Here is a 144,179-nt window from a genome sequence, read left to right on the forward strand (position 1 = left end):
TTAGTCAGATACATCAGCAATGAATGATTTCCAAGTCACAAATGTAACCACCAGTGCTCTAAAAAAATGTCATACTCTGCCTTGTTGGTATATGTTCTTAGCCTTATAACATGAAAAACTTCAGACGAAATCTACCCAAGTTATTTGATGGCTCACTTGGAACAGGCAAAACTCTCATGTGCACATTGACAGTCAGAGATTACATTTTCTGCATGTAGGTAGAGCTACCACGACCCCCACCATACTGCGGACCATGGCTTTCAACTTTCACTGCTCTAATAGAAAACCTTGCAGATTCCACTGTTTTCCCAAAACAATGAAGCACTCTTAAAATGAGCTTAAACCACTCATGTTGTACAATTCCGATGCAAAACAACCAAGCCAGAGGTACTGTCCAGATGACCAGCTTATAAATTGGCAACAATATGAAGAAAGCATGCCTTGCAATACAACATGTGTACCTTTCAGCCTCTTTCAGATTTGCTTGGTTTTTGTCATAAAAGTATCAATGTGCAATATACTTTTTACTTAAGCAATGATAATTGAAAGTTATGGTCGGCAGTGCGTCAACATACTATCTCCACCCCCTTAAAAAGTTGTAATTATAGACACACCACCCAAGGTCAATCCACATAAGTCGCTGTGTTCCCCCAAAAATTTGCCGTTTTGTCAATCTGTGCTTTTCGAAGTAGCCTGTAGCACTTTCGCGACGTAAATGAACCTGCAACAAGTACACATGGACCCCATATGTGGCAGCTACAGGCAGTACCGTTTATTCTGTCCATTCCTTGACTGGCAACCCCAGAACTAAACAAATAATGCAACATGTCGTTCCAGACAGCATTACTTGGGTGACGTGCTTAATTTGGGAATTCCGCCTCTCCTAAAGAAATTTTAAAGTAAAGCTCAAACTAAAGCAATGTCCAAATATGAGCGCTTCTCGTGGATTTTGAGAGTGAATGAGGACAGAGCTATTTGCCCAAATGTCTGCGACTTCAATGGCAACAGGATGGCCAAATTCCGTGCTGTTAATAGATGCAGAGAAAAACACACTGAACTTAAAACATGTGCAATGATGTGTTTTCAAAGTTTTACTTTATATCGTAGCAGGGATACTCCGTGGTTTTTAGTTGGAATTCATGCTATTTGCCTGCAGTCTGTGCCAAAATATTCTTAGAGCCATAGCCACAACACTTTTTCTGTGGGATTAATCAAAATACGGATTTGGCAGAATCCAGAAAAAAATGCTTCCAACTGAACAGGTGCTTCTATATTTTATTTTCAGACAATTCTTTTTCTTGCGAAACTAACAATGAGGGTAGCTATAGGGGCTTGTTTGTACGGCATCTTTTATTTTATTGAAGCGCAAGGCTGAACAACAGGCACAACAGAAGGGCACATTTGACATGCACACAGTGTTAACTTCCAACATCAGATTTATTTCCTGTTCTCGTCACTATATATACCCTCAAAACGTCATACAACACGTGTGAAGGCACGGTAAACATGAACTAAAGAAAACCAGGAACCACACGCATGCAGTTTTTTTAGCCACACAGATTGACACATGTACACGTTTAACGCGAACAAAGATAATCAAGCTATTTCGAGGATAATGAAATTGAAGGCTTACTGATGCATGCGTCACCAAATGTTGATATGTTTCTAGTGTCTATAGTTCAGCGCATTATCTTGCACCTGCTTCTATTCATGATGACTGCTTTTTTGAATCTAGGTTTGCACTTATCTTTGGCAATGAAGGGCAAGAAAACCGTCAGCAGCCAGGGTATTTAATTTGTTATTGTGTTCTCATAGCCTGTCATTTATACATCTAACAGTTTGGCCAATATAGGACCCTCCACACCCAAGAGGAATGCGGTATACAACACACACGATATAATCAATGAATTTGCTTTTATGTTGACTTCCCACACAGGCTCATTAATTTAGTAGGCGTCGAAAAAACAACATTGATGTCACTCCTTCCAGCAATCTTTAATCTGTGGGAGAAACTATGTATGTAGGGCATGGCAGCAATCTTTTTCTTTATATCGGTACTTGTACCATATACCTGCTCAGAACCTTTTTGCTGTGCCTTTTTAAGCAGTCCTGCTGCGACTGACATGAGCACGTGGCTCGGGTAAACAAAGCCGCTGAAACGTGAGACTTGCCGTTCGAAGCAATCGTGCATTAGGTGCAGGATAGCCATGTGACGGGAAGTTTGGATTCCTTCACATTAATTTTGTGCTCACCGATAACAAAACCTGCTGGGGTTAAGAACCTAGGGCAAGTAAGCCACTTTTACCATTTCATTCCGTGCATACAAAACTTGAAGAGGGGGAATAATGAAGGTGTGTTTCACTGAAGCGCTCAAGAAGCCATGCCGGCACCTAATGCACAATAGCTTCAGATGGCAAGTCTCACGTTTAAGTGGTTACCCGAGCCAAGTGAAAAAAGGTTCCGAGCAAGGTGAATGGTACAAACACCGACATAAAGAAAGGTTGCTGTCATCCCCTACATACACAGTTTCTCCCACAGAATAAAGATTGCTGGAAGGTCTGATATCAACATAGTTTTTTCAGCTCCTAATAAGTTGGGGAGCCTGTGTAGGAAGACAAAGCCAGAAAGAATTGCGGATACTGCATGCGAAAATGAACATAAAAACAAATTCATTGATTGCATCACGTGTGTTTTATACGACATTCCTTTGAGTGTGGACGGTCCTACATTGGTCAAACTGGTAGATGTGTAAATGACAGGCTACGAGAACACAATAACAAAGTAAATACCTGGCTGCTGATGGTTTTCTTGCCCTTCATTGCCAAAGATGCAAGCGCAAACCTAGATTAAAAAAAACAGTTATCATGAGTAGAAGCAGGTGGAAGATGATGCGATCTTTGTTCGCGTTAAACGTCTACATGTCTGTCAATCTATGTGGCTAAAAAACTGCATGCGTGTGGTTCCCGTTTTTTTTAGTTCATGTTTACCGAGCTTTTACACGTGTTGTATGACGTTTTCAGGGTATATATAGTGATGAGAACTGGAAACGAATCTGTTGTTGAACGTTAACGCTGGCTGTACGTCAAATTTGCGTTTCTGGTGTCCTTGTCGTTCAGCTTGCGCTACAACAAAATAGAAGATATCATTGATTTCATTGTCGTCAGGCTCGGGCACAAAATAAAATTTGTTCACCAAAATTAAGTGGTCACCAGGCATGTCTAGTTGAATTTATCTGAACATGCTCTACTGTCGGTGGTGAAGATGTTGCCAGTTTAAAGGGCTGCAAGGCACTAGTTATGTTTTCTAGGGCAAGAAGGCAACAGAGTATGTTACCTAAGGCAAGTAGTCACAGGAATCCTGGATCGGTAGAAGAAAATTTAGAAAATAATAATTGGTTGGAACATATATGTCACACACTTCTGAGTCACCAAGCGCTTGTCTTTGTCTCCCTTTCTTGTGCCTGTGTATTTTTATTGCGCTAAGTTACTTGTTCATTTATGCACTATGATGATGAACTTGTTTTGGAAAACTTCAAATGTGTACCTGACATTTGACTCCCTTTTGCATGTAAGTAAACATTATGAACTTGTCGCTGTGAACATTCATCTCCATTTGCTGTACACTTGTGATATAGGGTTAACAGTATTTGAAGGTTTGTGCATTAAGGCAGGAGAGCAGCACTTGCTGGATGGCTCATCAAATAATTTGCAGAAAAATGCAGCAGTGTGCAACGATTGTATCACTAATGACCTTGAAAATCTTGTTAGTTATTCATTTGTAAACACCTGTTGTCAAACAGCCTGCTGACTAAAGGTCTGAATACGTTATACAGAATTATAGCAGGTACTACTACATGAAAGAAAACCTGTAATAGAACCTACCAAATACTGTATCAGTGTAGTGGAAGGTCAAATGGCTCCTCAATGCTTGTGTCCTTCCTGGGCGAAGGAAAGAAATGTTAAGCTTACACTGACAGCACCAAACCACACAAACGTAACTGCCACAGGACATGAGGAGTTGTAACTAGATACAGTCAACCTGCTTAACCATCTCGTAGACATTCAACGACAGAATGTACCTTCATGGAGCCTCTAATCTATGAAATTCATGCTGTAATACAAACGTGCTAGCAGACAGAATCAAAATTGCATGCATGGAAATTCTCAGGAAAACTACATTTCCTAGCTACCACAGTCCACTCCTTGTGAAGTACAAGTGACAGTCTAAGCTACAATCAGAAGGTGGAAAATTCGGGATCCTTTCTAGTAAACAACTAATCATATCTCTACCTGTACTCAGCAATACAAAGGTGAATCACAAGTACTATACTGATAAAGAAAAGTTCAGAACTGCTGCTAAGTGAGTGCTATAAATAAATGATTTCGAATTTATCTTCATGTAAGATAGGCGTGTTAACTTTCTTTACATTACATGAAAGACTGGTCAGAAAAATATTGCATTCAGTCAAAATTGTGATTGGCAAAACAGTAGTAAGAGGTTAAGGTTGGAGACCCTCAGGTGGTATGTTACGATGTTTTGAGAAATTGTTTCAAGTAGCCTCTTTCCTTAACCCTTTCACATGCCAATTAGTTGTGGTGATTGAAAACTTAGCTTCACCGCATTTCTTACATCTTCATATTCATAAAATGCTTACAGAAGTACAATAGATTAGGAGTTTTCAGTTCTTTAGTGAGTTTGTCAAGTTTATGAAATGTGCACTCCATGCAAAAACTCAGTGCAAGTACATCAGATTTGCAAACATCAACTATTTGATGTCTACCAGGCTTGAATAGCACCTATCCAGCCATTTGAAAATTATGACTGGTGCAACACACTGTGAAAAAAGATGAAAGAAGTGACATACATACAATTACATACACCAAGCAAAGTACCCAACCATCTACCTTCATACTTCCTTTACTAAAACAATTTGCCTGTGTAATTCAAACATGCAGCACTATTTCAATTAGAAGAGTTTGAAGATGTACGGGACACATTTTAAATATCCTTACTTTAATCAATGCCATTGCTATTAATGCACTATCTTGGTGTATTGAATTGTGTGCATAGCGTCGGAAAGAATTAATCATATTCATGTAATCTTTACTGAAACTCAAGGCATAATACTCATATTTGTTTACAGTTTTGTGATGAGACAACACGACAGATGCGGGAGTTAAAAAAGCATCTTTATAAAATGCTGTAGAAAGCAAGTTGAAGCAAGTTCTACAACCTCTCGCAATACCGAGCTATTTCCCATGAGTGTTCTAACAGTTCCTTGTAACATGATGCACTGTTTTCACAGACATAGCTTGAATCTTTGTATCTCAAGTTTTGGAAGCAACTTATGAATTGCTATAACAAGCAGATTTGAAGCCCCTACCCAGACTGCACAGCCACTTTAACACCACGTGTAATGAATTATGTTTTCCATATGGCACAGTTTCCGATTATATTCCCAATCGTGAATCTTATAATTGCAAGTTATGTAAGAGTGTACCTATGCGATTACTTGGGGACAGCACGAAAAGATGGGAGAAGGCTAGACAACATGAATGCAGGCAAAGAATTTTGTTTACAGACAAACATATATATACTAGGCTTGTTGTCCTGCGTAGTTGCAGCTGCTAGATAGCGGGATAATGTAAACAACAACCGCACAGTTGATGAACTGCTGTTCTGCCTTTTGCTACACTTTGCGTCAAGGCTCGGTCCGAGTCACCCTTTTCGCACAATGTACCCCGATTGCTCGACGTGAAAAATAAAAGGAAAGTTCCAGCTTTCCCAACAGTCTCTTTGACACTATGACTGACCTTGTGAATATGATATAACAGTGGCCACCACACTTTAAGGAAATGTTAGACATGGGTTCAGAAGCTCTCCTCCACTTGGTGATGCCTCGATTTCTTGAGGACGCCTTTTGGTGTTCCTGTGATGAACTTCACAGCGAAAGAGTGTGCCGATGCGGAAGGCAGAATACCCTCCTCCAAACATGGGGCATAGCTCCAGCATACATAACTCTAACCAAAGAAAACCCTGCGGTCCAGAAATGGAAGATCACTGTCTAGTGGTAGTTTTTCCCCGTACGTGAACTCATCTAGCACTGCAGAGAAGACAGGAAGAAAATCACTCTACCCATTTAGTAGCCTTACTTCACCTAATATAGAGGAGAAAGTTGCCAATGAAGCAAAATAACTTTACTACACTGGTGCCCACAATAGCTAGTGTTTTACGGTTACCTGACAGTGTTTTTGTCTGTGAGAAGCTGCCAAGCAAGGCTACTCAAGGAGTTCAGTCATTTTTTAATGTCTCCTCCACAGTGCCAGTTGTGCTCATGGAAGTAAAACTGCTGGAAGGCAAGCTCCAATATCTGGCTTGAAGGTTTTCTGTGGTGAGCATTGTGCTGGATCTATGCCCCACACTCAAAAGTGTCTTGGCCTTTCCTATTAGCGCACTTGAACACTGAAGCGTGTTGTTGCTACAGGAACACAAGGGCACTACCACGAAGTGGAGGGGAGCTTCAAGACCCAAATATGGTTGCTTTTAACAGTGTGTTCGCACTGCCTTTCGCCATGCGTTGCCAAGAAGCATTTAACGGAGCTGAACATAGGTGAAGTCTTCAGTCGGAGTACTTCAAGGAAGCCAAGGCCTATCACTGCTATACAATAGGTACACAAAGGAAGCTGTCAATTCAAACAAATTGCTAGGGAGAGTTGGAACTACCTTTTTATTTTCAGGGCCAACAAACTGGTCAGGTACGAAAATGTCAACCGGACCAGGTCAAGACAAGAAGTTTGCATCAAGAAGTATGTGCTGGAGATCATAGGAAGTGCAGTTGGTGCTGTTTACAACATCCTACTGCCCTGCAGCAGCAATTATGTTGGACAAACAGGACGACGACACAAGGACTATCTTAGGAAACACGCACAGACCCTCGACACAAGATGGGGAAGCAACGTAGCTATTGATGCTGCTTTGTGCAGTTGTATATCAAGTTTTGAGCAATGAAGAATCCTCATGGCACATGTTCAAAACATACAAAACTCGCAGAATAGCCCCCACATATGCTAGTGTGTACACACTTAATCTTCTAGACAAATTAAGGTATTTCAGATGAACTGCTAGAGCGTTCTGAACTGGGCTGGTTGGTGCATGTAAAGGAGGGAACTTAATGGTGCCATAGACAGGATAAAGGGAATGTGTTGCTGTTCCCTTCACCTTCACTTCATTCTGGCAGTAGTGCTGTTCATTCCCTTCAAAATATTCATATATTTTGACCATCTGACCACGTGACACAGCTGTGTGCTGAAGCTATATTTTACCTTGTTATGATACCTTCCAATGTCACACACAAATCCGTTGAGGCATCTTCACCTATTATAGTAAGCTGAGCAGTGGCTAACACTGAGCTTAACTATGGCTACACTTAGTTACCATGAAGCCCATGCATGACAGTGTTAGAGGTCAGTATGCAGGTGTTTTTGCATACTCATGAGGCAAACTAAACGAAGAATTTTTATTGGTGCATGTTTTATCTGTTGCCTCATATCCCGAAATCTGGTGCTATTAGTGTTTTTTGAACACAACTCATGTGCAACCGAGACAAGTATGAAACAATCCCACTTTCAAGTCGACGTCCTCATGCTGAAACAATTGGTTGCCCCAGGAAGAACAAAACATCATTTATCTTTTGGATGCATCTGCAACAATTATTATACTTGTATAGGCATTGTCATTCAACCAACATTTGCAGTCAATGTCCATTAGGACTGCATATGCATGACTGATATACGATAGAATGGCACAGCTTACCAGAACAAATAGCACAATGCAAGACTGCTTTGCCACTGGTGTTGCAAGCAGGCCCCCATGACTGAGAAACTGAATGCAAGGCGGCACACAGACATCCTTCACTGGTGCAACAGCTGCAAATGAAATACTGATATCAGTTACTTTCTGACCGGTCATCCAAAGCAAAGCACAAACATTTTTATATGCAATTACACTATTGCATATAAGCTCGTCACTGAGTTACTGTTATTGCTGTGAGATAGCTCACAGTATTTTATAAAGAGCTAATGGCCTCGTTTAACTTTTTGCAAAAAAAACTTTATGAAGCACTTTCTATTAGAAAAATGAGCTGACAAAAATTTTGCCCTGCATAACTTACAACACATGCACGCATTTTAGAATTATTGCAATGATGCGTGTAAGCTGAAAATTAGTCTATGCAACTCGAGACAGTAAGTGTGAACCTCCCTTCAACATCAGTGTTGACATATAGTTTGGTTTGTTTTTACACTTGTTAGGAATATATATAACTTTGGAATGTCCGTAATGCACGTTTGGCCACCACTATTCTATGTCAAGGTTAAGTTAAAAATTACTTTTCGCATGCATTTGTTTTACAATTACGGCCGCATATGGGCAGAACTTAAGCGGCAATCCTCCCTCCCAGAATACGTGATATGCTGACGTACTGCGTCGGAACGTTAATCGTCAGCCTGGTAGCTGTCAAAAAAAAACAACGCGAATACAGATTGCCAGGTAGAAAATAATCCGTTTCCTTTGCAATGACTCTTAACGGGTATCACGCGGACAACTTTCAATTGCGATCGTGCACGATTGCTCGGGCTCTACTACAAACGAAAGGGCACCGTGTGACACCCGTGTTCCCTACCACTGCAGGTGGCACAAGGTTATGGCAGTAAGCACACTGCAGGTGGCACAAGGTTATGTCAGTAAGCACGCTCCAACGTCATTTGATTGTAATGAAGGGGCATGCACATCGAACATGCTCAATGAGGTCTTCATACATGAGCAATCTTCCAATCCCGGGCGTGAACATTGCGATTATGCACGCCCAGCCAAGGCACTGCGTCCGAAGCTTATAATAATAGCTAAAAATTTCACTGTGATGCAATGCGTCACCCAATATTGGTAACATAACGTTGCACCGCGTCAAGAGAGATACTAACGGGTACAACGCCTTCACTTAATTTTGGAACGTCGAGCACACCGCACAACACAGTACTAACTGGAATGCTAACGTCCGTAAACCAGCGGCCACATTAGACGACAAAGGAGCTACTAGAGGCGTCAACGCCGCTAATATTGCCTACACGTCTCAGTTGTAGTGAGTATGCATTCAACACAACAAATGAAACACCCCTTTATCACAGACTCGCAATGTCGCTTTGTCAATCCTCATGGCCAAGGAATCTCGCTAAAGAGCGTGCTCACACACACAATTGAGCCCATCACCGGCCATCGCAGAGCATTTCGCACGCGCGACGTGCACCAACAACGAAAAAAGGACACTTAAATCACTTACTTGTGTAACAATCCAGCGCCGATTCCTTCCTATTTAGTGTGAAATCACAAATGCGACAGGAACACCACCTCCACCGTCCGCCATTAGCGAGTACTCGTACAGTTGTTTGTGCTGGAGGAATCCAACCCAGCGTGTAGGCGCGATGAAGGGGTGGTAAGCAGCGCCACCGCTCAAACCCTACCTGCTTCTTTTTGTGTGTTTACTATGCTCGCAGGCGAATAATGTTCAAACAGCGTTATCTATGGTGATATATGTAACTGGCAGTGAGAGTAGACAGTGTCTTTTCGTTATATTCTTTGCGTGTTCATTTTTCACTAGTAACATGTTCAGTTGCCCTCCTCATGAAATTACGGACGGCTCTCCGTATTTCAGAAACGGAGCTCACGTCCGTCTTTTTTACGTAGAATCCCGCCGTTTTTCATAAACGGAGCTCACGTCCGTCTTTTTTACGTAGAAACCCGCCGTTTTTCATAAAACAGAATGGTCTACGTAAATTTTACGTAGGTTTTTGCTGTAAAATTACGGAAATTTTTTACAGTGTATATATGTTTTTCATCCTAGTAGTTTTCATCCATTCTATCACCGTAATGCTTTTTTTCTTCCTTAAAATTTTCTATATATATACCCTGAAATGCGAAAAAACCCGTGTACTTAGATTTAGGTGCACGTTAAAGAACCCCAGGTGGTCCAAATTTCCGGAGTCCCCCACTACCGCGTGCCTCATAATCAGATCGCGGTTTTGGCACCTAGAACCTCATATTTTTTTTTCTCTATATACCCTGTACCGCTACCTATACCTAAACGCATCCGGCCCTATCAATCTCTTCCCTGCATTTTCTGCACCAATACTCTAAACTTCCCTTGCTTATCTCGACTTCTGACCGGTTGATGCTTCCATTCATTTTAAATCTAAGCACTTCTGGAATGTGTCGTTACTTACTGGTCTCGCTTGGTGAACACTTTCGCATATCATTAGGAAGTCCTGAGTGGTTGTTTCCGTATTTTTCCTGCAGCAGACACATGCCTTATCTTGTTGCAAATATTTTCTCCTGTATTTTTTACAGCGAAGCTGTCCATGGCTAGGATATGGGGTTTTGTGGCGTCCACGCAGAAAACTATCATAATCAGCAATGGCTCTAGCGTCGTCGTCTTCTTCCAAAGCTGGCTTGTGCGCCCCTCGGCGCAACCACGCAAACCCGCTTGTGCCACTGCTCACGCGTTCGTCGTCGTCTTCTTACACAGCTGCCTCCGTTGCCGCTTATCAATCCAGCGTAGAATTTCACTCCTCCTCTATCGTCGTATTGGAGAGGCTCCGTCTACGGGGCTATGAGCCATTGCTTAAGGGGCTATGAGCCATTCATGGTCTTACATGACGGGCAGATTTAATAACAGAGGTCATACGCGAATGTGCGTGCGTACCTATCATCACGATGACTACCAATCAGGACAAAAAATATGTCCGTACCTTCGTTCAAAATTGCGTCTCACATTTGTGTCGTGCGCTAAACAACTTCGCTGGTCATCCACCTTCACAGAGTGGAATGGGTCATGAATTTTTTGTGTTTAGGCAACTGCAGCTCGAGCCTCAAACAGGCAGGCACTACTCTTTGTGCTATCGTACAGATATTCGTCTCTCAGTGTAAAAGCTGGATAGATGGATGGATGCCATGAGCGTCTCCATTGAAACGGGGCGGAGGGTTGCGCCACCAAACTGCTGTTATTTTCCCCAAATCTCCTACCTATGTTTAAACAAAAACGCCATAAATTCCCATCATGAAATTTACTTCCACAGAAAGTTCCCTATTGGGAATTTTCTTTTTTGTACGCCTTCGTTGTTTGTCGTCTTCCTACTTATATGGCGATAGCAATTATATTGAAACTCCAGGCGCATTTCTGCCGTCGCCGTGAGGTTACATGTACAGTCCAAGGGCGATGAAATCGTCACCGCGAGCCGTATGCAACACGGCGAGCGAAATCAGGAAAGCGAAAGCGTGCAAGGGAGAGCCGCTGATCGCTGCCCAACCTCGCGCATGGAAGGAGGAAAGCGGGAAGGAAGCGCGCAGTCTTCCGTCGCGCGAAACGCTCCGGAGAGGGGCTAGGGAGTTGAGGCGGGGCGTTTTACTCCGTACAGCCCGGGCGAGCCGCTGTATCTTGAAATCCATCTGTGACGGGGACAAAGTCTGCCACGCGCTGTATTTTCACGGCTTAGTTCGCGTTGATGTAAGACGCAACACGAAGGTCAATTCGATCGCTGCTGCTGCCGCGCTTCCTCGCTACAGCGTTTTGACAGCGAGTTTCCGCGGTCATCAAATGAGATGTGTTCATGTGTGCTTGTGCGTGCTTGTTAATTTCGTTATTATGCCTATGTTTACACGTTTACACGGCCGATAAAACTACTATCCTTACTTCGTATAGCTGTCCACTAATTTGCTATCGCAATCGAAGCTTCGCCTTTCTGGCAAAACTGCCACTTTTTTTCTTCCACCAATCTTCCAATCGCCTCTTACTACTCTCTATTGCGGACATGTTTGTTTTCTCTCAGCTCTCACTGAACGCGAGGGCTTCAAGGAGATCAGATGAGCCTAAAAATACCATTGGGCAGGTATCTTCACATTCTAATAAAACATGCTCCATCGTTTCCCTAGCTTTACCGAAGCAAGCACGTGCTTCTTCTTCCCTGTTCTACCTTGCGTTTCAATTGCACGTTCTAAGGCGTCATGATTTTGCTTCGAAAAGAGCTTCCCTTTGAGTTATCATAAATTGTTTCTTTCCTGATTTAGTTTTTTTTCCCCTAAGTGCTTACTCCATACCAGGTTTATTTTCCATTTCCGCCGCCCATGATATTGTCTCACCCTCTCTGACTTTGCGTTTGACGTTCTTTGTTGCCATGTGTTACTTATCATACCAATCGCATACTTGCTGGTAAGCTTCCTAGTTCCTTTCCTACACTGTGAATCAATGCTTTTCCTGTACAAATATCTGACTGTAAAAGCTGGATGGATAGACTTGCTGGTGAGCTTCCTAGTTCCTTTCCTACACTGTGAATTAATGTTTTTCCTGTACAAATATCTGAATGTAAAAGCTGGATGGATGGATGGATGATGGATGGATGGATGGATGGATGGATGGATGGATGGATGGATGGATGAATGGATGGATGGATGGATGGATGGATGGATGGATGGATGATGCTGAACCCTTTATATCCGGCCGTGGCATACGCCACCTAGCCATGACTATTAACATATTTTGTAATTTTGAGGTGGGTGAAATTTCACCCCTGCCTTGATTTTAGCCACCAGTCAGATAACCTCCGTTTGGTTATTTCTGCCCGCTCAATGTAAAAGACGGCGCCATCTACCGGCGAGCACCAGAAACTATAGCCAGTTGCGAGACCCTCTCTCCACGCTTCCATGATTTTGGTAAGTTACTACGCGCAGAGGAAAACCACCGGGGCCGCCGCGAAGTTCATACACCTCTCATTATCTTTCCAATTATGTTCGTCCGTATCCAGTGATTAAAAATTAAATTATGGGGTTTTACCTGCCAAAACCACGATCTGATTATGAGGCACGCCGTAGTGGGGGACTCCGGAAAATTTCGCCCACCAGGAGTTCTTTAACGTGCACCTAAATCTTAGTACACGGGTGTTTACGCATTTCGCCGCCATGGCCGGGATTCGATCCCGCGACCTAGTGCTTAGCAGCCCCACACCATAGCCACAAGCAACCATGGCGGGTCGTGTCCAGTGAATCATTATATTTAAACACATTATTCATGGCTCTGTCAATCGCTCATGGTTGAGTGCAATTTGCTTGGGTTTTCTGAAAGGTTTCAGTGTGGTTAATAAGTTTTTGTTTATTTGTACCAGCTGCCGAGAAGTCAACTGCTGCATACATATAGAAGAAGGTGTGGTACAGTATAAAAGCAGGAAATAAGAAATTAAAGCACCCGGTCTGGTGAACACAGTCCAACAAACCCACAATTGAATAATTTTTGAGCCGAAGTGGGCAATTAAAATTAAAATAAATATTAAAAATTTTAATCAAGTTTGTTAATAATGTTCGGATATCATAAGTGGTGGCGCCAGAGGAGGAAAGCGAAGAACGATGAAGTAATCAGCGCGTGTTGCTGGAACTAAATGTTAAAATCGTGCAGCGCGTCACAGAGGCATCAGGCTACTAAGGAGAAAGTTTGAAACCTTTACAGGCCTTTGGGCAATGATACCAGACAGGCGCATAGGTCTGGTGAGAGTGCTCAAATTCAGTTCAAGCTTTAAACCTGTTCTACCCGAAAATGATGCAGATGAGCCAACAATGCGACAGGACAATACATTTTTTTGGTTTTGCGTGCCAAAACCAAGAGTATTTTAAGCACCTGGGGTTCTTTAATGTGCATTTAAATCTAAGGACACGAGCGTTATTGCATATCGCCGCCATTGAAATGCGGCCTCGGTGGCGAGGAATCGACCCCGCGACTTCAGTGAACCCGTGCTTAGCAGCGCAGTGCCATATCCACTAAGCCGCCACCGCCGGTTACGACAGGACATAAGCTATGTAGACTATTATTTTCTCAAATTAGTTTTCACGCTTCCTTATCGAGCACCATGTATACCATTTGCAAATTAACCCAGCATACAAAAGTCAATTAGGTGTCTTGTTCTTGCTTCACTCGTGTGTATCCTTTATAGCGATAGAACAATGTTTAGTTTCAGCCAGAACAAACCACCTCAGCTTTTCACTCTTTGATCATAACTGCTGTTCGTAACATTGGTTAAGACTCGCCGCGGTAGCCCAGTGGCAGTGGTGTTGGGCTGCGGATCTCGAGGACGCGGGCTCGATCCCGGCTGGGGCGGCCACATCTAGATGGGTATGCAAAGCAATAAATTCTCGTGTACTTAGATTCAGGTGCGCGTCGAAGAAGCCCAGGTGGTCCAATATAAATGGGGAGTACCCCACTACGGCATGCCTTGTAATGATATCGCGATTTTGGCACGCAAGACCCCGGCATTTATTTCACTTAACATTAATTAAGGCAACGAAAGCGTGTGTGCGTCTGTATACGTGTGTGTATGTGTCTGTGTTTTATCTTTTTTTATCTTTTTTTTCTGTCGAGCTGCGGCGTGCCCTCAGTGGTTGGCCGAATGCTTTTGTTTCTGCGATTCGAATCGCACCCTGGAAGCGACTTCAGTTTTTTTTTTGGCATGAGTGCAACTGTACTCAGTGCGACGTTAATTCAAGTCAGAGTTTTCGTACACACTGCAAGTGTTCAGTGCCTTTAGCTGAAGCCCCGTAATTGCAATCAAGGCGTGAATTCCACGATGGGCTAAGTTACTTCGCGCAGACCAAGACGACCGGTCGGAAAGAATAAAGCGGTCCATCAATACCACGGAAACTAGATTTCTTACAAATATTCTTTGGTTTGTCCCCATACCGACATAAATGAATCTTCAAGCCGGGAAGCCTACAAACATAAGCGTCATGAATACTTCACATATCCACGATTCAAATGAAACCAGCTCTTTATGGATACGCAAGGGGCTGGTAATTTTCTGACGTAAGAAGGGGCTCGTGGCTTTGACTGTAGAGACGTTCATAATGAGGAATATTACAGTATTTCCGCTGATATTAAGATAAAGTAGTAAAAAAACGTAGTTATAGGGCCACGTATTGCCGAACGAGCCCTTTAGTTGCTCTTCAATGTGAAGACCAAAGCTCGTTGATGACTTCGCTCAGTGCTGTCTCCGACCGCAGAACCTTGTGCGCACTACCAGGCTCAACTTCGTAAGCTAAACACCAGCGCACAAAGTGCGCCGCAGCACGTTGACGCGATCAGCAGAATGCCGAAAACACGGACCCGAATTCATCTACCCTGAACCCCTATTTTAACCAACAGCAATAGCTACTTCAACATTGCATAGCCATTCAAAGCCTTGTGCTCAACCGGGTTGCTGTGTGAGCTGTCGTACTAGATGCCACCCGCATTTTGGCCGTAATATGTTCGCTATTGGAGCGCCGCCACTTGCGCATCCAGAAACCTCGGCGCAGGAAATAGACGAGACTTCTTAAAGAGATGTGTTGATGTTTACCTGTGCGCGCGTGGCACCGTGCATGTCTATTTAGTTATTAAGCGAATGTTTACAAGTTTATACGGCCAATTAAAATTGGCTTCGTATAGCTCTCTACTAATTTGCTATCTCAATCAATGCTTCGCCTTTCGGGCTAAACAGCGACGTATTTTCTTCTTGTCGTGGGCCGCTCACGACTCACGGACCGCGCGCGTTTAAAAGAGCACAGGCAACCTCTCTATCGGCCTTTTCAACGTCGCTATTGGAAATGACATATAAAACTTCAGCGTACTAGAAGTTACAGCTCGAGTGATATTGTGAACAAACATTATAGGGAGTAATCGGAAGCAATATTTCTGTAACTTGTTTGGGAAGTAGCTAGCGTATGGGTCCTGTACAAAGGGTTGCGGGCCAGACATCGCATTTCCCTAACTTTTGACTGGTGGCCCGGATGATTTCGTTTTGTTCTCGCAACAATGCATGGATGTTCTCATTTGAGTGCCCGGATAACAGCTCTGGCTTTTCGCTCAAGGTCACTTGAAGGTCGCCGACAACGGGAGCTAAAAGCATTTTGGGCTCAATAGATACTGCAACGAAAGAGGAGACTCTAGTAAGCACGAAGGAGGCTCCGACGAATGTCAGTAAAGCCGCGTTTTCTTTTTGCCTGCGTGCTTCTATTCCAACAACTATATATATATATATATATATATATATATATTGTAGTGGACATAAAGCACCGGACGACGCAGCAGTGGGACTCTGTCTTGGCTGGAGATGCGAGCGTAGATCGCGAGCTGCTGACGCCGGCTGAGACTGTCTTTGTGCCTGTCGTGCAATACTTCCGCCTGCCCATCCGACGTTAATAAACCCCTTTCCAAAGTGGTGGATGTGCTGGGTCTGGAAACCTGGAACTCCGAAGTCGGACGCAGATACCTGCCCCGACAATGCCTGACGAAATCAACCAACAAGCCACCACCCAATCTCCGCTGGTCGTCGTAACCGGCGCGCTGCGCCTACGTGACCCTCCCTTCTTTAATGGAACAGATGACCACGATGTGGAAGAATGGCTGGCCACATTCGAGAAGGTGATCGACCACAATAAGTGGGACGACCCGTCGAAGCTGCAGAATGTGTCGTTATATCTAAAAGACGTCGCAAGCTTGTGGTACCACAACCATGAGTCCGACTTTGCTACATGGAGTGCGTTCAAGACACGCTTCGCAGACGTATTCGACCGCCCCGCCGTGCGCAAGCTCCGCGCCGAAGAGCGCCTCCGCGGACGTACGCAGCAACAAGGCGAAAATTTTACCCGCTACATAGAGGACGTCATCGACTTGTGCAAGCGCCTGAATCCGTCTATGCCCGAGCAAGAGAAGATAAAACACATCTTGAAAGGCATTGACGACGATGCCTTTCATATGCTGCTGGCAAAGGACCCACGCACGGTAGCTGAGCTTACGACCTTGTGCCAGAGCTTTGACGAGCTCCGTAAGCAACGCGTCTTAGTGCGGCGGCGGACAACACCAGACGATTCCCTCACCGCCTTAACCATCGGAGGTGACCACGAGACGCTACTGTCGCAAATCAAAGAGTATGTGCGTGAGGAATTGGCACGGCAGATCTCGTGTTTATCGTATCTGCCGACCCCAGGAGTGCCTACGCACAATCTCGCGCCGTCTCTCAGACAAGTCATTCAGGAGCAGGTCTCTGAGATGCTGCCGTCCGCCTCCCGGCCGACACCGGTTGGCGCACCACTCACTTATGCGGCTGCCGTTGCAATGCCTCCGCGTCGACTGCCAGCGTTGGCCCCTCAACCTCTTCGACAGCCACCGGCGTCATTCCCTGGTGCACAGCAGCACATCGTCAACCCGTGGCGCACTGTTGACAATCGACCGATATGCTACGCTTGCGGAATCCCCGGTCACGTAGCAGGCTTCTGTCGTAGGCGCTTCGTGGCTGCCTCGGGTGCACCAAGATATTGCGGCTATTTATTCCGGCTCCAGTACTACACTCCACAAAACGCGCCACCTGAGGTATACGCACGAGACCCCCAGCCTGGCTCCGACTTTCAACCCTTTGCTTCCCGTCGCTCACCCTCGCCACGCCGCCGTTCTTTGTCACCTATGCGTCGCCGACCCACCGCTGAGACGGAAAACTGACTGCCGCAGCTCCGGAGGCACGAGCTGCGTCGTCGTCGACCTGTGTAAGTCCTCGCTTGCCCCCCAGCCAACGTTGTCGAAGTTTTTGTTGAAGGTATACGAACTCTTGCGCTCGGCGATACCGGTGCCACTATATCTGCCATTAGTCAGAAACGTTGCCGTTGGCTTCGTAAAGTGACAGCGCCACCTACAGCGTTTTCCCTCAGTACTGCAAGCGCACAGCGAATCCATCCGATTGCAGCATGCACGGCTAAGGTCGTCATTGGCGACGTACTGTACAACATTGAGTTTATTGTGTTGACTTCGTGTTCTCATGATGTGATCCTTGGGTGGGATTTCTTGTCTCGCCATCACGCCGTTATAGACTGCGCTCACGCTCAGGTTGAACTGCCTGTATTTGGCGATGTACCTTCACTTCATATGCCCGTGTCTGGTGTTGACATGCTTGTCGTGGCTGCTGACACTGACCTGCCCCCTCTCAGTGCCGTCATTGTTCCTGTTAAGTGTGCTGCCATTTCTGAAACTACAGTTCTGTTCAGGCCGTCTGACGTATTCAGTCGCCGCCACCATGCGTCACTGCCATTTGTCGTCCTAGCACTTTACCAGGATGCCTCCGGAATACTTATTTCCAACGCTACCTCATGCCATGTCACGTTGCGCCGTAATGAGATGCTTGGCCGCGCCCAGTCAGTCGAGGATGATGTTATCGTGCCTATTGATTCCTACGAGCCCAATCCGAAACCAGAGCTGAACGCGCTGACACCTCACCTTGCATCCGATGACGTGTCCTCGGACGTATTTTCCCCTTCTATCGCAAGTAACCTCCCTCGAGATCAACGTGCGCAGCTTATTACCCTTCTCAACGAGTTTAGAAGTTATTTTGACTTCCCTCAAGCATAATTAGGTCGAGCGAACAGCGTTGTTCACAGAATTCATACCGGAACCAACACCCCTTTGCGCGAGCGCTCTTACCGCGTATCACCAGCGGAGCGTCGTATGATTACGGAGCAAGTTAACGACATACTTCAGCGTGGAGTCATCCAGCCTTCCTCTAGTTCTTGGTCATCCCCCGTTGTGCTGGTCAACTAGAAAAACGGTTTCATTAGGTTTTGCGTGGACTACCAGCGTCTCAACAAAATTACTAAAAATGATGTTTACCCTCTTCCTCGCATTGCCGACGCTCTCGATTGTCTACAAGGCGCCGAATTCTTCTCTTCGCTCGACTTGCGTTCGGGTTATTGGCAAGTCCCGATGGCTGAGTGTGACGGTCCAAAGACCGCGTTCGTCACACCAGATGGCCTGTACGAATTCACAGCCATGCCATTTGGACTTTTCAATGCGCCTGCAACATTCGAGCGAATGATGTACAGCATTTTACGCGGTCTATAATGGCAGATCTGTCTCTGCTATCTAGATGACGTAGTCGTGTTCACCCCTATTTTGCTACACATCTCGCCTGTCTGCGCACGATTCTCCAATGCCACACCAACGCAAGCCTTCAACTCAACCTCTAAGAAGTGTCACTTCGGGGCTCGCCAGCTCACCATACTGAGTCATGTAGTCTCAAAACACGGTATTCCTTCTGAGCCTGACAAACTTCGTGCCATTGCGGAGTTTCCTAAGCCGACTACCCTAAAAGAACTGCGCAGCTTTGTGGGCTTATGCTGGTATTTTCGTCGCTTTGTCCGGAACTTTCCCTGCATCGTGGCACCGCTTACGAAGCTACTTGCTCGCCCTGGTGACCTATGAAATTGGACTCAAGCCTGCGGCGACGCATTCACTACATTACGGCATCTGCTTACCTCACCACCCATTCTGCGCCATTACAACCCGACGGCGCCAACCGAAGTACACACGGACGCCAGCGGTGTCGGTCTGGGTGCAGTACTCGCGCAACGCAAACCAGGCTTTTCCGAGTATGTTGTAGCTTATGCTAGCCGCGTCCTCACCAAGGCGGAATCCAACTACTCAGTAACCGAAAGAGAGTGTCTGGCAATTGTGCGGGCAATAAGTAAGTTTCGTCCATACTTTCGACGTGGTGACTGACCATCACGCTCTGTGTTGGTTGGCTTCCCTGAAGGATCCTTCTGGTCGCCTTGGACGTTGGGCTCTTCACCTACAAGAATTTGACATTCGCGTGGTGTACCGATCGGGGCGAAAGCACTCTGACGCTGATGCACTCTCCCGATCTCCAGTGAAATCGGCTGAATAGCCGCATTCAACTGGTGCCTTTCCCTTGGCTGCTCTAACCACCACAGACATGCCATCTGAACAGCGAAAAAACTCCTGGATCGCCTCTCTCCTGAATGTTCTTTCCGCACCGCCAATTTCTGCACACCCACGTGCACTTCGTCGCCAAGCCACGCTTTTCGCGATACGGGACGAAATAGTATATCGTCGCGACTATCGACGGGATAGCCGTAAATAGCCCCTTGTCATCCCTAGCCACATGGGGTCCGATGTCTGCGCATACTTTCATGCAGACCCCCAACATGCTCACGCTGGTGCGCTGAAAACGTATGAGCGGCTCCGCCAACGTTATTACTGGCGTGGACTATACGCGTATGTCCGAAAATACATTCGGTCTTGCCAATTGTGTTAACAACGGAAACTGTTCCCCATTCTCGGGGACTCATGCAGCCTTCACCGTGTCCTGCACGACACTTCGACCGCGTCGGAATTGATCTTTATGGCCCACTTTCGTGCTATGTCGCTGGTAACAGATGGGTCATCGTCGCAGTGGACCACCTAACAAGGTATGAGGAAACAGCCGCCCTTCCTTCGGCTGGTGCTCGTGATGTTACGAACTTCATCTCACGTCATTTTGTCCTCGCCATGGCGCACCACGCGAGCTACTGAGTGACAGAGGGCGTGTGCTTTTTATCCGATGTCCTTCACGAGCTCCTTCGTTCATGCCGTACAGTTCACCACATGTCTACAGCCTACTACCCACAGACCAACAACCTAACAGAGCGCTTCAACCGAACGCCGGGAGACATGCTGTCCATGTACATTGCTTCTGATCACTCTAACTGGGATGTCGTTCTTCCGTTCGTCACTTACGCGTATAATACCGCGACACAGTCGACCACCGGCTTTTCCCCATAATTTCTTTTATATGGCCGCGAACCATGCACCCCTCTCGACACCATTTTGCCTTATCGTCCGGACATCTCCGAATTCAGCCCAGTTTCTGAAATGGCTCAATATACTGAAGAGTGTCGTCAGATGGCCCGTTCATTTACTTCGGACAACCAAGCCCTCTAGAAAAATCGCCATGACCGCAATCTGACTGAACAAGCTTTCGCCGTCGGCTCCCTCGTATGGCTCCGCATACCGTTTCATTTCCCTGGCCTGACTCCTAAGTTTGCCCCCAAGTATTAAGGCCCTTATCGCGTCATCGACTGCCTATCTTCCGTCACCTATGTTATTCAGCCGGTCAACCCAACCTCCGACAAGCGTCGTCTTGGCCGCCAGGTGGTCCACGTGAGCCACCTAAAGCCATATCATGACCCCCTTGTAGTCACGTCACCTTGAGTCGCCAGGATGGCTTCCCTTAGCCGCCGGGGTACTGTAGTGGGGATGAAGCAACGGACGCAGCAGTGGGACTCTGTCTTGGCTGGAAGAGCGAGCGTAGATCGCGAGCTGCTGACGCCGGCTGAGACTGTCTTTGTGCCTGTCGTGCAATACTTCCACTTGCCGTCTGACGTTAATAAACCCCCTGCCAACATATATATATATATATATATATATATATATATATATATATATATATATTGACACAATGATGTGGGGCTCCCGCACCGCGGGATGGCGCGCGCAAAGGTCGCCGCCATGAAAGACGACGAAGCGCGTAGGCTGCACGCTCTTCTTCTGGTCCGCCATTAAAGAGAAGCGTCTGTTTTTTCAAGTCTCCGTCCACGATCTACGTTACATTTTTTCTGGTGGAGGTGCGGGGTACATGCTACCGCTTCCAGATCGAACCCCGTCTACAAGCCCAGTACGAAGTCCGGTCGAGCTGACTCCTGTTCACGTACGGACAAGCCGTCGACTTCAAGGACTGCCACCTGAGTACGAGCCTCTACCCAACAGAGTCAGAAGGATGAGTACATCAGTTCCATCTTCTTCCTCAACCGCACCGACCGCGGTCGACCTTAACCAGCCGCTAATCCCCAAATCCTTCCATGGGGACACCTTCGAGGATGTTGAGGACTGGCTCGATCACTTCGAGCGTGTCGCAGAATTCAACGGCTGGACACCGGAGCGCAAGCTACGCAATGCCTACTTTGCCCTCGAGGACTATGCGCGGACATGGTTTGAGAACCGTGAGGCGGTCTTATCAACATGGGACGAATTCCGACGGCAGCTAATCAGCATATATGCCAGCCCCGATCGCAAGGAGCGAGCTGAATCTGCAATTCAGGCGAGAGTACAGCGGCCGAACGAAAGCGTCGCAATGTTTGTCGAAGATATGTGCCGACTTTTCCGACGCGCGGATCCGTCCATGCTGGAAGAAAAGAAGCTAAGGCACTTGATGCGCGGTGTAAAGCAAGAGTTATTCGGTGGCCTAATACGCAATCCACCAAAGACCGTTGCAAAGTTTCTCGCGGAAGCCATATCAATTGAAAAGGCACTGCAGCAGCGAACAAGGCTGTACAACCGCGACGCGTCGACCCTATCGCGTGACCCTCTCGCTATACCGTTTGACAATACCGACGCCTTGCGGGAGCTCATTAGGCTTGTTGTTCGAGAAGAGCTCCAAAAGCTTCAGGTGGCTCCGGCATCGATACCACGACTCGCTCTGGCTGAGGTCGTTCGGGAGGAAATCAGGCAGGCAGTCCAACTCCCCGAGCGAAGCGAGACACCACAGCCCGAGACACGGCAGCCACAGCCTCGCATGTCGTATGCGGAAGTTGCGCGAAGTTCGTTGCCCCCGATTTTTCACGGTATGAGCGACGTCCCGGACTTTCATGGTGTGCGCGCCGTGGAACAAGCAACTGGCGACTTCAGGCCTCGCCGCACGCCATTCATGGCTGAAGCATGACCACCCCGCAAGAGCGACTTATGGCGCACTGCAGACCGGAGGCCATTGTGTTTTCATTGCGGTGAAGCCGATCACCTCTACAGGGCATGTCCTTACCACCGAGCTGGGCTCCGTGGATTTTCACTGAATGCGCCGTGCCCGCGCAATGGCGAACGCCCCCTGGAGATTGAAGCCTACCTCGCGGACGCCAGGACCTCGTTTGCCCCTCGATTCCGTGACACACGGTCACCGTCACCCGCCCGACACAGGTCTTCCAGCCTCCTCTTCACGCCGAGTGCTACAAGGCGTCGCTCACCCAGCCCTGCTTCCCGGGAAAACTGAGTCCAGCGACCTGCGGAGGTGAGGTCGCTGATGTTGTGAACGCTGAAGATCCTCCACTACGACGACCGCGATATGACGCAATTGAGACGCAGAGAAATCAGTGCAGTTCGGTGTCAGTATCTTGCGACGTACCAGTTACCATAGATGACCACGAAGTCACGGCGTTGATCGACACGGGTGCGGATACGTCTGTTATGAGCCAGAATCTCGCGCGTATACTGAACAAAGTTTCGACGCAATGGGCCGGAACTCAGATTCGTACTGCAGGAGGGCACCTCATAACTCCAATGGGCCGGTGCACGGCACGAGTCAACATTCGCGGTTTCACGTACATCGGCGACTTCGTCATTCTTCCTGAATGTTCAAAGGACCTTATACTCGGCATGGATTTCCTTCAGGCGAATGGTGCCATCATCGACCTGCAAGAGTCTAGAGTCAGCTTTGCTACTACACAAGCCATAGCGAACAGTAATGACACCGACCGTGACATCGCGCTTCACGTTGCCGACGATCACGTCACGTTGCCACCCAAGAGCAGCGTGCTTACCCTTGTCCGATGCGACATGGAGGACGACGCCGAAGGAATTGCTGAGGCAAACATCCCCCTGCTTCTTGAGCGCCACATTTGCATAGCTAGAGGGCTTCTTCAGGTGCGAAACAGATGTTCAGTCGTGTTGCTAACAAACTTTAGCAACGAGTATCGGCATGTACCACGAGGAACGACAGTCGCATTTCTTCGCGAAATCATTGATGTTACTGACATTGGCACAATGGAAATCGCATCATCTCAACAATCTGAGTTACCCAGCCTAAAAGAAAGGATTCACGTTAACGCTGCTCTGCCAGACCATCAGAAAGACCGTCTACTGAGTCTCGTGAATGAATTTGCCGAGTGTTTTTCAACGTCGTCCAAAGTACGGCGCACGTCCATCACAAAGCACCGCATTATTACGGACGAATCCGCACGTCCTGTTCGCCAGCATCCTTACAGAGTGTCGCCAGTGGAAAGGGAAGCGATCAAGCAGCAGGTGAAAGAGATGCTCCAAGACGACGTGATCCAACCGTCCACAAGCCCGTGGGCCTCCCCTGTAGTGTTAGTCAGAAAGAAAGACAACACACTACGTTTCTGCGTAGATTACAGAAAGTTGAACCGTGTCACCAAGCGCGATGTTTATCCATTGCCACGCATCGACGACGCATTGGATCGTCTACAATATGCCAAGTTTTTTTTCTTCGTTGGATCTTAAATCCGGGTATTGGCAAATCGAAGTTGATGAACAGGATTGTGAAAAAACAGCGTTTGTGACACCTGACGGGCTTTATGAGTTCAAAGTTCTCCCTTTCGGTCTCTGTTCCGCACCTGCCACCTTTCAGCGGATGATGGATACCGTGCTTGCTGAACTCAAATGGCAAACCTGCCTCGTGTACTTGGATGACGTCGTCGTGTTTTCGAGCACGTTTGACGAACATCTCGCACGACTCGAGAGCGTCCTCGCTGCGATACGTACTGCCGACCTCACCATCAAGCCTGAGAAATGCTACTTCGGGTTCCAAAAGCTCAAATTTCTTGGCCATGTCGTTGGTCCTAAAGGCGTCCGACCAGACCCCAACAAGTTAGCTGCCGTCGCCGAGTTTTCACCACCAGCAATTTTCACCACCACCAGCAATTAGGTTCAGCAATTCTCGAGAATCCCTCGACGAAGCGTCTATAATAGGCGCACAAACAAAGGAAGCGTTGCACAGCCTTCTTGTCTAGAAGGCTGTGCAACGCTTCCTTGGTTTGTGCGCCTATTATAGACGCTTCGTCGAGGGATTCTCGAGAATTGCTGAACCTCTGACCCGACTTACACGCGATGATGTGCCTTTCATTTGGGCGGACGAGCAGCAGCAGTCGTTCAATGAACTGCGTGAGCGTTTGCAAGCTGCCCCAATACTTGCTCATTTCAACGAAAACGCAGACACAGAAATCCATACTGACGCCAGCAATGCGGGTCTCGGTGCAGTTCTTGTGCAATGGCAAGATGGTGCGGAACGCACCATTGCTTATGCAAGCCGCAGTCTCACCAAGGCTGAGAAAAACTACTCAACCACTGAAAAAGAATGCTAAGCGGTTGTGTGGGCAATTAGTAAATTCCGACCCTACTTGTACGGTAGACCCTTTAAGGCTGTCAGCGATCACCACGCCCTGTGCTGGCTTGCCAACCTCAAGGATCCTTCAGGCAGACTAGCCCGTTGGAGCCTACGCTTACAAGAGTACGACATAACCGTTGTCTACCGATCTGGAAGAAAGCACAGTGACGCTGACTGTTTGTCACGCGCACCGCTCCCTACGACATCATCGGACCCTGACTATGACTTGCCATTTGTCGGCGTTGTAAAGATGGCTGTCGCACCAGTGCACTGACCCTGAGCTGCTGCCGCTTCTCGAGCACCTTCAAGGAGTTGAAGGTGTTTTACCACGCTCGCGCTTGCGCTGCTTATCATCGTACTGTTTGCGCAACAACGTCCTTTATAGGAAAAACTGCGGAAGCGGTCCAAATACGTACCTCCTTGTCGTGCCGTCGGCGCTGCGCCAAGACATTTTGCAAGCCTGCCATGATGAGCCATGCGCGGGACACCTGGGATTCACTAAGACATTAGCAAGGATACGACAAAAGTATTACTGGCCCCGGCTTTTTGCTTCTGTGCAATGGTACGTAAAGACCTGCCGCGATTGTCAGCGTCTCAAGAAACCGCCCTTTAAACCGGCTGGCTTTCTCCACCCTGTGGACCCTCCTCAAGCACCGTTCCAACAAATAGGAATGGATCTACTTGGGCCATTCCCAGTGACCTCTTCGCGCAACAGATGGATAGTCGTCGCTACCGACTACTTAACCCGGTATGCCGAAACCGAAGCTATTCCGCAAGCCAACTCGTATGAAGTGGCCAAGTTCTTCGTCCACCACATCGTCCTACGACATGGTGCACCGTCTGTTCTCATCACAGATCACGGTACAGCATTTACAGCCGAATTTATGCAGGACGTTCTCCAGCTGACCCATACTTCTCACCGCAAGAGCACTGCCTATCACCCTCAAACCAATGGATTAACGGAACGTCTGAACAGAACGCTGGCTGATATGCTCTCCATGTATGTCGACGTAGAGCACAAGATGTGGGACGAGATTTTGCCCTATGTGACCTTTGCGTATAATACTGCTGTACAGGAGACTACACAGTTTACGCCGTTCGAACTTGTATACGGGCGCCACGTCACCTCAACACTGGACGCCATGCTACCTGTGTCTGATAATAGCCCGACCAGCGAAAACGTGGAAGAGTTTGTGGAAAGAGCCGAAGAAGCTCGCCAGCTTGCTCGGCATCGTATCCGGAGCCAACAACGTACTGACACCCTTCGATACAACCAGGGTCGACGCGACGTTCATTACAATACCGGCGACTGCGTGTGGGTCTGGACGCCCATCCGTCGCCGTGGACTCTCAGAAAAGTTGCTCCGCCGGTATTTCGGTCCCTACAAGGTTACACGCCGCCTCAGTGACGTAACCTACTTAGTCGTCCCCTGCAGTTCCGACCCCGGTTCGCTCCGTCGTCGTCCTCACGCTGAAGTTGTTCATGTAGTGCGCATGAAACCATACTATGCGCGTACGTGAACGCCAAGATGCACCTGAGGACCTCCATTTATTATCGTGGCTGAAAGAACTTTTTGACGCGACCGAGACGGTCGCTTTTCGGACGGGGGGCAATTGACACAATGATGTGGGGCGCCCGCACCGCGGGATGGCGCGCGCAAAGGTCGGCGCCATGAAAGACGACGAAGCGCGTAGGCTGCACGCTCTTCTTCTGGTCCGCCATTAAAGAGAAGCGTCTGTTTTTTCAAGTCTCCGTCTACGATCTACGTTACAATATATATATATATATATATATATATATAATGCCACCTGGTGTTTTTAGCCCGCAAACAATCATCATTGGGTGCCCAGCAAGAACAGAGAAGACGACGAAGTCGAAGATCCCGAGCCAGCTGGAGAACCACAATTATATTATTATTATTATTATTATTATTATTATTATTATTATTATTATTATTATTCAAATCTACGTATTTCCTTTGCTGTATTTAATTTATTATTAAATTCATATTACTATTCCTATTCAGGCAAGGCGTACTAACTTAGTATAGACTACTTAATTCTATTATTATTGCTTTATTTCTCATTTTCAATTAGTCATTTATTTTTATTCTTATACTTATGTATTTATAAATTATTTATTTTAGATTTCTATCATAATACCACCCGGTTCGTGGCCTATCCCCCTCAGTGGGTTGTGCCAAGTGGTGAGGCATCATCATCATCATCTTCTTCTTCGTGTCTGGCATTCTTCGTGTCTGGCTGCTCGTACTGTTGCTTGCGCTTGCCTTAGCGCGTGACAAACTGGTGGAGGTGCGGGGTAATCTAATCTATGCACCAAACCCCTCCGAGCAGCAGGAGCTCCAGTCCCGTACCGGTGGTTACGCCTGTACACCGCGCCAGCAGAAGGATCCGTGGACAAGCCCCTGAGTTTGGACTCCTCCCAGAGACAATGGCAGCTCCGACCATTCCAACCGGTATGGAAGGCAGTACGCCGATTCATTGTACGCTAATCCATCCGCGAACGCCGAATCCCTTCCACGGTGCCATGCATGAGGATGTTGAAGATTGGCTGGTGCACTATGAACGTGTTGCCTCGTTCAACAAGTGGCACGACGCAGACAAACTGAAAAACGTATATTTCAGCCTCAACGATGGCGCACGTGTTTGATATGAGAACCGTGCAGATACCCTAACTTCATGGGAAGAATTCAAACGCCGTCTTTTTGAGACGTATGCGAGCCCTGATCGCCGAGAACGAGCTGAGCGTGATCTCCATTCCCATATACAAATGCCGAACGAAGGTGTCGCAATGTATGTCGAGGACATGACGCGTCTCTTTCGACGAGCCGACCCCAGCATGTCGGAAGAAAACAAGGTGCGGTACCTGATGCGCGGAGTGAAAGAGCAGCTGTTCGGCGCTCTCGTGCGCAATCCTCCCAAGACTGTGTCAGAATTTCTTTCCGAGGCCGTCACCATGGAACAGACTCTTCGGCAGCTGACACCATCATACGAACGCCAAGTGAACGCTGCCTCACCTACGGACTTCTTCGGAGCTCTCGGGGGCCACGTCGATTTCTTTCGAGAGCTCATCCGTTCCGTAATCCGCGAAGAACTTCAGAAACTTTCGATACCTTCACAGCCGTCGCTCAGCTCTTTGTCCAGCGTTGTCCGTGACGAAGTCCAGCATGCGGTAAGAGAACCACCCTTCAACACAGAAGCTCAACCGGTAAGCATATTTTCGCAAGCATTGCGGCAACCCGCCCCACCTTCCTCCCCGTTTCGCACCGCAGTCCCGGCCATACTACAGCCCGACCAAGCGGCATCGTATTACCACGACAACCGAAAGGCCCCAAGAAAATCAGACGTGTGGCGGGCACCTGATCGTCGTCCCCTTTGCTTTCACTGTGGCGAAGCTGGGCATGTCTACCGACAGTGCTCCGATCGAGAGCTCGGACTACGCGGATTCCCAGCAAACTCGCCGCGACCTAGGTTCGGCCAGCGTCCTCCTGCAATTGAAGAATACGTTGCCCAGCAGCGCGGATACTCATCAGCTAGACACCAGTCATGATCCCCTTCGCCGCGGCGATTTTCTCCGACTCACCGTACGTATTCGAGCGTGGTGCAGGGTCGGTCGCCCAGCCCACGCCGGGAAAACTAACCACAGCGGCCTTCGGGGGCGAGGCCGCTCAGTCTGGACGTACTCCAGGACCCCTGCTGACGCGTACGTGGACCGACGATACATCGACCACGACAGTACCTGCTGATTACGGAAAAAAAATTTCCTTGGACATTCCTGTATTGCTCGACGGTCGTGAATTGACTGCTTTAGTGGACACTGGAGCGGATTATTCAATAATCAGCGAAAAACTGGTCACCATTCTAAAGAAAGTGACGACGCCTTGGAATCGAACGCCAGTATCGAACGATATATATACATATAATATATATATATATATATATATATATATATATATATATATTTGAGCCATGTATTATAACCACTGCAAAAAGAAAGTTGCATTTTATACAGTTCATTACAAAATGAATCGCAAGAGGAAAGATTGCTGCGAGAGTAGAGGCCATTCCTACTTAACGTCGACGTGGGAAAGCGCAAGCTCAACGCAAAGGTTAAGCATCGTAGCCACTCGAATAGCGTCAGAATCATCTAAAGAGGGCGGCTGAAGCTCAGATTTAGGTCACTGAGCAACACGTGATTAGCATACATCCATACATCGTGCTCTGGCATAGTGCGACCGCATTTGAAGATTTCATTAGTCAAATTTTGCACTCCTCGCAAAGTGCTTAGCACAAAAATGCTTGTGCGCGACCAGGATTATTTTGCGCATCAGCTAGTCGCCGTATCAATCCATTGTGGCAGACTACACTGGTTATGACAAGTTACTTCTCGTTCGCGCCGAAAGTTGTTATTCCTAATAGCAAATAACAAAAGGAGAGGTTGTATTTGGTATCATTTTACCTCCTCGCATGGGAACGCTCCCTCGAGCCGCAGTATGACATGCGACCGCCGCATTGAGGTGTGAAATGATGTTCACTGATTAACCTCCTCGAATTACACGATGTCGTGCGCAACAACCGGGCCGATGGCTTACCTCACGGCTTCCACTTTTTGCATGCGCGTGCAGGTTTTGGACCTCGACATGGTCTTTCAACAGCGGTGGGCTATGACGCAGCCCGTGTGCAAAAATCTGCACGAATATTTCGGGCAGCTGCCGACCGACGATGAATCTCCTGAACCAGCTTACAGGTGCCGCCGACTGTTCGCCACCGTCTTCTGGCTGCCAGACACGTACTTCCCGGACGCCAGTAGCGCGAATGTACTATCCGACCCTTTCTCGGAGAAGAGCCTTTGCCTCTTTGCAGACTGGGAACACTGCTACTTCAAGTACATCCAGAGGTAAGACTTAACTCTGAAATGGGATAAGGATTGTAAAGACTGATACATGAATTGCCTCGAAAACAGACATCCTTAAAAGCCCACCAAAAACTCGTATTTGTGGTCAAGTCAGCTCTAAGCGAACCCTATTCTGCGTGGTTTCAATGGGGAAATTAGCTATACATGAGACGGGCATTGTTAATTCTATAAATATTAGATAAGAAAGTCAGTAGGATGAAACACAAAATTTTGCGTTCACCTATTTCGGCACAAAAAAAATCTTTATCGCGCCACTACTAGTTGAAGCCAGATGACTGAGACGAGTTGTGGGTTGGAGCTGAACGTGCTTACATATTGTGGGGCCCACGACAAGAAGTGGCGCGCCGAATAAAGTGGGTAACACAAGAACGAAATTGGGTGGCCTTCACATATTTATCAGGCTTTATACACGAACCCTATGAAAGTGAGTAGAGTTGGCTTGATGGGATGAGATTTGCTTTTCGTACTGATGTTAACTCCTGGCGGTCGGCCGGAGTGAGTGTAGTATCTGAATTATTAGGCTGAAATATTAGAGCTCGACTCACCCCGACGCCTAGCGAGATACAACAAAACGCACGAGGGACAGGTCGGTGGTTTACAACCAGCAACAAAGCACCGTGTAAGCTGCTCGCACGCTCTGTTATATTATTTTGACGCCGGCTGTTGCTGCGATCTCATCACGCTGGGGATGATTCCACGCAAAGTCTGATCAGTCGGTCTGTGAGAGCCTGACTTCCGACTTCAACCGCCCAACTTAGGTTCATGTGAACGAACACACAGAAGGCAAATGGGTATCACGGTGCCTTTTGCGTCCCTTGTCGGCGCTGTCGAAATGTGCCACCGCAAGCAGAGTTGCAGAGTGGGGCCCTCCATTTCATTACCACTAAATTCCCGAGAAATGAAATCCCCATTATAAGCTCCTGGGAATGGTGAGAATAGGATCACTCCCACTCCTGGAGTGGTTCAGCTGCACCATTCCATTCTTTAATTTTATTAAATGAAACGCTTTCTCTATAATTCTTTACTATACTTGAGTTACCTTCCGTGTCTCGTAACTAAAAACATTATTGAAGTGTTAATCATGTTACAAATAATGTGATGGTAATAACTCTGATGGTAGAGCACATGCCTGCTCAATACAGCATCAATACATAAGAGACTTTCGCAAATCAGTTTTGCGAAATACCGTAAGGTGGAGATAGGTACATGAAAGGAAAAATTGTTATCCACCCTAATCTAGCAAGAAGCTACAAAGGAAGTCCATACGGGTTTCTCGGAAAGTAAGCTTCGCAGTAGAGGACAAGGACGCATTTTTCCTCAATTGGCGAAACTTTCTGAAACCCGAATGGATTTCCTTTGTAGGTTCGGGCTGCATTCGGGCGGATGACAATTTTCACCTTCATAAGGAGCCCTATGTCACCAACACATAAGATGTGCGCTCAAGACGATTACACGTGTAACAGGACTGACAAAGAAATACATAAAACTTTATTACATACATGTTCGCGTCTTGCTTGTCAAATATCGTCAACAATCAAGGTAGATGCGTGGCTTGGAATTCCCGAATATGTGCTGTCATTGCAAAATATGCCCCATTTCAAAAAATGTCCAATCATCCGAAACCCATTCGTGTAAAGCAAAGTAGAAAATAATCTTACGCTGTTGTGTATGTTGTGTATGTAAAGTATGTGACGCATCCAGCGGGAATATTTTGTCACTTTGGGGACTATCATAAAACCGCAACGCATTGATATGTTTTGCTAGGCTATCTTTTTTTTACATCTACTGGTATAATTAGGGGCACCTTTTTTTCCAGGATGCCTTTATGAACACCTTGTTATTGTGCTTTCGGGATACTCGACAGCGTGCCAAAAATATGACGTGCATTGCAAATCACCATAGACCATCGTGCGGCTTACAACCGTCTAAGACGTCGTTTTTGGCCTTCAACCTTGTGCCCTAGGTCAAGTGTGCTCTTGCTAAACCGAATCATGTTTCTTGACAACTATAAATTGCTGTTGTAAAATACACTTCATTCTTGTGACGCAGAAAGGTGTCCATGACTTCAGAAGTGTGGAATGTGCAGCGTACATTGTTGTTTATAATTAGTGCGGCAGAGGTAGCCACTTACGGGTAGATACTGAAAGAGCTGGTAGAAGAAATACAATGCATTGGCCAAGTCTAGTTTAGTCTAAATTGCAAATTTACCGATTAGACTGACTTGCTGAAAATTAGCAGTTACCGTTTGCTGAAATATGCATTTTCCCATTCCATTCCAACTCCATTCCAGAGTCTCGGGCTCCCATTTCATTCCATATGTCCGACTAGTGCCATCATTACATTCCCATTCAATTCCGGCTGTTTAAAAATACGGAATTATTCTGGAATCAATTCAACTGCGGGATTGCCACTCCGCCACTCTCATTGCATGCGCGCGATATTTAATAGCCGGCAAGAAGCGATACTTTGAGCTGTCGAGGAGGTCTATCTGCTTCCATTGCTTTCGACCGGAAATACTTGTGACGGCAGTCAAATGACGTGAAATCTCGATACTACTGTTACATGTTTTTGTTACATGCGGTTTTAGCAATGACCACTTACTGACAGAAACGAAGACGCTTCACGTCAAAAAAAAACTCCATAAATCTATGGTAGCGCACTCATTTAAGAAACATGTCACCCCAATAATCAAGGCAATAAAAAGCCCGCCGTATATAGTTTGTTTCCTTACCAAACCCGCTGTGGTTGCTCAGTGGTTATGGTGTTGGGCTGCTGAGCACATGGTCGCGGGATCGAATCCCGGCCACAGCGGCCGCATTTCGATGGGGGCGAAATGCATAAAACACCCGTGTACTTAGATTTAGGTGCATGTTAAAGAACCCCAGGTGGTCCAAATTTATCCGGAGTTGCCCACTACGGCATGCCTCATAATCAGATAGTGTTTTTTTTTCACGTAAAACCACATAATTTAATATTTGCTTCCATACCAACCTTTAATTTTATCAGCTGTGGCGTATTCCCGGCAAGACAACCGCGCTAACGATAGGGAATCGTGTATTCCATCTTTAGGTAACAGAATTGACCCGGTCAATGCAGAGAAATTTCCATAGAGCAGATAGGGATGAAGTTTAGTTTCTTTCATGAGGGCCTCCTGGGTGCAGAGGCAAACGCATCAAGCCTGTGACTTTTCGTTTCATTTCTTCCTTTGACTTATTTATTCAATTCGCCAGTACTTATAAAGAATTAGAGTGTATAATTTAATTGACGGCATCAGTACCATGAGGTGCGTATATTTGCGTAGGAAATCACAGAGTTTTAATTTTGCAGCAACATAACATAATAAATTCTATACACAGCACAAAACTTATCTAGCAAAGTCAAGCTAGGGCGTGAGAGCTACCCGGATACTCAGATGGGCACGTCAAATATCTTGTGTATTAATCTTTCTTACTTTACGAGCCTTTTTAACCATTTATTTAGTATATTGATACTTTTTTAGAAGTTGACATTAACCGGAGCGAAACTTTAATGGTGACCGACCAACTTCTTATAGTATGAGGCTGTTTGTCTTGAGGCCCTTCGAACTACCTCTTTGCTGGCATATCGAACCGCACCCGGCTGACCGGGTTTCGTCCGCTACGCTCGCGCACACAGCCAAGCTTGCTATGAAAATAAATGGGCTTTCAACTGCAAAAATTTGCTAGGATTTCTTACTTTATGACCCTAACGATACTTGCTTCCGAATAGATAAGCTAAGAGAGTGTTGGTGAGCACGAGTGAATTTCTGTTCTATTAAAACAGGCAGCATCAGTCTTTGTTGTATACTACGTGCAGACGGAAGTGCAATTTTCTCTCGCGCGTAATCTGGGCGCAATGGTTTCACAAGTGCCTGCAGCTGGCAGTGCGCAAGCTAATCGCTCTTGCCTAGAGCTATCGTCCATGCCCATGTCTTTAAATTATTGAGCAGCAATGGTGCAGACAATCTGAAGAATGCAGTGTTATTGCTGGCCTAAGAAGACTGATGTAATTATTTTATAATCACAGCAGCCTTAGTCGCGATTAGCCATTCGAAGGCGACTAAAATGAGGACTTCACAGACGACCTTCGACTCAAAGGAATCACAATGCAGCATTTGATTTATTAGAAATCGTTCTATTGGTTAGAAATCTTTGAAAATCACCTATCTTCCTCGCTTAAGCTGCAGTCTTCAACAACAGTCACCTCGGCTGCCGCCGGCATGCAGTGTGGCTTACGTCAAACTGTAAAAAATAACAACGGTTCTCGAGCGGTTCTCTAGCGCTTCACGTGCAGCACTTCCACCTTGACTAAGGCTTGGTACAATTGAGTAGCTGGGGATTAGTGCAGAAGACCCAAGCGCTAAATCGACAGATGACTACGTATTATAGTGAGATTGCAATACGTAGGCTCCGGAGAGATGACGACTACTTTTTTGCTGAGTCGTCTACACTCCGAACCCATATTTTGCAAAGTCAATTTTGCAAGTCATCCTTATTTCACCAAACTCTAACCTTCACTCAGAACTTTCTTTTGCTCAGTCACTCTCACGTGCAGCCTCAAATCTCACATATATTTTTTGCAAGTCAACCGCTTGATTCACTCTTGATTGACACTATCACCGCTTGGTTCACCTTCATTCACTCTATCCATCTCGGATTTACTTCCATCACACTTGGTTTGCTCTATTACTCCAAAATTCCAATTTTTATCATCACATTATTCAACTTAATTCAGTCTTAATTCACTCTCATTTACTCTTCATTATCTTAGCTCATTCTATCTCATCATTACCTTTCGTTTGACTCCTATCACCCAGTTAAACCTCTTTATTTCACCATCAATTCACTCATAATTCACCTTATTCACCTCTCTGTATACCAATTTTTATCATCATTACTATCATTACCCATTACTATGAATAATTCGCGGTGCTTGGCCATTTTTAAGGGCTTCCGACCCATTTTCCCGCTTTGTAATACTAATTGTTATAACTAATTTAATGACTATCATGATCCTATATCGATATTTATATTCCTCATACCTATCGATTGGTATTAATGTTATGGGTTTTGTAATCATCTTATTGATTTATCAATTTCTTGTACATATCTTTTACCGACTTTCTGTCCGATTTCTGGCTCCACTTTTTCAAGGTCACCTCAAAACGAGACATATAAGACTTTCACCTTAAAACTGATATTATATTATTATGCCAGGTTGTGCAGGCACTTCCACAGATAGAGCGAACACGCCAACGCATAGTGTAGTGCATGTAAGGAGCCCAAATGCAAGCGCTGTTTTAAAACAGCGCTTGCATGTAGGCTCCCTAGGTTCATGCTCTGCACAGCGCCATGTAATGGAAGCGGTGAAGACCGAGGGCATGCTTCGAAACGGCGCTGGGGCGGCAAATGCCGCACGTCGTCTGCTCGCAAACCACCCCTTTGCTTCGCCTGCGCACGGAGGGCGGCCGTTTGGCTGGGCGAGCGCACACTTGAGCCGCAGTTGGGATGAACGCGATTTAAAGGAGAAAAAATTGGCCGAGGTTTTAACTGTTGTAAATTTAGTTCTCACGAGCGAAATGTCTGTTGGTTTGGTTTTCAAGGACTAGGCACACAGTGTTTCATTACTGCGCGCTTCCACGTTCTGTAAGCTTCTCAATAACGTGCTATCTGGCCTCCCTTTGCTCCGGTGTTTCAGCAGCCAACTTTGCCTCTGCTTGAGATTTCGCAGCATGCAGCATACCTATATCTACTTTATTATTAGATACAGATTGTCGCTTGTGCTGAAGCGCAGGCACAGATGACGCAGCCGGCGCGCCATCCATGGCGAGACTGAGACATAGAGTAAAATATACAAGGATAAGAGAGGGCACTTCCATAGGCCCTTGCGGCCGATTTTGGTTCGCAGCGCACCCAGCGGGTGCGTGGAATCTACACAGAGTCAGAGATTAAGACCGCAGTAAAACCAATCTCGAAGGCTATCCTCTGGTAGAATAATTACACGGCCTCCAAGACCGCTTCCGTTCGAGTGCTCGTCCCGGAGGCTATATTTCGATTTTTTTAACGCGTTGCTTGCATGCATCGAGTAGCTTCGTGTAGGATGTACCGCCAGAGCAGCAAGCACACGATGCCACTGCGTGTTTCTGCAGACATTTTAAGTAAACATGACAAGTGTTGGAAGAGAGGAAACATTTTATTTTCAAGTCATATTCTCAGTAAGCACATGCACACTTTTTTTCGTAACGTTCGATGAACGCAAGCACTGCAAAGTGCAAGACATGCCAATACAGGTGCCATATGTTGAGAATGAATTTCACAAAAGGAATAAACAGGCGATGTTATGAAAAACCCCACAGAACAGTAAAACTGCAGAAGACAGCATTAGCATTACAGAGGAAAACAACGCTCGTCCTTTGAAGCCTAACATTTCGTATTAATGGGTAGTTTCGGGCTGCATTGCAAACAAGGAATGAAGGCTGCTCACTGCAATTGTCAGCCAACCACGCTCTCTCACGGTCCTGCCGTTGTTACTGCACCACGCAACACAGCAGTAATTCCCGTAGTACTTGACTACGGACGGCATGACCTGAAAAAAAAAGTATTGGTTATATCTTCTCTCCCGCCTTCGCACAAATTTTCACCTACGCACTTCAGATCGCCCTTTCGCGAAAAGCGTCACGTGCAATTGTCGCAGCTAAAAAAAGCAACCTTCAGTGTCATGCATGCGCTACTGAGGCAGGAGTGTCTATTCAGAATACGTCGTAGCCACATCTTACAAACATTCTTCTGAATTCGCAAGTTCTCTCTATTTGCGCTCGTAGCAAAGGCGTCAAGCAATCTGCGCAAGCCACGAATAACGATCCTAAGCATAACTGCGTTCTTGCACACAATTGCACCACATGCAATAAATTCAGACTACGCATACCGGCCTGTGCTGACTCACTTTCTCGCGCCAAGAAACGATTTTCTCGCAAACGTGCTGCGCAGCATTCCAAATTCCTGTTTCTTACATAATGTGAAGCAATGCACGAACATCATGCGCGAAGTGAAAAACACAAAAACGTTCTCTGCGCCGAACAGTCCAATGCGACAAATGTCAACTTACGGCTGAAGTGACAAATACATAAGCAATTTGCAAAGTAATGAGGGGAAAAAAGAACGTAATGAAGGCCTTCTTACCAAGCAGCCGCCAAGCAGACAAACGTTCTGGCAGACGAACCCAGGAAAGACCACCCAGACGTTATCGCACATCTTTTGTAGCATCGCCTTGCCTGTTCACAGCATGGCCGATATTTTGTAGCGATGCGTTATGCTTTTTCTATATACTAGTCTTATCATCCACCACTCAAGGTCGATTCACATAGGTCGCGAAGCTTCGGGCGAAAGGCGGTTCAGAACGAATTGTCACCGACATCAGCGTGGTTATGGGAGCAGCGATTGAAGCGCGACTATGTTTGAAAAAAGCGTTTTATAAACAAAGAGAGACACAGTTAGATTCATTCAACGAAAATAAAGTTGCTAATCAATTTTATATACGGATGGCGAGAAAAGAATAGACAATTCGCTTTTACTTGATCATTATCAATAAATGCCTTTTCTCAGCGCACACCGTAAGAGCGCCCACCGATAGCGACGGGCGTTGAAGCCGCTATCACTGGCAATGCAATGCAGCTCTTGAACTATGCAGGAAGGCGCGCTCGTAAAGTTAAACTGTTACAATACGCCCCCCTCAAATGTTGTGTTGTTTTGCTTGCCGACGTTTGTCTGAATTTGGTGACGCGGGTAGTCTCACTGTTTCTTCTTAACCTATTCAGTCAAAAGCAGTAAGTTGCGACCGCCAGATAATTGTTTAATTTAGTTGTTTTCGTGCGACAGCGCTGGCCGACGGGCTTCGTGTCCAACGAAAGGACGAGCACTCTACGCCCAAAGCGCTCGTCGGCCTCCAAAGAAAGTATGTTCTGTGCAGGGATGCGATTTCGACACCCGTATGGCTGACCTTTTCCTGCATCGCTTTCCGCGCTGAAAGCTCGCAACGCCCATGAATTCGCATGGCGGGGCAGTGGCAGGCCTCCGAAAACAAATTTCGCGCCTTTGAGAACAAAATGACGTCACTTCTGTTTTAACGGATATGACGTCACATTATTTTTTCTTTCGTCGGAAGTGTTCCCTCCTCACACAGATGGCGCTAAGCCCCATGAACCACTGTCTTTGGGAGCACACGGTAATACGACAAATGAGGCAGTGCATGGAGACATGGGTTGGGCCTCTTTTGAAGTCAGAGAAGCACAAAGCAAAATTAGTTTTGAAGAAAGGCTCAGGAACATGGATGAAAATAAATGGGCAGCTAAAGTGCACAAGTATCTCTACATGAAAAGCGTGGACACAGAATGGAGGAAGAGGTCAAGGAAGTTGGCAACCAAGTACAGGATAATCGAAACTGTAAATAGACAACCAGGGGTCATCAGAAAGAAAGTGAGAGAAATAGAGACCGTGAATTGGATGCAAAGAATGGAAACGAAAAGGACAATGGAGATTTACAAGAATGAGAAGAAAGAAATTAGAAGGGAAACTCTGTACGATAACACAAAGGGCAGTGCCTTGCTATTTGAGGCTCGAGCCGGTTGCCTAAGGACGAAAACATATCGGAACAAATATTCGGAATTAGATGAGACATGTGTATGCTGCAGTAAAGATCCAGAGACCACTCAGCACATCCTAATGGAATGCGACGGGATCCACCCAGCGAGAACCGTAGGTAACGTGCAACTCCCAGAAGCGCTTGGGTTTAAAGTGGAAGGAAACATAAACAGATCAGCCGTAGAGATCAGCAAGAGACGATTAGAGTACTGGTGGAAAAAAAGTAGGGAAAAGATGGATGCGACCTGATCTCTTAAAATCATAGGCAGCGGTACAAGGTAAATTTTTGAAAAAGAAAAATAATGATAGGTATACAAAAATGCAAGATAAAGAACATGTATAGTATACCTGATTAAATCAAGCAGGCTAGGTGACTATTTGTCGCCGCCCCGTTTCAAAGGGGATCCAATAAATCATCATCATCAATCATCATCACTAGGGTGCCTCGATGCCAGCGCCGCCGTTCAGGGTGGTGCCATCCTTTGACCGCACCCGCGCCGCCGCTTTCTCGCTGCGACGCCATCTTGAGTCAAAGCGAGCGGTTGCGAGTGCTTGGTGCCGGTGCTTAGTTCGAGACACAGTGCGCGCGGATGCTTCGCTGACGCTTCTACTTGCTGGACAGTGTTCAGCCGCATGAATGACAAGCTTGTCAAGCGCATCGAGTCGACATGACGGGCTGTTGTGTTCCCAAGTGCACCGGATCGACGCGTAAAGGGCTTCGTTGTTTAGGCTTCCCCCGGGACCCAGAGCGAAGGAAGAGATGGGAAGCCCTAGTAAAGCGGTACCACTGGAAGGCAACGGATAGCTCCTACATTTGTGAGGTAAGTGTCAAGAAAGTTTATACTATCGCATCGTGTTTTTCATAAATAAGAAAGTATCCTCTGATCCTCGCTCACGTACCTACGTTCGCTCACGAACTAAGCACTGCACCGATGCTGAGTAGCCTATGGTTTGCGAGCGCGCGTCGCATACGCTTTTGCCGTTTTGATCGGCGCAGTCTATGCGAGCAGTACCCTTATTTTAAGAACTGACGAAAATGCTTCGCCGCGAAATAGCCTTACATTAGCTACAAATCGTCATGTAAACCACCTATTTTACTTTTTCACGGGAAGCACACATCGTGTGTCTCTTGTTTCTTTTTTTCCCCCTCAGTTTCTTTTTTCGCTACTGGTTATTTGGGACTAAAGAACACAGTGCTTCTTCTGGGGAGAGCGGCTGTTGTGTACGTGGCAAGCGAAGCATTGTGATTTTCTCTATTCTCAGCAGATATCTTGCGGATCTCAGGTTGTTACGTTATATAGCTGATTTTTAGACGAATATATTTGTAGCGTGGTGCTCGTAAGCCGATGGTCATTCGTGCTCATTCCCGATCGTAGTGGGTACTGTGACGGTCTTTAAATGCCTGTGCACGGTATGCCCAGGTGTAGTAGAGTTACGGGGCATCATGGGACCAAAATGTTTGGGCGCTTTCTGGCATGGTGTCTGTTGTAGCCTGTGCATTTCTTCGAAACGTGTGAAGCGAGGTAATACAGCATTACTTCTGCTAAAACTTATTTTTAAGCACTGTAATGGGTTCTCTAGCTGTATTTACAAGGCAACTTTTCATATCAATAATCACTTTTGTTGTTTTACTTGTACTTAGAAACACTTTGAAGAGGACCCGTACGAGGGAAATATACAGGATGGGCGCCGTCTGTTAAAGTCAACAACCTTACATTATCATGGACTATATTTTCGAAGTGAAAAACATTGCTAATCTGTATTTTACTGTCTTAGTTTCATTTACGGTTTTTGTACGCGATATGTATGCAGTGTTGTTTATTTTTTCAATGTAGTTATCAGTGTTCTAATGGTTATTTATAAAATGTTCTGTACTCGCCGTCGATGTGTTTGGCTGATGCGACGTATTCGATGGTAGCTGATGTATTCTGGCAGGATATCTTGATTAATATTACCCGCGGTTGCGTTTTCTTGTTTGCATTCTTGTTTTCGATTTATATTGTGTGTAATAAGGTTGATGTACTCACTTGAACCCCCCCCCCATGTAATGAATAAATTAAAAAAAACTCTCACTATCCCGAATTGTGTGTCGAGCCTACCTTGCGATTTATTTTAGCTCGTCTTTCAACATAACTTTCAGGCGCCACACAGTACATATAATGTTTCATGTACATATCTCTTTCATGATTGATTGTACTAGACATTATAAGTAAATGTATTTTGTGCATCGTTTGGTTTCTTGTGTGTACTACGCAAGATTGACACAGACAAGTTACGTTACATGTTTCTCTACAGCACTAACTAAACCTTATTTTCACATCGCAGTTATTTGTACACCAGCTTAATCCTGTCAGCACACAGTTTTGTGGGCAAAAAAATCAAAATTGCGCGTAGATATCGTGAAATAATTGCAACGACCGCGAAGAGCACGCGCAACGCAAGGGAAACTAACCGCCGTGCGCGAGTGGCTGGCTACGGTAAAGGAGGCGTGACGTGTAAACCAAAATACAACAGCGAAAAAGAAAAACTTCCACATACAGGGGGTCGCAAACCTTATATACCAAGTATCGAATCGCAAAAAATAGTGCGTATTTCAAACATACACACGGCATGTTAAATGTAAATTGAATTAGGCAACTTGGGGCATGTTGCCGGCGCCATACATTTACGTCTTGGACCTTCGACGAGTTAACGGCTATTGGTTATAAAGATGTGCAGATGCGATATCGATAAAAAATCCTCATCAAGGCAAAGCACTTGGAAGTGTGCCGCGAGTTACACTATTTATGAACGCAAGCGTAGCTGAGTCTCAGCTCGTGTGACTCAATATGGCTGCGCCAGCGGGGTTGTCTCCACCCTGGACGGCGGCGCTGGGCATCGAGGCACCCTATGAACCGCCGATGAACCGCCATGTTTTGAACGTATGGTCTTCTATGGAAGCTTCGCTACCAGGTATATCTATCTACCTTGCACCGCTCACGGCCGGCTGATACCGTTGATAACGTCTACGTCTACAGCCACCGTTACTAGATACTTTGAGGTAATCTAGTAACGTTGGTCTACAGCCACATAGACAAGTAGACGTATAGTGCACTAGAAAAGTTACTACAGTAGATAACTAGTACGCGCGTTCCCTTGGATACAGGGAGGGTTGTATTGCCCTCTAGCGGGCGGCATGAAGCTGCGTAGCTCGACCGCTTTTAGGCTGGAGCAGCCACTCTTGTAATCCGTATGTTACTCTATGACTGAGCGACCAAGCTCCGCCGAAGCAGCCGTTAAACTATCGCCTAGTCACGTGGTACCGCAGCGGCGAGGCTCCGAGCTAGAGGGACCTAGAATAATAGGGGAGTGTTCCAAGCGCCTGCTCCGGCGAGGGCCTTTTTCTGTGAACTGCTGCTCCGCGCCACTGCGGCTGCGGACCTGTGGGCTTTTCGCGCCTGCGAAGCGCGCGGGAAGCGCGCTTCCTTCAGCGCGCTTCCTTCGCAGCGCGCTGCGAAGCGCGCGCGCTGTAGTTTTTGCAGCGACAGCTACATTGCGCCAGGTTTCCGCCTCTTCACCGTCGCCGCACTTTGAGCCGTGGCCGCACTATGACGTCACACCACGGCCCTCGATTCTCCAGCAACTCGGATCGTCGCGGTCGCCGCTCCTGCCGTTGGTAAAGTCCCTATATAAGAAAAGTACCGCCATCCTTTGATCAACGCCGCTCCTCTCTCTCCTGTATCTCCGATTGGACGATATATTGTTTTTTTCCGCCTCAGAGCCATGTTGAAAGTCACTCTGCACAGCCGCAGTCACCGGCGGCGGCGGCGGCGCGCACGTGGCCTGAATGCTTCAACGTGGACTTTCTAGGGGCGCCATCGTCGACTTGCGTTCGCAAGCAAAAAGTAAAGAAAAAAACGAGCGCTTTAGGAGAGGAGACAGCGGAGGAAAGAGTATATGGGGGTACTTTTACTATATTGACCCTTTTCGCGGCGATCCCGTGGGCGCTGCCATGTTTGATCACGTGGTGACGCGTCCATTGCTTGCCTCAACTGTCTCCGTTGCCTCCTCGTTTACAATGGAAGTATATGACAACGGCGCGGCTTAGAAAACCTCTGTTTTCGGAGATATCGTAGACGGTGACCAGGTGGACGACACGAAGCTTTGATCACAGCTTCAGAGAACATGCAAAAGCGCTTTCGGAGCTGATTAAGCTATGTCCAAACGGCGCAAGCAGCGTATATGTTGTTTGTTCTAAAAGCGGGGCTAAATATGTATTCCAAGCTATCCAAACATTCCGTTCATGAATTCAGTCAGGGTTAGTGTGTTTTGCTGTTTGTTCATTATACGGCAAATATTTTGAAGCAGTGGCTTGTCAGTTTCTGAATCAGTGAAGTTTCTCTGTGCGGCCACTATCTGATTATTTTCTGCCTAATCGCTCGCGGGTGTGCTCAGTTCCGATAGATTTGTTCTTGCTGCGCACAAGGCTTGAAACGTATACCTGTTTTGTACATTGTAGCAAAAATAGCTTGTAGCAAATATATATTATAGCTAGTAACTCGCTTACTCTTGTGGACCGTCACGAAACATTCAGCTTCGACTATTCGCGCACCATCGGTGTAGTCCGTCATTTATTGTGCATATACAGTGTGTGCCCATTCACTTATTCTTGATACATCGGCGATAAAGTGGGCGTAAGTTTTCCTGCCATTTGGCACAGATGTGTATAGATAACGTGCACGAAACTTACTATGACAGGAAGCGGCGCTACTCCATTTGTCATTGTTTAACCAGTGGTACTCACTCTGGCCGACGTACTGAGGATGAAGCCCTTTCTTTGAAGGTTAGCGATACAAGGCTGGCGGATGAGCAAATTTCTGTATCCTCGAAGAAAGCCGTACATGTCGAAGTGCCGGTAACACGTTCGGACAGTTGCAGCAGTGGTCCGCGAAATTGGCAACACAGATTCATTCAATTCCTTAACATGCCAGTCACTATTTTGCAACCAACTACTGCACACCGCTTCAATTCACATGATTCGATCTAGCATGATTGGAGCACATTGTGTTAGCGAAAACTCAGTTGCATTTCCGACAGCTGATCGCGCAGGAACAAGGTAGAAGCGCTAATGGTTTCGTTTTCGTGCGCGGTCGCTCAGGAGAGGTATGGCGCGCCGCCGTGAGCGCCATCTCGTTTCTCTAAAACAAACTGCTCGGCGAAAAGGGTCAATAGGAATTTTAGCCGTTGGGCGCTCGCCGCGCCCTCTGTGTGACGTCGCACCACGGGCCTCGATTCTCCGGCAACTCGCCTCGTCGCGATCGCCGCGCGGCCACAGCTCCTAACGTGTCTAACTACAAGCGAAGCCTATGCGGAGCCGGGGTCTGTAGCTACTTGACTACGTTTAACCATAGCTAAACCACAGCCAATTTTTGCATTCAGTTTCCACGCAAAGCACTTAAAGTCTATTTAACTTCAACAGTGTGGTGCTGCATGGAGCTTACCCATCTTTGAGCGTTGTCTTTGTGCTTGGGCAGCAAGAGAATGCAAAAACTAACGCATCAACCTCACCAGCGCGGACTACCTCCGGTGCTAAAGTTCGGGAACGGTAATGTGGTAACAGTGCTTGCGTGGAAACGTGCTAAATGAGCCCGCGCAAGAAAAGAACGTAAAAAATGGTATTCTAATGGGTACGCGGGCAATAGCACCATACTTACAAGAATAAGAGTAAAGAAAAAACTAAATTACTCGATCGCGATGTCAAGTGAAATACTTACGCGCGTGCAGTAACCGCTTCGCTTACTACTACGCGCTTTTCACTCACGGTCAGTAGTAGTTTGGAGCCATATGCTTATGTATTTATTCATGAATTTTTTAGCCTCGACAATACTTTATTATGAACAGAGCGCAGTGAGAAGGTGTAAGGGGAAACAAGAGAAGGAGCAGAGACGGCCCTAACGCCGCAATAATGTTGGCCTATTTCGCTTCAGAGATAGCGTACACGAACTATTCTTGCTGTAGGCTATCTCTTCAATACAAACTTCGCGCACGATGTCCCTTAAGGTTCACCGTGAGCAAAGCTTTCTTAAATTCAGACATTCGAAAGAAAAGCCATTCCAGCCAATAGGTAAACAAACAAAAAAAGGTGAACAAATATATATTTTTCTACATTGAAATGAATAGACAGCTACAATGTTTATAGAATTAACTCAGTTTCACAGCTCCGCTCAAAACGAGGGCCGCGTGGCGGTCGCGAGAACAGCGCTGTGATCGAGTCGCGCTACCGGCAGCGCTCTTCCGGTTGCGCGCCTTTTGCGGTGTGGCTCCGTCCCGCGTGGTTGTTTTGTAGCTACGCTTTTGTTGTGTCGTGCAGAAGTTCGTTCGGAGGTTTTAGTATTCCGAGCTCGCGCTGTTCTTCGGAGGTGTGAAGTCTGGATTGTGTCGAGCATGCAATATGCCGACGTGTTTTGCTCCGGGTTGTAAGAGCGGCTACGAGTCGTCTGCTAAGCGCCACTTTTTTTCGCCGCCGAAAGACCCAACCGAGTTCAAGAGGTGGCAAGATGCTCTACACAGGAAAGATAGAAGACTGACGGAGAAATGTGGAGTGCGCGATGTGCACTTTGAGGAGGAAGACGTTCTTAAGCACTACCGTCACGTCGTCAACGGTAAAGAGGTACTGATACCACGTTGAAAATGGGAATTAGCACGAAGCGCTATAGCTCGTTTTTTCCCGACATTGCCAGCGCACATTTCCAAACCATAGGTCCCAGCTGGGGAAACGAAGATCGCCAAGAAAACACGTGGTGCCTTGTGTAAAGGCGAATACGTCAGAAGAAACTTTCGACGCAGCAAGCGATGTGGACCGGCAAAACCGAAGTCGCAGTCATGTTGGCGATGTAGTATTCACCATGGATGACCTAGCTCCGGTACCGTTGCCGTCAGGGCAGTGGGTCTTTGAATTCCTTGATGACAAAGTTGTTGTTGTTGCCTCAAAACATGGCTCGTACCCACGAGGGGGATTGGCCACACTGGATAAAATAAAACATACACCCAACAACGAACAAAAGGGGTAAAGGAGAACAATCAAAATTAAGATTTTGGCAACTCCTTAACAATGATTTTGAGAGGTCCTATACATAAACTAATTAAATAAAAATTTACAGAAAACTAACTAGAAAATAAACATAAAATAACATGTCCCACGGTCGGTACCCTAGCAGCGTTACCTTCCGGATGCTTCAATGAATTTGTGTACAGCAGTGATCATCGAACCCTGACTTGTGCCTAATTGACAGGCCCCAAAAGACAAAATGTTTGGTGTTGTAAGTGCCAAACCCAGATTACTACTTGGAAATAACAGAGAGAGAGAAACAACTTTATTTAAATTAAGACCGTGCTTGGTCACTGTGGCTGGAGCCCCTCTTCCAGGGCCCCACTGGCTATTGCGGCGCGCCGGGCCTGGTCGAGGGTCGCCAATTGGCTTTCCAAGTCCAGTTCGGAGAGTCGCGCCTCCGACGACCAATTGCTAAGTGTATCGTCAAGTAGCGGCGAGACGGCGTCTGCCGGACGCTGCGTGCATTGATAAGTGATGTGTTCTAGTGTCGGGGTGGAGTCGCACCATGGACATCTGTCGCTGTGTTTGTTAGGAAATATTTTGTGCAGTCTATGTAACAGAAACATTCTACGGAGGGAGGAGAAGCGGTGGCAAGAAAGAAATGGTCAATAGTCTCCCGTTGATTACGAAACGAGCCGAGGTCAGTGATCGATAAACCAGATCTATGAAGATAAAAATTTAGGCGGGGAACTCTGCAGCGGAAATTTGACAGCGTCATCTCACATTGGCGTGAAAGGCACTTGCTCGTGTTCCACCGAAATTTTAAATGTTGAAAATCATCTGAGGAAAGTATGGACGAGTCATGGCAATTCAGCAATAAAAGGCGTTTAAATCTAGCTCTTGTTATAAAAGAGAATTCAGGAAGAACATTATGACAGGACCATTTAGTGATGTCGAAGCGAGCGAGTCAGCTGATTCATTTAAAAAGATTCCACCATGTCCGGCGACCCAGACAAAGCGGACTTCGGATAAATTTTCTGGGGAAAGAATCTAAAATATACTCAGCAGGTGTGACTTATTATTGGAAGTTAAATGTGCACGGACAGAAAGCGCATCTGTAACAAATATTACCTTAGAATTCTGTGGACCCAATTTCCGGATGGCAAGAATAACTGCCAGAAATTTTGCAAGAAATATTGGAGTGTAATCAGCGAGACGGAGAGCAAAAGACTAGTTGAATTGATTCGAAAAGATGCCAACACCATCCTTCTCTAAATTTTGTGATGCGTCCGTAGAAATCACCAAATGAGACGGAAATTGACTAAGATGGTCTTGAAGGAGACCTTCAAGTATGCGCGCCTGAAGAAGTTTCGCGTGTTTTGGAAAAATATTATCAAAAGTCAGTTTTACTTTGAACGAATTAGATTTTTGAGAAATCAGGCACGGTAGACTAACCTGAAGTTTTGATAACAGTGATTGAACAAAAATAACTTGTGGCTGTCGGTAACGCCGCCATCCTGTTCTGAAAAATGATTCTGGTGCATTGATGAAAACGGGTTGCAAATTGGAGAGGGGCGTATCATAAGGCTTCAGGAAAGTCAGGACAGTAAGTTGCTTAAATCTGGAATCAAGCGGAATAATTCCAGACTCCAGATAAACCACATTATTAGCCACAAAACTTGGCAGCCCGAGGCAGAGACGCAGCGCTTGCCTTTCCAGTAGAATTGAAGCTCTTAGCTCACAACCGAATTCTAGAATGGGGCGGTCGTAAAGCTTATAAATCATCAGCAACGTAGTTCTACGCATCCCTGTGTTTTTATTGCTGAACCGGCGCAATGCCATTGCACGTTCTACTTTATTAGCATTTGCTTCTATATGCTGCTGCCAGTTAGCTTACTATCATAAGTTATCCCTAAGTACTTCAAAGTTGGAACTTGCGGAATCGGCTGATTACGATAATGAAGAGAAATAGAGATAGGATTTGACAATGGAAACACCAGTTGAGCGCATTTCTTTACGTTAAGCGAAAAAGACAGGCCGTCCAGCCAGGACTCCAGTTCAGACAAATAAGATTACAAAATTTGGTATAACGTATTAATATCCCTTGCTGATTAGAAAAATGCAATTTCATCAGCATAGAGATAGAGTTGCATATCCTGATGGACTGGCACAGAAGATAACAAAATATTAAACAAAAGTGGCGAAAGAACGGATCGCTGTGGTAAGCATCTCGTCTGTTTATATGTATCCGATGTCACCTCATCCTTGAAACAAAAAAATTCTCTACCAGAAAGGAACTCTTGTAACAAGGCTACTAAATAGTCTGGAACAGAACAGCTAGTTAATCGAGAAATTAAAATTTCATGTTCGACACTGTCATATGCTTTTGCAATATCTAAAGTTACCTATGCTGATATATCTCCTGATTGTCCTGCGAGTCGAATGCGGCTTTCTAAATCAACGTGAGCTGACCAAATGGAACATTGAGGCCTGAATCCTATTTGTCTCGAGCACAGAATACCATGAGAAGAAGTAAATTCATTGAGCCGGACATGAATTACTTTTTATACAATGTTGACTAGATTCAATGTATTGTAATTGGCCGAATGTTGTCCAAGATATATCCGAGGTTTAGTTTTTTAAGCAAAAACACAATTTTTGCAATTTTCCAAGAGGTTGAAATCCATGTATATTGTAGAGAAGTGTTAACTATATTCAAGAGCTCATCTGGAAAAGAGTTAAACAATAATTTAATCATAGTAATTGTGATACGGTCTGGTCCAGGAGCCGATTGATGTACAGTTAAGATGACATCGGATAATTCTGTCATGGTAACTTCTACAAATTCAGATGTCGAAATTTTGAACCTCCTAGGTCTGGGACACAGCGAAGAAAAGCGTGCTTCAAGGCCGTGGTGCGGGCCAGGGTAGATGGACCATCAGCTGCTCTGGTGGCGGCCCTCGCAAGCACTTTGAAGTAAGCTGTTGGCAAGAAGGGCCACCGTAGCGCTCCGAACGGAATGGCTCAGTGGGAGCCATGGCGTCCGGAGATGCCGGCAGCAGGGCGAAGAAGAGCATCTCAGTGACGAGGACAGCAAACGCCTGCATGGCGAAAATCAGCTAGTTGTATGACAGTGTCGTGGCACAGCCACTGAGCCCACATGGTGCCATGCGCGGTGTTGCAGCTTTATAGGAGCAGGCGTGCCAGTGGTTGTCGATGACAGTATGTGCACTATTTTACACACGTCGCCTGGCAGAACATCAATTGCTTTTACAAAAGGCAGTTGTCGTTACGGAAGGTTTCAGCTGTGTACTGTGTAGTGAACGGCTACAACGAAGTGAACAAGCATCTGTCATACAGCATTAAATGTGAGGGTGATCTTGAAAGAATATTAAAGCAAGTGAATGAGTTCAAGATATGCGAAGGAGTCAAGGTCAACCAAAAATTGGAGAAAATACACGAAAATAATTGCGCCGTCCTATCACAGCGGTCAGTGTGCCCTCATTGTTTGAGGCTTGGTAGAAGGCTACAACAGAAACTGCCAGCGGAGAAGACCAACGCTAGCGGAATGAAAATACGCAGCCTAAAAAGGGCACTTTTCCGTGCTGCAGCTGCCCGTGAGAAAAAGAAGAAAGAACTGTTGCAGCTAAAAGAGAGGCTCGAAACAATTTCAGAGTAAAGTGTGGACAAGTACTTAAGTTAGCTTCCAGCGCTTCAGCGATTGTCACTTATGACGGCATTTCGCCAGATAAAGGCGAAATCACCGTCTGGCATGAGGTACAGTGCGGAATGGCTCCTCAACTGCGTGCTTGTTAGAATATCAAGCCCAAAGGTATACAAGTTGCTAACTGACCTTGGAATGCTTCCAGTGCCAAGCATGAGCCGTCTGCCGCAGATGCTGAAAGGCATGCCTTGCAAATACGGTTTCAATGCTATTACTTTGGAAGCTGCACAAAGGCAAATGCGTGACAAAGCTGACCATCAAATATTTAAAATTATTAAATTATGGGGTTTTACGTGCCAAAACCACGATCTGATTATGAGGCACGCCGTAGTAGGGGACTCCGGAAATCTGGACCACCTGGGGTTCTTTAACGTGCACCTAAATCTAAGTACACGGGTATTTTCGCATTTAGCAGCCATCGAAATGTCGCCGCCGTGGCCGGGATTCGATCCCATGACCTCGTGCTCAGCAGCCCAACACGATAGCCACTGAGTAACCACGGCGGGTCATCAAAAATTTGGGACTCTTGTCTTGGATGAGATGAAACTGAAGCAAAAGTATGAATTTAACAAGGCTACTTACAAGGTTGACGGAATTGTTGACTACGGTGGTCTGTCAAAGGAAGGCTCACATTAACAAGCTGACCATGCATTTGTGTTCATGTTTGTGCCTCTCTCTGAGGCACGGGTACAACCAATTGCAAGTTTTGCGACGAGGGGTGCAGCACCTGACCGGATCCGGGCAGAGCTTGTTCTCGAAGCAGTTGTGCAGTTGCACAAGCATGGAGCGGGGGTCATCACGGTAGTAAGTGACGGTGCTGGAAATAATAGATCAATGTGGCAACAGCTTGGACTAAGTGGCAGCATGGTCAATGCAACGCACAAAATTCAGCACCCCTGTCTTCCTCATGGGAAGTACCTGTATTTTGTATGCGACATGCCACACATGATCAAGTGCATCAGGAATCACCTCCTAAAGCATCAGTACGTCAGGTGCGTACATTTGTGTAGGAAATCACAGATCAGAAGGAGATCAAATAGAATGACTTCTCTTCACATGCATTTCAGGCAGGCAAACACCGCATCAATTTCTCTCACTACAAGGCCTCTATGATAAAGAGCAAGAGAGTCATTTAAAGGCAGTACCTAAATTGACAGCATCGCACGTGCAGCCCAATAATTTGCAAAAAATGAATGTGCGTCTGGCTGTTCGGTTAAGTCTGGAACCGCCTGTGGCATATTTTCCTTTTCATATTTGGAAGTGGGACAACGAGGAATTTGTTCTTATTTATTCTGGCAAATTGATTTGCAGCTGTTCAGCCGAAGCACTGCGCTTGGCCTGAAGCTCTATAGGGAATCGGGCATGGAAGAGCTCAAGGAATCTTCTGGCACAGAAGCGTTCACCACAATAGTGAGCGACCTTTTTGACTCACTGAATGCTAAGCGCCCTTGCGGAGGCATATCCGACAAGGCTCTCAGAAAATTCAGGCATGAACGCTTTCATCTTTTGCTTTGAATGTAATTGCAAACACTGACATACGCACAATAACCACTGACTTGCAACTAAGTTTATCCCTCCGCACAGCACCATCACTAACACTCAATTATTATGAATAACACAGAACGATATTGTAAAGCATGGTACCTAGTTAGTTGCGCGCGAGTGTTTAGTGTGTGTATTTCAACTCTCTAGCACTAGCTGTTCCTGTGTTGTGCTGCGCCATGTTGGCTGTTTAGTGTTTTATAAAGCGTTCGCATTCTTCGCATTCCAGACCATCAGGAACGTACGTTCTTGACATGCTCAACAAAACAGAAGAACAGCATCATACATAGAACATGGCCAGGTTTGCTTCCCGCCAAACAATGAAATCGTTACGTGTTTCCCTACTGTCCATCCTGGATATCATCGAAGAGCTCCATAAAGCGGGGGTACATTACGTACTGACTGCAAAGCTGAACCAAGATCCACTAGAGGTAACATACACAACAAATAATGCTATCATTCATCATCAGCCTCTATTTATGTCCACTACAGAATGAACGCCTCTCCCTGCGATCTCCAATTACCCCTGTCTTGCGCTAGCTGATTACAACCTGCGCCTGTAAATTTCTTAACATCATCACCCCACCTAGTTCTCTGCCGTCCTCGACTGGGCTTCGTTTCTCTTGGTATCCATTCTGTAACTTTAATGGTCCACCGATTATCCATACTACGCATTACATGGCCTGCGCAGCTCCATTTTTTTCCTTTAATGTCAACTAGAATATCGGCTATCCCCGTTTTCTATCTGATCCACACCGCTCTCTTCCTGTCTCTTAACGTTAGGCCTAACATTTTTCGTTCCATCGCTCTTTGTGCGTTCTTTAACTTGTTATCGAGCTACCCTTACGAGGCGCTAAATACAGGGCATGCCATGTGAGTTGTAGTTTTCATGTTTTTTTTTTATAGCAGCAACTGCTGGTGCATTACACTTGTGGACCTTTTCTTTTCAGCAATTCTTGGGGCTGGTTCGCTCGTTTAATGGAGATGAAGATCATTCGACCATCACGCACTTCAGCCAAATCTTCCGGCTCCTGCCCCTTTACACACCAGTCAAGACAGCCGTCAAATGGAGTTGTTCTGTGGAGTGCGACTCCGTTCTTATTTCCCTCGAGGAGAGTCTAGGAGTAAAAGCTAAGGTTAGGACCGAAATCAAGGCTGTTGTCGAGTTAAAGTTTGTAAGAAGCTACAATACGTTATCTTGCCTAGCGAAAATGAAGAGGATATGACTGCACGAATGTCAATACCCAAGACATGATCGTGTATTACATTTGTGGGTACGTCCACAGAATGATGCAGAAAGCCATGACTTGCAACGAGCGTCATGCCACTCTCACAAGCACAGATGAAGAGTTGGGTCTTCTTCCTAAACCAGACCTAACTAAGCTGACCGTGATGCGGTCTTTTAAAGATGGTTGTCTGCGACACCCCTTACACAAATTTTACTGTACTATCAAGGAAGTGGAGAAGGGGGTCGAGCACGCACTGGATAGCAAGCCCATATTTGGGGATCGTTTCTGATATGTTCTAGATAAACTTGAGGAATTGCCTGTTGCTCCTGTGGGATGTGCTGCTCAGAGTCAAGGCCTTACGGCCAAAATCATGAAGTTTTATCTACTCGTCAGAATCAACATCTATTGCAGGAGAAAAAACAATGAAGCGGAGCGGCGTGAGAAAGTCACATCAGCTTGGAAAAAGACGAAGTTGCTTTGATAATTTGGTTGTGGCATGCCCTTACATTGTGCTAGGCGCACGCAAATATATCTTGTGGGCAAATATATGTTTCCTTGTTTTTGATAAAGAAGTTGTTTGCGTTTATTTAGGCATGCTTAATAGCCTCTAGACCTATCATGCTTAATAGCCTCTAGATAGAGGGCCTATCGGGCATACCAACGCTGTGTTGGGGTAGAATGTGAGTCCCATATCTGCTCCATGTCAGCTCATCCTTCGACCATTTTTTCCCAATTAGTTATTAGCTGTCCTCCGTTCACTTATAGGGCCATATACTTATTAATGTCATGAAAACAGCGCGATACGGCGCCATTCTCTATTGAGTGTACGTTGAGGACACCAGGCTTACAATAACGATTGCCGCAACATTACTAGTTCGTAATGTGGGTTATCATATCCAGAAAACTGGTCCTGTAGGCCCTGTGCTACCTGTCAAGGACACCTCTGTGTTGCGAAGTTGTGGACAAGTGCGCAATACAACTAACTTTCTGCACGGAAATGCGTAACTTACCTTGGATGTAAGGGAGCTCCCCATTTGCAGACGGCGTGATAAAGAATATTTTTTAAAGCTTCTTCACGCTAACCAGCAGTTTTAGTTTTTTCTTCTTCCCTCATTAGCTATCCTGTTTTTATCTCCCTCCCGCATAATCGATTATGAACTGCCTTATGTGGCAAGCACATCCAGTCACAACTTATGTCGGAGTAGCTTCGCAGTGTAGCATAGTCATCGAAATCGAAGGGCTCACGTCGCCCTTAGGATTCATACTGCGCTTGCGAAGCTGTCACTCGTAGTGAAAACCATGAACTCTAATTAGGAAGGCTGTATAGCTTTTTAGTGGAGCGATAAATTGATGCAGACGAGCGAACGCGTCTGCAATACCAAGCTGCCGCGCTGCTGCAGCAGCAGCAGCCGACGCGGCCAACCGGTAGCCGGACTCGACCGCAGCTCCGTTAGTTCGCGCGACCACCGGGCGGCCCCCATGCTTGTGCTGGCGAATATGCAGAGCTACGAAACTGAGTTGGCTCTAGTAACGTTGAGATAGCTACTACTAGCCAAGCCATTTACTGATTTGTTATGCAAAAGTTATTGCTGCAATAGCCTTGTTTTAATAATCAGTGAATCCTCTCTGAAATTACCAACATGTCACTTCTCATGATATCATAGTTATTGCTTAACGTGTGATTTATTACGTAAACTAACAAGCATTCAAGGCGCGTGAAGATGTTTGTGCTTGCATTATATTGAATGGAAAATCGTCTTGAAAATTGCTGTCTTTGATGCACTACAAATATCGCTATTGATTCTACATATCCCTAAAATAGTTACCTTCAATCAGTAAAACATGAAAAGTTTATGTTCTGGTGATTAGTTGCCTCTTTCAATGCGTAACTACATGTACGTAATTATGTATCAGTAAGTATATTTGCCGTGTACGAACCGGCGAGCATACACAATAAATATCCCTAAAGTTACTTTCATTCTAAAATTCGCTTAGTGTTTGCGCTCTTGCAACACAAGGCGAAAGACGAGTTGCACATCCGTAATGCATCACGTTCGTTTTCTGACGTTCGCTCGTAATTATAAAATGAGGCGTACGTACACAATGTTGCACTGTTAGCATTTCATTTATTTTGGTCTGTATTGTTTTTGCAGCGTATATTTCTTGCGTACCCTTTACCTACACGCCGTGGTAGCTTAGTGGCTGCTAAGCTCGAGGACTGCTAAGCTCGAGGACGCTGGTTCGATTCCCGGCCACGGCGGCTTACATTTCGATGGAGGCGAAATGCATAAAATGGATGGAGGCGAAATGCATAAATGCATAGCATGTCAAGTTACTAATGCCATGACTCATCAGTCATCTTAGTCACACATTTGTGCCTTTTCACGCTATACTTTGGTATATATACCAAGTGAACGAGACGCGAGAGTTGGCAGTTTGTATTTATTTTTGGTACCGCGGCCCCGCCGACGGACACCTTCCGCTTCCCAAGAGCCAATTAAGTATTTCGCCTTAATTCAGAAACAGCAGAGCGCAGGAGGCAGTCTTGTAAATCAAGTGGAATGCATGAAATAAAAGAAAGAAAACGATAGGGTGCAAAAGCGTTAGCATCAGCTAGCCATATCTGCGACATTCTCCGGGTGTTATCCTCGCGACTTCCTGCTTATTTTGTTCTGCAGCACGTACACGTTGCTCATTCCATGCATACTTGAATGAAGTAAGCACGCGGAATGCGTTACTCAAACAGCCGCGTAAGCGCGGACCAAGCGAGATAAAAGGCTATAGACAAAATACCCGCATTCACAGCCGGCAGACGCTTTCTCTGGGCAGTGAGTACCAGCCGTGGTTGCTCAGTGGCTATGGTGTTGGGCTGCTGAGCACGAGGTCGCGGGACCAAATCCCGGCCACGGCGGCCGCACTTCAATGGGGGCGAAATGCGAAAACACCCATGTACTTAGATTTAGGTGCACGTTAAAGAACCCCAGGTGGTCCAAATTTCCGGAGTCCCCCAATACGGCGTACCTCATAATCAGATCGTGGTTTCGGCACGTAAAAGTTCATAATTTAATTTTAATTTCTCTGTGCATTGAGTCACTGCGGTATTACCTTGCGGTGACGTGGTACATAATATATCCCAAATTATCGCGATGTTGGCTAATAGCAACCAAAATATCAGGCTCGTAGCAGACGCCTGCCGCCTTGGCACGGCTTCCGCAGCGGAGCCAGCCAACGATGATGATGATGATGATGATTTATTGGCATCCCCTTTGAAACGGGGTGGCGACGAATAGTCACCTAGCCTGCTTGATTTAATCAGGTATACTACACATGTTCTTTAACGGGTCCGGGGCAGCAGCGCCGCGGCGCGGGAGTTCACAAAAAAAGGTCCTCGCTCCTCCCATGCATTCGCGCGGCGTTTTGGACACTCCAATATTCTAGGTCACTCTATACCAGCTCTCTATACCGTCATGCCACGTAATCCTCTCCACATTGGATCACGTGGCATGACGTCACACCTGCAACACTTGCGCTCCGGCGGCTCAAGGTGATTGCGACCGGATGAATGACCTTGCGAGAGATGGCGTAGTAGAGCTTTCGCTCTAAATGTTGCGCCTGACTTGAAAGCCAACTAAGAGCATGGAAATGAGCGAGTTTTCAATACATTCTTGGCGACACTAAGCCCTGTTCTTCTGATGGAAACGTCGCGTTCAGATGTTATCGCACAACAGAACGAAACACGTTCATTTTGTGCACGTAGCGTGGCGTATGACTCAAAGAAACGAGCACGAGTCACCCAACAGTTTGTTTTCGGTACTGTTGCACAAGGCATGTTTCAGTGATGTCTGGCTATACGTCGCGTCATGCCTGTGAGGGAGTGACAATTGGTCGCGCGAGATCCAGCATACCAACGTTATTTGGCGCGTCCAAAAATACCGTCTCTAAAAGAAAAAAGTCACAGTTTCGCCCGAAAGGCGCAGCATCGTTTGCAAATTAGTGCACAGCTATACGAAGTAGGGATAGTAGTTTTATCAGTCGTATAAACTTGCACACATAGGCATATACTAACAAACTTAACAAACATGGTGTCACGCACACACAAGCAAACGTGAACATATCTCACTCGATGGCCGCGGAAACTCGCTGTCAAAATGCTGGAGGGAGGAAGCGCGGCAGCAGCAGCGAGCGAATTGACCTACGTGATGCGTCTCGCATCAACGCGACCTAAGCCGCGAAAACACAGCGCCCGGTGGACTGTGTCCCCTGCTGATGGCGCTCGCTGATGGCGCTCGGGCCGCCCGTACTAGAACGCACCCCCCCCCTCCTTATCCCCCCCCCCCCCCACCGGACGTTGCACGCGACTCTTCTTTCCCGCTTTCCTTCTTTGCGTGCGCGAAATTGAGCCGCGATCGCCGGCTCACCCTCGCACGCTTTCACTTCCACATACAGCATGCGGCGCGCGGCGACGACTTTGTCGCCGCCTGCTTCGCATGGAAACGAAAACGGTCGCGATTCTTGCCGCGGCGGCGCAGAAACCTGTTTCGAGCGGCGTCAGTGGCACTATAGCGGCTGGAGCGGCGAGGTTCCAGCAAGTTGGAATTTCATCGCGGCGGCAGGGGCGCCAGCGTGGCAGCACTGCTTCCGAACCAATGACGGCCCGCCTCGCCACGCGAACAGTGGAGGACTACTGCGAGAAAGCCTGCTACAGTGTACTATACTTGGGTACAACTTTAGAAAGACAGGAGAAGCCCCGCCCAGATGACCGAAGCGCAGCAGCCAATTGCCTCCGCGACTAAAGAAGTCCCGCTCAAAAAATTGTGACTACTTCTAAAACGCGTATTTGTCGATATAAATAAGATTTGTGTATCTTGACGAGTGATTTGGTAAAACAATAATGATGGAAATGCTACATCACATGCCGGATTACGAGAGAAAAATAACTCCGTGCCTTCTACAACGCTGTGCGTCGTCTGCTGCGGAGCAACATCGACGGCACCGGGCGTGTAATTATAAAGCAGTCGCTGGCTTAATAGCATATGATTCGTATATACTTTTTGTGTGTGTGCACAAGCTTATTTTTTAATGCGTTAGGCTTATTTTTAATGATTATTTTTTGTCTTTTTTTGCGGTTGCTAACCTGCAATCTCCTGAGTTCGCGTACGGCATTCTGTGCCAGTTTTCAGCCATGGAGCCCAGTGAGGTGACATCGGAACGCGATCCTTTGTTGCCGAACGAGCCTTGTGTCACCTCGATGACCACAAGACCAAGGAGCCTCGGCAAGAACTGGAGCGGCCACATCCTGAACAGCGATTCACGCAACATGATTTTCCACTGCTACACATTTTGGCGTAACATGGAGCCTGAACGCAGCTTTAAGGACACGAGCAAGTTTGTCGCCGATATGCTCGGTGTCAGCGAAAGGACTGTGTTCAGGGTGAGGGAGGAAGTTAAAGCTTCGCATTTTTCGGGTGGCAAACTGACGGCGCCCTCGCGAAAGCACCTACGCAATACGGAGAAGAGAAGATGCAGCGCGAAGTTTGACAGCTTCACGTTGTGCGCGCTGAGGTCATGTGTGCACGATTTCTTTCGCCGCAACTAGATACCGACGGTCGAGTAGATGACTACCGAGTTCTCGGAGCGTATGGAACTCCCATCACTAAGGCGGTGTACTGTGCGTCGCCAGCTTGCCAAGATCGGCTTCAAGCACGAAAAGAGAAGACACAACTCACTGCTTATCGACCGGGATGACATCATCGATAGGCGGAATCGCTACCTCAGTGGTGTGGAGCGCTACGGGGCGGAAGGCCGAAAGATCTACCTGGACGAGACATGGGTGACGGCGAAACACACTCGATCGATCGTGTGGACAGACACCGTCGTGCAGAAGCGCGGACGCCTCTTCGCTCGAGGAAATGGCCTGATGACGTGTCTAAAACAACTTTCTGGGAGAGGTCAGTGCCTGATCGTGACGCACATTGGCAGCGAGGATGGCTTCGTCGACGGCTGCTTGGATGTATTCAGAGGCGAAAAGATAGGCGACTACCACGAGGAAATAGACGGCTATCGCTTTGAGGGCTGGTTTAACAACGTTCTGCAGAAGTTCCCAGCTGGTAGCGTCATTGTTTTAGACAATGCACCTTACCATAGCCGGCGAGAAGAAAAATTGCCGACGACGGCCTGGAAGAAGGAAAAGATACAGGAGTGGCTCACAAGCAAGAGCATCACCTACGGTGAAAGGATGATAGAGAAGCAGCTGCTTGAGTTGGTGGCATCTGTAAAGTCACGCTTTCTTAGCTACATCGTAGACAACACAGCTGTAAGGGCCGGTTGCATTGTACTCAGGCTGCCGCCGTACCACTGCGAATTTAATCCCATTGAGCTTGTGTGGGCCAAGGTCAAAAATGGCATCGCTGCGGACAACAGACTTCAAGCTGTCCACGGTCGAGGCCATCTTGAGGGAGAAAATCAAGCTAATAACGGCGAAAGACTGGAGGAAGAGCATTCAGCACGTGATGGACTTGGAGGCAAAGTTCAGACTTGACACGTCTGGGAGTGAGCACATTCAACCCATCATCATCCAGCTGGGTGAAGATGACACTGAAGAAAGCGACTCCGACTGCGAGCTGTCTGGAATTGAGCCACTCGACGAAGGATAACGGCTTCTTATTAACGAAAGAACAGCCGTTATCAGGGCTACCAAAATTTTGCTGGTGGGTTCGCAACAGCCAACCATCCATTACGTGACGTCTCAAATAAATAAGCAATTCCATTTATGGCGTATTCCTTAAAACAGAAGCTCAATTCTGATAAGCAACGTCCTGCACACATCGTGCTCGATTTAAGAAGTGGCATATAAATGCATTTAAATGCTGGCATATCTGAATTGAAACACTATTGTTAACCCTGATTATCGTTCGCGGGATCAAAATGCTCATTCGGGCAGCCACCGTCGAGTTTGACGCGCCCCATAGTGAAACAGCAGTAGTCAGAGCATGGTTTATGGTTCTGTTAGCAGTCTGCACTGGAAATCACAGTCATGTCATAGCCAGTGCTGGTGAAATAGCAGAAGTCAACACGAAACTGACAGACATTGTTAGCAGCTGGATCGCCAAAGCACATTCATGTGGTTGCATTGTTTATTTTGGTTATCTGGCTCACACAAGCAATGCAAATAAGAGAACAAATATAAAACATCATTAGCTTAGTGAGGCCCAAAATGCTCATTCAGGCAGCCACCGTCGAGTTTGACGGGCCCCATAGTGAAATAGCAGAAGTCGGAGCACGCTTTATGGCTCCGTTAGCAGTCTGCACTGAAAATCGAAGTGTTGCTATAGCCAATTTTAATTTATTAATCTGACTCGGGCAAGTAACGCGAAGGCAAGCACAATTATTAAAGTGATTAACTTTGGTAGCATTTTTCGTCATATTTACGTAACGGAAAAATGCTCAGCAAGGTTGAATGTATTTTAGTGAGTCGGTTTGTTCATTACAAGCCGTAGGCAAAGTGACGGACAGATTCAGACAGTGATATTGCTGAAATAATAAATGGTGAAAGTTGCAAAAGCTCTCACAGAACTGCTTTGCTGGAATCCTTTCACTAGAAAACTGCCGTTGTAATGATGAAAGCGTCAAGACAGGCAATGATACCCCACTGCACAATCTATATATGTGTACCACCACATGTGACGGGCAGCAAAACCACACTCTAACAGTTGCACCCTTTGGGGTGCATTTTTGCCACACAACAATAATCGTCATCTGTCTTGCTTGCGTTTCCTATCTTGAAAACTCTGCACTTGCTACTTTCCTGTCGAGAACGTTGTGTCACGCTGATAACGCTCTTGTCGTTCGTGACCGAGTAGTGCCGGGCGCACAGCGTTAAAGAAAGGAAAGCCACGCAAGTCAGATGATGATTATTGTTCTGTGGCAAAAATACGCCCCAAGGGGTTCAACTGTTTTTAGAGTGCATTTGTTTATTAAGACTGAATGCAACAACATAGCAAGGTGCTGTTTCACAATATGGCACCCTTTCATGTGCACTTCTGGTAAGCTGCCGTATGCACTGATGCATAAACACATTAACAGGGGTAAGAGACGAAGTAACTGTGCAAGCCACGTGATGCTTTTAACATTTTGTATCTGTCAATGTTTCTGTTGTCACTGCTGATAGAACTTTCTTTGGTGCAAGTTGATTAATCACGTTGCAGCAACAGCACAAGAAGCAAGGTCAAATAGTAGGAGAAAACAAAGCAAGGTGGCAGACTGAGGAGGCAAGGTAGACAAGAGAGAAAGGCTTTAATGACATTCAAGAGGCCAGCCCTGCTATTCACAGGACTTGGTGCTTTGAATGAGACGAGTTAATGAAATTGTAAAGATGTGGCTGCAGCATGCTTACAAGAACAAACGCAAAAATAAAAGGACAGAAATAGGAATAAACACATACACGCACGGAAGCACTCACGTATTCACACACATGCACACAAACGCGAGCGTGAAAACTAAGATTTAAAATACAAAAAAGGGGAAAATAACAAATATACACAAACACGCAAGAACACACGCACACACATTTAACGCAGACGCGATTAGAACCATTAGGAGTCAGTTCACAAGCAGCTGTGCCTACTTTGTGGTACTTTTTTTTAATGTACATATTGGCTCCGTTGCCTTCACTGTCATAGGAAGTTTTTAGTAGCGACATATCACGACTATCGGAAAGCAGCGCAAAGCTGTGTTGTTGGAAAGCAAGTCGAGCGCTGGCAGCACAACTTATGCGTGATTGTGTCACAGCAGGCATTCTACAGCTGGTGCGTGCAGTGAGCGAAGAATTCTAAGCCACACAGCCACGCGAATTCAGGCCAAGCTCCCTTGTAACGGCACCAGTGTATCAGCCATAATTTTATATTAGCCCTCAGGCTGACATTAAGGAAACAAACACTGCTCCCAAACGCCTCACCGTTAATAATCCAATGACATTCGCTCAAGCAGCGCATGTTAGTCACTGATTGTTAGCATTAGTAGAAAGCATTCAATCGACGGTGCTACACAACACTCGAACGACGCAGCTAGACGCTCGGCTATCTTATCACACTGCTGCCAACGATCGGTCGTTTGCGCGCTGAGCTGGCAGCAACGAATATTTGCGTTGGAGGTTGCTTTCGCAAATCTTTTCTGTTGAGAAACTCGTAGGTTGGTATCATCCGCGCACGCTTTTCTCATTTATCCTGCTAATGGTTTTGCTCCATCAATTCGCCACGTCCGACGAGAAACGCAGGGGCACAGTACACAAACACACCCGCCGCTCACAGTAGGTACCAGACTTTAGCAAACTCTCCTCGTCGTAACTTCACTTAGGAGCAAAACAAAACACCATGGAACAAACACGCACGATGTTTGTTTGCAGCGGTATGTCGCCGCGGGATCCTGTTTCCAGACGAAGCGCAGCGCAGCGTCACCGATGTTCGCTGCAATCTTTCTTCGCCGGCTCACGGCTCAGAACAAATGCACGCGGCACAAATTGTACATCGTCAGCTCGCAATAATATTTCCGCCATGACAGACCACTATAAACAATTCGAATTCACTCTGACGAAGGGACACGCACACAGCTGACGCGACTCGGCCCAGTTCGAAGCCAGGGCGGCCATGTTAGGCATGTTCTCCATCGGCGGGGACACCGGCCGTCCGGCTCATGACGTCACCTGAAGTGCGCGCCTATTGGTGGAGGCTCGTGCGCATCCGCCTTTGGGGGGCAAATGCCGCTGCCTTCTAAAGTTGTACCCTACTATAGACGTTTTCACGAGGGCGCTTCCGACGGTCTCGCGTGGACAGTGTGTGTCAGTGTTCCCTGTTCGGTCTGGACTGTGAGCTTGCCTTGCGCTTGCATTGCGGAGTGGTAGCTTTCCTTCGATGTTTCCGTTTATTTTTGTCCCGAATGATTTACGCTCGTAAATAATGGCATATATACTCATCAAAAGGCTACAGGCCAGCACTGTGCAGTTTATGGGTGCAAAAACAACCAGCGGAAAATAACGATTTTGGAGATTAGTGTCAATACCACTGCGCTCCGCGAGACCACTGCCGATGTGATATGTTCACGCTTCGTCGGTTTCCTGCATCACCTGAGGACTTGGCATTTCAGTCTTATATGAACCAATGCACACATGAGTAAAATAACGCATTTTGGTAAACCTTTTTCGCCACATTTCCCAATAGGTTGCGAGAATTGTCAGCTCTTCGATGCAATATTTTCTCGTATGTAGTGGCAGAGGCTGCATTTGTTATTCTTTAAAACACGACTTCATTCCAGTGCCTAATACGGGGGTCACGCGGCGCACTTTTGATCGTGATCGAGGCCGATCTGGGCCGAATTTCTTGGTCGCGATTGGCTTCTTTGCTCAATCTGCGGAAGGGAGCCAATCGCGGTCGAACATTCCGATCCAGATCGGTCTCGATCGCTATGAAAAGTGGCCGTGTGATACCAGTATAAAACAAACTGAAGCACTCTGCGAGAGAACTAGTCGGCAAATACACTTCGCAACGATCTGGAAAAATCGTGTCCTACGGAAGATGTATGCAGATCCTGTGTCCACCAAAACATTGTCTCTGCGTTCACACGCACCCTGCGCGGCCCTGCCCATATAGTCAATAACTTCAACAGTGTGGTGCTGCAGCAAGCTCACCCATCATTGAGCGTTGTCTACGTGCTTGGGCAGCAAGAGAATGCAAAAAATAACGTGTCAACCTCATGAGCGCGGCGTAGCTCCAGTGCTAGAGTTCGGAAACCGTAATGCGCTAACTGTGCGTGGCGTAGAAACGCGCTAAGTGAGCCCGCGCAAGTAAGAACGTAAAAAAAGGTCACAGTTTCGCCCTAAGGGCGAAGCAGTGAATGCGATAGCAACACAGCAATGTCATACGAAGTAAGGTGAGCGGCTTTGGTAGCAATATGAATTGTAGTAAACATGAGCTGATTAAGTAAGCAGGTGTGCTGTGGCGTAAGTAGACCGACATGAAGAGAGACTCGATGACCACGAGAAGGCGCGTGTGAAACGGTGGTGTTGATGAGAAGCGCTGCCCGTGGGCAGCGCGTGCGAAGGAACACACCTGTAGCGCTGCACTGCCGACCCGGGCAGCATTGCATGTGTAGCGTGCGTTGGAAAATGTGGCCCGACTATTACTAACTGATTGAACAAGCGTGGTGTGAGCGCGCACAAACAAACATGAATAGATCACACTGAATGACTGCAGACAACGACTGTCAAAACGCTGGCAGCAAGCGCATATATACGCCGCAGCAGCGGGCGAAGGTACGTGCGGTCTATCGCTTCAACGGAAACTGAGCGGCGAATGCGCGGCGCATAAAGGTCAGAGCCGTGGGGAGATAAGAGACGGTGCGGACGAGCGCGGTTGTTGGCAGCGTAGAAGTGCGCCCCCCTCCCCCCCCCCCCCCGCGCTCCCTCCGGCGCTGGCTTCCCGCTTCCTTGCTTGCGCGTGGGTGATTGAGTGCGTTCGCTCTCCGTGATAGCGCGCGTCCCCGCACGCTTCCGCTCGTTCATACGGCGCGCGGCGAAGATTTTATCTATAGGGAACCTCACGGCGACGGCGACGGCGACAGCGACGGCAGAAATCCAGTAAAAGTGTCCATATAATTGCTATCGCAATAAAACTATATTCGCATGGGTACGCGGACAATAGCATCATGCTTGCAAGAATAACAGAAATGAAAAAATAAATTATTCGCACAGTTGATCAAGTGAAATACGTGCATGCAGTGAGCGCTTCGCTGACCACTAAGCGCTTTTCACTCAAGTTCAGTAGTGGTTTACAGTCATATGCACATGTATTTATTCGACAATTGTTAAGACTCGACATTACTTTATTATGAACATTGCACAGTGAGACGGTGTAAGGGAAACAAGAGAAACAATCAAAATTGAGAAAGGCTTGGTTTTCAACATTCCCCTCAATGTTGCCTAGAACCAAAGTACACCGAAGCACCATCAGTATTTGAGGACGCTTAAGCTTCGCCTTTAAGAGTTGAAAGCGATAGCATTCAAAAATTCCTGGCTGCTTATCAGGCTTTTTTCTCGTATATTCAAATTGCAGTCCGACGCTATCACGTCTGTAGGTGGTGGTTCAGTCATACTTTACGATTTTTCTGACGGATTTTACTTTGAGAAATTCATTTTTTGTTAACTAACGCCTTGCACCACGCGAAAGGCCCGGCCGGTAGGAGTGGTTTGGGATGATGTGGTTCGGCATGATTATTTCCGCGAGACGCCGATGCTTACGCCGACGCTGACACGGACGACGGATTTTCTGCGACACGGGGCCCTTAAAGCTATCGCGTTAATACATTGCGGGAACACCGGAGTGCGTGGCTGGCTACGCGCCGACGTAAGCACATTCGTACGCATTGCGCGCCACCGCGATTTGACACGAAGGTAAATTCATTCGTTGTGGAGAAAATCTGCTCGTCTTAGTTCTTAGTTATCAACCGCCAACGTCGCACATAGCAGATGAGTATTCGATAAAGAAGAACAGACAAGCAGGCGTTTTTTTTTTTTTGACAATACACAGCGTTTTGCTGCGTCATGTAAAATGCACCCGGCGCCGTAGCAGCCAACGCGAAGAAAACAGCGCTTGTAGAGCTTTCTGCCCTAGCCCAGCGCTCCTTTAATTGGTTTGCACACCTTGGCCGCGATTTTGTAGCAAAGCATTATGACTTATTCTACTCTAGTCTTATCATCCACCTCTCACGGCCGGCTGATCCCGTTGATAATGCGAGCGGACCGTCGCTCCGACCACTGGCAAAGCGCGATAAGCGTGAAAAGGCATTATTACATTAAAGGCATCGCTACAAAATACCGGCCCTTGTGAAGCTCTAGGCATAGAGAAAGAAGTTCAACAAGAGCGGACACTTAGAGAGAGCCCAGGGGTCGAATTGACTGTAGCGCACCAAGCAGCTGATGTGAAAACCTGAACCACACTTCCGGTTTCGGGCACGCACGTTTTGAACTGTAGGTGGCACGCGATATGCCAGCTGCGTAAAGTACCTATATAAGAAAAGTACCGCCATCCTTTGATAAACGCCGCTTCTTTCTTTCCTGTATCTCCGATTGGACGATGATAGCGCGCGCTTTTCACTTCTTTATATTTTTTTTCGCCTCAGAGCCATGCCGCCGCGCGCGCCGGGCCTGAAAGCTTCAACGTGGACTTTCTAGGTGCGCCACCGTCGACTTAGCTTTCGCAAGCAAAAAGTAAAGAAAAAAGCAAGCGCTTTAGGAGAGGAGGCGGCGGAGGAAAGAGTAGATGGCGGTACTTTTCTTATATAGGGACTTTACAGCTGCGGCCATTTTTTTTTCTTTTTTTTTTGCTCTACCGTGCGCGGTTTTTGTGCGTAATCTGTTTATTATTTGATAAAAATGATTGCGAACGATCTTTTCAAGCTACATTGAATTTGCGCCACGTGCAATTTCACAAAGTAGACGCAAGACACATTGTGAAATGAGTAAATATTTATTTTTCTCTATATAAATGCTCGTTCTGGGCTTTTTGGGCATTCATCCAACGGTGTGGCCCCAGGTTAGCAGTAGTTCCCGTACAAAGCTCCGCCGGAGGGCATCAGCTGAAAAAAAAAAGTTAATTACAAGCCTTTGTAATTTTGGTATTTAAACATAGAAATACTGCATGTAGAGGCGAAACATGTGAAAGCGGTGAATGGGTGGCATTAGAAACAAAAGCAATTCGCTTGTACAGTCTGTTTCAGACTTAGGGGAAATCTCGGAGCGCATTGCATCGCGATGCGGCGAGCGCTGGAGTCTGGTGCCGCAAGTAGCTCGCGCAGGCGCAGACGGTCGATGCGCGTTATCTTGAACCGCGTCGACTGCTACGGCAGCGCGTGCTGGCCGCATCGTCGAGAAGCGTGCTACTGTCAAGGGCAGGTCATCGTTACTGCGGGCACTAAGCCGATAATGTCAACTATACGTTGTGCGCACACTTTCGTGTCTCCTTGTCGCTGCGTATTACGGTAGCACACGCAGTGAAGAAACAGGTGGGCACGCACTCAGTATCTCGGCCTTTCGAAAGAACAAACGAAGCGTGCTGTCAAAAGAACTGTGTAGAACTCAATTTTTGCCAATGAAGGCTCAGAGTTTGGCGTCGCACAACATTTAGCTGACGTTATCGGCTCTGTGCCTGCAGTAACGATGAACTGGCCTTGACAGTAGCACGTTTCTCGACGATGCGGCCAGCGAGCGCCGCCGTAGCAGTCGACGCGGTTCAAGATAAAGCACCTCGACCGTCTGCGCCTGCGCGAGCTACTTCCGGCACCCGACTCCAGCGCTCGCCGCATCGCGGTGCAATGCGCTCCGAGATTCCCCCTAAGTGTGAAACAGACTGTACATTCACATGGCGTAGAAAATACCTGACTCATCGCAAGCAATACCATAAAATATGAAAACATCTGATTTTCAAGCATTCCCCCATTCCCGGGCATTATTTCCTGCACTTTAATAGCACAAATACACGGGCGACTTCGCGTTTCCAAAACTTGGTCTCAGGTGACGCGATGGTACGCTACGTACACAGAGATGGACGCAACAGAGGCTCCCAGCCGGACCATGGATGCTAGACGCTCGCAGAATGCCTTCTACTTGCACTCAAGACAAATGCGTGGATCCAAAGCCTGTTTTCAGTCGTTTAGAAGAGGGAATTTTTTAATTAAAAGTTGATGTTTTGTACCTCGGCCTTATCTTTTGCGCGTTCTGCCGGCACCAGCAACACACTCCCATGTCATCACTCTTGGCAATCGCTCATCGCGTTTTCGAGAAGCGTGAGTACCGAATGAACGTATCTGTTGTTGCGGGGCCACAAAAAACGTTACATGCTTGTCCCACTAAGATTCATTACAAGCCAAACTAACTGTCACCACGGCCGAGCTGCTTATCGCTAAATGCGTCACAGCACCCTGTGCGGCCGGTGTGCCTCAACAGAACCGAAATAAGTTACAATAATCCCCTAGGAAACGTCAGAAACGTGTCCCAGCACGATTCATTGACTTATATTAATTGGGCCAGGACGACCTAGCTGTTTTTCGCTAACTGCGTCATAAGTCTCGGTCCCGTGCCGTAAGCCTAATTGCGCCGTAGACTGTGAAACAAAATTTCTCACCTTGCCATACTCCAATAGTGCTGTGGTGCCATGCCCCAGTGCAGAAGGAACGCACGAATACGCCGGGAGCCCAAGAAACCAGGCTGGATTAAAAAAAGGAGACAGATCGCCGAACAGGTGAGAGCTCGCAAGCGCAGCCGTCCTCGCATGCTTCGGTGGAGTGTCTGGGGCATGACGCATGCATCTGGCGCGTCATTGGACTGTCGCAAGGTAACGCAAAAAAAATCGCAAAGTATAAGTTCATTTATACGCAAATCGTTTTAGTTTTAGCGGGAAAGAATAAAAAAGAAATAAACAATGTCTGTTAACTTTATTTCACATTCTTTTTTTTCGATGCTCGCGGCAGCTATCGGCTGATGTAAATACTAGCGAGACGTATTTCCTGTTGCCAGTTTTCACCGAGTGTCCACTCTTGTTGAATTTCTTTCTCTATGCTTTAGGCGACTTGCAATGTCTATAACCAAGAACAGGAAAGCCCAATGCTCTCTAACTTAACCACCTCGTCTGTGCAGCAAGCATTCACGCATCTTCAGCAAATATAAATTATCAGGTTTTTATTCCATAAAGCGAACAGCAGTCGCCGAGATATAACGAAACGCAATTTCCGTCAGCGGGTCAGCTAGTACTCACTCGACTCAAGAGCTGCTGTCGATATGTAGCTTCAATGTATTTACACACCACAGAGAAATATACCGCGTACGGAATACCTTTACTTTCGTCTTACAGCCGCTTCGATAAGGTTAGCGGCAATTCGCTACATAACGACTGCATAAAAAGCGTGCTTACCTTTCATTCTCTTGGAAGCGGAAAAAGTGGCCCTGCTGTCCCCTCCCGTGCTGGCCCACCATAGCGCCGCGCAGAACGTCTTGGTACCTTTCTTCTGTTTTTCAGTCATCGCTGGAGCACTGGCCGATACAGCAACAAAATGTTGCAGTGCACAGTAGAAGGCAAAGGCGTACACGTGTGCAGAGTTGCAGAGAGCTGCAGAAACAGACAAACGGAACGGCAGTGGAAGTGATAAGAGCCAAAGCGCCGCCCTTCGGCGCCACAAGTGAAGCGACTAAATAAAAATATAGCATGCCAAAATAGAAAATAGCCAAAGACACATTTTATTTCTACACATCATTGCATCACTTTACTTTCTTGCTATGTGGGTTGAAAAGTTAGAGCCACATATGCCAAAGAGACTGAACTTTCCTTTGGTTACTATAGTGTCATGGCGACGCTTTATTGCAAATACCGAAACTAGCCCCACTGTCCACCACCTGCTTGACGTGTGATCGTACGGCAGGGCGGCCGTGTGCGAGCAAAGCGAAAGGGTAGTTCCGTAGTTGACGACGGGCGGCATGCACTGCCCTGCGTCGTTTCGCGCATACGCTGGGTTTTCGTCGCTCCCTCTACATGGCGCTGCGCGAAGTATGAGCCACGCGTTCGCGTGTTTCCTCTAACAGTGGACGCACCTGTACATGCGGTTCTGCGGCATTTTTCAGCGCTGCTTTCATTGTCAAAGCTCGTTCGGCAGCTTTCTAGAAGGTTAACCCCCATATTCTAAAACACATCTTTACTCGACGCTTCTCGACTCCGCCATATCGAGGCGAAGGGCCTTCCTTCATTCAAAGCGCCGTTGCGTTTCATGAACACTACTACACAATTTTATCCAAGTGTCGCTGAAGGCCACAACAGAACGCTCGCAGCAACCATTAATCAAGAATTCACCCAACTCGCATCTTTGAGCAAAGCGTCTAATCTCGGCCACACACTAACGTGTCTCAGTTTCCTTTTTTCAGATGCGATGAAACTTACCCTGTACGCCGATAACGGATGATTTTAGAGACAAGTGGCTACGAAGCAGAGTTAGCGGCGTTTTGAACGGTTTGCATGAATGGTTTTCGGGAGTGCAAATTGATTTCATTAGTGCGTTAGTCTTCGGCCCAATTAAGCTGACGCACACACCAACCTTTTGTTCTCCCGCTGCCACGTTCGCACGGAGATAAGCCAGTAACCGCTCAACGTATGAAAGCCGGTCACTTGCGGACTCATAAAAATCAGCAACTTCCCCAAAATTTGCCATGGCGAAGGTGTTGACGTCGGCGCGGTTCTTTCTCCGGTGACGAAGGTCTTCAGGGGGCGTTATCCTGGTTAACGATTAATTAATTTATGTATTTATTTATTTACATACCCTGGGAGCCCCTAGGGGCATTACATAGGGGGGGGATTTACACAATCCAAATTTGCATCACATACAACAGAAAAGAGAAAGGCACTCACAAAAAATCGGCACATCGTACAGTTGCAAAAGAAAAAAATAGCGTGGAAAAACATCACTGCAATGCCACATGCGGCTTGGCATAATACAATTCGATAATTATGTACTTTGCTAACAAGAAATCTTACATGAATCGCGTCATAGTCCTTACATTCAAATTACTCCACATTTCTAGATTCAAGATGGGCAAGTAGGGCTGTCTGGAAAGAAGCAGTTTCCTTTATTGCCACAACGCTTTCCGGTAACGCGTTCCATTCTTTAATTGATAATAAAAGGGGGGAGGTTTGATACTTCACTGTTTTTGCAAAAATAGGTGATACCTTGTGTATGTGATCGGTACGTGTGGAAATATGATGCGCAGGAACAATGCGTGTAGCCGCGAATCCAGAGTCACCAAAATATAAAGAGTGGAAAAAATACAAGCGCGAGAACTTGCGTCTAGTGTCAAGGTTTAAAAGATTAAGTGTGCGCTTTAAAAGGGAAACGCTGGTGTACGTTTAGTACGAAGATAAAATAAACCTAGCAGCCTTATTTTGAACCGATTCCAGGCGTTTTGTAAGACTAGCGTTATTTGGATGCCATATGATTGATGCATACTCTAAAGAAGACCTTATTAGGGATGTGTACGCATGCATTTTCGTTTCCGAGTTTGCGAGTGATAGTCGGTGCTTAAGCAGGCCCAGTTCTTAAAGGCTTTTTTCGTGACATAATCTACGTGTTTGTCCCAAGTTAAGTCAGATGTGAAAAATACTCCCAAATATTTAAAACATTCAACCTGTTAGATCAGAGTATTGTCAATCGTATGAAGATTACGGGGCGTGTTAGTGAGTGTGGAAAAAGAAACGTGTTTCGTTTTTCCTGTATTAATTTCCATCTGCCATAGATGGCACCATTCGGTCAACTTAACTAGGTCGGCCTGGAAGGAGTTTACATCATGTTGAGAAGCTATTTGCCTATAAATTACACATTCGTCTGCAAAGAGTCTATGGTTGAGCTAATATTTAATGCGATATCATTAATATAAATTAAAAAAAGAAGGGGACCCAGCACGCATCCCTGCGGTACCCCGGACAAGGCAGACGTGGTACTTGACCGCCATTCATTAATTATGACACGTTGGTAACGGTTAGATAAAAAATTTTGAATCCACGTAGTGATTTTTTGGTTTAACTGAAGTTTGCAAACTTTGGTTATTAATCGTTTGTGGGGTACCCTATCGAAGGCTGTCGCAAGATCAATAAAAATGGCATCGGTGTACTGTAAGGCATGCATAGAAGAATGGAGGCCAGATACCAATTCAAGAAGCTGCGTTTGACAGGACTTTTTGTGTCTAAAACCATGCTGATTTTCAAAGAATAGTTTATTCATAATAATCTGGGACATTATTTGAGTGAAAATTATATGTTCCAATAACTTGCTGCATACAGAGGTTAATGAAACGGTCGATAATTATTTGTATTGGTGGGGTCACCTGATTTGAAAATGGGCACGACGTTTGCAATCTTCCATTCGTCAGGGACGCATCCCGTGTCTAATGACTGCTGAAAGATTAATGATAATAAGAATGCCGATATTTGTGAAGTCATCTTTAATAATTTTGTGTTAATACCATCAGGCCCTGGGCTGGAATTTAGAGGGAGCCTCTCAATAGCCTTAACCACACCTTGTACGCTTATAGTAATATCATCCGATGGGAACTGAATGTTGATGTCACTATCCCCGAGGAAATCATTTTGAGGCACTTCATTAGTAAAAACATTTCTGAAATGATCATAAATATATCGGCAGTTTTTACGGGGGACACGATACACCCATTGTCATCTCTTATCGGCGGCACTTCCTGTCAATCTTTGGGATTAACTACAAGGTAAATACATCTGGTAGCGAAGCTTCCATAGAAGCCCATACATTCAAAACATGGTTGCTTACCGGCAGTTCATGGGGCTTAGCGCCATCTGTGTGAGCAGGGAACACTTCCGGTGGAAGAAAAAATAATTTGACGTCATATCCGTCAAAAACAGAAGTGACGTCATTTTGTTCTCATAGGCGCGAAATTTGTGTTCGGAGGCCTGCCATTAGAGCTGTATATTCAAATGCCCCGCCAATCGACTTCATGGGCGTTCCGAGTTTTCAGCGCGAAAAGCGATGCCGGAAAAGATCAGCCGTACGGGTGTCGAAATCGCATCGCTGCACAGAACATACTTTCTTTGGAGGCCGACGAACGCTTTGGGCGTAGATTGCGTAGAGTGTTCGTCCTTTCGTCGGACGCCAAGCCCATCGGCCAGCGCTGTTGCACGAAAACAACTAATATAAACAAGTATCTGACGGTCGCAACTCACTACTTTTGACTGCACAGGTTAAGAAACAATAAAACTACCCGCGTCACCTAATTCAGACAAATGTTGACATGCAACACAACACATGTGAGGGGGGCGTGTTGTAACAGGTGAAATATACGAGTGCCCTTTTCCACGCACTCCAAGAGTTGCATGGCATTGCAAGTGATAGCGTCGTCAACGCCCGCCGCTCTCCATGGGCGCTCTCACGGTGGGCCCTGAAAAAAGGTATTTATTGATAATGATCTAGTAAAATACAGTTGTATCCTTTCTCGCCATGCGTATATAAAATGAATTAGGAATTTTATTTTCGTTGAATGAATATAACTGCGTCTCACTTTAATTTAAAAACGCTTTTTTCTTTCCCAGTGTTTATTCCCTCCAAACATAGTCGCGCTTCAATCGCTGCTCCCATAACCACCCTTGCTGATGTCGGTGACAATTGGTTCTGAACCGCTTTTCGCCTGAAGCTTCGCGACCTATGTGCATCGACCTTGGGGTTAGTTCTTCATAAAGTAGGTAATGTGTGATAAAAGTAATAGTTTTTAGCCTCTTGTATAGAAATTTCGACTTTTGCGACTGACTCTTCATAAATTTGCCAATTGCTTGCCATGTTTTTTGTTTAGCCTTTCGGTACGCGCGTTTCTTTTTATTTAGACATTTCCTGACCTCTTTTGAAAACCAAGGGGCGTCCACTCTGGTTGTAATTGATATTTTAGGAATGCACACCTGTTCAACTTCCTTTAGTTTGTCACGGAAAAGCTCCCAATTTTCATTTGAAGAACGGGAATGAAAGCCGCGTTGAAACGTGGGCGCGAAGTTTTCGAGGATACTGTTCATTTTAGCTTGGTCGGCCTTGGAATAGCTAAGGATACTTCTTTTAGTGGTGGTTCTGTTTTTAACAGAGAGGGGGAGTAAGCAGTGAACGAATCTGTGGTCACTTATTTCCTCTAAGACATAAGTTTTAGCATTGTTGGACAGGTTAGTGAGTAATAAATCAAGGATGTGTTCACCTCGCGTTGGTTCAAGTACAAGTCGGGTTAAATGAAACATATTCAGGATGTGAAGGAAGCGCGAACACTCAGTCCGGTTTGATGAACCAGTGACAGTAGTCGTTGCCCAGTCGATGCCGGGAAAATTAAAATCTCCACCGAGAATAATTATTCACCTTGGATACCGGCTAGTAATATTGTCTAGTGAGTCTTTAAGATTGTCAATAAAATCAGACTGGCTGCTAGGAGGACGATAACAGACCGCTATAATATAAGTAACGCCTTTTAAACGTATCATCACCCAAAGCAGCTCTAATGGTGTCTCTGTACAAAGTAGCACCGGTTGATAATCACTTTTTATGGCGACCATCACCCCTCCTCCTCTGGTTTCCCTTCTATATTTGCGAAAAACAGAAAAGTGGCCTGGGGGGGAAGCGATAAATCACAGTTCGGGACGTCATGGCATAGCCAAGTTTCGGTGCCTAGGATGACATCAGCAGAGCACGTGTCATTCATGGCCTTTACGGTTTCGACTTTCGGCAGTATGCTATGAAAATTTGCAACAAGCAGAGAAAGATTCCCATTATCATATGATTTTGGTTGAGGGGGTGTTGCTTGTCACGTTGTTGGGCGTTCAACCTGTTTGTTTAGTAGAACTACTTGTTTAGAGACGGAATCATATTTAAATTATGGGGTTTAACGTGCCAAAACCACGATATGATTATGAGGCATGCCGTAGTGGGGGACTCCGGAAATTTGGACCACCTGGGGTTCTTTAACGTGCACCTAAATCTAAGCTCAAGGGTATTTTCGCATTTCGCCCCCATCGAAATGCGGCCGCCATGGCCGGGATTCGATCCCGCGACCTCGTGCTCAGCAGCCCAACAGGAATCATATTTCTAAGTTCGGCCATGCAGATAAATTTTGTTATATCGGATCATAAAGCTCTCCTTGTCTTTACGGTTACCTTTAGCAAAATCCCTTAGCTCTCTCCTAGCCAGTTGCGTTTTTGGCATCCTCGTCGCCATGATGTCCTATTCACGGCAAGGTAACCACGATGACGTTTGGAATCGTTTATTCTTTCTATAAGGAAATAGAAGTGACCCTGTGGCTTGCGCGGAGCGCTTTACGTACTCACAGCCACCTTATCAAAGCAGTCAAGGGTTATAGGGGAGCATGCGAGAGCGCGGCGAGCGCTGGTATAATATGTCCCATGCAATAGGCTGAGGACAAAGGACTTCAAGGAAGAATTTTCCCCCAATTTTGTGCTGCAGGCTGTTATGAGTCAAATTATAGAAGTTTCATTGATTAAGAACAGGCGTGGTGAACTTGATTCCTGTGAGCAGTATACAAAGAGAGAAAAAAGAGTACAACATTGCTGCATTGGAGGTGGGCTGATAAGCCAAGGGGAAATGGTAACTAGGATACGAAACAAGGACGATTGTACATTATACTTCCCCCTAATTAATTCAATGTCTCACAAAGGAAGGTGCGAAGTGAGTTAATCGGGATTCGAATTTAGGAGCCGCCGTTTTGAATATATAATGCACTCGGGCCGTTTTTTTTTCCTCCTCTAAAAAATGTTAAATGTGTCCAAGAGTGCGAACGGAAGGTGCGATGGCAGTGGGGGGATATTTTTTAATTACATACGCCTTTTCTTTTGTGTAACTTTGATTACGGGAACCCTGTTTCAATTGTTTCCGTACACTGCAGGATTTTTCTTCACCTGAACTGTCCCATGGAGTTCAAGAGGTTCCCTGCAGACGTCCAGATTTGCCCAGTGCACATCGACACTTGTGCGTAAACATATGTGCTACATCTCCAACCGTGTTTTGTAAGGTTGAATTTTATTTCCTTTTTTTTCGCCCTACGAAGTCGTATCGAACGCTTCCGTTATCGGTGTAACGCTCCGGTCGGTGTGAAAAATAACAAAAAAGAGTGGTAATTGCATTACTTTTGCAAAATAGGGTCACCGCCTTGTGAGTGTTACGTGATGTACTTTTAGTGTCAAGTGAATCACTAATTGTGTCAAATTAGCTATGCCTGCAGAACAGGCAAGCAAAAGAGCAGATATGAGGACTCCATCACAGTATTACAGTGCTTGTGAAATACGGTCCACACCTTAACTAAGAGCTGCATGTAACAGCTGATGGAGCGCTTAAATACATTCTGCTTGTGTGCTGGAAATAGAGAACGAGAAGAGGCAGAGTGGTGAGCAGAGCCGGGTCGGTTGACGCATGTTAGCAAATAGAAAATATGGGGGTAAACACGAAAACAAGAGGAAGAATCCTGTCACGATCAGCATGTCCCATTGTCGCCTTTGTCTTTGACGCTGTTTATTTTTCTATTTGCTAACAAGAGCAAAGGTAGAGAGGCCAACCAGACGAGAATCTGGTTTGCTACCTTGCTCAGGGGTACGAAACAAAAATGGATACCAAGAAACTTTTCTTAGCATGACAGAAAGCAAACACAAACTTAAATGGCAAGAGCTGAAGGATCGTAGAAGGCATATTAGATTAAAATTTTTCCAGGATATTTATTATTATAAAACGGGAATAAACCGCGAACAATATATCTAGGCACAACATTACATATCTAAGCGACTGGATCACTGTTTGAAGGTCAGGGAATTTTCTTGTAGGGGTGACGTTTTCCGTTATTCTTTTTTTAGAACTGTTCGAGATTGGAACAGTTTGCAATCGCGCATTGTATACATCACAGAAAATGATGCTTTCTTCCAAGCATTGTAATAATTTGTTCATGTATTTAGTAAAGTCTATAACCACCCTGCTGTATAGCCTAACTGGGCGATGCAGGTAACTAAAAGAAAAAACAGGGAGAATGTGAACGCGGCGCTCAGTTGACAAGTTGCACTGCATGGCTAGAAGTGATCTCCGAGGTCGGCGTACCTTAAAAACTGCAGTAGAGCGCGAACTGCTTTTTGCACCAGCGATGAATGCGGCTATGGCTCTAGAAGGAATGTTTAACCCCGTAATAGTAATAATATTATTGTTACGGGGTGTGTAGGAGGCGTTTATTGCAGGGAGCCGTAGGCCAAGTGGGTGCCGATACTACACGTCGTCCTTCTCTTCATCGCTGCTCTCCTAATGTTGTTGTTCCTGCTGATGGTGCCGCTCCACTACCTTTGACGCACTGAAACATGGCTCCTCTCGCAGACGAAACCCTCCGGGCGAGTGTTCAGTGGGGCTTTCGTTGAATAAACAACTTCAGGCGGGCTACATGCGTGATGTCGGTCTTGGATGACCGTCTCCCACTGGAAGTGAGGCGTGCAATTCTGTAACTCACCTCACTGAGACGCTCAAGCACAATAAACGGTCCAACATAGTCAGCGAGCAGTTTCTGACATAGACCGCGTTTACGCACGGGAGTTCATAGCCACACTCAGTCACCCGGATTGTAAGTGACTTGCCGATGTCGACTATCGTATCGGGATTTGTACTGCTTTTGTGAAGCTAGAGTACGTAATTGAGCGATGCGCCGAGCCTCCTCCGCTCTGCAGAGAGTTTCCGCGATACAATCGTCGTCGTGACTGCCAAAAGGAAAGGTAGTGTCCAATGTGTACGGACGGACTGTATCCAGTGGTCTCATGTTGCGCGGTGTTGTATGCGTAAGTGACGAACGGCAATACTTCGTCCCAGTTCTTGTGGTCCGAACTTACGTACATGGAAATCATGTTCACAAGTGTTCTGTTCGTGCGTTCTGTCAGCCCATTAGTTTTCGGGTGATAAGGCGTTGAGTGTCGCAGGTTGGAGGCGCACAAACGTAGAAGTTCTTCAACAACATCAGCTGTGAACTGACGGCCACGGTCGCTAATGATCACTCGAGGGGGACCACGCCGAAGTATAATGCAATGCAGCATAAACTGTGAAACCTCGCCTGCAGTTGCAGAGGGTAGTGCTGCCGTCTCGCAGAACCGAGTCAGGTAGTCGGCACATACTATGATCCAGCGGTTGCCTGTGGAAGAACGTGGGAACGGTTCTATGAGATCGATGCCTACTTGCTCAAAGGGGGAACTGGATGGCACCACAGGCTGTAAGAAACTGGCTGGAGCTGCAGTAGGTCTCTTGTGACTTTGACACTCGGCACAAGTTGCTACGTTTGTCTCCGTAGTCTTGCGCATTTGAGGCCAGTAAAACCCTTCTTTGGCACGATGAAGTGTCCGCGTGGAGCCTAAATGACCTGAAGTGGGATTGTAGTGCTCGACGCGCAAAACAGAAGAGCTGAGGGCATCCGGCACCACTAGAAGAAACCGTGCACTCACCTGTCGCGGAGACATTCTTCTTATACAACAGTTCATCCCAAACACAAAAACTACATGATGTCGACTCTTTCGCGGCAGACAAAAGTAGCTCTAAACTCGGGTCATCAAGTTGCTTTCTTGCGAAGGTTGTGGCATCAGGGAAATCATGGTGTACGGATGCGATGCGGTGATCGAAATTGTCGGCGTCGCATTCCGTTGTACTAAGAGGCATCCGGGAAAGGCAATCGGCATCAGCATGTCGTCGGCCGCTCTTGTAGGATACGGCAAAGCTGTACACTTGCAGACGCAGGGCCCATCGTACAAGTCGTCCAGATAGATCGCGAAGATTCACGAGCCAGCACAAAGAATGATGGTCTGTGACGATCGTAAAGTGACGCCCATACAGGTACGACCGAAATCGCTGCACCGCAAAAATAACAGCAAGACATTCTTGCTCAGTCACCATGTAGTTACGCTTGGGTTTGTTTAATGACCGACTTGCGTAGGCGATGACGTGTTCTTTGTCATCCAAGCGCTGAATCAGAACAGCACCAAGACCTACATCACTCGCATCTGTGTGGACTTCTGTTGGCGCGGAAGCATTGAAATGTCGGAGGATCGGTCGCGACGTCAGCACAAACTTCAGCTGTCGAAAGGAAGCAGAACAATCAGGCGTCCACTCGAAAGCGGCGTTCTTGCGCAGGAGGCTGGTCAAGGGATAAGCGACGTCAGCAAATCGAGGAATGAACCGTCTAAAATAAGAGCAGAGCCCTAGAAAGCTGCGAAGTTGTTTGACAGACTGAGGTGGTTCAAATGCTTCAACAGCCTCTGTCTTCGCAGGGTGAGGCCTGACGCCGTCTTTGTCCACAAGATGTCCCAACACCAAGGCTTGGCTCTCACCAAAATGGCACTTTTTAGACTTGAGCACAACACAAGCCCTCTGTATGCAGCTGAGTACAATACCAAGACGCGTCTTGTGCTCATTAAATGTGCGTCCAAAAATAATAACATCGTCGAGGTAGCACATGCATATCTCCCACTTTAGACCTCGCAGAATAGTATCCATGAATGCTTCGAAGGTGGCTGGTGCGTTGCACAAGCCGAACGGCATGACATTGAATTCAAAAAGTCCATCGGGTGTTACGAACGCCGTTTTTTCCTTATCCTCGGCATGCATCGGGATTTGCTAGTAGCCGGATCTCAAGTCTACAGAAGAAGAGTAAGAAGCAGAATGAAGGCAGTCTAAGGCATCATCTATACGCGCAAGTGGGTAGACATCTTTCTTGGTAACATTGTTTAGCCGCCGATAATCAACACAGAATCGCCAACTGCCATCTTTCTTTTTAAAGAGAATGACAGGTGCATCCCAGGGACTCGCGGACTCCTGAATTATCCCCTTGTGCAGCATTTCCTGAACTTGCTCGCCAATTATCTGGCGCTCAGTCGGGGATACTTGTATGGCTTTTGTCGTATAAGGTGCGCTGATCCGGTATTTATACGATGGCGTATTCGAGACATCGGAATTTTGGACGTCGTGTCAGTCTGGGAAAAGTCAAACACTTGCGAGTGCTTGGATAGAACATCCAATAACGCATAGCGCTCACTCGTGCTGAGCGATTTGCTCACCATCTGAAGTAGTTTCCAGTCCGATGGGCAGGGATGGAGGAACTCGTCTGCAGCTCCGAGTACAGCCAGTAACGCCGGTGTCTCTTCTTTGAAGAGCGCGAGCTTCATGCCAGAAGGGAGAAGTATGGGCTGGGCCGCTTAGTTCATTGCCCATAATCCAGAGTGTCCTTCAACTACCGACACTAAACAATGCGGAACCAAAACGTTCTTCTTTACACAGGCCGAATGAAGAGGCTCCGTTGCGGCGACAAATGTGGCGGGGTTGGTACCAGAGCAAATGACCGGAACGCATACAGCGCATAGTGGAGGAATGACGATGTCCTCCGAAACACAAAAAACACCTTCTTCACGTGGCGAGTTCTCCATGAGTCCGGTCATAACCTCGTGTTGTACCGAAAGCTCCCCACTTCGACAGTCAACGGTTGCACCACACTCTTGCAAGAAACCAATGCCTAAAACAACATCATGCGTGGCTCGAGGAATAACGTTGAATTCAGTGGTAAATATTTTGCCACACAAACACACATCCGCAGTACAAACACTGATCGGGCTCAACATGTCACCACTAACACTACGAAACGTGAAAATATTGTTCCAAGAAAACATCCCATTTTGTCCCAGTAGGGCTTTGAAATTTAGCTCATCACGGAAATTTTTGCCCCAGTATCCACAAGAGCCATTGTAGGTATATCGTCAACAAGCACGTGAACTTTGATTTTCAGCATGAAAACTGGCGGAGGAATGTCGGTTGGCAGCGAACGGTATCCAGCGACCTCACCCCCATCGGCCGCACTACATAGTTTTTCGGTGGTGGGGATAGCAGGCGACGCCGCGGCGACGGAGACCGCCGAGTACGTGGAGCAGGCGGTGGCGTTAAGCTGCGATCGGAGGCTGGTGACCAGTTCCGGAAGCTACCTTGACGAATTCCACGATTTATTGGCGGGCGTGGAGACCATGACGTGGAAAGGGTCAATAATTTGACTGGTACGTCGCTCGTGAAGATTCTTCTCGGAAAGGTCGGCGGCGGTCACAAAACCTGGCGATCTGGCCAGGGATACCGCAACTATAGCACACGCGAGGACGGCGAAATTCACAGTGCTGCTCAAAGCCTTCATTTCCGCCAGCGATCATGCGGTATCAGTCATGATCTTCATATTCTCTGTACCCTGAATAAGTGGTACGGTACCACTGCGCCGGATGAGAAGTGCGGCGCTGCTGCTCGTTGTTGAAGCGTGGCCGGTTGGTGGGTGCAGATGGAATCGCCCACGTTCGCCGCATTAATAGAGGGTTGCCACGACGCAGGTGGTAGACCGGGCTCGCTGCCTCGTGAGTCGCCGCTACCACAACGGTCGATTTCGTGGCACCGGAGGAGCTCTTCTCGAACTATCTGTCGTATTGCCGACGACAGATTGGATGGTGTGCTCGCGTCAACGCAGGCCAATGTCGGCACATTAGCCAAACGGTCACATTTCGGTGCCACGTGACGCATCTTCAGTGCTTCAAACGTGCGGCAATGTCGGCTGACGTTGGCCACAGATGTCAGCTTTTCTTTAGCTATCAAGAACTGGTATACATCTTCAGCTATGCCCTTAAGAAGATGACCCACCTTACCTTCATCGGACATGCTAGAATCAACGAGTCTACATAACTTGAGGACCTCTTCTATGTATATAGTACAAGTCTCGCCAGAGAGTTGGGCCCTTTGGGACAGAGTCTGTTCAGCTCGCTTCTTCCTCGCTGCGGAGTCCCCAAAGCACTTTTTCAATTCTTGGACAAACGTATCCCAGGTCGTAAGCGTGTTCTTGTGGTTGTCGTACCACATGAGAGCAGTGTTCGTGTGCGAAAACACATTTGACAGCTGAGCGGCGGAGTCCCAGCCGTTATGTTTGCTCACCCGTTGGTACTGTTTCAACCACTCGTCCACGTCCTCACTGCCAGTCCAGGCAAAGCTGGGTGGCTCCTTGTACAATTGCGAAGAGCCCGTCGGCCTCGGAGCTTCAATTTCTCGGGACATGCCTGCGGTTGAGGATGGTGAAAGTCCCGCCAGTCGACGACTGCTACGAGGTTCAGGTGGTAGTGATTCCGTCGTAGGATGCTTAGATACCCAGCACCTTAAACCACTCTGTTAATAATGATAACATGCAGGGTTTACACCTAGTTTAAACCGGGGTGAAGAGAGACAGATGCTGCATGTTATATATTGGACAGGTTCACAAAACAGGCTCAATTGTTTGTGGAAACATTGCAAGCGGGCGAGTTGAAACCTACCGATTCTTTGCCAGCACCCAAATAAACGTAACACGAGAAAGAATCCAGGACAAGCGCTGCTCCTGTATTCCAGTGCTTCTCCTGTAAAATCCACAAAATTCACAAGTCCTATTGGTCATTCCAATATGAAAAGAATAAGCTCTTCTGAACGCCACTCCCAGAAACAGATGGCACAATAATGTGGCATCACAGCAGGAGATGCTATGTCCAGGAAGAAAAGTGTTGTGCGAGCTAACAAATTAATTTCCCTTGGGGCGTCCACCCACGCCCAAGTAACTGGCACCATCTGGGCGCCTAGCGATGAGCTAGGCGAGTTTCGCAAATGAATGTAGTGTTCACAATCTTGTGGCGTAAACTGAATTCACGTGTATTATATCAGCTTCATCTGATTGAACAGGTGTAATCTTCGAAAATTTTCGAACCAATTGTTCAGGTGTTACGAAGTTCTTAACTTCTTCCTGGGTTTGCTTAACTTAATCTTGGTCCGTTACGGCAAACTCATTTCGCATGTCAAAGGACTTGAGCTACGAGTGTGGCTATTAGCAGTTAGTAGGTCTAGCGCTTAATTTCCACTATGTGCTCGGGCCAGAGATCAGGGATTTTAAGTGTCATTTTATTGCTCACAGTCAACGAATCCATCAACAATTGACGCAAACAGTCTTAAGCACTAACTCAAAACAAGTAAAATATTTTCAGTGTCAAAGATGCACTGTGTTTGTTCATGTTATTTTTATATGATCATGCAAACTTACATTTTCAGTCGCACATCGCAACGTCCACTACATTTGGGAAGAGACGACACCGGTGTCCATGAACCCAGAGCTGAGCCGGCCCGCTTTCCGGGTGGAGCTGCGTCCTGAAACGAATGAAGAATGTAAGCCCACCGAGCTTGATGTTCATCGAGCTACAACGGCTTCCAGTGACTTATAGTTGAGGCGGCAGCAAATGCTTTGAAGGTCGAAACACTCGCAGCGGATAAGTTGAAACCATGTTTTCTTTTAATATCTGTGAATCTGTGAAAGGAAGTTACACGTAGTGTGTTGCCAGGTTCACAAAGCCTAATGTTTGTCATATGTGCATCCACGATGCGTACTCACGCAACATTATGCCTGAAATAGCAAGATAAATTAAGTCTTGGACTAGTTCTTGTCATGTGTGTAATAGCGAAAAGTAAGGTGCTGCAATTCACAGCCGACCAGTTTGAACAGCTCGATCGTTCATATGCAGAAATTGTCGCAGTACCTTTTATGCCTTACAATTTTTTTTCATTTTCATCCTTTAGAAAGCCTTTTTGCACTTTCTCGATAACACTCTATTGTATTCTTTCTTCTCTGTCGATTCAATTTGCCAATCGAATTTCAGAATTGGCCACCGTGCTTCTTTAGAAACTCTAAACACCACATTCTATAGAAACGTTCTATGGAGTTGCTTTTGAGACTCTACATAGGCGGTCAGTACAGTCGGTTTCAATTTTTTCTATGAAGTTTCATTTGAACCTCTAAATGGGCGTTGAATAGTATGTCTTTTGAATTTATCCTTAGATGTGCAAAATTATGCATTCTGAAATTTTCAATTGAGACCTTTTCGATGCTTGAAAGGAACAGCTGAGAGAAAGGACGTTTTTGATTCCCAAAGGCTTTCTGGATTTGTAAGCTAGTTATATATCCTCTTAAGTAAACGGAAATCATTGGCAGAATCGTAACCGGGCATGGCAGAGGACAAAATTTATTTTATAAGATTGCAAAGCTGCGCTGTCTCGCTGCTACTTAATCTTGTGGAGATGGTTAAATTGGCCTGAAATCAAAAATTAAAATTGGGCAGGTCCCCCATACTGTGACAATCAATGGCGAATCATCTTGTAGGTACGTGGCTATTCAGAATTGTTCGTGGTTCCGCAAACCGTTAATAGGTCAACTAACGTGTTTGCGTAAATTGAGTAGGTATGCGTGTTGGTGTCGAGCTTACGTGTGTGTGACAGCAGCAGCATAACGATGACCACGTCGAAAGAGATCGTATGGCAGCAATGGCATTATTTCTACACTGGCCGTTCGACCCGAGCTTATCACATGAATATTCTTGGGTTCTACATGGGTAGTGGACGAGCATAAATGAAACAAACACGGATTGTGGCAGCATAAGCAGCTACGTGTTATACAACGTACGTACCTAAGGCTACGTCATGTGCTGTATGTTAAAACAACGATGGCATTTGTACTCCAGCGAAGAAATGGAGAATAACGTGAGCGATCACGAAGTTGGTACAACGTCACAGTTTCAACGTAGCGTAAACTGCTGCGAGGGAACTACTGGGGGCGGGTCCCAGATATAGTGCAGTCTAACACGGTGCCTATAACCCCGATCTGTCACATGGAAAGAAGACGAGAAAGTGACACGTCGCGTGCGCGCCGAGAGTTTCAAAGAGCTAGCTGCCTTTGGAACGATAGAAGTATGCGTGCTATCGGGGCCTATTTGTTTAGTCTTTATTAATGGTTAGAGCACCGGTCTGCTGTGCTCGACTGCAGAGGTTCAATTCCACCATCAATCATACATTTATTTTCTTTTTATTGAAGTGAGACGAGAAAGGAACCTACCTACCTACCAAACCTTAGCTTACCTTACCTTACCTAACCTAACCTAACCTAACGTACCTGAAAGTATCACGAATGAGGCATCGAATGCTTAGCATGAATGCATTAGCACTGTAATGCGTATCGAACGTATCATAATACAGTCGACTTCCCTTAATTCGATGCCAACGGCACCGCCGAAACTGGTTGTATTATCCGGCGGGTGGAACTAAACAAAAAGCAGGAAAAACGCCGAAACACGCTGGTAATTCACTTGGCAGCATTGCTTTTAAGTTTCACATCGCCGCAGTGTAGCCGTGTTAGGCCAAACAAGAAAAAGTGCCACTGATACGGGACATAGAACTTGTTCCTTAATTTACACACGCAGGTGTGCCATCTCCGGTCACAGTACGAACACCGAGACGCCTAATGAGTTTACTGACAGGCCTTCAGAGTTTATATAGACCGCCGCTCTTTTGTTGGATGTAAACCTCCCCTCCACTTTCCCCGTTTTTTTAACGCGGAGCTTTTATACGCTAGTTTCCAGCGGGCCACTGCGTGCGTAGACGTAGCGTGTAGACCAAAAACTATCATCATCAGAAATGGCTCGAGCGTCGTCCACTTCTGTCATAGCTGGCTGGTTGGCGCCCCTCGGCGGAACCGCGCGAACGCGCTCGTGCCACTGCTTGTGCGTTCGGCGTCATCTTGTTCCACAGTTGCCTCCGTTGTGCAAAATGCCAGCAGATCCGATGCACTGTGTGAATCGATGTTTTGCGAAGCCGTGTGCGGGGCGCCTACCAAGTTAACGAAACGACCATGAGAACACCAAGACGTAGGCGGCTGTTTCATGACCTACATGACACACATGTCATGACAATCATGTCATGACGATCATGTCATGACCTATCATTTATGTTCGTCATTCACTCTTGTCCATACTATGCCAATTTTGGTACCTCCCAAGTTCGCAAATGTTCGCCGAGAAATGCTTCGCATTTAAAAACTGAAAATAGCCAATGGGTGTTTCTCTTCGGGTGGTGACGTGCCACTGCTCGCGCGTTCGTCGTCGTCATCTTCTTCCACAGTTGGCGTGTGCAACATACGTGTCGACTCCAGAGCGGGCGGCGTTGCCATATACGCCAAGACCGGCAGCGGGATCGTTACTCCATATGGGTTACCGACTGCAGACAAGGTCGTTACCGCGGAGTGCGCCGATGTGTGTGCCGTGCAGACTCAGGACGGAATCGTTGTCGCAACAGTCTACGTTCCTTCCGGGACGTCCAAGGGAGAGCTGAAGAACTTTATAATTGACGCATTTGGTTGGATCAACTCTACCGTCTCCACTGCTATCCTAATTGTTGGTGATTTCAACGTAGACATATGTTGGTGAGATGGAAAGTGGTTCTTGGCCTTTCTGTTGGAAAGGTTCGGCATTCAGTGCTTTAAAAACATCGGTGGGCCAACCACACGTCATCGGTCCTGCATAGACCAGACGTTCGCGAAAAACCTTTCCAGCGTCGTTATAGAACTCATGGCCATCTACAATGGTGACCAGAAAGTTATACTCACCTTCGTGACAAAACAATCAAGGTGGTAGAAAATGACAATTCATGCGCTATGTGTATTTATTTAAATAAATATAGTTTATCACCATATATACAGATCCGCTGGTCATCCACCTTCACAGAGTGGAATAACACTGATTTTTTTTCAAATCTTACTGCCTTCCTTTTGCTAGCTTTCCCAAAACACAAATGATATTTCTCCGCTTCGCAGTCAATGGCGCGTGCGTGCGCGTATAGTTAAGGAACGCGTACTAGGCCCCGTTAACGGTCTCATATACGAGACACGCATGGTGGGTGAAACGAGTGCTCAAATCGCCAAAGCAACGTCATAAACAGCTCTGAATGACTGCCAGTGTGCTTATTAGGCGTCTAAGTGTCTGTACTGTGACCGGAGGCGCATGTATAGTTATGAAACGCGCACAGTGGCCCCTTTACATTCTTGGCATGCGCCACCGCATAACCGGCTGCATTGCGGCAAAGCTGACCAGTCAAGTTCGAATTATTTAGAGGAGGCCAATTTTGAGATCGAAATACCGGACGTTTGTGTAAAATGTGTGAGCTCAGGCGAGCACCTTCAGTCAGGATCGAATTAACCGAAACTTGAATTACCCGGAGTCAAACTAACGGAAGTCTACTGTATACACGGAGGTTTCACGGTACGCTGACAAGGCTAGCAGGCCGGCAGGAAGTAACAAACTGTCAGCAGTTTATAGGGTTAACTTGTGCCGTGAAAACTCAGACTGCAACTTCTGTAAACTGAGTGCGATTAGTGATCGCCAAAGCGAAAACGGCAGCCTAAAACTCATACGCGACAAGTCTGTGTTTCTGAAACGCAATACTGGACGTGGATGATCACGCGCTATCTGATATCACGAGCGCACGTTTTAGCGCGGCTGCGCAGACGTGATAACAAATCCTTGTATCGAAAACAGATAACGTCGTTTGTGTGACAGTAGGCCACGTGTATTACTTTACAGACTATATTAACAGGAAAGACCAGTGCTAAGTGATACCAAAGCCGATTTAATTATATATTTCATGGCAGGCATCTAGACAGACAGAGGAAATCTGTACATCAGTCCGTAAAGGTCATCATCATCATCGTCAGCCTATATGTCCACTGCAGGACGAAGGCCTCTCCCTGCGATCTTCATTTACCCCTGTATGCGCTAGCCGATTCCAACTTGCGCCTGCAAAATTCCTAACTTCATCACCCCACCTAGTTTTCTGCCGTCCTCGACTGCGCTTCCTTTCACTTGGTATCCATTCTGTAACTCTAATGGTCCGCCGGTTATCCATCTTACGCATTACATTGCCTACCCAGCTCCATTTTTTCCTCTTAATGTCAACTATAATATATGCTATCCCTGTTTGCTCTCTGATCCACACCGCTCTCTTCCTGTCTCTTAACATTAGGCGTAACATTTTTCGTTCCATCGCTCTTTGTGCGATCCTTAACTTGTTCTCGAGATTCTTTGTTAACATTCAGGTTTGTGCACCATATGTCAGCACGGGTAGAATGCAATGATTGTACATTTTTCTCTTCAACGGCAGTGGTAAGCTCCTAGTCAGGATTTCGTAATGTCTTCCGTATGCATTCCAACCCAATTTTAATCTTCTGTAAATTTCAGTCTCATGATCAGGGTCCCATGTGAGTAATTGACCGAGATAAACGTACTCCTTTACAGACTCTAGAGGCTGACTGGCGATCCTGAATTTTTGTTCCCTTGCCAGGCTATTGAACATTACCTTTGTCTTTTGCATACTAATCTTCAACCCCACTCTTATACTTTCTCGGTTAAGGGCCTCAATCATTAGTTGTAATTCATCCACATTGTTACTGAATAGGACAATATCATCTGCAAACCGAAGGTTACTGAGATATTCGCCGCTGATCCTCACTCCTAAGCCTTCCCAGTCTAAGAGCTTGAATACTTCTAGGCATGCAGTGAATAGCATTGGGGAGATTGTCTCTTCTTGCTTGACCCCTTTCTTGATAGGTAACTTTCTACTTGTCTTGTGGAGAACCAAGGTAGCTGTGGAATCCTTGTAGATATTTGCAAAGATATTCACATATGCCTCCTGTGCTCCTTGATTACGCAATGCCTCTATTAATGTTGGTGTCTCTATTGAATCAAATGCCTTTTTATAATCGATGAAAGCCATATAGAGAGGTTGATTGTACTCCACAGATTTCTCGATTACCTTATTAATGACATGAATATGATCCATCGTAGAATATCCCTTCCTGACGCCAGCCTGTTGTCTTGGTTGACTAAAGTCAAATGTTGCCCTGATTCTATTAGAAATTATCTTGGTGAATATTTTATACAATACTGAAAGCAAGCTAATGTGTCTACAATTCTTAAATTCTTTAACGTCTCCCTTCTTATGGATTTGTATAATGTTGGCGTTCTTCCAGCTCTCTGGTACACTTGAAGTCGTCAGGCATTGCGTATAAAGGCCCGCAAGCTCTTCAAGCATGAAATCTCCTCCATCTTTGACTAAATCGACTTTTATTCCATGTTCTCCGGCACATTTTCGCCTGGTCATGTCTTGCAGGGCCCTTCTAACTTCATCGCTAGTTATAGACAGAGCCTGTGTATCCTGTGATCACTACTTCGAATGAAAGTAGCTTGGCTGTCCTGGGTCAACCACCTACTTCCAGGTCAGTATAGAATTCTTCCGCCGCTTTTACTATCTCATCGAAGTTGCTGATGATATTACCCTACTTATCTTTCAGTGCATACATCTCGCCTTGTCCTATGCCAAGTTTTCTTCCCACTTATTTCATGCTGCGTCCGTATTTTACTGCTTCCTCATTCTTTTCTACGTTGTAATTTCGAATATCCCTTACTTTCTTCTTGTTGATCAGTTTTGACAGTTCAGCTAATTCTATCTGATCTCTCGAGTCTGCCACTTTCATGTTTTGTAGTTTCTTTATTAAGTCCTTTGTTACTTGGGAGAGCTTACCTACTTGTGGCCTTGGTGCCTTACCTCCCACTTCAGTTGCTGCTTCTAAGATCAGCGTAGTTACGCTTTCATTCATAGCCTGTATGTTGTCTTCATCTTCCTGTTCTAAAGCTGTATTTGTTTGCGAGCACCAGCCTGAATTGGTCTGCTTTTACCTTTACTGCGTCTAGGTTGGCCTTTTCCTCTTGACTAATTTTACTCTTTCTCTCTTCAAATTTAGATAAATCCTAGACCTCACTAACATATGGTCACTGCACCTTACCCTGCCTACAAATTCTACATCCTGCACTATGCTGGGATCGGCACGTCTATTTCATTCCTTGTTTCACCATTAGGGCTTTTTCAGGCCCACTTCCTCTTGCTACGCTTCCCGAAGAAGGTATTCATTGTCCGGAGCCTATTAATTTCCGCGAATTCTACCAACATCTCTCCTCTAGTGTTCCTAGAATCAATGCCGTAGTTGCCAAGTGCTTGTTCACCAGCCTGTTTTCCCTAACTTTTGCATTGAAGTCGCCCATGACTACAGCATACTGAGCTGGCAAATTCGACGTCTTCATAAAACTGTTCTATTTCTTCATCACCGTGACTGGAGGTTGGGGCGTAGGCTTGTACTACCTTCATTCTGTACCTCCTACTCAGCTTTATTACGACGACTGCTACCCTCTCATTAATATTGTAGAATTTATTAATGTTGCCCGCTATGTCCTTATGGATTAGAAATCCTAGACGGAATTCTCTCTTATCTGCAAGAATTCTGTAGGAGAGCACGTGGCCGTTAGTCGGCATTGTATAAGTTTCACTAATTCTTCTAACCTCACCAAGGCCAATGATATCCTAGGCAATGCCTGATAATTCCTCAAATAGCCCTGCTAAGCTAGTCTCTCGAGAGAGGGTGCGCGTGTTGAACGTTGCCAGGTTCAGATTCCTGTGGCGGTCTGACCGGACGTAGAGATTATCAGTACCCTCTGCCGCGTCGCAGGTCGACCGCCGTTTTGGTAAGGTGCTCCGCAGCCGCTGCGGACTGAGGACCGTGGGTTAATTGTAGGAGTCATAAGGGAGGTAGTGGCCGAATACTGCACCAAGGAGGCCAATTCCTCTTCTGGTAAAGGAATTGGCCTGCCTTGGTGGAGGAGGCCAAACGCCAATTCCGTAAAGGTAAGTGCGTTCGCACTAGCGGGAAAAACGCGAGCGTCATGCCGCAGGTAGTAGAGCGCTCCATAATTGGCATGGCCACACTTGCGGGCGTCTTAGTCGCCGCGGCGAGTAAGTGATTCGCTATCATCTGGATTCACTGCGGCTGTGAGAGAGTGGGTTATATCTGGTTAAATTTCCCTGCAGCGCTTGCCCATGGGAATGAATCGGCCACTCCTGATTGGTGTCCCCGATCAGCAGCAAGCGGCCTGCCGCAAAAAATAGCTCCAAGACCCATTCGCCCCGCGACATGAAAGCGTTGCGCTCGCCTGATTTCGCGCCACGCTTTTTGCCACCACCGGTATGCCGCGCGTGTTTTTGCCGATAGTGTGGACGGACCTTTACGCGTAACAACATGCGCTTCATAAAGAAATACAGAATAAATTCAAAATGAAACAGGTGGGGGTGTTGAGTGTCGAATCAACGACCCTGCGCTCAGAAGCCGAGTTTCTTACCCACTGGGATTACTCACCCTTCTTCATTATAGCTGCGAAAACATGTATAGCACAGATTTCAGTGTCTCTCTTGCAGACGACAGTGCCCCAGGTGAGAACACATGATTATTCTGTAAATTATGTTTTTTTCTAACATAGCAAGTACCATGCACTGAAGCATTTTCACAGCTTTCCTAACACAGAGCGAAAGCGAATCGCACATCTACATAAAGACTATACTTTGCTGCAGGCGCTTCTGCCAAGCCTGCCATCTCTTGGTAAACTCATCTTCGCCTTCAAGCAGTGAACTTGTATATGCTAAAGCATCACAAAAGTGGGTCTACGCCGGTCTCGCGTTTTCTAGAGCTAGCATATAGTCAGTTCGTGATCTCCAAATAGCATACAAACCTCGTAGTATCACGGTTTCAACACTGCTATTTTTGTGGTGCCCCACTGTCAGAAACTTCACGTCTTCCCAATTTGAGCATATCTGTACATCAAACACAATTCATATGTTGCGCCAAAAGTGTGCTGCATTTGTACAAAACAAAACGAAGTGCAGCAACGATTCTACGAGGGCGACACAGAAAGTACTGCCCCCAAGCCCACTACTTTGCCAATATGACTGCAAACAATTTGAACTACTTCTCATCAATGCACTGATGTTTAAGCTATAGATTGTCCCTTTTCTCACCTTCCTCTCTCTTCTCGTTCCAGAGCAATCGAGCAATCCATGGCATCCAGTGGTGACGTCCATGGTTGAATTAGTGGGCTCGTTTATAGCGCCCTCATATATAAGGGCAGAGTGCGCAGTTCGTTCATTACGCCACGCACACATGCACGCACGCACGCACGCACGCACACACACACACACACACACACACACACACACACACACACACACACACACACACGCACGCACGCACGCACGCACAAACACACACACACACAAAACCTTTTACTTAGCGACGTTTTCACGGGCAAAACTTCAACATGTAAGGCAACAAAAAAGCCCTTTATCGCTGTTTTTACGGAATATTTTGGAGGACACTTGAAAACTTCATCCTCCAGCTGGCTTCCAGTTGGAGACCGGTATAGTGGTGGTGGGAATAGCATATCTATAGTGTTCCAGTAGAGGCTCGCTTGCGGAAGGTGAATATATCTGAACATTATGTTTTGTACCGGCGGTACGAAACAATGTCAAATGAGAACAGTTTGTAAGAAGGCTGTATTGAAAGATTTGGTGATTGTGGAATAGAAATCATCTCTATGACCACATGTAAAGCCGACTAAGATGTATACATCCGAAAAATTGTCCGTTGTGCGAAAATTTCATGTCAAACACGCCACATCACCGATACATTTTGGTGGTTGCGGGAGGCACCTTACGTTGGGGCGTTCCTTCACTGACCGAAATGCCACCGATCTCTGAGGGCTCATGTGCTTCGCGTCGCGCAACACAGGCAGATAAGCAGTCAATCAGTTGATAAGGAGTGATGAGGGGTTATATGGGTCTCATCGCGGTTGATAATGGTGCGACGCGGATGGATAAGGTGCTAAAGAGCGATAAGGGCCTATAATGGTCGGAACAAAACTTATAGCATTGATAAGAACCGATGAGGGTTGATAAGGGTCGGATCATGTCCGATAAGGTTGATAAGGACAGATAAAGGTTGATAAAGATAGGATCGACTGCGATAAAGTTGATAACGACCGACAAGGGTTCTTAAGGGTTGGATCAAAGTCGATGAAGTTGATAACCGATAAGGATAGGATCTAGTCTAATAAGGTTGACAAGGACCGTTAAGGTTCGTAACGGTATACTTGTCGGATCAAGTTGTATAAGATTGATAATGACACCGGGCTGCGTAGAGATGAGCAATTGGCACAATGCTGACGCGTGCTTCAACAACTCCAGTGGATGGAGTTTCTGCATAATTCTTTTCAAGTTCTGCCAAAAGTTGTTAATTTCATAATTGATATTTTTTTCTAAATTAGTTATGCAATTAAGCAGGATAGAAGAAAGTGTGACTTGCTAGATAGAATAGCCAAGAACTTACACTAAGTCGCGTCCTTATAGAAGGGTACCGGTTCTGGCTTGTTGGTTTTCCATATTGTGTAGTGGTGCAGCGTGACGCAGGACAGAGGGACACAGAAAAGCCCTCGTCCTCGTCTTTTCCGTGTCCGTCTTTCTCTGTGGAGTGTACCGGTATATTTTTAAACGTTAGGGGAATTACCTGGGACACCCTTTATAAGGCATGCACACGTGTTTGTGCTTGTTTATGCGTGTGAGTCAGTAATTGAGAGAGTAATTGAATGTGTGTGTGTGTGTGTACGTGCGAAGAGCAGAGTCTGCGTCTGTTTCACTGTACTTTTGTTTTGTGTGCACTAATATGCTAATATCGAATATTAACAACTCAAAAATTACATTATTTCACAAAAGAAATAGTACGACGAACGTTGTTCACAGCAATTTCAGGAGATGATTGTTCAAGAAAATTCACTCACTGACAATAGCTGCCGGACATCGCGAGCCGCCTTTTATGTTACCACTTGATCTCCAAGGCACGGTAGCACTATTTTATTGCGATAGAAATTATATGGACACTCCAGGCGCATTTCTCCCATCGTCGCCGCTGTCGTCGTCGTCGCGAGGTTCCGTATAAAGTCCACGGGCGTTAAAATCATCGCCGCGCGCCGTACGCTGTATGTGCGAGTGAAAGCAGGCGACGGTGAGCCGGCAATCCCGGCTCGCGCACGCAAGGGCGGGAAGCGGGAAAGATGCGCAAGTCTCCCAGTTGCGCACTACGCTTTGGAGGGAGGGTAGGGAGGTGAAGGAGCCGCGCCTTACTGCGGCCGCGCAGTCCCGACGGGCCGGAAGGCTCCAGGGGGGGGGGGGGGGGGGTCGTGCTGCGCGCGGCTGTATCTTTAAAGCCATCTACGGCGGGGGCAGAGTGCGCCCTCCCTGTGTTTTCGCGGCTAAGATCGCGTTGATGTGAGCGCCGGCACGAAGCTCAATTCGCTCGCTGCTTCTGTAGCGCTTACTCACTCCAGCGTTCTGACAGCGAGTTTCCGCGGTAATCGAGTGAGATGCGTTCATGTTTGCTTGGGCGCGCGTGACAACATGCTTGTTAATTTAGTTAGTGTGCATATGTTTACAAGTTCATACAGCAGATAAACCTACCATCCTTACTTTATATAGCTGTCTACTAATTTGCTATCGCAAATCGATGTTTCGCCTTTCGGGCAAAACTGCGACTGTTCTTTAACAATACCACGAGAGGGTTAATTAGCCGGCCGGTGAGCGCCTTCTAACTGTGTGAAACGACCAGATTAGCAGGAACGTCTTGATACCTTGCTGCTCTCTTTTGTTCTTGCTGATTGCGTCGCTTCGCACCGTTAGAATGCGTTCACTTGCCGGTCATTCAACGACCGCGGCACGGTTAAAGAGTCAAGTGACTTTACACTGCGCTGCAGCTTATTTCTCGACCTGGTGTCCATCGTAAGTGGCACTGACACTTAATCAAAGTATCACAGCTCAACTGTGATTTTGTTTGAAATAGAGGAATAAAAGCAGCCTTGACATTGATGGAGCTTGAATTGTGTTATTGAAATTGCAACACAAATAAGTTAATTGGGTGCTGCGGCAATCGGCAACATGGAGATAATTTCAACATAAGGAAATAGTTTTGCCACCGACCTTGGAATGCTTCAAAGGGACACACCACCGCTGTCCTTAGAACGCCTCCCCCCCCCCCCCCCACAACTGCGCGGCTCGATCAAAACCTCCTCTGGTTCGAGGATCGAACATTTCCGGAGTTATCTAGAACTTGAAGCGCTGGAACCATGACATAAATAAATAACGAAATAGGCTTCGTGCAAATCTACAAAAAGGAAGTTTCACGCAGGGAAATGTCATCCATCCCTTAGTCTTGTTCTTAGCTTGGCCTACTGGCGCTGAACTTGACGCACTGTAATTGTGGATGTATCTATGTTTAATTTTTATAATCGTACACTACTTTTGTATGCAGGGATGTGTTTGAAATAAATGCTTGCAGTGATGTGTTGCTATTCAAGTGTCTTTCTTTAACATTATCACGTACGCGAGTGTCTGTTTTTTAAGCTACTGATTAGAGGGACCTTGTTTCAGTTTCTCTCAGAAAAATTATGCAGAATCTACACTGGAGTTGTCCAAGTATGCGTAAGCATTATGCCACTTGCTCATCTCCGCGCATAAGACGCGACATATGTTGATTACCGCGATTGACGAAGCAGTTTATGGTTCCGTAAAGGTATTCTTTATTGGCCTTGTCATTTGTTTTGACTCTTCAACCGACTAGTAGAAACCCTTATCAACGCTTATCGCCCGTTATCAACCTTATCAGACTTGATCCAACCCTTCTCCACCCTTATCAACCCTTATCGGTCGTAATCAACTTTAATGGACTCGATCCAACCCTTATCAACCCTTATCGATCGTTATCAACCTTATCGGAATCGCTCCGACCCGCATCAACCCTTATCTGCCCTTATCAACCTTGTCGGTGCTTATCAACCTTATCGGAGCTTATACGACCCTTAAGCCTTATCGGTTTTTATCAACCTTATCAGAATTGCTCCAACGATTTTAAGGCCTTAATACTTTTTAGTATCTTATCCATCCGCGTCGAACCATTATCAACCGCAATAAAAGTCATATAACCCGTCATCACTCCTTGTCATCCTTGTCAACTGATTGACTGCTTATCAAGGTATAGTGCGATGCAGCTAGCAGCATCGGTTGTTTCTGGTCTGCTTCCCTTGTATTTGAAAACGAGAAAAGGTGAAGGCGCAGTAATGTTGACAGCGCACACAAAAATAACGCAGTACTGGGGTACATCGTTGCACAGCGCGATCAAACCGGACATGCGCGCCTGTCAGTGGTGATAACTGGACGGCGCGCACTATACCTTCAGTTATGATTCAGACACGCGCTCCGCTGTTCGCGTTTCTTTTCATCCCGATAGTACCTAAGCCGAGCTGCTAGGAACACAATGCTAGCTTCAGCTGGGCTAAATATGGATCTTCCTCCAGGGATCAAAACTTTTTTTTTTCTTAAGTCACATTTGGCAACCCTTCCTGTCAAAACCTCGTTGGAAGAAAGGGGCTCTTCCGTGCCGTGGTCGACAAACTGCCGTTTGCGTCTGCGTGCTGAAACGATTGATCACTCTTTTGTTGACTGTAGGGATGCAGTGTCATTCTAGCACACTCCGAAGAACACTTAAGAAAGATTTAGATATCACACCATTCGCAATACGTTTCTTACCTTTTAAATATCCCTGTGACAAACCATATGACATGTTCATGTTATTTGACCTACATAGGTTTTGGCGCAGTAGAATGTGCGATAGGCACACTGAACCACCGCGAAGTACTCGGTCGATTTTTCGGGAATCTGCTGCTTCCATTCGTAGTGTGTACAATGCTGCACAAGAAACACCGCCGGACTGGATGCCTTTATTGGACGCTTGCATGTGCTTGCCTGACTTTTGAATGCGTTTTCAGTCACGTGAAGTTTCTGTAGCGCTTTCTTTTTCTTGTTTTGCTGAAAACTCGGCTGCCATGTAATGAACAAAAAAAAGTGGGTGTACAACCCAGTGGTTAAGACCCTCGGCTTCTGAGCGCGGGGTAATAGGTTCGAAACTCATCATCGGCAGCGTTTTTCTGCAAATTTTTCCGTTCGAATTCTGTTTTTCTTTATCGAGCGCATCGTGTGGCGCCTTACGGTTGGACCCACGGACACATTTCCTGGGTGAGTCGCCTAAGAATGCTGACGCATTGAAAACATACCGCCAGTGAGCATTGAAACGATGCCGACTCATTTTTTTCCCGTTTGCTTAAGGTCGATACCTACATTAAAATGTTTGCGATTTTCTTTTCTCGTTTGACTAGTCTCAAACAAGTAGAGTAGTGGGAGGCTCCAATGGCACCCACATCCAATGACATGTGGGTGCCCAAGAATTTCCGTGACCTTGTGACCAAGAATTGCATTTGCGGAGTTTCGATAGATATCATAAATGCAAACAATTGGATTTTACTGGTCTTCGCCGTTAGAATTTTTGTCAAAGCAGCTGTACCTGCTTACTGAGCGGGCTTCTTATTTCGAGCGACTGCTCCAATTGACTTTCCTGTCATTAATCTGGCGCTTCTTGTGCACCACAGATATGCACAGGGGTCAACTGTACATTTCCGTGGTGCTGTCCCGCCTGCTAGCGCCGCAGTTGATTGAGGCCTACATTCCCAGCGCATTCCTGGTGGTTGTCTCGTGGCTCATTTTCTGGCTTGACGCGGCGACCGAGCGTGTTGCTGTTTGTGTCACCATTCTACTTGCACTGTACAGCCAGTCCACCGGAGGTGCGTCTCTTTTACATATTTCAGCGTATTTTATGCCAAAGGGCAAATTATTTCATAATTTCAGTGCTTCACCCAAAATATAACAATGCAACATGTTACACGAGGACAAAAACAAAAAGTGCAAAAAGAAGCGGCAGCTTTCAACTCAGAATCAATATTTACAAACGAGAGATATTGAATGGGGGGACAAAAGTAGTTGGAATACGAGAGGTGTGGTCGAACTGCAACCAAGCAGCAGCTAGCAGCACCGAAGGAAAAAGCAAGAAATTTGATTACGCATGCATTCACACAGGCTGGCTGGCTATGATAAGCATTGGCTGTGATAGCCAGTTTACAGCTCTTGATCTGTTTGTTTACTCATGAATCGAAGCTTTGTTAGCAGCGTCTGCAGCTGAACACTCACTAGCGTAACGGCATTCATAGCAAACAGTTACACTCGCCTGCGCCGTGTCCAGCGGGCATGATCTTCAGCTGCTGTATAAGCGTTGCTGCAGTTGTGATACCTGTTATATTTAGGTCGCCGAAGCTTGCAGATGCTAAAGCGAGTTTTTATTGCGAGAGCAATGATATGGACACTCCAGGTGAATTTCCGCCGTCGTCGTCGTCGCCGCCGTAAGGTTCAGTATAATGTCCGAGTGCGACAAGATCGTGGCCGCGCGCGTCGTATGTTGTAGTTGATAAAAATAGTGATCGTACTGCGTATAGCTGTCTAATAATTTCCTATCGCAATCAATCTACGCCTTTCGGGGGAAACTGCGACTTTTTAACAATATTGTCAAATTGCAGTGCACAAAATATATATCATGCGGCTTCGCTTCAACCTGTTCGCAATACAAATAAACAAGCAACGAGGGTAGTATAAAATGACTTGCGATGAAACGTACACTCGATGTGCGTAATAAAGGGCAGCAAGGTACACTTAAGCTTGCGGAAACGGTGCCTTCGAGAATGCCGCTGGATGCTAGATAATAACTTATTAAACTTTGCACTAAAGGCGCCCAGCAAAGAGAAATACCACGCCAAACAGAAACGTCTCTTGGTGCAGTGAACGTGATAATGAAAACTTATCGAGGCCGGCCGCATTAAGGAAGTGCATTGGCCCGGGTCCAGTATGGAAGAGGCATCGCTGTTGAAACGCCCTACTTTACGGATAGGCAGAAGCTCCAACGCCTCTGTTTTGCACGTGAGCATAAGCAATGGAGCGTAAGGGACGAGGATGAAGTGATATTTACGAATGAAAGCACGTTTTCGTCATGATGGGACCAGCAGCGCCATATCTGAAGACCCTATAATTGGAGATTTGGAATTCCCGCATAATAGCCACGCCGCTCAAAGGGGCGTATTGGTGTCCAACACTTATATATGCGCAGTGGCCCTGAGGGCAACCTGGAAAAAAATTACAGATGACGTTTTATGGACTTTCCCTATTTCTCACTCGCAGTGGCTAACTCCTATTTATAGATACCATGTGGTACTGAGAGTGTGACTGCAGGGTATACTTCTCACAGGAATGACGATTTACGTAAATTCTAACTACAGTGCTTTTTCTCTTCCCGAGGAAGGCCAGGTGTGTTATGCAGGACTTCAGGACATGTTGGCGATGGGTTGTGAACGTCTGGAGCTTTCCCCGGAACAGGCATAGAGTTATCGTATATTGTTACGGCGCAACCAAGAGTGGCGCAAAAGTCAAAAGACGATGATTTGACGTGTCGAGGTATAATCGGTCTGGGCAGCCATCTTGTTTCTATATCGTTGCCTTCCTTGTAATTAACTTAAATACATCTTTATATGTGACTTCCGCAACGTAACAAATTGTTGGAGGTGCGGGGTAACCACGAGAGACAACGGAGCTCCGCAGTGGTCGTCACCCCGGACAGGACAACATGATGGACGAAACAGGTCCCGAAATGGCGCGGCCCACTTCAACGCCTACAACCCCGACGGTTGTTTGTTCTGCGGCAACGACCACCTCGACGTGGAAGACTGGATCGCCACGTATCAGTGTGTCAGTGCCCACAACAGATGGGATCCGACGATTATGTTGGCTATCTTGGTGTTCTACCTACAACGCACGGTGAAGGTGTGGTATGATAACCACGAGGAAGAACTTAACGATTGGGACACGCGCAAGCATAAGCTGAGGGACTTGTTCGGCCGTCCCGCCGGGCGGAAAAGCGCCGTCAAGAAAGAGCTAGCAACCTGCGTCCAAATCTCCACAGAATCATATCACCACAGCAAAGTAACAATATTATTTACGTCTACTAGTTAGGCTTCTGCGGCCTGATGAATGCGTTGGCATACTAAGGGCTACTGGACAAAATCTCTCCTGCCTTCCATCCTTCCTTCTTGCATGCTGGCTGGCCCTGGCAGCTGTTCTTTACTACAGCTTGACCACATCCCCTCACATAAGGCGCTTATGTTAACGACCTACAGGATCAGCGGGCTCTACGCGCTATGGTATGGACAGTGAAAGTTGCTCCATTAAACACCACATATCATCATCATCATCATCATCATCATCATCATCATCACCGAAAGTTGCTACGTCTATATCACTGGAATGCTTAAGTGCATTGAAGTACCGCATGACAAGGGCGGATCAAGCAGTACAGGAGGCATTCGTGAATATCTTCGCAAATATCTACAAGGATACCACAACTAGCTTTGTTCTCCACAAGAAAAGTAGAAAGTTACTTATCGAGAAAGGGCTCAGACAAGGAGGCACAATCTCTCCAATGTTATTCACTGCATTGCTTTGACGCTGAGCCGTGCTCCCTCAAGGGCTGCAGAAGATAGCGTCAACCTTTCCCTTTCCCTACGAACCACTTACTACTGCATTGCTTAGAAGTATTCAAGCTCTTAGACTGGGAAGGCTTAGGACTGAGGATTAACGGCGAATATCTCAGCAACCTTCGGTTTGCAGAAGACATTGTCCTATTCAGCAACAATGGGGACGGATTACAATAAATGATTGAGGACCTTAACAGAGAATGTGTAAGAGTGGGGTTGAAGATTAATATGCAGAAGACCAAAATAATGTTCAATAGCCTGGCAAGCGAAAAAGAAATCTGGATCACCAGCCAGCTTCTAGAATCTGTAAAGGAGTACGTTTATCTAGGTCAGTTGCTCACAGGGGACCCAGATCATGTTAAGGAAATTTACAGAAGAATAAAATTGGGTTGGAGTGCATACGGCAGTTATTGCGAAATCCGTACTGGGAGATTACCACTGTCATTGAAAAGAAAAGTGTACAACCATTGCATTCTACCGGTGCTAACATATGGGGCAGAAACTTAGAGGTTAACAAAGAAGCTCTAGAACAAGTTAAGGACCGCACAAAGAGCGATGGAATCAAAAATGTTAGGCCTAACATTAAGAGACGGGAAGAGAGCGGTGTGGATCAGAGAGCAAACTGGGATAGCCGATATTCTAGTTGACATTAAGCGGGAAAAAATTGAGCTGGGCAGGCCATGTAATGCGTAGGATGGATAGCCGGTGGACCATTAGAGTTACAGAATGGATACCAAGAAAAGGGAAGCGCAGTCGAAGTCGGCAGAAAACCAGATGGGGTGATGAAGTTAGGAAATTTACAGGCGCAAGTTGGAATACGCTAGCGCAAGACAGGGGTAATTTGGAGATCGCAGGGAAAGCCCTTCGTCCTGCAGTGGACATAAAATATAAGCTGATGATGATGATAACAAAGATGAGCATGGGTACGGCGGTGTGGCATGTGATGAAGTCGCAGTGTTGACCCAGCTGCACGAGAAGAGCAACTTTGTTGACTTTCTTTAGGAATCGTGACCTCAACGCATTGCAAATGCTATCCAAATCCCCGTTTCTATCAGATACCATCCACCAGCTGGCTAGAAATGTCACTATTTCCATCCGTGTCGAGTGGGCCCCACCTGGCCGGTGAAAGGCGGATTTTGCCAGACACCCGCCTGAGTTATAGCGCACAGTACCACAACTTCGCGAACATGCCGGCGGTAAGCTATTTCGTCAAAATGAATATCTCAGTTGCACTACACTAGCCCTCATACCTCCCTGTGGTTTTAGCCTTCCTGGTGGGCCCAGTAGACGAGAGCAGACGGCACTTCGGAGACTTCGCGTCGTGGCTGCGCTTACGCCACCAGTGAACGCCCACTGGCCATGTTGCGTATGGGCCCCCATTCCCTTGTTGTACCATTTCTAATAATGCAATGGACGTTACACACTTGCTGTGGTCGTGCCTAAAACTAAAGCTAGCGCGTCTGCGGCACCTCATGCAGAGCAACCGGCAATCGTCCAGGGCACCCTCTTGACTTGAAACATTGGATACATGGGACGTTTTCACGGTCCTTGCTAGATTTTGTGGACGAAACAAACTTGTTCGCATACGTTTGAGGCCTCTTTTTCTATTTGTGTTGGAAATTGTATTATGCGTAGGGGCAACCTTCTGTAATATAAAAAGAGCACAGCACTTCGCCATCTACTAGGCGGACGTCAACAGTGTCGCAACTTTCTTTTTTTTTCTTCGGAAAGACTTGTTATGAAATATATGTTACTTTATGTGAAAGTCAACATGATTTTTGTTTATTAGTCACAGTGTGAAAATGGCTAGGAGTAACGTCGCCAGGTCAAATTTTCAATAGTTACAGGTATAAAAATTAATGAACTAGCGACACACGTACATTTATTCTTCTACTACGAGAAACTGAAAGTATTAAAAAAGGGGCGCATTTCCGAGAAACACCATCGCCATTCTGTAAACTGGAAACGCGGTCATGCGTGGCGTATAGAAGTATGGTTATTGTAGGATATATCGCTGAACTAACTACGAACCACATTGGTTTTAAAAAAATATGGTTGATCCCTATTTCATAGGAATCGGTAGAACACGAAAGTGATACATGTCTTCACACAAGATGTCGCATGTTTATTGTGCGCGAATAATTATGAATTATAAGAGGACAAATGCGCACAATGTCTATTCGTACTGGGCTGGCATGGCCCCGTTTGATGCGCATGCACCCACGCTGACATCTCCTCCATCTTGACGAATGACGTTGACGACCATGAGCAACCCCTGGTGGTGGCTGAATTGACATGAGCACAGGCGTTCGCAAACCGTACCAGCGAAACCGAACGGGTTGTTAGTAAATCGCTCTGTGAGCTCACGGTCCGCTGCAGGGAAAGGCGCACGATTTGCGGGTACGCGACCGTGTTGCAGGTTTGCTTGTGCGCGCAGCGTCCTTTTGACAAGCGGCGTCCTGCTGCCGAGTCGCTTCGGCGAAGGTTGGAACATTTTGGTCCGTCTCCGTAGTGTCTTGGCTAGCCAGTGGAGTTGCGACGCGTTCAGCTTCAGGAATGCAAGTGGAAGAATTCGCACAGTGTGCCGCGAATGAGCGAACGCGTTCTGCTTCACGCTGGCGGGTCTCTCGCTGGAACAAAGCGAAATTCACCCGTCGACGTCGTTGCCTTTCTGCGCCGCTTAGCGCAGCAGTTTCCTTATGTCGAATTAAAATGTCCGAGTTCGGAGTGGGCGGCTTACTCCGCCAGCGAGCATGCTACTGCGGCGTAGAGCGACGCCTCGAAATCCGCAATTGGAACACAAGCCCTGCAGCGAGAGCAAGGGTATGGCAAGGGGGCGCACGTGCACACCCGGTAACCAGATATGCAGCTACCCAGCGTCCCTTGCGTGCCGGAGGGGATAATCGTCTAATGTCGCGGCCTAGAGCGTTTAAAAACATTTGCTGAAGTGGAGGGGGCGATCTTCAAGTGCAGCCAGTACCGCCATACTGTGGTGGGCAGAAAGCTCGGCTGCCGCGGCATTGCGTGCAGCGACTGTAGAGCACGGTAATCTTTCCTGAACAAAAGAGCATCTGCAGCACCTTCGTATGCGTGCAGCCCCATTGCAACCAGCATAGTTCACTCCTGCGGGTTGGATTTAACCATGCTCACCACCCCCAAATTTCAATTTGTCCCACTTCCAAATTTCAAGTTGGCCCACCCCTAAATTACAAGTAGGACCACATCCAAATTTCAAGTAGGCCCACATCCACATTTAGAATAGGCCCTCATCCAAATTTCAAGTTGACCCGCCCCCTAATTTTAAGCTGGCCCACTCCCAATTTCAAGTTGACCCACTCCCAAATGTCATTTTAGTAATCGTTTCGTTTAGTTGATAATTTGCGGGGAAAAACGGCCGTAAAAGCACACGATATGCTGCGCAGCTGGTTTCCTGCCTACCGCAAGATGGCCGTTGGCGGTTTCACTGTCCTCTGTGGGTAGGTATAGGCGGCTTCCACTCCAGCAATTTTTTTAAATCCTCCTAGGTCGCCGCCCACCGCGGCGGCTTCTCCGTGGTACACCATGTCTGAACAGCACGCACGCCACTACGGGGACGTAGAGGCAGGCCACAATAAAATATGTATCTGCTAAAAGACAAGGTGGAAGCAAACAGACAAAAAAAACAAGCGGGAGGAAAGTACAAACAAAATAACAAACCTTTACAAATTGCTGACTTTCGCGTTGCGGCGCTGCACATGTGGCTGTCGGCATCTGTGAAGAAAAGGAGACGCTCTTGAAGATAGCAGGTAGAGGGACACCTGAAACTACCACGCACTAGAAGTCTCATTGTGCGTTGTGCAAGCGTCACGAAGCGAAGCAGCCCTACTTTAGGAGACAAGATTTCGAAGACGTGCCCGTAAGCGGTGGCTTCAGCGTCGCTGTCAGATTCAGCGCCGCACGAATCCGAACTTGAAGGGTCACATTCAGAGTTGTCGCTCTCAAGCAGCGTGAGCAAAAGCGCGCGACGGGATAAAGCTGCGGCCATTGCGTCCGTCGATACCGGCGTCCCGGCTAGGGTATCCCGGCGTGAATGCTGGCTAGAAACAGGAAATGCGTCAACCGAGAGTTGCGCTCCGCTCCGCTGATCTCCGCGAGTGCTCTCAATCTGCCATTGAAACACTCATTCAGTGCATCCGATCTGCCATTCGAACATTGTTGCTCCAAAAAGAGCAGAAAATGCTGCTTCGGAAGTGATGCCATTGGAATTCGCTATTAGTTGTGCCATCGCAAGCGAAACAGTAGGCGGCGTGTAAGCACTGCTGATGCATGTCGAAGCTGCACTCCGTAGGCGATAAGGCGTCATAGGCTAATCCGACGCGTAAGACAAACCATGTGTTGGAACTGCGTCGTCACCTCTGGAGGCCTACACTGGCTACACCGCGTTGGAGCCTCCGCTGCGTTGAGACTACCGAAGCGCTCACTGTCGGCGCTCGTTAGTGTCATGATGGAGTACTTTGCTTCACCGCTCCTAGATGGCGGTGCCATCCCTAAGAGCATATTGAACCCGTTCGCGCCGACGTCACATCCGTTACACTAAGTTGATGGTGCACCCCGTCATAAAACACTTTTTTGCTAAAATAACAAGTATACCCCGCAACGCTCATAGCGCAGCTGTTTTTGAAATTCTCACGCGGTGGACACGCAACCGTGACACAGGCTAGCGTAGCTGAAATGCCCGCGTGTCTTCGAGCGCGCAGGTGTGTTACAATTTATTACTTCCTCCCGAAGCTGCAAGAGGCACTGGGATGCAGTTCGCTAACATCGCTCGTGTTTCAATTACTTTTATCGCACCTGAACACAAGGGGCACAGGTATAACAAAAACAACACAGAAAAGACAAAGCACATATGTATGAGCAATGTGGACTGCGCAAACTAAATACAAATGAAAAAACACATGGCTTGTGTTCGCGTGTACTGCATGTCCTCGATCTCGTCAAATAGGAATGTTATTTTTGTTATAAAGGGATAGTTGGTATGCTCAAGTATGACGCTGTTTAAGTGGCAAACTGTTCCACGAAAAGTCAACATGGCAGTCCAAGGTAAAACAGACAGCTTACGGCATCTAATGAGATGCGATAATTTCTGACAGAGGAAATAGCAAAGGGCGTTGTCGGTGAATGTCATGAAACAATAGGGGCAATTTGCTGCGTGAATTGAATAACGTGTGCACCAGTTCGAGCACCATGCAGCACTCCTGACCGGATACATCCTATCACACGACTCCAGCAAGTGCCTTACTTAAGAACTTTCTTCCTACATGAAAAAGACTGTATTTGATAAGATGGTAACAAATTTTTAATGACGGAAGTACTGCCGCCTTTAGATTTCAGCACCGCTCAATAAAAGATTGATTTACTAGATACGAGATACACACCGTTATCGCGAAATATATATTTGATTGTCGGAGCGTACTGCATGACAGAAATTGGAGGAGAGTGAGACGTACTGCTGCCTCGTAATAGTATAGTCTAGCGCAAATCACCCCAGGATACAAGAGAAGAGCACGTGACCAGAAAGGCACGGTTCTTCTAACAACAACCAGAATATTGTAGGAAGGGAGTGCCTGTCTTGGTGTTTATGTGCGCTTATCGTGTCATCGTCTTCTTTGCACTACACTAGTATTGTAAAATAGCATAGCAACAAGTCCACATTGCAACCCTATAGTACTGCTAGCACTTTCATGGTGTCTCTGCATGCCACCCACTTGCGCAGCGCGACAGCTTCTGCCGCCGTCCACGTCAATGACGGCGCTCGACCACTGGATGGTGGTCTGTGTTCTCTTCGTCTTCGCGGCTCTCGCCCAGACGGCGCAGGGCATGTGGACCAAGAGACCACTGCTTGAGCCGGCACGCACACCCGTCAACAAGGCCGCCTGGATTTGGGCGGTGAGTGCTCCGGAAGGGACCTGGGGGGAAATTCAGTGGGTAGAAGGCAGCTTACATTATCGTTTTAAATCCTGGCGACTGATGAGGCGGCTCTGGAGTAGGTCTTCGATAAAACAATGCGCCGGAAGGCGCTTTCCGAGCGAAAACCACGAATAGCGGTGGCCAGTCTATCTGAAATTTTGCAAGAGAGCAATGTGCATGGAACCAGCGGCTTACGCTATTCTTATCCCACCATTCCCGCACCTTTCACAACTGTGCTTGAGATTGTGCAGTGTAATCTGCTATTAAAAGAAACACTCTAATTTGCGCCTCTCACTTTGCTTGTGCTATAGCGGCAAGTGCCAGCCGATGCAATGTCAATGCGCTGCACAGGTGTGTAGAAAAGTACCAATGCCATTAACAGCGTCATCTGCTAAGAAACCAGGTGATTGTACTTTTTGTGCACTTAACAGATTGGAAAATTACTCTGCGTTTAAGTGTTCCCTTTAAGCATTTTATGCCCAAAAGTTTACTAATTAAGATAAATAAATGAAAACACTGGGATTGTTCTTGAGCACATAGGACATAACAAATCCTGTGAGAAAGAAAATGTTCGGAAAGAAACAATGAGGTGTTGCTCCTGAGCAACTCTGGGCACTTGCGGTCGTGTTACTGGTGGAACGCATCGGAGCAATGGCGGCTTGGGAGAAGATGTATTTGCGTCTTGCGTCTTGTATTTGGCGCAGTGGACAAAAGTGTGTCCAGGTGTGCATACCTTGGGTGTGGATGAATTTGGGCCAATGGTTTACACCATTGTACCTCATGTAGACTGTCTCAAGGCTACAGGACGAGTGACCTTCTTTATTGGAACAACTAAAGAATAGGTAGTCTGATTTTCTGAGTGTTCTGGGTGGCTATAGAGATTGACGTCCGATATTTTTTCCATTGGAGAGAGTAATCATCCCTTCGATTTCCTCATCTCTCAGAAATCTTCTTCTCGTCCCCCGTCTCGTCTTCCTCACCTAACAAGTAAGAAAAATTGATAACAAAAAATTTAGAAAATATTGTTCGTAATCTGCTTCTTCATTTCATGGTCAAATTAATATAAACAATTCACAACAACTAGCACTACTTTGTTTTCTTTTTTTTGAAGTTATATAACGAAGACCGGAAGCAATATACACAACCTGGTTCACTTTGTATAGCTGCAAAAGCTGCGAAAATCGTGATACATGCCAACACGCCTATCACGATACACACGCGCACCCCGATATACGTCTACCCGAATATCGCGACACACACGCGTATGCTTATATTTTCCCCGTATCGCGGAAAGCGCCTGCACACGAAACACTATGCACATACCCTCAAGTGTCCAGTCCTGTAGCCCCGTAGCAACACTATTTTTGTCACTTCCTTACGCACAAACAAAGCATTATGAACGTGCATGACTGCCACACGTAGCACCGCTATAGTGTTTCCTGCGGCAGACTAAATCAAACATTACTTTCTTCTTATTGTGACAATACAAATGCACTTACTAGCGTTCACAGGTGGAGTAGTGGGACGAAACCTCTGTGCATCCTTCGTTCTCTTAGAAGAATGAGCAGGTAATGCTCTGCCTTTTTCCTTTTGAAAGGTTGAGAATACCCAGGTGTATCAGGAAATGGCTTTAGGAGTATCAATTCACAGTAGCTGACGAAAGAAAAATATTTTTGTTCTGGGCAACGCTTGGCATTAAAGGGTTAACAGTGGGCTACACTGTCGAAGCTTCCCTTGCTCAGGGTTCCGCGTCAACGCTCTTTAACGCACTTTGTAACCCTGAACGGGCAGCCTGAATGAGGTTTTAGCCGAGCTCACGCAAATCTAAACCATCTCCTAGACCCTCAATGAGTGCAGTAGGGCGCCAAAGCTTAGTCATTAATTTCGGGGTTACCGTCACTTTCACGAGCCTGCGTGTAGTACAGCACCGGATGTGCCGGCATCTGCAGGCGACAGCGTTCCTTGCACTATGCTAACGTAGCGTGATTAGCACTGTGCCGGGGAATGCTGTCACCCGTTGACGCCCGCGCGTGTGATGCTAGTCACGCAAAAGCGCACCAAAGTGATCAATATGAAGGACCAAGAATACGGGCGCTGGTGCCGCAGATGTTGCAACGTGCGGGCCAAACATCTGGGCCAATATTTACAAAGGCACACGGGCGTTTCTGCATTTCCTAGCATCGAAATGTGGCCGACATCAAATATCGCTTTCGGCCACTAACATCACTGGATACTTCCACTTTGTCGACCAGAACTGTGGAGGACTGTCCTAAGCGTTGCACACGCCAGCGCTTATTGGCTTAAAAGATTACCTCACGCAATCAAAGGCAGTCTGAGATGACAAATCGGAGGCACGCACTAAATCGGCGTCTCACAATGTTTGTTCGCATCAACTGCAGTTTGCATTTAGGCATAGAGAGTGTGCGAAGTATTACATATATAAACAATGCGTGACATAAAGTTTTGAGATGTGCGGAGCATTAAGTGTGTATGGATAAAACATGTTGCATAGGATGACAGTACCGACAATTGTATGTATCCCCCTTAGGTTTATAGAATTAATGAACCGCTTTACGAAACATACATTTCAACATGTGTGCTTGATCAGCAAAACGTTTTTGGCTAGGCACCCGAGGGAAAAGCCGCCTTCTCGAGTTGAACAGGTAAGGGGGTTTAGTGAAAAGAACAACATTTTCTCATCAGAATTCATGTACGTAGCCTTCAAGTTAAGTTTTAGCGTTTATTACAACTACTACTACTATTATTATTATTATTATTATTATTATTATTATTATTATTATTATTATTATTATTATTATTATTATTATTATGCAGGGGAAACGAGGCACGGCAGTTCATATTCTACGGTGGTTGGCTGCGTTCCGTGGTGTCGCGGCCAACGCAGAGAAACGAAGCGGGGATACGGCTTCGTTCACAAGAGCGGACAAGATATCCAGATTCGCATTTCCCGCCGCATTTGTGCTCTTCAACATCATATACTGGGCTGTTATCTACGGTTGATTGGCGCTACAAAATAGCGATATGACGATGAGTTAACTATGGGCTAGCTTGTGTTATCGACGGAGTGCGTTTTTGGAGAAGAATGTGTGATGATGACGATAATAAAAAGGCCTCTTGCCTTGGCGAGCGAAGAGATTGTTCATGGTGATTCTTATTTACCCAGGTTGATTCACTGCAGAAAACCGACAGGACCCCGCTTTAAATACCTGTGTATTAGGTCTACGGTTAAGATGACTATGTTCAAGAGATGTCAGTGAGGCTAATGACAGAGTGGTGGAGGACACAACCATTGGCAAAAAAAGCCACAGTCGTTATCCGGGCACTCAAGACGGGAACGGAACGAGAACAAAACGAGATCATCCGCGCAACCAGTAAAAATTGAAGAAAATGCGGTCTCTGACCCCAACCCTTTGTACTGGACCGCAATACATAAGCTAGTTACTGCCCAAACAAGTTACATAAAATATTGCTTCTGATTTCTTCCTAATGTTTGTTCACAATCTCACTCAAGCTGTAACTTATAGTACGTCGAAGTTTCATTTGTCATTACCAATAGCGGCGTTCAAAAGGCAGATACAGAGCATCATACACTTGATTGTCATCTTATGGTGCTGAGACCGGGTTGTTTGTGCTCTTTTGAACGCCAGCACTTCGTGAGCTCCGCGGCGCGGGTTGCACTGTCCAGCTAGATGAAGAAAAGCGCCTCGAGAGATGGCACCACACTGCGTGGCGCCTCCTCCAGGCGCATTTCTTCTTCTAGCTGGACAATGTGTGGTCTCCCACCTTGTAGCTTCTTTCCCGGTGTGTTTGTGCGGGCCAGTCCCTTTGGTATACATCACATTGACCGTGATGCGGAGTTTGTTGATAATATGAAGAAGGAATTAAGAAGAAATATTGACCGTCTCCTTGGCAACGGCCACGCTCCTCTGGTGAACATCTTCAAGGGTGAGTGGTTGGTCATCGGGCGACGAGTCGAAGTCGGACACTAGCTGGTAGATATACTTGTCTCGAATTGGAGCCTTCCATGTTCCCACAAACTCTTGGTAATTTTTTACTCGTCCAGATTATAAAATATTGTACTCGTTCTTGAGTTCCAAAGAGAGTCTATTTGCTTCCGAATCGTTCCAACCAGGTGAGTCTCGAGCAACTTCGTCCTTTTTTGTTTACCTGGGTATGAGTGTGAAGAAGAAAGCAATCCTTAAGCTCTTGCGATAGATTTAGTTTGAAACAAAAGGATGTAAATGCGACAAGTTGGGATCCATACACGACGACATTCGTGCTCTTTACATTTCTAAAAAAATGTGACATAAAAAAACAACTGTTCGGGGCCTTAACCTCGGGTCATTTTAGCGAGCAACAAAACAGGGTTTTCCGATGACTTCATTCACATGGGCATCTAAAAAATATGAAAAATTGCTCAGAAAAAAATCGAATAAAAAAATGAACTGCTGTAGCAATCCTCGTAATCATTTTTTATACGACTCAAATGGGAGAGAGTGCTGACGAAATGTCAAAAAATATACGCGTGTGTTCCAAGTGTCTCCACAAGACGAGACCTAGTGTGGCCTAGAATAATGAAAAATCAACCACTAAGACAAATTTCGTTCCGCGCATTATATATACATGGAAAACAAGGAGAAACAATGAAAACAATTGTATTTTCTTATTTTTTCCTTCAATTCCAAATGCTCAACTTAAAAAAATAAAAATGACCCGTTAACACCGTGTAAAGAAGAAAAACTGACCTCATTACCCAAACACTCATTGACAGAAAAAGAAATGTACAAGCTTGCCCACCTCCTGGAGGCAAAGAATTCCCTCTTGGAAAGGTGGAGGACCCATAGACTCCACCGCAGACTAAGGGCGCGAATCGCGCGCCTCAAAAGAGAAATCGAGTCCTACGCATCCCAAATCGCCAGACAGTAATAGGATGAAACATGTGCAGAAACGGACGATCGCATGCGAAGGGGAAGTAAATGGAGCCTGCTTAAAAATCTCCTTAACAGCGATAAGCAATCCAGGAGCACACTGAATCTCGCGTCGGATAGACTCGTAAAGAAACAATTCTCGATAGGCCTCACAGAGAAGGAGGTAACCGAAAACCTAGCGTACACTTACCTCCCACTTGCCCACAGTTCGGACCGCCGGGGCGAGAAAATTGCTTACGAAGGCCATCCGCCGCCAGATCTGGACGAACCATTTGAGACGTCCGAAATCAGACACGTCCTGTACAAACTTAACAGCCGATCGGCGCCGGGGCGAGACGGAGTCACGAATAAGCTCCTCAGGAACCTAGATGACAGGGCCATCGAAACACGTACAGACGAGATCAACCGGGTAGGAAATTCCGGCCAAGTCCCAGAAGAATGGCGCACTCCCAACGTAGTACTCATCCCTAAGCCGGGTAAGCCCCGGCACATCGATAATTTGAGCCCCATCTCTATTACGTCCTGCATCGCCAAGGTCGCGGAACACGCGATCCACAGCAGAATCGTTGCACACATTGAGAACAGGGAACTCTTTAGGCACAACCTAATCGGGTTCAGACAGTCCCTATCAGCGCAGGACGCTATGCTTCTTCTCAAGAGGGCTATTTTTGATAAGACCCGGGACGAAACGGGAATCCTCGCGCTGGACCTCGCCAAAGCTTTCGACAGGGTCAAACACAGGCACATACTGCGATAAATTTCTGCCCTTAACATGGGAAGGAACTTTCACGACTTCACAAGGTCCTTCCTGGCGAACAGCAAGGCACACATCAGGCTGGGAACGGTTTCGGGAGGTCCATACGAGCTGGGAAACCGTGGCACCCCACAGGGCTCACCACTCTCCCCGCTACTGTTCAACATAGCCATATACAGGCTTTCCGCTCGCCTCGCCGCGATCACGAACACGAGACACGCCATTTACGTGGATGACATTTCAATCTGGGTGCCGGGAGGATCAATGGCCACGATTGAACACTCATTACAGAACGCGCTAGAAACCATCGACACGGGCTTGATCTCCCCCCGTCCAAATCGGAACTCTTGCTGTACAGACAATCTAGGCAGGGAGTCAGAAACCTCAAGCCTCGGGAAATTCGCTCAATAGTTATCACAGCCAAAAACGGGCGGCCAAACCCTAGGGTAGACTCCGTCAAAATTCTAGGTCTGCTCATCGACGCCAAGGGTTGCAACGCGACGGCTCTCAATAAGCTCGCTGGTCAGGCTGGAAACGTCATCAAAATGATCACCCGCATCTCCAACCGAAGAGGCGGGCTAAAGGAGGACAATCTTATCAAGCTGTCCAGGCCATTTTTCCTAAGCCACAATACCTATATAACTCCCTACCTTAATTCGAGCAGGGCAGAAAAGGCCAAATTAGACGCGCTTATAAGAACGGGCTTTCATAGATTATATATGGCTTTCATATATTATTAAAAGGCATTTGATTCAGTAGAGATAACAGCAGTAATAGAGGCATTGCGTAATCAAGGGGTACAGGAGGCATACGTGAATATATTAGCAAATATCTACAAGGATTCCACAGCTACCTTGGTTCTCCACAAGAGAAGTAGAAAGATACCTATCAAGAAAGGGGTGAGGCAAGGAGACACAATCTCTCCAATACTATTCACTGCATGCTTAGAAGTATTCAAGCTCTTAGACTGGGAAGGCTTAGGAGTGAGGATCAACGGCGAATATCTAAGCAACCTTCGGTTTGCAGATGACATTGTCCTATTCAGCAACAATGGAGACGAATTACAACAAATCATTCAGGACCTTAATCGAGAAATTGTAAGAATTGGTTTGAAGATGAATATGCAGAAGACAACGACAATTTTCAATAGCCTGGCAAGGGAACAAGAATTCATGATCGCCAGTCAGCCTCTAGAGTCTGTAAAGGAGTACGTTTATGTAGGTCAATTACTCACAGGGGACCCTGATCATGAGAAAGAAATTCGCAGAATAAAATTGGGTTGGAGTGCATACGGCAGGCATTGCCAAATCCTGACTGGGAGCTTACCACTGTCATTGAAAAGAAAAGTGTACAATCATTGCATTCTACCGATGCTAACATATGGGGCAGAAACTTGCAGGTTAACAAAGAAGCTCGAGAACAAGTTAAGAACCACACAAAGAGCGATGGAACGAAAAATCTTAGGAGTAACGTTAAGAGACAGGAAGAGAGCGGTGTGGATCAGAGAACAAACGGGGATAGCCGATATTCTAGTTGACATTAAGCGGAAGAAATGCAGCTGGGCAGGCCATGTAATGCGTAGGATAGATAACCGATGGACCATTAGTGTTACAGAATGGATACCAAGAGAAGGGAAGCGCAGTCGAGGACGGCAGAAAACCAGGTGGGATGATGAAGTTAGGAAATTTGCTGTCGCAAGTTGGAATACGCTAGCGCAAGACAGGGGTAATTGGAGATCGCAGGGAGAGGCCTTCGTCCTGCATTGGACTTAAATATAGGCTGATGATGATGATTATGGTGGTGGTGGTGGTGATGATGAAAAGAATGGGCCTCAAACGTGTGCCGGGACTGCCCCAGTCCACGAGCACGGAACGACTACTGAAGCTAGGGCTCCATAACACGATAGACGAAATTATAGAAGCCCACTCGGCGGCGCAGGTTTATAGACTATCGTCCAGCAGGGTAGGAGTTAGAATACTAAACGAGGTGGGCATTCGGCCCAGGGACGACCCGGAGGATAAAGTCTGTCTACCTAAATATGGTAGTTCCCTAATCAAGGTAGACCCGATTCCGCGCAACATTCACCCAGTACACAACGAGGGTAATCCTGAAACTGATCACTCGACAGGGACTACACGCTCTATTCGTAGATGCAGCGGAGACGCATTCGCCCTATCGGTATACTGGATGCGAAAGTCAATCTGGTGAATGCGGCCTCTGTGCGCACCAATTTTGCTCACAAGGCGGAGGAGGCGGCTATCGCCCTGGCCATACACAGCGCACATTCTCCCCTCTTCGTCTTCTCGGACTCCCGTACAGCCGTTAGGTCCTTTTCGGCGGCGCGCGTATCGAAATGGGCGAATAGGATTGCGATCAACACCCTCACTAATTTCGGTCAAATCGGCACGGAAGTATATTTCCCCATTTCATGGTTCCCGGCCCACCTGGGGGACTCGATCCAACCGCACGGCTGCTACGCCAACGAACGGGCTCACCGGTTGGCGCGCGATTTCACGATCCGCGCAGGCGTCAACGGCCATCCTCGTAACAAGGCTTACATCCAGAAAGACCCATTGTACACCATTCACGAAATCGTCTCACACTACCGCTTGGAAAGGAGGTGGTTCTCTTCTCCTCACCCAAAACTAAATAAACCACAAGCTAGCATGCTCAGAATGCTACAAACCCACACGTACCCCACTCCGCGGTCCCTTAGCAGGACAGACCCAGACTTCCCGCAGTCGTGCCCCAAATGCGGAGCCAATTCATGCTCTTTTGATCATATGCTCTGGCTGCGCCCAGCCATAGAAAACTCGATACTTGCCACAAAGGAACAGTGGGAGGAGTTCCTCAGGAGCTACCACCACCACATCCAGCTCCAGGCAGTCCAAAGAGCTCACGGCATCGCAACGGGATTTCGCCTCCCGGTGCCATCGTGGGTGGAGCCACCGATTTGACCTGAGGGAGCCTTCGGCTCCCCCCTGGCCACAGTTCCTCAGGACCAATAAAAGTTCTTGTCACCGTCATACTCTACTGTATGCACTTTACGCCGCAAATGGTGCATATGCATCGCTAGCTAGATTCGATTCTCTTTCGCGTGCAAAGGCTCACATGAAGCCAAAGTGTCTGAAGCTGCACTGGGTGATCCCATCTTTGCCGCTATAGTAGACTTTGTGGGTATGTATTATCAAGTCTTCAAATCTCAAATTATCACAGACTCGTCGCGAGAAGCTGCCCTCAATCATATCGCGCACGCTTTGGAAGGGGTAGGTGGTGCTTCGGTGTGGATAGATGAACGAACGTGGGTCAAGTTAGCCACCCACCCCGCCGTCGCGGCTCTCACTCCTATCGCGGTGGTGCACCGAGGTGTGCGAAAATCGTCAGTGCAAGTCGCCTCTCTACGTGCGCCCGTACCCACGACCTGGCTAAACGCGTTTCGTAGGACTCCCTGTTTCGTGTCCTTTATTTTGCCGCCTACAAGACGAATAGGCAATTATTTGAAATTATTTCCAAATCGAGTTTTTCGCCCGTTGACGCGATGCTACACTGTAAGCAAAAATGAGCCGAGATGGGAGTAAATGACTTGTTCTCTACCGCATTCCCCGATGGGAGTGCGATATACTCCGGTCAGGCGGAGTAAAATGTTTACTCCCCTGCTGAACGGAGGTTGTGGGTGGAATGATGGGAGTATATGTTTACACCCATTGTGGAGGTTTTGCAGGAAATTATGGGAACATATGTTTACATCCATCAAGGTGGTTTTGCAGGGAACTATGGGAGCATATGTTTATACCCATCGAGGAGGTTTTTCAGGCAATTATGGGAATATATTGTCACTAGAAATGGTATATAACTGAAAATATATTTACAAAATATCTACAGCGAGCTGTAGGGGGCACTGCCAAGATGGCGGAAAGACAATTTCTTTAATCGTCGTCTTCTTCACCCAAATGGTCAACGTTATCTTTGTCCCATTACGCGCAGTCTCGTAACATTAACCTCAACATCAACTTCAACTTTATTTTCGCATTTTTCCTCCCTTTCTTACAAAGAAGAAAAAAGAGAAAAAGAGAAAAAGATGCAGGGGCAAGGAACAAAAAGCTGCATAAAAGCAGCTTGACGGGATTCCTTCCCCTTTCCTTGGCATCAGTTACAGCATATATAAATACAAAAATGGGTTAGAGAAGTTCAAAACATATTCACATCTATACATATACAAACATCAATATTCAAGAAGTATAATTTACTCGCACATATGTAAGGCTCTTTATGCACAAATGTAGATACACGCTAAGATTTACGCTATACAAGTTTATTGTGAAATATCGGCATTATACAGTGGTACACTCACAAAAAAGAAGCGTAACAAAAGGGAATATAGAAAGGTTCGAGACATTGTAAACAAGATTGCAAATGTGGTTTTTATAAAACTTTACCATTATTTATTAAATTTGTTTTCAATGTATTTCTTGTAATCATGTTCCGCTCAGTATGAGAAGCATATAACAAGTTTAGTATTCTTGGCACTTGGTTCTGCAATCGCTTCAAACCGTAATTGGTTCTTGAGAAAGGCAATACCCACTGATTCCGGGTTCTGAATTCATACAACACTACCGTTGATTCCGTTAGGTTGCACAAATTTCTGAAAACCGTATTGTTAGACCAAAAATATTTTTTAATTTTCAAGACAAAGTTCTATTCATAAAAGTGTTGAATAGGCAACACATTAAGAGAGAAATATTTCGAATGTATGTGCATCAAATGGAGCATTAATAATATGCCGGACGGCTTTCTTTTGTAGTGCTTTTAAACTATGAATGTTTGTTTGCGATGTCGTACCGCACATTAGATTACAATAGTTAACATGTGGAACGAAGAGACTGTTATATAACAACAGCTTTATTTTAGAAGGCAGCATGTGTCGTAATCGGCAAATTATACCACATGTTCTTGGCAGGCTGGACATAATACGTTCTACGTGTGCATCCCAAATTAAATGTTTGTCAAAAATCACTCCTAACGTTTTTACATTATCTACTAGTTCTATCCTTTCTACGCCGAGATAAGGAGCAGAGTTACAGATTACGTGCTTTTGCGGAGGTGTAAACAGTATAGCCTTAGTTTTATTCGTATTAATCGCTAAGGAATTTGAGTTACTTCACTTTTGTAATAAGTTTAGAGTCGTGTTTGCTAAAGCTATAAGATGTACAATGTAAAATGAACGAAAAAAAAGGCTAGTATCATCGGCGTAGATTATGAACTGTGCATCTTTACTAATATTTGTGATATCATTAATATAAAGATTAAATAAAATAGGTCCAAGAACACTTCCCTGGGGAACACCTTGTGTTAATGTTCTTAGTGATGAAAGTTTCGATCCAATAGCGACACACTGTTTTCTGTGTTGAAGATATGATTGCAAAAGTTTAAGGGGGATCCCGCGAAAGCCGTAATGTGGTAATGTTACAAATAGGGTTGTGTAGTTAATAGAGTCGAAGGCTTTGGAAAAATCTATGAAAATGTCTAGTGTTAACAATTTACTCTCGAAATTATTTAGGATTATTTCTTTTTGCGTTAGCAGAGCAAGCTCTGTAGACATCCCATGCCGGAAACCAAACTGCATATCTGATAAGATACTGTGCTTATCACAAAATGACGTAATCCTCTTGCAAATGATTTTTCTAGGCCCTTCGAAATCACAGTAAGTACAGATACTGGCCTATAATTTGTTAACTCGTTCTTGTTTCCGGACTTAAATAAAACGATCACTTTTGCGTGCTGCATTTTCTCAGGAAAGACGCCACTGGATAAGCAAAGATTAAAAATGTGGGTAAGCGCTTGCAACAAAAGGTCTAGCACAAATTTTATGGGCCTAATCTCCAATCCATTTATATCGCGCGATGTGCTGTTCTTTAACGACGTAAATGCCAAGTATACCTCTTCTGGTATTGTAGGTTTGAAAAAGGCAGTGTGGCTGTTTGGTTCTTTTAGAAAGGAAGTCACGTTTACATCATGCGAGCTTGAGATTAATGACGTGAAGTGTTTGTTAAACTTGTCAGCTAATTCTTCACCATTAATTGCTTTATTATCAACTATTAGCTCTAACTCCTGCTGTTTACGAGATTCAGGTAGTAGTAGTTTGTTTATTACGCGCCACACGACATCGCGCCGAGTTCCCGCTCTATTAAAGACATGTTGAAAATGTTGGTTCTTAGCGTTCCTCAGAAATTTATTCACAAAGTTTCGGTGCTTTTTAAAAGAGGTGAAGTCCGCGGATTCTCGAGTCTTCACAAACTTTGCATACAGCATATTTTTTTCGCGGATCATTCTGAAGCATTCATTTGTAAGCCATGGCTTCCTAATTTTTTTTCGACCTTTTGACTTTTTTACATGGAAAACAGTATTCGTAAACGTTCAGAAGTGTACGCATGAATATGTCGTAAGCTTCATCTGCTTCTGTGCAATCAAGCATAGAGCTGAAACTTATTTTTTCGATTTCTGTACGAAATGATTTTAGAGTCTTCAGATTAATAACTTGAACCAGAAATGACTCAGAATGATGCGAGCTCCTAGACGAATGATTCACTTTACAGAACATGTACACTGGCGAATGGTCACCTATGTCTCCTGCAATTACACCCGACTGTACACAACCATCTGCGCTATTTGTGATAAACAAGTCAAGCAAGCTCTCGCAGTTAGCACAAGTGCGTGTGGGTGCTGTAATTACGTTTCTGCAGCCAAATGAATCGAGGACAATGCGCAGTCTGCGTGACTTCCGCGTACTTAGTAAAAGGTTAATATTCAAATCACCGCCGATGACAAGTCGTAGGTCATTTGTACACACAAAACACAACAACCCTTCCGAAAATGTGAAAAAACTCTCAATGTCACCACCAGGGGGACGATACACAACAGTGAAAACACACCTGTGCGATTCCAGACTTAGCACTTCATAGTCTAGTGTCATTGCAGAGTAACTTGGGAGCATGCTACAAGAAATTTTTTCGGAAACAAGCTGTAATACACCCCCGCCACACCTATCAGAACGATTCAAAAAGAAAGTTTGAAAACCGGGCATACAAAATACCTCCTCATTTGTTCTATACCATGTTTCCGTAATCATGACATTGTCAAACTGAAATGGGAAATCACCGAGAAGCGCAGTCAACTCGTCGTGTTTATGCCTAGCCGACTGCGCGTTACAATGAAAAACTGAAAGATAATCATGTGAACTTGGTTTGGTGACGTCTCTTGGTGCAATCATTGCCATGGTGCAAATAATATAAGGGGTCTGATCAAACAATCCTTAGGCGAACGAACCTACTCGCGCATCTTTTCGACATCTGCCTCACAGCCAATCCGGATTACGTTAGATGTTTCCGTTTTCCGTGCAAATATTTTACCGCCCTTTACCCAAACAAAACGCCAGTTTAGTTCCCTCTTCTTAGCAATGGTCACACCAAGAAGTTTCTTTAGCTGCGGACAGAGATGCTCATTTAGAAATATTACTTGCCTCTTGTCAAAACCCAAGTCTTTAGAATTGATTCTAGCCTTCCGTGCCTTTTCAATAACTTTGTCACGCTTTGCTCGTTGGTTGAAAACAACCACAGTGCTCTGCTCTGTGTCGGCTTTTCGCGTAGCGACGCGATGGCAAATCTCGATGTCTTGCTCCTTAATCGGTTCACCCAGTGCATCACCGACTTTGCCTAACACATCAATAAGGTTTTCAGTCTGCTCATGCGGAATTCCTTTAATTTCGACATTTTTGTTTCTAGAATATTGGTCTTTAGCAGTGACCTTGAGAGACGTTTCATGCAGTTGCTTCTTTAGTGTTTCAACTTGTTGCGTAAGCACCTGTTGTGATGCCCTGAGTGCCACGTTTTCCGTTTTCACCGCAGCGCACTCCTGCCTCAGTGTTTCGAACGCTTTGTTAATGAACTCAAGACTACTTTTGAGCTCTCTTATTTCCTTGCGCAGATCGCGCCCTAGATTTGATAGTTCAGTTGACATAGTGAAAAAGCAGTCACAGTTAGACAAGATTCACTACGCTAAAAAAGGAAAAGTAACTGTGGTTTGGCAACAAAGGCAGGCTGCAAACAATTCGAAAAACTTGCTCTATGAAATAAAGTTTCAAACCTGGGAAGTCAAGCAGAAAAATGTCAGACGTATGTTCCTTGCGCTGCCTCTGTTGCCAACTGGTGTGCTGTCGATGCCGGCGTTCTTTTATCCCAAGCACAGTAGTGACGACAAGGTCCACGGGACCCAGCAAGGTCCAGCAGAAACAGCCGATGACCGGACGGTGCGGCCGTACCCACTTGCGTTGTGGCCACGCTGCGCTTATCTTCAGTAACAGCTTGATCTGGACACGCCTGGGAAGTCAAGCAGAAAAATGTCAGACGTATGTTCCTTGCGCTGCCTCTGCTGCCAAATCGACCTTTTGTAGCGCAACCTCCGGCCGGAAAAGCGCCGACCCGGCGCCTAAGGTGGGAGCGAGGTATGGCTTGAGGCGGGCCACGTGCACGACGTCTGAGGAAGGAGAAGACGTGGTAGGATCGAGCGGGGCTATTTCGTAAGTGACATCTCTCACTCGTCGCAGGACGCGATAAGGGCCAGAGCATCTCCAAAGTAGTTTTTCGGAAAGGCCAACGCACCGAGAATGGGACCAGAGAAGGACAGAGAAGCGGGCGTGCCGGTGGTGGGCGTCGTACAACAACTTCTGCCATGACTGCGACGCAGAGAGGCGAATACGGGCAATGTGACGTGCCTTTTCTGCCGTAGCAATGGCGTCAAGCGCGTATTCAGTAAGCAGTGCGGCAGGGGTCGAAATAAGTGCGTCAAAAGGGAGCGTTGGTTCTCGTCCGTATATAAGATAGAAGGGAGAGGAGCCGGCGGTGTCATGGCTTGAGGAGTTATATGCAAAGGTGACAAAAGGTAGCGCAGTGTCCCAGTCATGGTGATCAGACGAAGCATACATAGAGAGCATATCAGTGATAGTGCGATTCAGACGTTCAGTAAGACCGTTCGTTTGGGGGTGGTACGCAGTCGTAAGTTTGTGTTTGGTGGCACAAGAACGAAGTAAGTCTTCAATGACTTTAGATAAAAAGTAGCGACCTCGGTCGGTGAGAAGCTGACGAGGAGCGCCGTGATGTAAAATTACGTCTTACATCAAGTAGTCGGCAACGTCTGTAGCGCAATTGGTCGGGAGAGGTCTTGTGATAGCGTAACGGGTCGCGTAATCCGTAGCAACGGCAATCCATTTATTGCCAGCGGAGGAGAGAAGGAAGGGGCCGAGAAGGTCGAGGCCAACACGAAAAAATGGCTCGGTGAGTGTGTCAATAGGCTGGAGGAGCCCAGCGGGAGGAAGAGTTGGCCTCTTCAGGCGTTGGCACGACGCGCAGGCAGCGACATAACGTTGAACATTACGGTAGAGACCGGGCCGGAAAAAGCGCCGCCGTACACGGTCATACGTCCTAGAAACACCAAGGTGGCCGGCTGTTGGGACATCATGCAGTTGCTCGAGTACGGTCACCCGAAGGTGTGCGGGAACGACGAGTAGTAGTTCCTGTCCCTCGGGGTGCATGTTACGGCGATATAATGTGCCATTTACAATGACAAACAGGCGAAGTGACCGGTCCGACGAGCCAGACTGCAGGGCCGTTCATGAGATCATTTAGAGACGTGTCCCACCGTTGCTCGTCACCAATGTGGCTGAAAGCGGAGAGCGAGAAAAGGCCAGGTGGTGTATCCTCCGTGGTAGCTTCGGGGGCATCAACGGGGAGCCGAGACAAGCAGTCGGCATCCTGGTGTACTCGGCAAGACTTGTACACCACAGTGTACGTGAATTTCTGGAGACGTAGAGCCCAGCGACCTAGACGCCCATTTGATTCCTTGAGGCTCGAAAGCCAGCACAGAGCGTGGTGGTCAGTGGTAACATTAAAAGGCCGCCCGTATAAGTAGGGGCGAAATTTGCTAACTGCCAAAACAAGAGCGAGACACTCGCGCTCGGTAATGGAATAATTGCGCTCGGAAGGGGAAAGAAGCCGGCTGGCGTACGCAATAACTCGATCACAACCACGTTGGCATTGGGCTAAAACAGCCCCAATGCCGTAGCCACTCGCGTCTGTGCGTACTTCAGTTGGAGCATTGGGATCAAAGTGGGCGAGAATCGGCGGGGTAGTGAGTAGCGTGATAAGGTGTGAAAAGGCTGCGGCTTGAGCGAAACCCCACGAAAACGGAGCGTCTTTCCTGAGAAGATCTGTTAGTGGACGGGCTATGTCTGCAAAATTTCTAACAAATCGTCGGAAATACGAGCACAAGCCCACAAAGCTCCGAACATCCTTGGCACAAGTTGGTACAGGGAACCCGATGACAGCACGAACCTTGGCGGGGTCGGAACGGACGCCAGTTGAATCGACGAGATTCCCGAGGATGGTTATTTGGCGGCGACCGAAGTGGCATTTCGAAGAATTAAGTTGTATCCCAGCCGCACGAAACACCAACAGGATGGATGAAAGACCTGTGAGGTGTGTGGCAAATATCGGGGAGAACACGATGAAGTCGTCCAGGTAGCACAGGCAGATAGACCATTTAAAGCTGTGCAACAGCGTGTCCTTCATGCGCTCGAATGTGGCAGGGGCATTGCACAAGCCAAATGGCATAACTTTGAAATGATAGAGGCCGTCAGCTGTAACAAATGCTGTCTTTTCACGGTCCATGTCGACTTCGGCGATCTCCCAGTAACCAGAGCGCAGGTCGATGGATCAAAAATAGGTCGCGCTGTGAAGGCAATCCAGAGCGTCATCAATTTGTGGAAGAGGATATACATCCTTCTTGGTGATCTTATTGAGATGCCGATAATCAACTCAAAATCGCCAACTGTTGTCTTTCTTTTTAACTAAGACAACAGGGGAAGCCCATGGACTCGCGGACGGCTCAATAATGCCTTTTGAAAGCATCTTGTCTATCTCTTGTTGAATAACTTGGCGCTCGGATGCTGACACGCGATAAGGTCGCTGGTGAATCGGACGCGCATAGCCAGTATGTATGCGATGTTTGACGAGAGAGGTTTGACCTAAGGAATGGCCGTCAAAGTCGAAGATGTCGGAGTATGTGATGAGCAAATGACGGAGGTCGTCGATTTGGGAGGGCAGAAGGTCCGGGGCAATCATCTTTGTGATAGCGCTCTGTACCTACGGAGAAGTGGGCGCGTCGGCGGACAAAATTGCTGACGTAGGATCAGATGACAGTGATGAAATCTGGCACTTACCTGATGGTGACAGGGTGGCCAAAACTATGCCTTAGGGAAGAACTTGAGGACAGAGTCCGAAGTTCAGGAGGGGCAAGCAAGTCTGGTTTGTCGCAACAGTCACAACAGTGTGGGGAAAGGAAATGTTGTGCGACAAAAGAACACTGGTAGACGGAGTAACCACATAGTCACGATCCGGTACACTGGGGCAAGGTACAGCGACAATACAGGTGAGTGCTTGGGGCGGCAAACGAACAAACTCGGCACAAGAGAGCTGGCTCTGGACTACGTCAGGAGCGTCTAGTGAAGCGGGGAAGTCAAGTTCAACGACACCGGCCGAGCAGTCAATTACAGCGGAGTGGTCAGTCAAGAAATCAAGTCCAAGGATTACGTCATGAGGGCAGTGGCGAAGAACATGAAACAACACGGACGTGTGGCGGCCAGCGACGCTCACGCGTGCGGTGCCCATTCCAAGCATGGCTGGAGTTCCACCGTCAGCGACACGCACAACGCGTGACTCTGCAGGTGTGAGCACTTTGTGTAAGCGTTCACGGAGATCAGAGCTCATGATACAAATATGTGCACCGGTGTCGATAAGGGCAGTAACGGGTAGGCCATCCACTTCTACGGCAAGTTGGTTCTCGTGCGTGGGCAAGGTTAAAAGAGGCTTTGCAAGTCGTGGGTCCGTTGCAGCGTCACCTCCGGGAGCTGCATTGCACAGTTTTCCTAGGAAGAGCGGCCAGAGGGGTGCGGCGATGAATAGCGGCGGGGCAGAGGGGACCGGGAACGACGATCGTGCGGAGAAGGTGAACGGCTGGAGCTGGGGGTTGGTACAGGAGCGTCTCGGAGCGGTGAGTTGTTACGAGCGGGAAACTGCAGGGGTTGATTGCCGTCGCGGCGAATGTCAACATTGAGCGAGGGGAGGAAGGTTGGCGATACCGGCAGTGACAGGAAATATGTCCAACGCCGTGGCAATGAAAACATATCGGCTTATCGTCTTGGGTTCTCCACTGGGCCGGATCCCGATAGCGGCGCAACGTTGCCTTATTTCTTGTAAGGCGGAAGAACAGAACTGACACGAGGGTGAGGCACGGATGCAACAGGCTGGAGTTTTGTGTTAGCCAGCTCTTCCCTCACGACGGCTTGGATTAAAGATACTGTCGGTCGAGAGTCGTGGGAAGGGTGTGCGAAATGGGAAAGTGGCGACGCCGCCTCAATTTCACGACGAACGATGCCGACAAGGCTATCGGTGGTCGGTTGCTGATTGGGCGGCTGAACGTCCGCGCAGGACGATGTACCGGCCGTGTTTGGAAGCCGCATGAATTGTTGGGCGATGCGGCGACTTTGCAGTGTTCAAAACGCCGGCATTCCTTGATAATGTCTTCAATGGTCGAGCAGTCCTTAAAGACCAGCAAGTTGAAAGCATCATCAGCAATGCCTTTTTGTACGTGACTTACTTTGTCCGCCTCGGTCATGGTGGCATCAACTCGGCGGCAAAGGGCGATAACGTCAAGGATGTACGACACGTACGACTCCGTGGGAGATTGGGCGCGACAGGAGAGATCTTTCGAAGCGACGCTCTGGCGGCCAATTGGTTTGCCAAATAGGTCACGAAGCTTCTGCTTACATAGATCCCATCTGGTCAGCTCCGTTTCATGAGTGTCAAACCAGACGCGTGCTGTCCCACTCAGGTAGAAACCCGCATTAGCGAGTGTCACTGTCGAGTCCCACCGATTGTTGGTTGCGACGTGCTCATAGTTCCTAATCCAGTCATCAAAGTCGACGTTGTCGGTGCCGCAAAAAGATCCTGGGTCATGGGGTTGGATAAAGATCCCTGGCTGGGATGCCGGTGTTGCGCTTGACGCAATATCCCCGCCTGTTGACATGGTGGAACTTGCCAGTACACGTCCGCTACGGAGCTCCGTCTTGAGTAGTACCCCAGCACTTCCACCAAAATGTCACAGGAAATGGTATAACTGAAAATATATTTACAAAATATCTGCAGCGAGCTGTAGCACTGCCAAGATGGCGGAAAGACAATCTCTTCAATCGTCGTTTTCTTAACGCAAATGGTCAACGTCATCTTTGTCCCATTGCGCGCAGTCTCGTAACAATTTGTTTACATCCATCGAGGTGGTTTTGCAGGCAACTATGGAAGCATATGTTTACACCCATCGAGGAGGTCTTGCAGGGAACTATGGGATTATATGCTTACACCCACCGAGGAGGTTTTGCAGGGAATTATGGAATTATAGGTTTACCTCCATTGAGGAGCTTTTGCAGGGAACAATGGGAGCATATGCTTACATCCATCGAGGAGGCTTTGCAGGGTACCATGGGAGTATCCTTTTACATTGATTGGGGAGCTTTTGCAAAAAGATATGGGAGTATTTGTTCACATGCATCAGATAATATGCCGCTCTCAGAATCTTCAATATTATTTTCCACACTGAGAAATGCATAATATATTGTTTTTCCAAGCTGGAAGATGCAAAGAAAAGTAGTCAAAGTAGTGCTTTGTGGAAAATAAATTTATTAAACATTGTGAAACCATTAGAATCCACATGATCACATCATCTAAAGAAAGCAATCCCATCAAACTGAGGCATTCATAAACGTTGATCCTTAACAGAATCGGCTTCCATGCAGTCTGGTGTGACAGGTAGTCCTGTCAAAACTTTTTAAGATGGCCTCAAAGCACACTTATAAAACCCTATTGCCATAGATTGCACTAACCATGTAATCACCTGCAACATAAATGTCGTGAATATGCAAATACACAGCGGGTGGACTGGTGCAAATAGCACACAGGCAAGAAGGAAGAAATGGACGAACCGAGCGCAAGCTCCTAACTGGTTTTTACGATTCTTCCTTCTTGTCCATGTTATTTGCACAACGCACAGTATGAATTGAAAGCAACTCATTCAAGTGCAGGTTCACCCCCCAAGACCATATTAAATACATCAAAAGTACATTGAAACCTGCCACAAGTGCCTAAACAAGGTGAAATAGTCATTTTGGAAATAACCTAGTTACAGCCGAGCATTCTGTGACATTTGAGTTTGCCAACTTAGACATTGTGGTACTGCACGGGGTAAAGTAACGAGTAAAGCAGACGTCACTTGTCATTAACTAGCGCACAAGTTAATAATATTGATATTAACATTAACATTGATATTATCAAGTGCACAGCTAAAGCAGCAAAAGTTGGGGAAGACGCCAACACACTAATTGCACTTCGAAAATAAATGTTTAAGAAAACGACAGTTCTGAGAGGCAAAGCGGCGCTACTTTTACAATAAGAAGCTAGCAGAGTGAACTAAATAGAGCAGAGTTCAGCTTTGCTTTTTGCCCCTTACTGCCAAAAGGCAAACATAGTGGCCAAGAGAGTCATAAGGATGCAAGTGTTCGTTGTATTGTACCATGATTTTAAGAGTGGGTAAAAGTGCGTGCCCTTAATGGCAGCACCCCATCACAATTGCTTGCACAGATTCACTCTAGGCTGTAGTCTACACTTTGCAGCCCACTGAAAGAAAAAGTAGTCAGCAGAAAAGCAACAAAAGTACCAAAATAATGACCAGCTTTTGTCAGCGATCATCCAAGCTGCCTTCCTGACATTCCACCTGGATAACGCTGCTGGTGTGAAAAGGCTTACAGAGCTTAGAACCACTATCTGAGCCCACTTTTGACGATTAAGAGGCAAAAAACAGGCAATGCTGAAGACAACATTATGAAAGACCATCTGGACTAGTTGAGACGACAACTTTTGGAAGGTTCGTTCCATAACAGCTCGGGAACAAAAAGTAAAAAAAAGATATATCACAGATGTACGCCAATCTGACAGCGAAGCTGTTTTAAAGCACTTCTCACACCCTTTAAAAGAACTAGGGGTCTAGCTGCTGGCTAACGGCCTTGCTTGAACACAGAAACTGCTGCAGAGCTTGAGCAAGGTCAAGGCTGGCTGTTCTTAGAGATGGAGCGCATTCAGGCTAGTAGCAGCGCCTTGGCGTCTGCTTTTACCACAGTAGCTGTACAAGCTCCTGGCTGACTTTTAACATGAAGCTAGCATAATGCAACGCCAAAAACAAAAAAAAATTAGCGTAGCTTGCACTGGAGGCGCAATGATAGAGACAGCGGAGCTGATGCACACCTAGATAGCCCTGGCTTTTGGGCTAGGCTAAACACTACCAAGTCATCCACAGCATTTCCCGGAAAGTATTGATTATTTGCCGATTATCGATTAGCTATTGATTGGCTATCGCAAGGTATTGGCCACGTATTTGGGCTAGGCTAAGCACTACCAAGTCATCCCCAGCATTTGCCGGAATTTTCCAGATTAGCGATTGATTGGCTATTTATGACTGACTAAGCTGAAGTAGTCCCAACCATGCCTAGCTAGACTTAATCAGGCTCAGCTCCGCTAGTTCACAGGGGTATGTGCCATTGTGCTTGGAACATTTCTGCACTACCGCCAGGATCGGCGCACATTTTTGGATTCAGCAGACACATTACGCCCTGCTTAAACCGCTCCGCTGTTAGAATTTCAATGGCTTGTTAAAAGACTGCTCTAATAAGTTGGCTATTCGACTAAGACATACACAGGCTAACATTTATTTGATGATCATTGATCATTACATTTAAAAGTATATTCGATGCTCCCAACACGTGTTGCATTTACATTTAATATAGCCGCAACCACTGTGTAACTCCCCTTAAAGCCCGACCCTTATAGAACGAATTTCCGGCGTCCAAGCGGCAAACTTCGTCCGAGAGCGGCCGCTCGTCGGCCGGCGTCAAAAATCAGGACGCGCGCCACCGACTTCGAGGGGATGGATATTTTCGCCCGCCGCTGGAAGCGTTCAGCGCGCGGCGACAAGCCTGATCCAATCAGGATGTAGCACTTCCGGCTGTTGCATCATGGGATTGAGTTTACGTAAAACATGGTGGCGGTCCCGGTCGCCCGCTTCAAACTGAATTTGGCGTTGTTTTTATAGAATTCACTTTATTCGTAGCAAATGACTGCGCAAACGGCTTTTGCTTAGTCTCATGCCGCTTGGACGAGAGTGTTATGGCTAATGTTGAGGAATTTTCGAGATCGCTTCTCGTTTCGAACGCGCCTAAGCCTACCGAGAGAAATTTTCTTTGAGATGCGAGTGCCACCTGTCGGTAAAGTTGGGAGATAGGCACGACGACGGCATATGGCCTCTGAGATGGGGAGATATCGGAGGCTATGGTAGACAGCTTGTACTGCTTGTCTGTTTTGCTGCAGATCGGCGGATACGGGAAGTAAAAATACAACGGCGCACCTGGCTTCCATTGCGCTGCCTGTCACACTTTCCGGACGCACACACATAGAATTACTTAGGTGCCCAGTGTATGCGAAATTCAAAGCTTAATGGAACAGCGTCCCGCACGTAAACTACGCTATCACGCTGTACTAAAACTCTCTTTCTGCAAAGTTCGTTTGCGGAACGGCAACGCTATTTCCCTTGACCCCGCTATTGGGCTTACGTTAAACTAAATCTGTCTAATGACACTACCCACTGTATCCGCATGGGCACAATGTTGGCAGAGCCAAGCAGTTTTCTGTGCTTTCTGGAGGTTGTGAATAGCCAAGCATAAAATGTAGAAGAAATAACTCAAGAAAAATTATAAAACACTAAGTTATGACGTTATTAGGTGTCGCAATAGGCTAAACCTTAATGTGCGTTACATTTAAACAACAGTAATCTCCTGCTTCACGGCCGGCCACATTGATAGCGGTGAGGCGGCGTTCGCCGCTGGATCGTCGCATGAGGGGCGGTGAGGCGAAAACACGGCGGCACGTCTCGCTACATTTTCTGACGCGCAAACATCGTCGGCGAAGTTCGCTCCATGAGGGTCGGGCTTAACCGCATCGCTGTAAGACTTGAAGCCTCATGGCACTGCAGATATTACACATAAATAAATAATTAAATAAAAGGTAGATATAAGCAATGAAACATATAAGGTTGACTGTGGTAGCAGAGAAAGGAGACATGTTAGACATCATATTAAATGACATCAATCATTGGTGTGAACTTAACGCTTGGAACATGCACTACACTTGTGGTTTACGAGCATTGAGTGGAGCATGCGGTAAAATATTCGCTAATTTCATGGCCTGCAAGACCTACGATGCCATGAACTAGTGCCTCAAAATGTGCACTCCTGGCCTTTTGTGCCTCCATTCAAGCCAGTTTATCTTTTTCCTGGTTTGCACTGCACCTTCTTCACATGTTAAATGTAAACCATCTCGGTACTGACGGTGTTTGTTAATCATGTCGTCTTACAGTAAAGAAACAGTACTATCAAATAAGACAAAACAAAAAGCATGAACACAGTGCTGACTGACAACGGTATACATTCACTGCCATCTTTGCCTTTTACACACAGAACAAAGCCAAGTACGGACAATAAAGAAACAGCGAATGGAGCAAGAGCACACAACTAAGGGCAGGAGCCAGTGCATTCGCCAGTCAGACAGATGTATTAGTGGTAGACTCAGTGAGCATAACAAAGCCACCAAGCTTGCCTTGCATTGTCAGCAGTGCAAATGTACTGTTTTGCCTGTGTGAAACACTGTTAGGGTCCCTGATAGTTTTAGAAGAGAAATGGTAGCATTCGAGATTGACTGCTCAACAGATATTTCTTTCAGCAGCCCTTCCCTTAACCTTACAGAACAATAAATCCAATTTCTTACCATTTAATTTCATTGTGACCAATGGGATGAATGCATGATGGTAGTCCGAAGTGTGCATACCATTTCTTTTGTGGCCTCTCGAGACAAAGATAAAAAGGCATATAACTTGTAGTTTACATGCATGTTACATGCCTGTGTCTTTTTTGTCCCGTTGTGTGTACTGTTTGCCATATTAAATGCAAACCAACCACTCAACCTTAAAAAAACCTCAACGTTAGACACTGCACATCCTGTGCCACAGGAGCCACGTGTCCCCTGAAAAAGTGTTTGAGCTCCAATGCCTTGACGGTATTGAACACGCCATATACGCCGACGACATTACAATCTGGGCTGCAAAGTCCAGTGACGGCCAAATCGAAATTGCACTAGAAGACGCCATTGATGTCGTAGAAAATTATCTTCAAGTCACGGGACTCCGATGTTCCCCTGAAAAATCAGAGCTTCTCCTATTATCATCATCATCAGTCTATATTTTATGTCCACTGCAGGACGAAGGCCTATCCCTGCGATCTCCAATTACCCCTGTCTTGCGCTAGTGTATTCCAACTTGCGCCAGCAAATTTCCTAACTTCATCACCCCATCTGGTTTTCTGCCGACCTCGACGGCACTTCCCTTCTCCTGGTATCCATTCTGTAAGCCTAATGGTCCACCGGATATATCCATCCTACGCATTACATGGCCTGCCCAGCTCCATTTCTTCAGCTTATTGTCAATTAAAATATCGGCGCTTCCCGTTTGTTCTCCGATGCACACCGCTCTGTCCCTGTCTCCTAACGTTAGCGCTAAGATTTTTCGTTCCATCGCTCTTTGTGCGGTCCTTAACTTGTTCTCGAGCTTCTTTGTTAACCTCCAAGTTTCTGCCCCATATGTTAGCACCAGTAGAATGCAATGATTGTACACTTTTCTTTTCAACGACAGTGGGAAGCTCCCAGTCAGGATTTGGCAATGCCTGCCGTATGCACTCCAACCCAATTTTATTCTTCTGTAAATTTCTTTCTCGTGATCAGGGTCCCCTGTGAGTAATTGACCTAGATAAACGTACTCCTTTAAGACTCTAGAGGCTGACTGGCGATCCTGAATTCTTGTTCCCTTGACAGGCTATTGAACATTATCTTTGTCTTCTGCATATTCATCTCCAACCCAATTCTTACACTTTCTCGATTAAGGTCCTAGCTTCTCCTATACTGCCCCATAATACGTGGACGCCCCCCACGGGGCTCCACGAATAAACGCCATTACGAGGAGATCCAACTCCACCTGAAGGATGGCAGACCTATGCCAGTGGTCCCTAGCATCCGCGTTCTTGGTAAGACCATAGAATCCAACAGCGCCAACTGTACGGCTATCTCGAAGATCCTTCGACAGACGGCTAATACATCCAGACTGCTGAAACGAGTGACCAACCGACGAAGGGGTATGAAGGAAGAAAGCCTCATCCGCCTTGTGCAATCTTTTATCATTTGTCACATTACTTACGTTGCGCCCTTTCTCAACTGGTACAAAGCTGAAAAGACTAAACTGGACGTCGTTATCATAGGAGCCTATAAGCAAGCATTAGGACTACCCCACCACAACAACACGGAACTTCTACTACAATTAGGTATCCACAACTCTAGACGAGTTAATTGAAGCGCAACGTCGATCGCAACTGGAGCGGCTTACCCTCACGGAAACAGGCCGCAGCATTCTAACCAAGCGTGATATCACTTACCATCACCAACATGGAGACAAACACCCAATACCACGCGACATTCAGCAATGGATACACACAGACCCTATTCCCAAAAACATGCACCCAGACCACAACAAAGAACGCAGGAAGGCACGAGCTACCTCCCTCATCAAAGCTTATGCCAACACCGCGGGCGTCACCTTCGTCGACGCAGCTGAATACCAAGATGGACGTCGCTTTGCGGCGGTTACCACAGCAGGCGGCTTACTCCAACATGCTGCCAGCATGGTTACCCAAATTTCCGACACGGCCGAGGAAGCGGCCATCGCCCTGGCCACTCTTGACCCAGCCTGTCACCCCATAGTGAGCGATTCTTGCACGGCAATCAACAACTACGTACATGAAGAGTCGTATTTCTCAACAATCACTCCGTATCTTACATAAAGCCCCGCATTCATCTGAAAATCAAACCACCCTCGTCTGGATCCCAGCACACGCCGGTGATGTCCACCCGCACCTCACCAACCTCAACGAGGTTACACACTCCGTAGCACGAGAACTAGCCAACCGTGCCGGAGACGGTGCATGCGCACCCGCAAGACGCGACCGCCTTACAAGATACAACGACCTTGTGAAGTCATTTTACCTCGCAAGAAGAATCTTCCCCACCCCTCACTGCAAGTTAAACAGAGGACAGGCAACCACCCTTCGCCTGTTACAGACCAATACACACCCCTCCCTCACACGATATCACATCACATACCACGACATCTACACAAGCCACACGTGCAAGAACTGTAAAACTCAGCCAGCAATACTCCCCCACATGCTATGGGAGTGCAAACATCAATACCCAGACCTTAATCCCGTGACCCTCTCGTCGAGATGGCACGCCGCCCTGCGCAGCTCCCATCTCGACGACCAACTCTGGGCTACCCAGCAGGCCTACGAAGCGCCGAAGAGGCAAGACCTCAACGTCCCATCGTGGGAGGCCTAGGCCCAGTCGACTAAACTGCTGGTTCTCAAATTTCACTCTCTCCCTCCAATGCCTTCACACGTGGTTTCGTGTGGCAAAGACCCAAAAAGGCATGCTTGAAAAATGCGAGTAATCGGTGTGCCTTTTTGGGCTATTCAACACTGAACACCCAAAAAGACGCAAAAAGGCAAATGCTCTCCCTGTCTGTGTAGAGACAGTCCCACGTCGGCTTCTCTGAGTAGACAAGGCGTCAGTGGCACATCCTTCTGTAAAAGAGTAAAATCACTGAGATTACAAAATTTGCCTGGAGGTAAAATAAAAAAATTACATAATTCCCAACCAATAAATGGGAGCCAAGACATTCCCTTCCTGAATGCCATAACAGGGCCACCTCACTGAAACTGTGCAAACGCTTGTGATCTTCAACTAATGCTCAGGCTATGACTAACAACAGTAATGGAAAATGTACAATTATGTCTGGTCACAGTATTCAACACTGGACAGTTGAGTGTATAGTAGTATCTTGTTGATACGATCCTGTTTTGTACTATTTCCCGCCGCCAATCTTTGTGATCAACACGAAAAATGTCCAAATACAGTTTCATTTCTTTTTCACCTGCTAATACAATTACGAAAACACATTCCTTTGGCACCAACAATCAGTACATCGCCAAACTTTGATCATATCGCTACGTACTATTCGAAGACGATGATGTGGACAATTGGATATAGTGGGACATACCCATAAAGGCCGATTCATACTAGGCCAACATGACACCGATTTTGGTTTGCCGGCTGTTCGCGACAGCATCTTCCTTCCTTAAACGGTTGGCCACAGCGGTTTCCATTCTGTAAACTTCTGTCGCCAACAGTCAGCAGACTAAAATCGGTGTCGTGTCAGCCTAGTGTCAAACAGCCTTAAGCAGTCGCTGGCTTATCTGAAGACGACGTGCCTTGTTTTGATGTTGGCTGGGTTCCGCGTTGGCCAGTGCTTGCTACCCCTTATAAGCACACCGTGTAAATATTTTACCTGCTGTACTTCCACGTAACAATATTATATGTTTATCATCGGCTATATCCCATGTGAACGAGAAACGGCACGGACAATCCAGAGCAGTAGCCACCTATCACAGCAGCTTCCCCGCAGTACCTGCTTACCCGTGTCATGTGAAAACACCGGCAAAGACTCAGTTTTCTCTTCGGGTACCGGCAAATAACCTCGGAGGTCTTTGCCAATTTCTTGTTTCATGGTCGTTGCATGTCGTGCTCTACCATAAGCATATTTGCCTACCTGACTGTACAGGAGGCATATGTCTTTGGAAACGTACTGCATGCTTTTAATAGTAGATAAACCAAATGCGCTGCTGTTAGAAAGCGTTCATATTGTTTACTCTGTTCTGAAGTGGCACTGCTGCTGATTGTCAAATGCTATGCGGTTTGTAGAAAGATGGGCACCATCAGGCACTTTGCCTTCTGCCCTCCTTGTGAAGTGTACATGTATTTATACATGAATAAGCTCCATACCTGTAAATGCCAGGAAAGCAGTATAATGTTTTGGAGTGTGGGAATACTTGAATATTTCTAATAACGAATGAAATACAGTGGACATCCATTAAACAATTACTGATAAATAGAATTAAATAGGAATATTTGGTTGGTTTCCTATGGCCGGCAGAGTAAAACTCTTCAGTTATTTGAAACAGTATTTATTTGCTACCTTTGGTAAATGGCACAAAAGCTGAACACTAGGAATCAAATTGTTCATCGCCAACGCCATAGTCAGGATAGGCCAATCCAGTAGCCATCCATGGGCTTCAAGGAGCTTCCCAATCGTTCGTGCATTGGTTTGTGCTGCTGTTTTAGGCCTAGGTGCAGTGGGTGTTTCGGTCTTATGGAGATCGAAAAAACGGCTGCACAAAGCACTGTCACTTGAAAAAAAGCTGCAAGTTCTTCAGGAGCTCAATCAAAGCGGCCTGTCCAAGACAGAGGTTGCAAAAAAAGCTCGACATCTCTAAGTCCACACTATCACACATTTTGAAGGTGCCGTCAAGAATGTAACATTCCCTTCAAAACGAATGAGGGTGCGAACTCCATATGAAGAACTGGAAAAGGTTATTTTTTGTGGTTTAAGGGTGCGCTGCGTACTAATTCTCTGATAATAGGACCCATTCTGGAGCCGAGAAACAAGAGATAGCCCTGCAAATGGGAATTGCAAATTTTGGCACAAGCAACGGATGGCTGAGCCAATTTAAGAAGCACCATGGCCTTGTCTTCAAGTGGTCAATGCTGCTCTGGGGACGAGTGTGATGAGCCTATTTCTAGTGCAGTGGCACCAGCGTAGCTAAAGAAGCAGTTAAACTTTTGCAGCACTATTTTGAGCATGAGGGGTGTGCAGAATTTTCAGCAAGTAAGTTACGCATGCACACTTAATTTGTGAAACAGCAGCTGAAGAGTGTTAAGCAAACCACAATTCATTCCTTTTTTTTTCGATGCAACCAGATCAGTAAAGGTTCGTGCAATTTGAATGAAGTTGTGCTTCATGAAATATGCCTACCAGGCTTAAACCAGAACACTTTTTGGATCCTTTCAAGTTCCATTTAAGAGGAATCCATTGTAATAATCTATTCGATTCAAATCGAATAGTCAGTATGCATAACTACAATCATTTCTCAAGAAATTTTCAAATAGTTTAAATTCTCTTTTGTGCACAATCTAATGAAATTTATCAAAAGTGGGATAAATTTCATCCTGGTTACCATATAGTAGACAAAGCACTAGGAGTTACACAGCATAGCATACTATACATGATTCAGGGTCAGAGAGCCAGACCTTTCCTACTCAACTGTGATCATTCGCACTCTACATATTTCCTGGAATGCAAACAAACTACCTATTTGCTTGGAATGCCGCATTTCCACTCTTTAAAAACAACGCCTCATAATGTGTAATGTTATGACAGAAACTTGCCAACAAAGGAACTATTGTCTATGCTGCTACCATAATATGAAACAGAGTACCTACAAACTTAAATATAGGTCATTTTAATCGCCGATATCAAAAAGGTGTTCAGAAGTGATCAACGCGCGAGTCCATGGTAAACTAATGTTTTTTATTGATTCTTTGTGTTACTATTTTATAAGTTCTTGTGTGTTCCAATTTCCTTTTTGCATGCTACCAATGTATAACTGTTGTACACGGAATTGATGTACAATGTCCAGTCGTCTCACTACTGTTTCTAGCACTTCCTGCATGGGCCCATGTCTAGCCGAAAAGGCTTAAAAGCCCAGGTGATTTACATGTACCTTTTTTTACTATTGGTGTGAATAAATTGATTTGATTTGTCTGTACTAGGATATGAACATGTTTGTAATAATGGTCAAAACAACCATTTATTATTCGGAAAATATTCAATACTCAACTAGTTTTGGCACTATTCAATCTATTCGGTCTCAAAAATTACTATTTGCGCACCTCTATAATGCCCTTAGTGGTCCTTAGCAGAATATCTTCCTGCTTCTGTGTACTTTATTACACGTATCTGTTATTCTGCATCTGAGCTACAGCTTAGCCTTACTGCATTGCCATGCGACTGTATTGACGTGGAGATACCATCAGCATAAATACAAATCAACTGATCAGAATATCTGTTACACATAATTACATGGAAATGAAATGTGTATAATCTCTCTGTCGCCAGTTTCTATGCATGAGGTAGTCCCAAGTGCATGCTTTGGGTAAGGATTGAGTGCTGGACAAGTTGGAACTGATTTGTGACTTACTGCACCAAAAGATAAACACAACGAAAAAGTAGGGATGACCCGACCGCAGACTTCAAATCCCTTTTAGTTGCAAGACAGCACTCATGTCTCCCTACATTTTCGTTGTCTTCCGTCTTTTTGAGCTTTAAGACATGAACGTATATGTGCTTCACTGTAAACACATATTAGCCCATATGGGCGTTGTAACAGCTGACATGCCCTTTTTCCTCCCCAAGCTCAAAACAGGTACTCGCACGAGATAGAGTAAAACAAGCTAGAACCTTTATTTTACCCCCGACTTTATTCAGATGAACATTAAGGGGACGTTGCGGTTGTAAAATGGGGGTTTTCAATAAATAACTGGCGTTGGGTAGATAGGGAGTGCTGAAATACGTCCATAACTTGCCCGAGCTACCCCGAGCCAAACAGCTAAAAGAACAACTCAGCCGCCTGCCATGACCAACATGGCTGTCACCTCGAGCGACAATTTCAGTAGAATTTCTGCACTCAGATTCGAAATATCCCGCGCAATGCGCGTCCGCGCTGTTTTTCTGTTTGGAGTAGCCGCGCTTGCGCTGCAGGCACTGCAGGGAATGCCGCACCAAACCCGAAATCATCGAAACGCCGCGCCGGCGGGTCTTCGGAGTGCGTGCGCTTGAAGCGACCAAGCGGCAGCCATTACCACCAGCGTCGGCGCATTGTTCTGCCGCCTCTGGTGTCTCTCGCAGTTTTGAACAGCCAAGACTTCACGATAAGTGATTTTCAACGAGCGTTGCACGTTCTGTGTATACATATGTGTTCTACGTGAGCAGAGGCGCTGATACGAGTTATTGAAGGTCTCAGTGAAACAGTTGGCCGTCCCGAACCATTTTGCAAATTGCCTTGCACGATCACTGTGTTTGTGCGAGCTTTGTCGTATTCGAGGCGAGCGCTAGAGTGGAGCGAGAGTACATAGAAAACATGATTTTAGATGATGAGGAACTTCGCCATGGTTTTGAGGTCTGTTAATTGGATGGCTGTGAGCGTTGTTGATGCTTCCCCAAGCACAAGCCACTACCAGAGAAGTTACGTGCAGTGCGGGGTGAGCTAAGCCGCCTAGCTTCGCCGCCTAACCGCGGCCTTAAAATGTGTCAAATCGTTACTGCGATGCGCGTGTGTGCGGGTTTGCGCGCTTCTTTGTGCGCGGTATCTGTTAGCTGCTGCGTACGTGGTGTCAATCCCCTCGTACGGTTGTGTGCAGTAGGTCGCTTACTAAGGGCGCACTGCGTAGATTTGCCGGTACGCTCCGGGCCGGCGTCTGTCTCTCTGCGCCCACGCCGCTGATTGTGCAGGCAGTGCGCGATTGCTGCGCGTCGCTGCGCAGCTTGGTGAGCCAGCACCCATCGACTTTTGTAAAGAAACTCTTTAGATTACCGTTCAGATTACCGGATACGCCGTCACTCGACCCTCGGCGGGCAGAAAGCGATGCGGTTGGCTTGACGAAACAAATTTACGCGATAGCGTTGGCGGTGATACGTCACGGGAGCGTAGCGCGGTGGCTTTTGTTATTTGCTGAGGCAGCGACTACGCCTCCCATGCAAGTACTATGCAATATCTGTATAGTCGGCGCTTGTACACTGTTATTTTTCGACTGCAATGTGCTCTGCAATGTGCTCTGTGCACTAGATGCCTCGACTTGTTTAATGTTTGTGTTGCTGCTGCGCCATTGCTACAAATATTCAGTTTTGATTTCTAGATACCAAGTTCATACAAAGTTGCGCTTTCAAACTCAAGATCTTATCACACTTGACAGTGTGATCCTACCCTGCACGATAACTCAATTCCTGCTGCTGGTAAAAAAATGGCTGGCTGATCAACCAAAATCTGAGAAAAATGTGCCTTAGGTCTGCCGTTGTCTATTGTAAAATAAGATACTACCTTGGTATTCAATGTCAGTGATACTCATTAATTATGCGTCTTCTTTACTGAAATAATTTGTCTTAGAAGCCATTCACTATAGGCGATCAGCAAACATTTCATGGCTTAAGTGCATAGGGGCATGAGTTGGGTAACAGCTTTAGTTGTGAAGAGCAAAGCCTGTTAAAATATAACATTTTGGCAGGCTTAGTTTACAAATAATGTAAGCTGAACAACATACAAAACACAGCATAGCAGTAATCCCATATTAACTTGCGGACAGCTGTTGCGTGCTCTATGTGACATCGCTATGTCAAATTTTTCACTTGTGTTTCAAGACTGCAGCTGTTTCATTGCCAGCTGTGAGGATGAAGCAGCTTCATAGCCGGACATCAGACGCCTTCCAGGAGTTCCCCTTTTCAGCAACAGAGGCCTAGGTATGGTCTTACCTAGTTTTTTTACCCGTATCTGTTACCTGCAATGGCTAGTTTTGTGGCTTCAGTTGGAGGGATTGCTGTGACACCTGTTCCATGGGACAGAACACATATATAGGCATGTGTGTTCCAGTAAAAAAATAAAAATACTGAAGGAGCCCAACATGAAGTATTTCAGGACAAACGTATCATGTAAATTACTATGGGACAAATAAAAAAACAAAACGGCAAGACGGTGCACAGTGTGCATCAGCATAGCAACGAAAAACTTGTGCAAGTTTAAAAAAATATTCACTGGGTTGTTTTGTGTGGCATTATTATCATTATTCTCTATCACATTATTGCAAAACTGTGCTCCCTGGTATTGCATGATTAAAAACACAGTTCAAATACAACATTTACCTTCACTGTCATATGCATAGAAAAAGAGCGGAATTATTGAAAAGTTGCTTTGCTTCTCCGACCTTAATTTTAGGTCCTTCTCAAGTTTTCCCATCTATTTCAAAAGTGTATCATGAACACTTTCCAGCGTTCACAGAGCTTACATTGTGCCAGATTGTGGAGAAGCCAAAGAGGTCCCAGTGTCTATTGTTGTGTCTGGTAAATGCAAGTTTCGTGAGTGATGTATTATGCTTAGTACCAATTGGATTAAGTCATGATTTTAGAAAAATGTTTCTTTTCCAGGCAAATGTCATTTGGTGTGTGTCCAAAGAATCAGACTTTTTAATAGAGTTGCTCATTCTCTAAGTCCACTGCTTGGTATTATGAAATGCATGTACCTTGTAAGCGTAGTGTTTGGCCTTGAGCTGAAAGTAGTATTGGCACGTTTGCATGCACATAAAGTAGCATTAAACAAATGTGAAAACACAAGTGATAACACGACACAGCTATGTATAAGCATTTTCACATGAGCAGATCACTCAGTGCAATCCTTAGGAAAGTAAGTAAAAATATAATAATGTGCTTATATGATAAACAGTGCCAATGTTTCAAGAGCATGGCCTTTTACTGTCATATACAATAACAGTTGATTATTTAGCATCATAAAACTATTTGCCTTATTTGTGTCCCGACTGCTCTAAATTCGAAAATTCTCGATGATCGCATTAGGAAGGTTTTGGGAGTGTATTGAGCCACTGCCAGAATTAAATTTGTAATTGGAGCCGTCGTTTGTGTGATAACAAAAACAATTGGAACCAGTTGACTGTTATGCATTATGCTAAGTGTGCATATTAGAACAGTCACTTATATTTTCATTGTAGAAAGGTATAAAGTGTGTATGTACATATCTTGAAGTATGTACATATCTTGAAGACTGTGCAGTTTTATTCAAATATGTGATAGTGTGGATCTAGGTTTTTCTGTAAAGCATTGTCTAGAATTTCGTTGCAGCACATTAAGGTGTGAAACAAAGAGAAAAATATTGTTCAAACAAAACGGTTAAGGTTTACTCTTAGGAGTCTTAAGCACATTTGGATGACTTTACAGCATGTAGTAAAACAAGAATAGGAACTGAGGTGCTCGTCACAACCATATGGCGCCAACAAACAATGGACAAGGAAAGAAAAAATGAACAAAAGTGAAGTGGACCAAAGGACAACTCCTTGCTGATGGGAGCTGTATTCACATCTTCATGATCCATGCAATCTTTTATTGAATTAAAGCAACAGCTCTTCCTCCTGTTCATTTTGTTGTGTATTTCTGTGTGTGTACTAAGTCTGGCCCTGAAAGCATTAGGCAGTGCCACTCATGGCCTTGGTGCAGGATGTAACACATCCTTCTAAATGTAGGTGTCATGTATTATGTGAACCTAAGTTTTTTTTTAATTCATGTACCCCGCGAAAGCTGCACTTGAAACGATATGCTATATATGCCCCATTGCCATGAGTAGCACTCGCTGACAGTCCCATGGCCAGACATTGATTTACCTATTCTGAAAAACTTTTGCATACAAATGTGGTAATTAGTATACATGCTAAATGCCTCACAGCATAACATTTTTGATGCGCGTCTTACAATTCTTATTATTTTGTTTTAACTCAGGATGCCATTCTATCTGTGCTGCATTGTGTGGCTGACCACTCCAAGGATCTCAGCAGAATCATTACACAGGTGTGTACCTTTGTGATTCTGAGTACGGGTATTTTTGTAGTTTGTTTGGTGTAATTGCAGAGATGAAATGAAAAAAAGATTAAAATATGAGCAGACAGGCACTGTCTCCAAACTTAAGTTACAAAGGCAAATCTTTTTAACAGTTGTTTTAATAGCAATACAAAAGAGCGTGCACATCAAAACACCAGTTTCTAACAAGCAACATCATTGTAGTGTAGAAGAAACCAAAACATCATACCAAAACTTGTACTAAACTAGGGACTATACTAAAATATTATGAGAAAGACCATATCTTGAGAGTGACAGTTTGTGTATTCGAGCCTTAAACTATTTCTTGGGTTACTCTGTCTCGTTTCTTGAACTGAACTGATGTCTTTTGGTTATTTTACCCAGACCGCTGCATATTGTGGTGCAGCCGGCGATGAACATGTGTGACCGCTACAAGTGGCAAGCCGCGCTCCCCACGACATACTGTGAACAGTACTGTTATTGCACCAAAAATGCCTACAGCTACTTCTGTTGAAGATCATGCGAACTGAATAACCTATATAAAAGAATCAGGTGACTCCGATAACAGCCTTTTATGCCCTACACACCAGATTAGGATGCAAGATTTAGGTTATTTTGCAACCAAGACGCCCAAATACAACGCTTAAAACATGATTAACGTGGCAAGTTGGGTACGTTGGTACATTATGACGAGGATTTCAGTGCAATAAAACACAAGGACGACACAAAGAAACGTCCAGGACGAGCGCAGAACTTACAACAGGCTTCATTGTAGCAAATTTCACATATATATGCACTATCCAACACAGACGTCATTAGCTGCACACGCGTAGAAACGCCATCTCTTTATCTGAGAGTTGTATAGATGGCACGCTAACACACCTTTCCACTATCCGGGAAATATGTTCTGCTTCAACAATTTCTCGAGTGAAGCGCGATTTGCTTTTCATAATGACAGACGTGTTATGCAGGTCCGGTGAACAATCCCCACATGTTAAACAATGACAAGCGAGGAAACCTTGAAAGTCTTTCCCTTCATGCGTGTTTTTCACATAGTGAGCATGCTCCCTAACACTTAACCTAACGTTGACGCATCTCCCAGTTTGGCCAACATACACCTTTCCGCATCTTAGATTTCGTAGACTACACCTTCTGCACAATCAACGAAGGGTGGAGGGTGCCTATGTGTTGTGCGGCAGGCTTATTCCTTTCTTACCTCTGGGTCGGTCACTGTGCAGAGCTTGGACAGCCTGTTAGGTGCGGTGAATACAACTTTTACGTCGTACCGCTGGGCCACCTTTTTCAGATTGCCTGAAAGCTTGTGAACATACGGTATCACAGCTACCTTCTGCCTGCACGGTGATACTGTATGTTCACAAGCTTTCACACAACGTGAAAAAGGTGGCCCAGCGGTACAACGTAAAAGTCGTATTCACCGCACCTAACAGGCTGTCCGAGCTCTGCACAATGACCGACCCAGAAGTAAGAAAGGAGCAAGCCTGCGGCACAACGCATAGGCACCCGCCACCCTTTGTTAATTGTGCAGAAGGTGTAGTGTACGAAATCTCTAAGATGCGGAAAGGTGTATGCTGGCCAAACTGGGAGATGTGTCAACGTTAGGTTAAGTGTTAGGGAGCATGCAAACTGTGAAAAACTCGCATGAAGGGAAAAAACTTTCAAGGTTTCCTGGCTTGTTATTGTTTAACATGTAAGGATTGTTCACCAGACCTACATAACACGTCTGTAATTATGAAAAGCAAATCGCGCTTCACTCGAGAAATTGTTGAAGCAGAATGTATTACCAGGCTAGGGGGCGGGGGGAAGGTGTGTTAGCGTGCCATCGATACAACTCTCAGATAAAGAGGTGGCGTTTCTACACATGTGCAGCTAATCACGTTTGTGTAGTGAAATATATGTGAAATTGGCTACAATAAAACGTGTTGTAAGTTCAGCGGTCGTCCTGGTCATTTCTTTGTGTCGTCCTTGTCTGTTATTGGGCTGCAGTTCTTGTAATAATGTGCTGTGGCTTTTTTTCCTTATTTTTGAGTATGTTGTTTAAAGGGTCATTTTCCATTTCAGTGTGTTAGATAAAGTCAGTCACAGGAAAGTCACGACTATAATTTGATTTCAGCAACACTTTATGTGACATGAGAATTCCTTCACACGTTGCAACCAAGCTTATTAGATGCGAAGCAGCTTATGGTTGGGGCTATGTCACTCCCTCCCTCCATCTGCCGTGCGGCTTCCACACCCCTACTGCGCATGCGCATCCTCCTCCCCCTCCTCTCCTCCCTCTCCTCTCCTTGTCTCATCTCTCCGCTCGGCATTCCTCCCCTCCGACGCTCATCTCCTCTCCAGATTGTGCAACGAATGGCAACACCTGCGACTCCGCGAGTGATAATGCGATGCAGCTTAGGTTAGAGGCGCGACGGTAGGTGCCCCAGAGGCACCAGCAACAGTCACCAACGCCGCACGCGTTCGGTGCGAACGCGTGCAAAACGCCAACGGCGTTGACAACAGTTCTGCGCGTTGCTGGTGCTGCGGCATGTCCAAGTTTATACAGCTGATAAAACTACCTTGAGTCGACCCCATGGCTGCTTCGCATACTACTCAGAGTTACCCTACGGGAAGATGGTGTAATTTTTTTAATGTATGCCTTTCTTTCAGCATGGAAAAAACTTACATGAAACAAGGTGATAAGTACTGCTTATGCATTTGTACGATGTTCCGACAGAAAGGTGAAAAGTAATAAATCTATGCTTTCATAAATTTTCTACCTAATCTACAAAATTGCTTAATGCGAATAAGACAAATTCATTTGTTTGCACTAGCCTATAACAGAAACAAGAAATGACAAACTTAGCTTTTAAGGGGGCCCTGAAAGGAGCCCAGTGGGGGCCAGTTGGTGTGTGCGTCCTCTTTTCTAGCGCAGCGCACAGCCATCACTGCACATGGCTGTCGGTGCAGCTGAGCACATATGCACCCTGCGCACCTTGTTCTAGAGGTAATCTGCTGTGTGTTCAAAGAGTGGGTATGCTGACATGGTGTGGAATTATGTGCATTGTCTTCCCGCTTTGCGAGCACCACTATAACGTGACAAAAGCAATGTGTGGCCACTTGGTTATCCCAATTCTGGTGTAATGGCACCAGAAAAAGTGAACGAAGATACGTACACATGACACAAGCCTCAGCTCTCACTTCAAGCTTTATAATCAAGAAACAGACAATATATAATAACAAATGGTGACATGATGTGATGTTACCTATTAAAATTTTTCGTGCAGTGCAACTGATACATGACTGGTGCATTTGTCATTCTTTTTAAATTTCAGAAGCCACAATTGCCTCGCATGTTGTCAGGTCATCTGGTACAGTGTGAGTTTTCTTGAGCACAGTACTGCCACCACATTTGTTAGTGTTTCACAATGCGTGAGGGCAGGTTGTTTCACACCGATGAGTCATGCTCCCCCAATCACGCATTAATACAGCATCCCATATGTACAATGTAGGCACAACCTTTTGAGGACTCCAGACTGTACAGAACACTTGTGGCCTAGTTTAGTGGATGCATATTATGCCGCAAGCCACAACAAACTTTCTTCATTTTTTTACTTCTGCCTTTTTTTGTCACAGCACAAAACTGTCATAACAAGGGCCTGTGAAAAAATGATTTGCACAACTGAATTAGGCATAACGATGGAATGTAATGAATGAGATGAGCCAAGTAAAAAATGGTTGCAGTTGTTTTGTATGCTTTTGTGCTTTTTCATGGGCAAAAGCGCAGTTGGTCCCTATGGGCTAAAGGTTTTTTTTGTGTAGGAAGCTTGTGAACAGAGATTTGCTGTTATGTGAGAAAAATACTGCAGCCAGAAAAACAATGTGGTTGTTGCATGTGGCACGATTTGAAGGAGGTGGTGCACTGTGCAATGGAAGTTGTGTACAGTCGGCAATGGCCATCTTGTTATGCCTACATTGTGTAGACAGACATTGTATTAATTTGAGAGAGGGGTGAATCGAGTTGTTTGTGCCTAACAAATCTCATCCGCACATTGCAACGTACTGCAAAAAATGTGGGTTTATTCCTGTGTTCCACAAAACTCGTTATAGCCCAAAATTATGGAACTTGGACATCATAACAAGCACAAAGGAATGCGGACCCAAAGAGACACACAGACTGGACGGGCGCTAGTCTATGTGTCTCTTCTTCGTCTTCGTGTTCATTCATGCTTTTTATGATGTCCAAGTTCTCTTATCACAAATTAGTCCAAACTCCTGCGTTGAACAGAAGTTATGACCAGAGAGTACACAAGATAATTAAGCTTTCGTAGATTCACAACGCAAAGGACAAATGCATCGCTCATTCTTAGTTACATTGGACTGGAATTTGTTTTTGAATGAATTATGTCACTTCTAGAGCACTGCACAGGCCGATTTTTGCAGCCCGGGCCCGACCCTGGCCCGTTTTTACGTTGGCTGCCCGCCCAAGCCCGACCAAAAGCTTTATGGCGAGACCCGGGCCCGGCCCGGGCCCGGAAATAATCGACGTTACCCGCCCGGCCCGGTCCACCACCCCTTTACATTAGGCCCGAGCCCAGCTCAAAACCGGCCCGAACCCGGCCCGAGACCAAAAAAGATCACCGAGCGGCATTTAAAAAAATAAAATAAAGAAGAAAATGAAAGAAATTTATTATCAATGCATAAATAC

At 46.3% G+C, this 144,179-nt stretch overlaps 1 protein-coding gene and 1 long non-coding RNA gene across 2 annotated transcripts; one reads left to right on the top strand and one right to left on the bottom strand.

The window, feature by feature from the left end:
- Nucleotides 1-3,874: 3,874 nt before the first annotated feature.
- On the bottom strand, nt 3,875-9,555 carry LOC125942761 (uncharacterized). The gene is made up of 3 exons (XR_007465341.1): nt 9,335-9,555; nt 7,813-7,925; nt 3,875-3,938 (listed from the first exon to the last, which is right to left on the bottom strand). It is a non-coding gene; the product is annotated as an uncharacterized LOC125942761 (long non-coding RNA).
- A 6,790-nt stretch (nt 9,556-16,345) lies between these two features.
- Nucleotides 16,346-118,639, top strand: LOC125943228 (glutamate-gated chloride channel subunit beta-like). The gene is made up of 8 exons (XM_049661935.1): nt 16,346-16,796; nt 20,946-21,046; nt 29,701-29,972; nt 74,644-74,726; nt 81,846-81,959; nt 96,017-96,208; nt 104,751-104,923; nt 118,628-118,639. Exons 1-8 carry the CDS (start codon nt 16,346-16,348, stop codon nt 118,637-118,639), a joined length of 1,398 nt encoding a protein of 465 aa, XP_049517892.1.
- Nucleotides 118,640-144,179: the final 25,540 nt, after the last annotated feature.

This window comes from Dermacentor silvarum, chromosome 1, assembly GCF_013339745.2.
Source record: "Dermacentor silvarum isolate Dsil-2018 chromosome 1, BIME_Dsil_1.4, whole genome shotgun sequence".
In the NCBI taxonomy this organism is placed as follows: domain Eukaryota; kingdom Metazoa; phylum Arthropoda; class Arachnida; order Ixodida; family Ixodidae; genus Dermacentor; species Dermacentor silvarum.

Bases quoted from the DNA above. Each gene is read 5' to 3' on its own strand.
- LOC125943228 (XM_049661935.1), top strand. From the start codon at position 16,346: ATGCCTGACGAAATCAACCAACAAGCCACCACCCAATCTCCGCTGGTC. The intron at 16,797-20,945 runs GCATTGACGACG...CCAAGTATTAAG, and splicing joins GATAAAACACATCTTGAAAG to GCCCTTATCGCGTCATCGAC. The intron at 74,727-81,845 runs GTGCGTAAACAT...TTACATTTTCAG, and splicing joins CCCAGTGCACATCGACACTT to TCGCACATCGCAACGTCCAC.